The sequence below is a fragment of the Artemia franciscana genome, chromosome 6 (assembly GCF_032884065.1).
Source record: "Artemia franciscana chromosome 6, ASM3288406v1, whole genome shotgun sequence".
NCBI lineage: Eukaryota > Metazoa > Arthropoda > Branchiopoda > Anostraca > Artemiidae > Artemia > Artemia franciscana.
The window spans coordinates 8,158,063-8,295,937 of NC_088868.1; the positions used below are offsets into that span (position 1 = coordinate 8,158,063).

Genomic DNA, 137,875 nt, shown 5'->3' on the forward strand with positions numbered 1-137,875 from the left:
GGACCTATCTGACGACTCTTTTTCCAACTTTTTGGAATAATTAGAGTAGGGGTGCTAGGGTAGGTCTTAGAACCAATTGAAAACAACTGCAAACCTTGAAGAAAAGTTTTGGTAAGGCATCAATGATTTCAACGTGGAAATGCACTCATTTAGCCCCTGCTAAAGAGCAATCACTGTTAGCCAAGGCAACTAAAAGAAGCACAAAATTACAAAATTCCCTCATATAATCTGAGGGAGAAAACTCATGCAAAAAATTACTTCAAAAATTTCTCTTGGGGGCTTTATATCCCTCTTGAACCATCTCCATCATAACGTTATCCCATTATAAATATCCCATGATTTCTTCCAATATTAAATAAAAAAACTAATTTTTTTAGCTGAAAGTAAGGAGCGACATTAAAACTTAAAACGAACAGAAATTACTCCGTATATGAAATGGGTTGTCCCCTCCGCAATCCCTCGCTCTTTGCGCTAAAATTTTTAATTGTTTTAAAAAGTAGAATTGTGGCAAAGAGTCAAACTTTAGCGTAAAGAGCGAGGGATTGCGGAGGGGACAACCCATTTCATATACGGAGTAATTTCTGTTCGTTTTAAGTTTTAATATCGCTCTTTACTTTCAGCTAAAAAAATTAGTTTTTTTTATTTAATTTCTGAACGTTTTTGAATTAATGCATGTTTGGGTTTGGCTCTCCGCACACAAATTATTAAAATAAAATTTGTATATTAATTCTTTTTTTGGCTAAATGGCTTTCTCTTAGTTTTGATCAGACGATTTTGAGAAATAAGGGGTGGAGAAGGAGGTCTAGTTGCCCTCCAATTTTTCGGTTACTAGAACTTTTAATTTTTAACGAACGGTTTTATTAGTAAAAAAATATACGTAACTTAAGAATTAACTTACGTAACAAACTTTCATAATCTTATATTTTTATTATGTATACGAGGGGGTTTGTACCCTCGTTAATACCTCGCTGTTTACACTAAATCGTAAGTTTTGTCCCAATTCTTTAAGAATGACCCCTGAATCAGAAAGGCCGTAGAATAAATAGTTGAAATTACTAAAAATACTTCAGCATAAAGAGCGAGGTATTTATCTCCTCCTAAATACCTCGCTCTTTATGCTAAAGTATTTTTAGAACCCCTCATATGCGTAATAATCTCTGATCGTTTTAAGTTTCAATGCTACTCCTTCATTTCATTTGAAAAAACGTTATCATGTTTATTTTTCATTGTTTTTTTTATAGTAATGCTAGAAAATCCTGCGCCCTTTTCATTGAATTTTTCTTCCCCCATAACAGATTCCTCCAAGGAAAGATCCTCCAACATAGCAACCACCCCTCAGCCCCACCCTGGGGCTGTTTTTTATAAAAACAAAAGCAAAATTAAAACAACTTATAAGACAAAACACCAGCTTAGACTTCGTTGTTGCTTCAAACTTTTATTAATTCAAGTAATATTCATGATCTCAACCGTTGCACCATAGACAAAACCTATAGTTTTCAATGTGTTTGGTTAATTTGGCACGGGTAAACGGCGGGAGTAAGTGTGTCCTGAGAAGCAAATTGTCTAAACAGTTATTCCAAGTTCTAACAACCATTTTATTTGCTTTTTTTTTTATAAAAACAAAAGGAAGATTAAAACAACTTATAAGACAAAACACCAGCTTAGACCTGTTTGTTGATGCAAACTTTTATTAATTCAAGTAATATTCATGATCTCAACCGTTGCACCATAATATATATTCCAAAAACACCTTTTGTAATATTTAAACAGCTTATCACAATATTCAATAAATTACTGTTCCTCACCATAGTCATAGTTTAGACTTGTTTGTTCTTCCAAATTATTATTAATTCAAGTCGTATTCATGATCTCAACCATTGCACCATATTGTATATTCCAAGGTTTGTAATATTTAAACAGTTTATCACAATATTCAAAAAATTACTGTTCATCATCTCCAAAAACATTATAATTCATAGTCTGTTACCGGTATAGATTTTAATATGATTTTCGAAATTTGGCTTTTGAACAAACCTTTTCCGACACAAATCAAAACAACTTAGAAGACAAATCACTAGTTTAGACTTGTTTGTTGTTTCCAGCTATCAATAATTCAAGTCATATTCATGATATCAACCGTTACACCAGACTATATATTCCAAGTAAACCTTTTGTAATATTTGAACAGTTTATCACATTATTCAATAAATTATTGTTCCTTATCTCTAAAAACATTATAATTTATAGTCTGTTACCAGTATAGATGTTAATATGATTTTCGAAATTTGGCTTTTGAACAAACTTTTTCCGACACAAATTAAAACAACTTATAAGACAAAACACTAGTTTAGACTTGTTTGTTGTTTCCAACTATCAATAATTCAAGTCATATTCATGATATCAACCGTTACACCAGACTATATATTCCAAGTAAACCTTTTGTAATATTTGAACAATTTATCATATTATTCAATAAATTATTGTTCCCTATCTCCAAAAACATTATAATTTATAGTCTGTTACCGGTATGGATCTTAACATGATTTTTGAGATTTGGCTTCTGAACAAACCTTTTCCGACACAAACCAAAACAACTTATAAGACAAAACACAAGTTTAGACATGTTTGTTGTTTCCAATTATCATTAATTTAAGTCATATTCATGATATCAACCGTTACACCATATTATATATTACAAGGGAACCTTTTGTAATATTTAAACAGTTTATCACAATATTCAAGAAATTATTGTTCATCATCTCCAAAAATATTATAATTTATAGTTTGTCACCAGTATAGATCTAAATATGATTTTCGAAATTTGGCTTTTGAACAAACCTTTTCTGACACAAATCAAAACAACTTATAAGACAAAACACAAGTTTAGATTTGTTTGTTGTTTCCAATTATCATTAATTCAAGTCATATTCATGATATCAACCGTTACACCAGACTATATATTCCAAGTGAACCTTTTGTAATGTTTAAACAGTTTATCACAGTATTCAAGAAATTACTGCTCCTTATCTCGAGGAACATTATAATTTATGATCTGTCACCAGTATGTATTTTAATATGATTTTCGAAATTTGGCTTTTGAGCAAATTTCTTCCGACATATTTCACATTCATATGGCTTCTCAACGAAATGGGTTCTGATGTGGATATTATAATGTTTACTCCGAGAAAATGTTTTACTGCATTTGTAACATTCAAATAGTTTGTCACAATGGTGACTTCGTACATGTCTATTCAAACTCGTTTTGGTGGTATACATTTTCTCGCAAGATGCACAATCGTATGTTTTTTCTCTGTACTGAGTTCTACGACGTTTTGTAGGCACAGATTTATTAGAAAAATCTTTCTGAGAAACTGCAATCTTGTTCTTCCTTTCTTCGGCTGTAGACATTATTTGAACGTTACTTGGTATTGTCTCTAAAGTGACATATAGAGGGTCCAATTCTTCTTTGGGGCTCAGATTTGTGTAATCAGCGGCAAAAGTTATTTCTTCTTTCGGTATAAAAATAGTACTCCGAGCAGGTAATTTTAATTTAATATCTATAATAGGAAGAAAAATCTCAAATTTTATAAATTCACATAAGAAAAAATCGCTAGTTTAGACTTGTTTGTTGTTTCCATCTATCAATAATTCAAGTCATATTCATGATATCAACCGTTACACCAGACTATATATTCCAAGTAAACCTTTTGTAACATTTGAACAGTTTATCACATTATTCAATAAATTATTGTTCCTTATCTCTAAAAACATTATAATTTATAGTCTGTTACCAGTATAGATGTTAATATGATTTTCGAAATTTGGCTTTTGAACAAACCTTTTCCGACACAAATCAAAACAACTTAGAAGACAAATCACTAGTTTAGACTTGTTTGTTGTTTCCAGCTATCAATAATTCAAGTTATATTCATGATATCAACCGTTACACCAGACTATATATTCCAAGTAAACCTTTTGTAATATTTGAACAGTTTATCACATTATTCAATAAATTATTGTTCCTTATCTCTAAAAACATTATAATTTATAGTCTGTTACCAGTATAGATGTTAATATGATTTTCGAAATTTGGCTTTTGAACAAACTTTTTCCGACACAAATTAAAACAACTTATAAGACAAAACACTAGTTTAGACTTGTTTGTTGTTTCCAACTATCAATAATTCAAGTCATATTCATGATATCAACCGTTATACCAGACTATATATTCCAAGTAAACCTTTTGTAATATTTGAACAATTTATCATATTATTCAATAAATTATTGTTCCCTATCTCCAAAAACATAATAATTTATAGTCTGTTACCGGTATGGATCTTAACATGATTTTTGAGATTTGGCTTCTGAACAAACCTTTTCCGACACAAACCAAAACAACTTATAAGACAAAACACAAGTTTAGACATGTTTGTTGTTTCCAATTATCATTAATTTAAGTCATATTCATGATATCAACCGTTACACCATATTATATATTACAAGGGAACCTTTTGTAATATTTAAACAGTTTATCACAATATTCAAGAAATTATTGTGCATCATCTCCAAAAATATTATAATTTATAGTTTGTCACCAGTATAGATCTAAATATGATTTTCGAAATTTGGCTTTTGAACAAACCTTTTCTGACACAAATCAAAACAACTTATAAGACAAAACACAAGTTTAGATTTGTTTGTTGTTTCCAATTATCATTAATTCAAGTCATATTCATGATATCAACCGTTACACCAGACTATATATTCCAAGTGAACCTTTTGTAATGTTTAAACAGTTTATCACAGTATTCAAGAAATTACTGCTCCTTATCTCGAGGAACATTATAATTTATGATCTGTCACCAGTATGTATTTTAATATGATTTTCGAAATTTGGCTTTTGAGCAAATTTCTTCCGACATATTTCACATTCATATGGCTTCTCAACGAAATGGGTTCTGATGTGGATATTATAATGTTTACTCCGAGAAAATGTTTTACTGCATTTGTAACATTCAAATAGTTTGTCACAATGGTGACTTCGTATATGTCTATTCAAACTCGTTTTGGTGGTATACATTTTCTCGCAAGATGCACAATCGTATGTTTTTTCTCTGTACTGAGTTCTACGACGTTTTGTAGGCACAGATTTATTAGAAAAATCTTTCTGAGAAACTGCAATCTTGTTCTTCCTTTCTTCGGCTGTAGACATTATTTGAACGTTACTTGGTATTGTCTCTAAAGTGACATATAGAGGGTCCAATTCTTCTTTGGGGCTCAGATTTGTGTAATCAGCGGCAAAAGTTATTTCTTCTTTCGGTATAAAAATAGTACTCCGAGCAGGTAATTTTAATTTAATATCTATAATAGGAAGAAAAATCTCAAATTTTATAAATTCACATAAGAAAAAATCGCTAGTTTAGACTTGTTTGTTGTTTCCAGCTATCAATAATTCAAGTCATATTCATGATATCAACCGTTACACCAGACTATATATTCCAAGTAAACCTTTTGTAACATTTGAACAGTTTATCACATTATTCAATAAATTATTGTTCCTTATCTCTAAAAACATTATAATTTATAGTCTGTTACCAGTATAGATGTTAATATGATTTTCGAAATTTGGCTTTTGAACAAACTTTTTCCGACACAAATTAAAACAACTTATAAGACAAAACACTAGTTTAGACTTGTTTGTTGTTTCCAACTATCAATAATTCAAGTCATATTCATGATATCAACCGTTACACCAGACTATATATTCCAAGTAAACCTTTTGTAATATTTGAACAGTTTATCATATTATTCAATAAATTATTGTTCCCTATCTCCAAAAACATTATAATTTATAGTCTGTTACCGGTATGGATCTTAACATGATTTTTGAGATTTGGCTTCTGAACAAACCTTTTCCGACACAACGAACAGAAAATATTATAATGTTTACTCAGAGAAAATGTTTTACTGCATTTGTAACATTCAAATAGTTTGTCACAATGGTGACTTCGTACATGTCTATTCAAACTCGTTTTGGTGGTATACATTTTCTCGCAAGATGCACAATCGTATGTTTTTTCTCTGTACTGAGTTCTACGACGTTTTGTAGGCACAGATTTATTAGAAAAATCTTTCTGAGAAACTGCAATCTTGTTCTTCCTTTCTTCGGCTGTAGACATTATTTGAACGTTACTTGGTATTGTCTCTAAAGTGACATATAGAGGGTCCAATTCTTCTTTGGGGCTCAGATTTGTGTAATCAGAGGCAAAAGTTATTTCTTCTTTCAGTATAAAAATAGTACTCCGAGCAGGTAATTTTAATTTAATATCTATAATAGGAAGAAAAATCTCAAATTTTATAAATTCACATAAGAAAAAATCGCTTTTAAGATTTGCATAAAAGTTCAAATCTAGAAAACCGTACATGGTTTACAAAATTTCAGCAAGAGCATAGCATCCTCTGGCTACCTATTATCAAAACTATAATATGACACGAGCATCAAAGGCACAGGCAAAGCCTGTCAGAGCCTCTTCAGAAAACTGATCACCTTCCCCCATATAGTCCAAACAACTAATTTTGTTGCAACTATTTGTAAGGTTAACAGGTATTAAGATGAATATTTCAGGAAATATATGAATATAAAGGTTATCAAAATGGCATATTGGCAGTATAAAAGCCACAGCTAGTTGTATTAAGTCGAAACCTCACGGAGTTGATGTTCGTTTTCTGTTCGTTCGTTTATTTCTGTTCGTTTTAAGTTTTAATGTCGCTCTTTACTTTCAGCTAAAAAAATTAGTTTTTTTTATTTAATTTCTGAACGTTTTTGAATTAATGCATGTTTGGTTTTGGCTCTCCGCACACAAATTATTAAAATAAAATTAGTATATTAATTCTTTTTTTGGCTAAATGGCTTTCTCTTAGTTTTGATCAGACGATTTTGAGAAATAAGGGTTGGAGAAGGAGGTCTAGTTGCCCTCCAATTTTTCGGTTACTTAAAAAGGCAACTAGAACTTTTAATTTTTAACGAACGGTTTTATTAGTAAAAAATATACGTAACTTAAGAATTAACTTACGTAACAAACTTTCATAATCTTATATTTTTATTATGTATACGAGGGGGTTTGTACCCTCGTTAATACCTCGCTGTTTACACTAAATCGTAAGTTTTGTCCCAATTCTTTAAGAATGACCCCTGAATCAGAAAGGCCGTAGAATAAATAGTTGAAATTACTAAAAATACTTCAGCATAAAGAGCGAGGTATTTATCTCCTCCTAAATACCTCGCTCTTTATGCTAAAGTATTTTTAGAACCCCTCATATGCGTAATAATCTCTGATCGTTTTAAGTTTCAATGCTACTCCTTCATTTCATTTGAAAAAACGTTTTCATGTTTATTTTTCATTGTTTTTTTTATAGTAATGCTAGAAAATCCTGCGCCCTTTTCATTGAATTTTTCTTCCCCCATGACAGATTCCTCCAAGGAAAGATCCTCCAACATAGCAACCACCCCTCAGCCCCACCCCCAAACAAAATAAAATCCCCCTGAAAACGTCTGTACACTTCCCAATAACCATTACTATACGTAAACACTGGTCAAAGTTTGTAACTTGCAGCCCCTCCCCCAGGGATTGTGGGGGAGTAAGTCATCCCCAAAGACATACTTATTATGGTTTTCGACTATGCTGAACAAATGGCTATCTCAAAATTTTGATACGTTGACTTTGGGAAAAAATGAGCGTGGGAGGGGGCCTAGATGCCGTCCAATTTTTTTGGTCACTTAATAAGGGCACTATAACTTTTCATTTCCGTTAGAATGAGCCCTCTTGCGACATTCTAGGACCACTTGGTCGATACAATGACCCCTGGGAAAAAAAAAAAACAAAAAAAACAAACAAATAAACACGCACCCGTGATTTGTCTTCTGGCAAAAAATACAAAATTCCACAATTTTTGTAGATAGGAGCTTGAAACTTCTACAGTAGGGTTCTCTGATATTCTGAATCTGATGGTGTCATTTTCGTTAAGATTCTACGACTTTTAGGGGGTGTTTCCCCCTATTTTCTTAAATAATGCAAATTTTCTCAGGCTCGTAACTTTTGATGGGTAAGACTAAACTTGATGAAACTTATATTTTAAAATCAGAATTAAAATGCGATTCTTTTGATGTAGCTATTGATATCAAAATTCCATTTTTTAGAGTTTTGGTTACTATTGAGCCGGGTCGCTCCTTACTACAGTTCGTTACCACGAACTGTTTGAAAGGTTAAACAAATGTATAAAACGTAACGATAAAATTGAAACAAGTATAAGCGTATCCCAAGAATTTTGAATGGTCCTAGCACTTTGAAAAATGAAAAAGAAATGAACAGTGAAGGCAATTGAGAAGCAAATTGTCTAAACAGTTTTTCCGAGTTCTAACAACCATTTTATTTGCTTTTTTTTATAAAAACAAAAGCAAAATTAAAACAACTTATAAGACAAAACACCAGCTTAGACTTCGTTGTTGCTTCAAACTTTTATTAATTCAAGTAATATTCATGATCTCAACCGTTGCACCATAATATATATTCCAAAAACACCTTTTGTAATATTTAAACAGCTTATCACAATATTCAATAAATTACTGTTCCTCACCATAGTCATAGTTTAGACTTGTTTGTTCTTCCAAATTATTATTAATTCAAGTCGTATTCATGATCTCAACCATTGCACCATATTGTATATTCCAAGGTTTGTAATATTTAAACAGTTTATCACAATATTCAAAAAATTACTGTTCATCATCTCCAAAAACATTATAATTCATAGTCTGTTACCGGTATAGATTTTAATATGATTTTCGAAATTTGGCTTTTGAACAAACATTTTCCGACACAAATCAAAACAACTTAGAAGACAAATCACTAGTTTAGACTTGTTTGTTGTTTCCAGCTATCAATAATTCAAGTCATATTCATGATATCAACCGTTACACCAGACTATATATTCCAAGTAAACCTTTTGTAATATTTGAACAATTTATCATATTATTCAATAAATTATTGTTCCCTATCTCCAAAAACATTATAATTTATAGTCTGTTACCGGTATGGATCTTAACATGATTTTTGAGATTTGGCTTCTGAACAAACCTTTTCCGACACAACGAACAGAAAATATTATAATGTTTACTCAGAGAAAATGTTTTACTGCATTTGTAACATTCAAATAGTTTGTCACAATGGTGACTTCGTACATGTCTATTCAAACTCGTTTTGGTGGTATACATTTTCTCGCAAGATGCACAATCGTATGTTTTTTCTCTGTACTGAGTTCTACGACGTTTTGTAGGCACAGATTTATTAGAAAAATCTTTCTGAGAAACTGCAATCTTGTTCTTCCTTTCTTCGGCTGTAGACATTATTTGAACGTTACTTGGTATTGTCTCTAAAGTGACATATAGAGGGTCCAATTCTTCTTTGGGGCTCAGATTTGTGTAATCAGAGGCAAAAGTTATTTCTTCTTTCAGTATAAAAATAGTACTCCGAGCAGGTAATTTTAATTTAATATCTATAATAGGAAGAAAAATCTCAAATTTTATAAATTCACATAAGAAAAAATCGCTTTTAAGATTTGCATAAAAGTTCAAATCTAGAAAACCGTACATGGTTTACAAAATTTCAGCAAGAGCATAGCATCCTCTGGCTACCTATTATCAAAACTATAATATGACACGAGCATCAAAGGCACAGGCAAAGCCTGTCAGAGCCTCTTTAGAAAACTGATCACCTTCCCCCATATAGTCCAAACAACTAATTTTGTTGCAACTATTTGTAAGGTTAACAGGTTTTAAGATGAATATTTCAGGAAATATATGAATATAAAGGTTATCAAAATGGCATATTGGCAGTATAAAAGCCACAGCTAGTTGTATTAAGTCGAAACCTCACGGAGTTGATGTTCGTTTATTTCTGTTCGTTTTAAGTTTTAATGTCGCTCTTTACTTTCAGCTAAAAAAATTAGTTTTTTTTATTTAATTTCTGAACGTTTTTGAATTAATGCATGTTTGGTTTTGGCTCTCCGCACACAAATTATTAAAATAAAATTTGTATATTAATTCTTTTTTTGGCTAAATGGCTTTCTCTTAGTTTTGATCAGACGATTTTGAGTGGAACTTTTAGGGAACGTTTAGGGGGAGCCCTAGGGGCATATAAGGTTTTTTATAGAAAGCCTTGTCGTAAAAACCTTAAAAGGAGCTCATTCGATTAGAAATTGAGAGGACTAGTACCCTTTTACATAGTCAAAAGTGATTGGAGCGTGAATCCCCACCACGCCCAACATTTCCCCAAACACTTCCGATCAACCTTTTGATATAGTTATTTTGTTCAACGTAGTTGAAAGGTCAGGAATTTATGTCTTTGAGGATGACAAATTACCCCCAGCCCTCAGGGCAAGGATTGTAAGTTGTGTCCTGGGGGCATGTAAGGCTTTTATAGAAAGTGGGGTGACATAAACTTCGGAGGGAGCTCATTGGATTGGTAATCAGAAGCTCTAGTGCTCTTTTTAAGAGTCAAGGTGATCGGAGGGCAGATATCTATCTCTCCCCCCCGCCCACACACATACACGTTGTAGTGTCCCGAAATGCATCCAATAGAAATTTTTATACAGTCATTTTTATTGAAAATTGTTTAAATACCATAAAAAAAGCTTTAGAGGTTGAAACAAACCCCAGAGCTTGGGGGTAAGGGTTGTAAATTATCCCAGGGGGTATTTAAGGTTTTTGTGGAAGGGATGGTTGTATAAACTATCCCCCCACGTTCATCATTTCCCCACAGACATCCAATCAAAATTTGGAGATAGCAATTTGTTCATTGTAGTGTCCTGAAATTGTGTCTTTGAGGAAGACACATTTGATTGTCACCACAACCAAATAAAAATTACCGACTTTTCACCAAGAAAATCACCAAAATCACCAAAAAATTGATAGTCGATAATGATAGGCTTTACACCCAAAAGAAACGTTGAGCACCCTAAGGTAAGGCATTACGTTTTTCAAAGGCCTTCAACTACTTCAAGAAGGAAGAGAATTTATGTCAAAAAACGGAATTTCAATCAAAAACTGAAGTTGTGATTCAAAATCTTATTTCTGAACATAAAAAGAGCTTTTTATTTACATAACTACAATTTTATTTTTCTTTGTCTTTACTTCCCAAATCCTTCTTTTTGCTTTTTTCTTGGTTTCCATTATAACAAATAACCACAATACTCCTCTTTCGTTCTCAAATCGAATTTTATTTGCTTATGAGCGTTTTTGATCCCAGTACCACAGCATGCATCCTTATTGTTAAACTTTAGCTTTGAAAAAGACCACTCAAATGGCGTCAATTTCTTATATATTTCTTTTGCCCCTGGAAAATTGTAATGGGTCAAGCCTAAGCCGAAATGTCAGACAAACAGTGATAAATCTTATTTCCCTGGTTCCTCTAATAAGAACCCTGCTCTGATCAATCATCTAAACACTGTGGTTTGGAGGTAACATACAAAAGCAGCACCTTGGCAAAAAACGCAAGGACAGAGTGAACGCAATTCTACCAGCCAGCAGAAACAGATTTCATCATTAAGTTTTTAGCAGCAGTCATTTTTCAAACCCATCACTTCACAAAATGTACCTGACAGGGTTGCCCCCCCCCTACTTGTGCTACATTTATTGTTAATAGCCCCGTTAATTAATACGTCAGCTCTTACATCATAATGAATTCCCAAGATCTATATTGAATCTTCAAGAATTTTAGGTCTAATGCTTTAGTTTATCTATACGCCAACAAGTTAGATAAGCAGAGAAGACATAAAAAAGAGCAAAAAGGACGGTGAATACTTATAGTATCTAAATAGCTATCCGTGAGTCCTGTCCTCAAATTGGAAGTGAGAAGGATAACTTGAGACGAAGACAAACTATTTGAAGTCAATTTTCACCTCATATTTCATCTGATTCTAATCACATTTTGAGAAAGAGAATGGAGTTAGGGAGACTTAATCACTTATCATTTGTTGTACCCAATAGCTTTTTTCATTAGTTTTTTCATTAGATACTAACCAGTTGGAGTGAAAACAGTAAATTTTCATCTTAATCAACCAAGTTACCACAAGTTGTAAAATCAGCCTCAACACTTTCAAATTTTTGAACAATTAGTACTGAAATGAAATAGGAAATCTTGCAATTATTGTGCAAAAATTAAATCCATATATTTCTTTCCTCGTTTGGAGGTATAACAAGGTAGTTCTACTAATATTGCAAGGTGGTTTTCTATTTGATTATTAGTTACCTTAAATAAAAAATAAATAAAAAAACCTATCAAACAATCAAAATAAAATGAGGGCAGCACAAAATAGTAATACAATATAACTGGGCTGAAACAACAGTGAAAAGGAGCTTGAAAAAAAAGGAATAAAGCATATTTCCTCCCTTTGTCTCAAGGTTACTTGTCTACTATAGGAATAATAAAACATGACCCCATACTGAAATTAGTTCAGCCCAAAAACCAGCAATCACAGGGAATGTGGATTATATCGAATTTAATCTATAGTATGAATACGATAGGCCAGAGCAGGAATATCAGAACTAAATTTAATGTAGTACCAACACAGTGGGAGGATGTTACAGCTGCAGCTCAGTTCCGAGATACTTTGCAAGGTTTCCGAGACGCCTTACGCACCATTCTTGTCTTTGGAGGATCTAAGGGTAAGGTTAATCAAACGTGAAACAACTCTAGTTAGGCTTGTCCCATGTCAACATTCTGTACATGAGAAAATCAGCTGAAAAATTTAGCTACTTAATTTCTCCCTCAAAAGTCCATTTATTTTAATACCAAAGATTAATTTATGAGCAAGCTCCCATCAGAAACTCAATTGAGCTAAGCCTAATCTAGGTTCTGGTAAGGGTGAACTACGTAGGTTTTTATATGTGTCACAGGCAAGTAGGTTCTACAAAAGCCTAAAGAAAAAAAATCCGTTGTGACAATTTCTCTGTTTAGTGTGTTCAAAATGTACGCTGTGTGCAAAACCTAGTATCTTTTTTTTCCTTTCCCTGAGAATGGAAAGGATACATTGACATGTATTTCAAATTTTAACTATATCGAATTCAATTGCCAAAAGGACACAGAGAAGCGCCATTCTTTAGAAATATTGAATAAAAAAAGAAACAAAATATGAAAGTCACGGATTATTTCACCTCAATAAAACAGTGAAGACCAATCATGCATGGAACATCAACAACTTTAGTAGAAAATCACCAAATTTAATGAAAATCAATAAATTAAAGAAGTAAAAATCACCAGATTAAAGAAAATCAACATCTGATGATAAATCACCAGCGGTGGCAACCCTGGTTGTAAGTCATGTCTCGGAGGCATATGACGTTTTTTTTTTAAGGAAAGTGGTTATATATACTTCGGAGAGGATTCATTGGATTGCTAATCTGAAGTTCTAGTGCCCTTTTTAAGTGTCAAAGTGATCAGAAGGGAGCTACCCCTCCCCATCCCCCAAAGAAAAACGTCGAGTTTTCCCAAAATATGTCGAATGAAAATTTTGAGACGGTCATTTTATTCAAAATAGTCCAAAGATCACAGGACAATGCTTTTGGGTTTGATACAAACCACCAGAACATAGGGACGAGGATTGTAAGTTATACCACGGGACGTTCAAGGTTCTTGTGGAAGGGATGGTTGTTCAACTTTAGAAGAGGCTGATTTGGTTGAAAATTGGAAGTTCTGGTTCCTTTTTAAGGGTCAAAAGTGATGGAGGGTATTTAGCCCCCCACCGTCTTCCCGACAACCCCTTTTTTCACCAAATACATATGATTGAAACTATGAGATAGCAATTTTATTTCAAATTAGTCCAAAGAGCATATAGTAATACCTCTAGGGGTCACACAACCCCCCAGCACCCTGAGGATAGGGATGTAAGTCATGGCCTGGGATATAAGGTTTTTATGGAGATGTTTTTCAGGGTTGGCCTTGGGGCAAGGGCTTTCAGTTATGCCCTAGGGGCATATAAAGTTCTTATGGAATGGGTGGGTCGTATAAAATTAATGTTATTGAACTAAATTAATATTCATGTAAATGTTATTAAAAAAAGGTATACATGTTTGACTTCAACTTCCCCAAAATATGGAGGGCGTTAAGATGATTCTTCCAGGGAGTTGTAAGGGGAGTGATGAACTAAATCGTAACATGCTATGTGTATATGAGTTGTCAAAAGGGTGTAACTCAGAAATGACTGAGCACCCTATATTAGTTTAGAATTTTCAGGAAATGATAAGGGAGATGATCAATTGACCAAAAAGGCAATATTTGCACGCCACTACTACTATAACTACTGCCACATCAAGTACTATTACCACTATCACTAATATTACTACTTCTTTAGTGAGTATAAATGTCTGAAAAAACGTCGAGGGGAAAGTTAAACTAAATTAAAATATACCATGTGTTTACATATAACTGATACAGACTTATCAGCAATATTTTTGGAACGGCTTATCACATCAAGAGAAAACACCAGGGGCGTCATAAGCGGGATGTTCAGTTAACCAAAGACAAAATGTACCTGTTACTACTGCCATTAATACTGCTGCCACTACTGTTACTACTTATAATTATACATTATCACTGCTACTACTGTTCCTACTACTACTACTACTACTATCATACTAGTACAATTAAGGCTGCACGGATGAAGGTGGAAATTTGACAGATTATTAAGGGGGAATCTGAGCTAAATCAAAAAACATTATGTGCCTGCAGATTGTCAAATGGGCGTATCTCAAGAACTGATTTGGTTATTAAATTGAAGCAATCGGAGAATACTTAAAGGGGAAGATCACTTGACAAAAAGGTAATACACACATTGAGCCGTCCTGGCCGAGTGGGTTGGTGCGCTGGATTCGGGGTCCCTTGTCTGAGAGGACGCGGGTCCGAATCCCGGTGTACCAATTCTTCAGTTTGGGACGGGGGTCAGTGGCGTGACTCTATAAGCTTAGCCAGAGTCGACCCAGCTCTAAATGGGTACCTGGAGAAATCTGGGGAAGGTAAACAGGAAGGGGGTGCGAAAGCACAGGATGGCTGGCCCCCAGCCCCCCATTGCACTTCCTGGCTGAAGGGCCAAGAAACGGAGATCAGCACCGCCGGTACGGACTGTAAAGTCTAATGCCGTATCCTTTACCTTTGCTCGTTTTTACCTTAATACACACATGTCGCTACTAACACTGATACCACTGCTACTTTTTTTTATACTACTACTGCTACTAAACTACTCCAACTACTGCTTCAATTACAACAACTTGTAAGGCAAAGAGCATGTGAAAAGAGCGTCAAAATGGTTTCAAAAGCACATTTCAACAATATTTTTGGAATAACCTAACGTGCCAAGGTGAAACTTCCGGGGCATCATGAAAGCGATGCTCAACTGACTAAAAGGCAATTTGCACATGCTACTACCGCTATTGCTGCTGCTGCTACTATGGTTACTCCTACTACAAGGGGCGTATCTACAGAATTTTTATTGATGGGGGGCAAGAGGGGGTGCTATTGAAGTTGGTGCTATTAAAGCGGTAGCGAAGAAAAGTAAATATTTAACAAATAGGCTACTCAGTGAATTTAAAAACATGACGCAATACATTATAAACAATGATAACGCATTTAAAAATCATAAATATAAGCGCTGGGGCTTGACTTTTACTGAAATTGTAAAATGAGCTGCTGCAGACGACAGTGTTATAGCATAAACAAGCTTTCGTGAGCCACGGTGAATATCGTATACTAGAGGTGGCCAACCCGTGGGCCGCATGTGGCCCGCCAAAAACATTTTTGCGACCCACGAGATTCACCAAACTCTTATATTCTGTGCTTTCATGATGCGCACACATCTTGGAACATCACAAGTTCAATGGTTAACTCTTAAAAATGTTGTTTATCGTAATACTATATTGCTACAATCGTAATTATGGAGTTTAAATGAGTTGTAAATATGTACTTCATAGTGGTGATACATGTCGACGTAATATGGAAAAAGTCCCCATTTATTTATATATTCAACATGTTAAGTGAAATATACGCAAATCTTTACAAATTTCTTTCCGTATTCTATCTAACTCCACTGCGTCATAATGGCTGACAATCTTATATCCAATAGTCGTCCAGAATTGTTGGGGAATGTTGATAGGGAAACAAAGGAAAAAAGAGACATCATTGATGCCCAGTGGTCAGAATTAGTCTAGGAAATACTTTGTGAAAATAGACTTTTTTTTAACCTAATATGCTCTGGAAAAATTTGCGGTTGGTGAGAGATGGCAGAAGGTATCAATGTTTGATGATCTTGGCGAACTTATGTTGCTGCTGTGTTATTTCCCCCATTCGTCTGCAGTCAGAACTGCAGTTCTCAGTTTTGTCAAACATGAAGACAAAGCTTCGGAATAGGCTGAAGACAGAAACTGTTACTGAAATGATACGCACGAAACAAATGGTGCGCAGCGAAAATGAAAATTGGGGAGTAGCGACTTGGGACATACCGCCGTAGTTGGTGTCAAGAATCTCAAGGTGGAAACCAAGAGAACCTTCTTTAACTGCTCAGGATGAGGTTATAGATTTTGTGAACATTAAAGAATAGTTCAGATTGTTTTTTTTTTCCTCAGATTGTTTCTTTGAGCACTTAGCTAACAACCTTGCTGGAATACCGAATGTGGATATAGTTTAGTCCAGGCACGCAACTGGATGTAAAAGTGTCTACCACTATTCCATTCGAGGGGGGTTTGGTTCCCAGAAAATAGTTACCGCATTTGTTACTTTGCTCCTGTTTGCATTGCTTGTCTGGATGTGCTTATGTCAGGTCATTTTTGAGGTTGGAATTTTTTCGTCTTCATGGAAACTACCGGAAGGGACATATATTTCGTTTTTTTTTTTTTTTTTTTTTTTTTTTTTATATTCGAAGATTCATTTGTTTGCTAAAATTGATTTGTGATTCGTTCTAACACCTGATCTCGAGAAGATTATCATTTTAATGAAAAAAGTTTTTATAAGGATGGTAATCTCTAGAAGTTTCTTCTTTGTCAGGAACTGAAACTACCAATAGCAGTAAACTGCAGTCTACTCAGAGAGTAAATTACTGTGTAATATACGGAGCTGCACAAAGCCACAAAATTTCGTATGCAAAATTTAAACTTACAACGCTTGCTGTGGGGGACGTTGTACTAACCCAAAGACAATATTTGCATTATAATACTACTGCTTCTACTCCTACAACTACTACTACTATTATTACTACTACTACTGCTGCTAAAGCTAAGGCTATTGCTATTAACTCTACTCCTACTGCTACTGCTATAACTAATGGTGCTAGTACTACTAATAAACCTAGGGGTATTAAGGCGAAAATCTCGGAGAATATTGTAGCCCTATTGAAATAAGTTGAAACACGCTATGCCATATCAGTTGTCAAGAGCTTCAGGACTAAATGCTTCAGGGCCGATTGATGGTTTTAAATTTAAAATTTCACCGTGTGTTGAAGGGGATGACAAAAAAAGCATGTTATTTGCATACTGCTACTGCTGCTACTACAACTATTGCTACTACACAAGCTAGGGGTGTTAAAGTTAAGTTTTCAAGGAATATTTAGGCGGATGCTGAACTAGATCCAAACAAATCATGATCATCTAGATTGCCAATAGGGTGACAAAGCATTATTGAATACATTATTGAATGCATGGCTAAATGTTGTTTTTAGATGTGAAATTATTTTTTTTTTGTATTTTAGAGTTTATCACGATATGTTGTTTCTTTCTTTTTTTCCAATGCACTCCATCACTTCATTATTTTGTATGATGGGTTATAAATACATACATACATACATGCATAGGTATATTTTTTGCAAATAGTACGAAGTTTTATTTTTCATGTCAAAAAGAGGAGGTATAAAACGGTTTCAACCCCAAAGCTTTGTTATATGATTTTTGGACTATTTTGAATATAATTGCTATCTCCAAATTTCAATTGGATGCATTTCGGGACATCACAACGCTTCTTTGTGAGAAGGAGGGTAGCAGCCGTCCGATCACTGTAACTCTTAAAAAGGGCAGTAGAGCTTCTGATTACCATCCTAATAGGGCCCCTCCAAAGCTTATATAGCCATCCTTTGTATAAAAACCCGATAAGCCCCCATAGCATAACTTACAACTCATGCTCTGAGGGCTGTGGGGGGTGGGAAAGGTAGTGGTGATTATATGGGGGACATAATTTCCAGATCTTTCAACTACGCAAAACAAAGAGAAAATCTCAAGATTTTGACTGGATGTGTTTGGAAAAATGATGGACATGGGCTAGGGCTGCCTTCTATTACTTCCGAAAGTTAAACATGGCACTTGCCCCTTCAATTTCCAGTAAAATGAGCCTTTTTACAAAATTTCTGCGACTACTCTATATATAAGAAGTTCCCTGGTCTAGAACCCAAAATACAAACATAAAAAAATTGATGCAGATTTTATTCAATTTTTATTCATTTTTGGTTTAATGGAGATCTTTATTTTTATTTCAAAAACTTTTTTCGGGATAGTATATATATATATATATATATATATATATATATATATATATATATATATATATATATATATATATATATATATATATATATATATATATATATATATATATATATATATATATATATATATATATATATATATATATATATATATATATATATATATATATATATATATATATATATATATATAGCTTTAATAATTTCTACATTTTAGGGAAATCTCTCAACTCCATTCGAGCATGATCAGTTGATGTCTATACCTGACAATTTTGGTCCCAAATATCAAAGTTTTTGCACGTTCACGCTAATATAGAGTTGAGGAGACAGACTAACTCAATTGAAAAACCAAAATTTTACAGGCACTTACTTCGGGAGGTTGGAGGTTTGATGAGGGAAACTTCCAAAAGAGTCAAAGGCGAGCGCATTCTCAAAACATACATATCCAGTACTAAGGTTTTTCTAAAGTCATTCCGATGGATTAAATAATTATAAATTATCTATGCTAATGATCATGTTGGCAGCGTCAGATATAGCCTAGCAGAGAACAAACTACTGCCCCAAGCCAATACCGTAATGTTAACTGTGATTTCCGTTAGTTTTAACGGCAGAAGTTTACTGTGAAAACAAATTTGCGGAAATTACAGGAAATTGCCCGCAACCGCACGAAAATGGTATCGGATCGAAAGAAAAACTGCACCATTGGAAGCAAAATAGCAAAGAATTCCATATAGCAGCTTTACAATGTCACGTCCTGACCAAAAATCGAGGACAAAACATTTGCTTTTATGTTCTAAGGAGAAGAGAAAACAACACACAATATAAGTTCCTGACTCCTTAATTCAGTTCTTAAACGCCACTAAACTTCTTTGAAAGATACAGTGGTTTTTAAAGAAGTAATCCAATGCCACTTTGTCGCTATGATTATACAGGCTTGTACAAAATAGTTAAGTGATAGTAAAACAGAAGCAAAACAAAGTTCTTGACTCCTTAATTCAGTTCTTAAAAGCCACTACACTGTTTTAAAAATACAGTGGCTTTTAAAGAAGTAATCCAATTCCACTTTGTCGCTATAATTATGCAGGCTTGTACAAATTAGTTAAGTGATACTAAAACAGAAGCAAAACAAAGTTCTTGACTCCTTAATTACAAGCCACTTAATCTTACAAGCCACTACACTGTTTTAAAAATACAGTGGCTTTTAAAGAAGTATTCCAATTCCACTTTGTCGCTATAATTATGCAGGCTTGTACAAATTAGTTAAGTGATATTAAAACAGAAGCAAAACAAAGTTCTTGACTCCTTAATTCAGTTCTTACAAGCCACTACACTGTTTTAAAAATACAGTGGCTTTTAAAGAAGTAATCCAATTCCACTTTGTCGCTATAATTATGCAGGCTTGTACAAATTAGTTAAGTGATATTAAAACAGAAGCAAAACAAAGTTCTTGACTCCTTAATTCAGTTCTTAAAAGCCAATACACTGTTTTAAAAATACAGTGGCTTTTAAAGAAGTAATCCAATTCCACTTTGTCGCTATAATTATGCAGGCTTGTACAAATTAGTTAAGTGATATTAAAACAGAAGCAAAACAAAGTTCTTGACTCCTTAATTCAGTTCTTAAAAGCCAATACACTGTTTTAAAAATACAGTGGCTTTTAAAGAAGTAATCCAATTCCACTTTGTCGCTATAATTATGCAGGCTTGTACAAATTAGTTAAGTGATACTAAAACAGAAGCAAAACAAAGTTCTTGACTCCTTAATTACAAGCCACTTAATCTTACAAGCCACTACACTGTTTTAAAAATACAGTGGCTTTTAAAGAAGTAATCCAATTCCACTTTGTCGCTATAATTATGCAGGCTTGTACAAATTAGTTAAGTGATATTAAAACAGAAGCAAAACAAAGTTCTTGACTCCTTAATTACAAGCCACTTAATCTTACAAGCCACTACACTGTTTTAAAAATACAGTGGCTTTTAAAGAAGTAATCCAATTCCACTTTGTCGCTATAATTATGCAGGCTTGTACAAATTAGTTAAGTGATATTAAAACAGAAGCAAAACAAAGTTCTTGACTCCTTAATTCAGTTCTTACAAGCCACTACACTTGTTTTAAAGATACAGTGGCTTTTAAAGAAGTAATCCAATGCCACTTTGTCGCTATGATTATACAGGCTTGTACAAAATAGTTAAATGATATTAAAACAGCAGCAAAACAAAGTTTTGGTTTCAATCAAGTCGAAATTATACCTTCTTCCTTAACATTGCTCAAACTCACATCAAAGGAGTCAGGGTCAGGCTTGAATTGCATAAGCGTTGCAGGGGCCATAGCTGTGTCAATATCTTCAGACTTAGGAACTGACAAAAATTTGGTACTTTGAACAAGATCATCATGATCGCTCGGGTAAGTATCTCCGACTTCTGAAATAAAAATTAAAAAGCGACAGCGAGTACAACTCAAGTTGAACATGAATTTTGTTTCTGTCTTCCGATGAGGAGTATAGGACCCAATGAATCATTTTAGGAGAAGGTAAAATCAAGATGAGGTTTGCATTACTTATTTCAATTGGTTCCAATATAGGATAATGTTTTTCTATTTTTTTCAGTTTAAACCATTATTCCCTTTCTATTGTAGCAAGATCATCATGAAATACGCATACAATATTACAGTTTACTATTACCCCAAAGGCTCTTTGGCTTGTCAAGAAGAGGGAGGACTAACGAGTCACTTACTCAGAGAAGAAAAAAAAAACAGAACAAAAATTACAATAATCACAAACTCACAGAGAGAAGAGCAAAAAGGAGAAGAAAAGAAAATATAAATAAAATAAAAGTATAGAAAACAAGACTAAACAGATTGAATAGACTAAATTAATTAAGCAGATTAGTAGATTAAATAGACTCCAATGAAATAATAACAAATACATAAATGTATAAAAAAACGAAATAGATATAATCAAACAGTTCGTGGTAACGAACTGTAGTAAGGAGCAACCCGCTCAATCGTAACCGTCTAAAAAACGGAATTTTGATATCGATAGTTACATCAAAAGAATCGCATTTTAATGCTGATTTTAAATATACAAGTTTCATCAAGTTTAGTCTTACCTGTCAAAAGTAACGAGCCTGAGAAAATTTGCCTAATTTTAAAAATAGGGGGAAACATCTCCTAAAAGTTACAAAATCTTCACGGAAATCACACAATCAGATCAAGCGTATCAAAGAACCCCACTGTAGAAGTTACAAGCTCCTATCTGCAAAAATGTCAAATTTTGTATTCTTTGCCAGAATACAGATCAGGGATGCGTGTTTATTTGTTTGTTTGTTGTTTTTTTCGCCAGGGGGGGGGTGATCACATCGATCCAGTGGTCCTAGAATGTCGTGAGAGGGCTTATTCTAACGGAAAATTAGAAGTTCTAGTGCCCTTTTTAGGTTACCAAGAAATTGGAGGGCACCTAGGCCCCCTCCCACGCACATTTTTCCTCAAAGTAACCGGATCAAAATTTTGAGATAGCCACTCTGTTCAACTTAGTCGAAAACCTAATAACTATGTCATTGGGGACGACTTAATCCCTCACAGTCCCTCGGGGAGGGGCTGCAAGTTGACCACTGTTTACATACAGTAATGGTCATTATGAAGTGTACAGCCGTATTGAAATAAGTTGAAACACGCTATGCCATATCAGTTGTCAAGAGCTTCAGGACTAAATGCTTCAGGACCGAGTGATGGTTTTAAATTAAAAATTTCACCGTGTGTTGAAGGGGATGACGAAAAAAACATGTTATTTGCATACTGCTACTGCTGCTACTACAACTATTGCTACTACACTAGCTAGGGGTGTTAAAGTTAAGTTTTCAAGGAATATTTAGGCGGATGCTGAACTAGATCCAAACAAATTATGATCATCTAGATTGCCAATAGGGTGACAAAGCATTATAGAATACACGAATGGCTAAATGTTGTTTTTAGATGTGGAATTATTTTTTTTTGTATTTTAGAGTTTATCACGATATGTTGTTTCTTTCTTTTTTCCAATGCACTCCATCACTTCATTATTTTGTATGATGGGTTATAAATACATACATACATACATGCATAGGTATATTTTTTGCAAATAGTACGAAGTTTTATTTTTCATGTCAAATAGAGGAGGTATAAAACTAAATTAAACACTACTATTTGTGTCCAGATTTTTAGAAGAGTGTATGTTGTTAAAAATTGTTGAAAAATTTTCTCCAGCATGCAAATAGCAGGCCAAACTGTAAATACTTAAAGAGAAAACGAAAATATTTAAACTATTATTTTCTTTTTCTCTGAAAAGACTATGTAAATATAAAAGAAAAAAGAATTTTTAACTTTTTCTACAAAATGAATTTTTAAAGAAAAGTAAAGAACCCCATAAAACCAAAAATGAGCAAAAATAAAATAAAATAATTTACCAAGCGTAAAACTACCACAGATCAGAATCCATAAATAAAGGAAACCTACAACAAGCAGAAACTACAATAAATAAAAAAGTTAAACTAAAAAAAAAAGAAGCAGAAACTAACATTAGTAGGGCTCAAAACCACTATGCCTTCCCAAGGCCAGACCACAACTTGCACTTTACTAAAAAAAAAAATACGATTGGATGTGCATTGTCAGTTTAAAATGCATATACTGATATTTATTCCTTAAAATATTAATAGTATTTGATTATTAAAGTTATAAAAGTAAAAACATTCAATTTTTTCAGTAAAGTGCAAATTATGTTTTGGTTTTGAGCCCGTGTGAAAGTTTGCACCACCCCTTCACCTCTACAGAAATCTTGAATTCTCTGAAACGGATGAAAAACAACCGAGCCCCAGGAGTCTGTGGTATCCCTGCAGAACTGCTGAAATATGGTGGGGCAGCGACCCTTCTCTGGCTCCAAGTACTGTTTTCCATAGTATTTCGTACAGAATGTATTCCAAAAGACTGGCGAGCGGGCATCATCCTGCCTCTCTGGAAACGGAAAGGCAGTCGCAGAATCTGCTCTAACTATCGTGGCATCACACTCCTCTCTGTGCCCGGGAAGCTCTTCGTTATGACCCTCCTGGACCGCTGTACCACTTTCCTCAGAAGCCAACGAAGAATCCAACAGGCTGGCTTCATGCCAGGAAGGTCCACCGTGGAGCAAATATGCTCCACGTGGAGCATATAGGTCCACCGTGGAGCAAATATTTATTGTAATCAAATAAAAGAACAAGTCTTTTTTAACTGCAAGTAAGGAGCAACACTAACAGAAATTACTCCGTATATGAAAGAGATTGTCCCCTTCTCAACGTCTCGCTCTTTACGCTAATTTTTTTTATTGTTTTAAAAAGTAGAGTTGTGAGAAAGAGTTCAACTTTAGCGTAAAGAATGGGCGTTGAGGATGGGACAATCCCTTTCACATAGGAATAATTTCTGCTCGTTTTAAGTTTTAATGTCGCTCCTTACTTGCAGTTAAAAAAACTTGTTTTTTATTTAATTTCTGAACGTTTTTGAATTAATGCATGTTTTGATTTTGACTCTCCGCTACATGAATAATTAAAACAAAATTTGCATATAATTTTTTTTTTTGCTAAATGGCTTTCTCATAGTTTTGATTGGACGATTCTGATAAAAAATGGGGTAGGGGAGGAGGCCTAGCTGCCACCCAAGTTTTAGTTACTTAAAAGTGCAACTAAATTTTTTAAAGAACGTTTTTGTTAGTAATAAGCATACACATCTTACGGATTAACTTACGTAACGGACTCCTATATTTGTGTATTTTTATTACTTTTATTTGTGTATTTTATTAAAGTGAATTTTGTCCCAAATCCTAAAGAATGACCCCTGAATCACAAAGACCGTAAAATAAATAGTTGAAATTACTAAAAATGCTTTAGCGTAAAGAGCAAGGTATTGTGAAGGAGACACACCCCTTTATATACGTAATATTTTATGTTCATTTAAGTTTTAATGCTGCTCATTACTTCCAGTTGAAAAAAAATTATTTATTTTCTCATTGTTTTTTTTTAATAATGCTAGAAAATCCTGCGCCCCCTTCATGGAATTTCTCTTCCCTCATGATAAAGTCCTCCATGGAAAGATCCTCCGACGTAACCCCCTCCCCCCGACCCACCCCCACCCTAACATGAAAAAGCCCCCTGAAAACGTCTGTAAACTTCATAATAACCATTACTATATGTAGACAATGGTAAAAGTTTATAACTTGCAGCCCCTCCCCCGAGGACTGTGGGGGATTAAGTCGTCCTCAAAGAAATAGTTATTGATTTTTCGACTACGCTAAACAGAAAGGCTATCTCAAAATTTTGATTCGGTGACTTTCTGAAAAAATGAACTTAGAGGGGGCCGTGCCCTCCGACTTTTTGGTCACTTAAAAAGGGCACTAGAACTTTTAATTTCCGTTAGAATGAGCTCCCTCGGAACATTCTAGGACCACTGGGTCGATACGATCACCCCTGGAAAAAAACAACAAAAAAACAAACAAACAAATAAACACGCATCCGTGATCTGTCTTCTGGCAAAAAATACAAAATTCCACATTTTTGTAGATAGGAGCTTGAAACTTCTACAGTAGGGTTCTCTGATATGCTGAATCTGATGGTGTTATTTTCGTTAAGATTCTATGACTTTTAAAGGGCGTTTCCTCCTATTTTTTAAAATAAGGCTAATTTTCTCAGGCTCGTAACTTTTGATGGGTATGACTAAACTTGATGAAACTTATATATTTAAAATCAGCACTAAGATGCGATCCTTTTGTGGTAACTATTGGTATCAAAATTCCGTTTTTAGAGTTTCGGTAAAAATTAAGCAGGGTCGCTCCTTACTACAGTTCTTTTGCTACAGAACTGTTTGATTTCTGTTCGTTTTGTGTTTCACTTATTTTTCGATACTGATTTGTGTTAGTTTTACGCTTGGTAGGTTATTTTGTTTTTGCGCATTTTTGGTTTAATGGAGTTCTTCACTTTTCTTTGGAAAACTTATTTTGTGGAAAAGGTTTCTTTAATTAATCATTGTCACAGAAAACGTTTGAAGGAGTTATTCCGATTTGAAATTTAAAGCTGTTGTGCCCTATTTAAGACTCAAACGTGATTGGAGAGCAAGCGGTCCTCCTCTTTAGCAAATAACAATCCAAAGACTTCCAATCGAAACTTGTCTCAAGAGATATCGGGTATGTCAACCAGCCACAGTTATCCAACTTTCCCATTATGTTTTAAAACTAAATGTTACTTTGGAACAAGATGTTACTTTAGAACAAGGATATTAAGTTGAAACTTTCAGGACTACTATTACTACTTTTGCTCTTACATTTTAGCTAAATCATAAGAGTGTAAGTGTATCCAGTTTGTCAAAGAGCATGGATACAGTTTTTTGTATAAAGTTTTATTTGTCAGACCACCTTTGGAGGTATAAATAAAATTAATTTTGTTTTTCAAATGAAAAAGACTATGTCAATAAAAAACGAGCAGAAATTAATGTAAAAACTTTTTCCATAAAATAAGTTTTTCGAAGAAAAGTAAAGAGCTCCGTTAAACCAAAAATGAGCAGAAAACAAAGTACAAATCAACCATCAATAAATAAATGAAACCCAAAACGGACAGAGATTGCAATGAATAACCGAGTGAAAATGAAAAAAAGCAAAAATTAACAATGACAGAGCTGACACCCGGATAGTCAGAGGGAAGACTAGTTAACCTCCATCACTTTTGAATCTTAGAGGGGAACAATAACTTCCATTTTTCAAAAAACGAGCCACATCTAAAGTTTATAAAACCATCCCTTCCATAAAGATCTTAATTGCCTCAGGGGCATAACTTACAACCCTTGCCCCCAGGCTCTGATGGTTTGTAATAACCCCAAAAGCCTTGTTATATGATCTTTGGACTATTGTGAATCAAAAACCTATCTCAAAATTTCTATTGCCTGCGTTTCGAAAAAAACACGACGTGTAGGGGGGGGGAGGTAGCTGCCCTCCAATCACTTTGACTCTTAAAAAGGCACGCAAATTTCTGATTACCTCTCCTTTACCCCTTTGTAGCATATACGACCACCTTTTCTACAAAAACCTTATATGCCCCCAGGAAAAACTTACAACCCTTGCCCTGAGGGCTGCGGGGTGGTTGTCATCCTCAAAGACATAAATTTCCAAATCCTTCAACAGCGCTTAATAAAACTGATAACAAAACTAAAAATTATGATTGGATGTGTGAAGGAAATGATGAGCTAAGAAGTGGGGCGGTTGCTTTCAAATCACTTTTGACACTTAAAAAGGGAGCTATAGCCTCCTATTTCAAATTAATGAGCCCCAGCTGAACTTTATAGACCAACCATTGTATAAAAACCTTATTTTCCCCTAGGACATAACTTAAACCATTTACCCCACGGCTTTGGGGAGTTGTGCCAACCCTAGAGGTATTGTTATGTTTTGGACTATCTTGAACAAAATGGCTGTCTCATAAGTACAATCGAATTCATTAGGTGAAAGAAGGGGTAGTCACAGGGGAGGGGGCTAGTTGCCCTCCAACACTCACCAGTCTTAAAAGAGAACTAGAGCTTCTGATTCTTAACTAAATGTGACTCCTCTAAAGTTTATACAAACACCTTTCCATAAAAACCTTAAACGCCCTGGCGCATAACTTACAGCCCTTGACCTCAGGCTCTGGGGATTTGTTTCAACCCCAAAGCTTTGCTATATGATTTTTGGACTATTTTGAATATAATTGCTATCTCCAAATTTCAATTGGATGCATTTCGGGACAAAAAAACGTTTCTTTGTGAGTAGGAGGGTAGCAGCCGTCCGATCACAGTAACTCTTAAAAAGGGCAGTAGAGCTTCTGATTACCAGCCTAATAGGGCCCCTCCAAAGCTTATACAACCATCCTTTCTATAAAAACCCGATAAGCCCCCAGAGCATAACTTACAACTCATGCTCTGAGGGCTGGGGAGGGTAGTGGTGATTATATGGGGGACATAATTTCCAGATTTTTCAACTACGCAAAACAAAGAGAAAATCTCAAAATTTTGACTGGATGTGTTTGGAAAAATGATGGACATGGGCTGGGGCTGCCTTCTATCACTTTCGAACGTTAAACATGGCACTTGCCCCTTCAATTTCCAGTAGAATGAGCCTTTTTTCAAAATTTCTGCGACTACTCCTTATATAAGAAGTTCCCTGGTCTAAAACCCAAAATAAAAAAATAAAAAAATGTTGATGCTGATTTTATTCAATTTTACTCATTTTTGGTTTTATGGAGATCTTTGTTTTCATTTCAAAAACTTTTTTGGGATAGTTTATATATATATATATATATATATATATATATATATATATATATATATATATATATATATATATATATATATATATATATATATATATATTTATACATATATATATATATATATATATATATATATATATATATATATATATATATATATATATATATATATATATATATGTATATATATATATATATATATATATATATATATATATAGCTTGAATAATTTCTACATTTTAGGGAAATCTCTCAACTCCATTAGAGCATGATCAGTTGATGACTAGAAAATGGCAAGACCTGACAATTTTGGTCCCAAATATCAAAATTTTTGCATGTTCACGCTAATATAGAGTTGAGGAGACAGACCAACTCAATTGAAAAACCAAAATTTTACAGGCACTTACTTGGGGAGGTTGGAGGTTTGATGAGGGAACTTCCAAAAGAGTCAAAGGCGAGCGCATTCTCAAAACATACATGTCCAGTACTAAGGTTTTTCTAAGGTCACTCCGATGGATTAAATAATTATAAATTATCTATGCTAATGATCATGTTAGCAGCGTCAGATATAGCCTAGCAGAGAACAAACTACTGACCCAAGCCAATGCCGTAATGTTAACTGTGATTTCCGTTAGTTTTAACGGCAGAAGTTTATTGTGAAAACAAATTTACGGGGATTACAGGAAATTGCCCGCAACCGCACGAAAATGGTATCAGATCGAAAGAAAAACTTCACCATTGGAAGCAAAATAGCAAAGAATTCCATATATCAGCTTTACAATGTCACGTCCTGACCAAAAATCGAGGACAAAACATTTGCTTTTATGTTCTAAGGAGAAGAGAAAACAACACACAATTTAAGTTCCTGGCTCCTTAATTCAGTTATTACACGCCACTAAACTTCTTTGAAAGATACAGTGGTTTTTAAAGAAGTAATCCAATGCCACTTTGTCGCTATGATTATACAGGCTTGTACAAAATAGTTAAGTGATAGTAAAACAGAAGCAAAACAAAGTTCTTGACTCCTTAAATTCAGTTCTTAAAAGCCACTAGACTGTTTTAAAGATACAGTGGGTTTTAAAGAAGTAATCCAATGCCACTTTGTCGCTATAATCATACAGGCTTGTACAAATTAGTTAAGTGATATTAAAACAGAAGCAAAACAAGGTTCCTAACTCCTTAATTCAGTTCTTACAAGCCACTACACTTGTTTCAAAGATACAGTGGCTTTTAAAGACGTAATCCAATGCCACTTTGTCGCTATGATTATACAGGCTTGTACAAAATAGTTAAATGGTATTAAAACAGCAGCAAAACAAAGTTATGTTTCAATCAACTGGAAATTATACCTTCTTCCTTAACATTGCTTAAACTCACATCAAAGGAGTCAGGGTCAGGCTTGAATTGCATAAGCGTTCCAGGGGCCATAGCTGTGTCAATATCTTCAGACTTAGGAACTGAAAAAAATTTGGTACTTTGAACAAGATCATCATGATCGCTCGGGTAAGTATCTCCGACTTCTGAAATAAAAATTAAAAAGCGTCAGAGAGTACAACTCAAACTGAACATGAATTTTGTTTCTGTCTTCCGATGAGGAGTATAGGACCCAATGAATCATTTTAGGAGGAGGAGAAGGTAAAATCAAGATGAGGTTTGCATTACTTAATTCAATTGGTTCCAATATAGGATAATGTTTTTTCTATATTTTTCAGTTTGAACCATTTTTCCCTTTCATGAGATTTATTCATCATGAAATACGCATACAATATTACAGTTTACTATTACCCCACAGGCTCTTTGGCTTGTCAAGAAGAGGGAGGACTAACGAGTCACTTACTCAGAGAAGAAAAAAAAACAGAACAAAAATTAAAATAATCACAGACTCACAGAGAGAAGAGCAAAAAGGAGAAGAAAAGAAAATATAAATAAAATAAAAAGCATAAAAAACAAAACTAAACAGATTGAATAGACCAAATTAACTAAGCAGATTAGTAGATTAAATAAACTCCAATGAAACAATAACAAATACATAAATGTATAAAACAAATGAAATAGATACAATCAAACAGTTCGTGGTAACGAACTGTAGTAAGGAGCAACCCGCTCAATTGTAATCGAAACTCTAAAAAACGGAATTTTGATATCGATAGTTACAAGCGGGGGTTACCCACTTGGCTGGCGGGGCTCTGACCTCTAACAATTCACACAAGAATGCACCATCCTCTACATAAGTAAACAATCCACTATTAAGTAACACATCGGTGTACTATAGTATTACGTTATATCCCACGTGTGCACCGTCCGCAGTTATAACCAGAGATTGCCCACGAAGCCCCTGAAGTCTAGCATGTCACCCGAGATTGCGTCATTTTCAGTTACAAGTGGGGATTCCCAACTTGACTGGCGGTCCCAGACCTTGAACAAGTCATGAGAGATTGCGTCATACTCAGTTACAAGTGAAGGGTCCCCACATGACTAGCAGGATCCGGTTGGGATTGGATGCCAGGGCCCATTTGGAATTGACTGCTGGGGCTCCCGTTGGAATTCGATGCTAGGGTCCCGTTGGAATTCGATGCTAGAGTCCCGTTGGAATTGCTTAAGTAATGTGTAACATCCCGCGTGTACATCTTCATTACGTGACACCCCACGTGTGTGTCCCCATTAGTTTCAAGCTGGGGTTTCCCACGGAGCCTAAGAAACATGTTATACGGGAATGCGCCATCCTTAACACAGTTAAACATTCCCTGTTATGCATCTTGACTAGTGGCCCCAATCAGATTTTTTTCCAGTCCTCGCGGATTAAAAAAAAAACTATGATGCAATATCTATGTTTGCATATTGATTTGGCAGGGCCCTGTATGTTTTCCCCCTACACCCTAGGTTCTTCAGCTTAGAAAGGACCAGCGTCTTGAAGAAAATTAAAAACGCCTGCGTCTTGAGGGAATCGCCGTTAAACTTCTTCGTGATCTTAAACCATTAAGGAAGAAAGAAGAAGCCTGCTATGGATCCGCTTTAAACTACTGAGGGGATACTATTTAAGTGAGATATTCAATAAATAGAAGCATAAAACTTACCCGTCTTTATTATAGGATTTGTAATCAGGTTTTTTGGTTCCATGATGTTGTATTATTAAGAGTAATCTATTTAGTGATTACCCTGTAATTTTTAATTGCTATATAGTTTAATGTCTTCAACAGGTACACCAGGACAAATTCCAGTGCTTCGTTTTCTAACAAAAAGGTAGCGCCATAAACTTGAAGAATGCTGAAAAAGAAAATAAATTATCACCATCTTTAAAATACTTCATTTTACGTTATAAATCTGTAATTTCATTCGGTTTCGCACATACTTGTTTAGACCCCTATTTCAGGCAAACGAATTGTGGAAGCCATTTGTATAGCAATTTATTTCGGAGGGAGGGCGTGTTCTCAAAGAACACTAAAATGAATCAAATGAAAACTGTAGTTTGAGTGTATCTCAAGTTAAAAGCACTTACAAATTTTGGGATAGGCATGATTTTTATTTGGAACTGTTCCCAATGTATTTACCAGACTGAGTTACGTGTGCAACTATATTCTCATTTTTTTCAAAATAAGACAAAATCTTATCAAAATTAGAAAAATTAGTATTTAAATCGAAAGAAAAAAGTTGGTCAAATACTAAACAAGTTCTTGCATGAAAGGGAAAATCAAAGTTAAAACGGACAGATGTTACAGATGAACAGCCTCAATACAAAAAGGGGGGCTCAAAAATCAAATTATGATTACTATCATAATGGAAATCAAATATTTTGTATATTAAACCCTAGTGAAGTCCCATTGATACCAGCTACAGCTTATCTTGCTCTCTTTTCGGGAGTAAACGAGCTGCGTATCCAGCTAAAGACTATTTCTAATCAGTTTGATGTGTTTTTCAACCATTTCCCGCCATTACCACAGCCTGGAGCCTCGAAACCTGCCGATAACCACTCTACTATTGTTGTCTCTAAATTGCCACCATCTATTAGAGATCCGACAAGCCGCAAAGACTTTATCGATCAATTAAGTGGTCATGATTCGGTTGCTAGTATTCGGCCGGTGGGAGATAAACTGTTTGTAAACATTGAAAAATCGGTAGCTTCTGATTTCTGTGAGTCTGTGAAGTCTGTAGTCTCGGGTATTGGCACGAAGATTCTGCAGAAACGTTACCTTGGAATAATAAAAGGAATCCCGCTGTCATTTAATGCTTCCGAATTCAAAATGCACTCAGGAGTCGTTGACGCAAACCAAATTGGTTTGTCCCAAACTATCAAACTAGACTTTTCAGATTCGTTTGCAAAACGTGACGCTATGAAGAATGGAGTAAAAATAGGTTACGAGATTTTCAGAATTTATGATTTCGTAAGTGTACCGCGATGTTGCTTTAAGTGCAGGTCTCCTGATCATTTTATCAACGATTGTACCAGTCAGGTGGAAAAATGTGCGCGCTGCGCCGAAAATCACATTTTTTCGAAAGATGCGCCCTGTACAAATATACCTAAATGTGCAAGCTGTGGCGATTCTCACACTTCAAATAGTCTTTTATGTCCAGTGCTTAAGTCTCGTATTGCGACTGCTGTGAAAAAATGATGTCACAAAAATTCTCGGTTATTTCGTAAAATATAAATGGAACACGTCAAAAAGAGCACATCATTGACGAACTTTCGAGCAACTATGACATCGTTTGTCTTCAAGAGCATCTTTTATCTTCAGATAATACCAACTTGTTGAAACGGAGTGCAAACCCTATTACTTTTGTGAGTGCTGCAAGATCTACGTTTGGTAGACCTTCCGGAGGTCTCGCCTGTATACTGAGACGTAGCTCCTTTTCATCCACGACGCCTGTGCTGTCGAAAACCTCTTGGCCGTGCGAATTGCCGATTTAATACTTATTAACATGTACTTTCCTTGTGATCGTAAGTCGGTTCAATAACTGAATAAGTTTGCCAAGACCTGTAGTGTTTTGAAAAATGTGACAGAATCCGCATCATCTCTCGGTTATCAATTTGTTGTCGCCGGGGATTTTAATGCTGATTTACTGAATTCAAATATTCGGTCTGATATGGTTTTCGAGTCTTTATCTGAGTTTAAGCTAGTGGATAAGAATCGTTCGTTTTCTTACATCCATCATTCTGGGAGCCTTACTAATATTGATCATGTTCTTTGCCCTCCCAATTTATCTGTTTCGACTGTTTCTGTACATGAAATAGAAAGCGATATAGACCACCTACCAATTTCCTTCATGCTTAGTATTTCTCTATCGCAAGATAGTTCTAATAGACGTGGGAATCGTAGATGTTTTACCAGACGAAATTGGAATAAGGCTGATAGGGCTCTTTATATTTCTACCCTTACAGATTTTTTGTCTCTTTTCAGCTACTTCAGCTACTTCAAAAGTTTCTTTTCAGCTACTTCAGGTTGGATCTAAATTTGTAAATGATAAGAATTTTCTGAATAAATAATATTTTGATATTATATCATGCATGAAGGAAGCTGGGAGGGTTGCTGTTCCCGAAGAACGTGTTAAATTTAATACGCGCAAGCCTGAATGGTCTTGGGATCCGGGTCTAAAATCAGTGAAAAATAAAGCCAAATTTTGGCTACGTATTTGGGTTTCTTGCGAACGACCACGTAGCGGTGTAGTGTTTCAGCTTAAACAGAAAACTAAATTAGAGTATAAAAAGTATTTACTGTCTGCAAAATCTAAAATTTGCAAATTCCCGTCAAGTAATTTCGATTGGAAAAATGTGGTAAATTCAAATAAAATCGATGACTCTTCGTCAACAAGTAGCCCAATTAGTCCTGCTGCTTGGTGCAAATATTACGACCAGATTTTCAACAATATAAACCATTTTGTTCATGCTACTTTTATGAGGTTTTTTATTTCTGCACTTCCCATATCACTCCGCCAGAACCAAATCCTCCCAGTTAATTTAGTTTCGGTGGCACAAGCTATAAGGAAGCTTAAGTCTAGCTCTATTGACTGTGATGGTATAAGTGTCAAACACCAAAATGTTGATTGTCCAGCTCTAGTCCAACATTTAAAACTTCTGTTTCAAATGTGCTTATGCACCTCGGTTGTGCCTGAAAGTTTTTTGTGTGGAACAGTTACTTCAATCCTGAAAAGAGGAAGATTCCGACTGAGTGTGCATCTTACAGGCCTATAACGGTTTCCTGCAATATAAGCGAATTGTTTGAGTATGTTCTCCTGCCATCAGTTAATTCTTTGGCATATTTTGGTGAAAATCAGATTGGGTTTTCAGCTGGGGTAGGTTGCCAGCAGGCTCATCGAGTTTTGGCTAATGTTCTTACTGAGGCTACTAAAAAGGGATTCGAGTTACATTTATGTGCTTTGGATCTCTCCAAAGCCTTTGACACTGTTACGCATTCCCAAGCTATCTTTTCCCTTTTTAGTCACGGTATCAACATATCGGTAATTTTTCTTCTTATATATTGGTATTCAAATTTCTTTTTGCGGATTAAGACGGATATAAGGGTTTCAGATAGTAAAATTCCAGTTCGACGTGGGGTCCGGCAAGGTGCTGTCCTATCAACTCTCTATTTTGAAACTTTGTATATCATATGTCCTTTCCTCTATCCCACCTACTTGCACCCTCAATTCTGTAAATATTTCTTATCTTGCCTATGCGGATGATATTCTTTTGATTAGTAGGACTAAAAAAGGTTTCTCTTTGTCTGTTTCAACAGTAGCATCTAAACTTCATGCGATTGGACTTTCTCTTAATCTTTCAAAGCGTGAATATCTTTCATTTAATAGCAATATCACTACTCCTCAGGAGCCTCATATCTATTTATAGTTTCCCGGATATTGGGTCGAAGCAGAGCTTGCTGGCAAAATACCCCAGTCTACTTATAAGTATCTGCCCGCCCACGGGGGCCTTACTCGTTTGCTTTAGTTTCTTGTTTTTTTGTTTTGTGTAGTGTTTGTTTTGTTTCTTTTATTGGTACTCCGCTTTGATTTTTTTTAGCGGGTCAAAAATAAATTATTATTATTATTATTATTATTATAAACAAACAAGAGATATAAAACTCTACAAAAAGAAAACTTCAAACGAGACGACGGCCAGTAGAATTGAAAGACTAAAACAACGCGGATTTCGCCTGTATCCAAACAAGGCGTCTTCAGCACAAGATAGAAAATTAAAAGAAAACTAATCTAAAAACAAATAAAAACCACCACCAATAATAATAAATACAATTGTCGCTACTTATCCACGCAGGGAAAAGCAGATATTTGAGTTACTTCAATGAAAATCAAAGAGCAACTGAGGAAAAATTATGAAAATTGAAACTTAGTTAATTATTCAGTGCAAAATAATCCTCTTGTAAGCTAACACTAAAGCAACTCTTTTTGGTCTAGTGGTTAATCTTGTCCCCTGGTGATTGTGTAAAATTTTAATTCCCCCATCGACTATTGGTTCACTTTTCAAAAGAATATCATAAATTGGGTCAGTATTTAAATTCCCTGTGTCTCTAATTATTGAAATATTAGCAAATATATGTTTTTTAGTTTCTATAGCCTCCCTCGCCCACTGAGAGAAAACTCTATCATTAGAAATAGCTGTAGCCTCATAAAATTGTATAAAATGTTTGGTATAAAAGAATGTATGTTCAGCTAGAGCCGAAACAAAAGTTTCGGGAGGCTCCACAGGAACAACGAATTTTATACACCCCACTAACTAAATCTCCCCGGGTTAAATCCTTCCCAGAATTAAGAAAACTACTTAATGGTCTCACTGATTGGAAACATGTATCAATGTTATATTTACCTAAATTCTTTTAAGCATCTCCCCCAAAGTAGGTACATAAGGTAAAGAAATGAAACTTTTCGGTAAGTTTAATTCTGTGCACTGTGAAACCCTAATAACCCTATTGTTGTGTTTAATGCGTCTATTTTTTATTATCTCATCAATGAATTTAATCGGGTAGCTATTACAAAATAAAATATCCCTCAAATATAACAATTGAGAATCTAAAAACTCCCGGGAACAAATTCTGAAAGCTCTATCCACCAGTGCAATCACAACCCCTCTTTTCACTGAAATAGGGTGGCAAGAGTGAAAGTTCAAATACCTATCACTGTGAGTAGGCTTTCTATAAACTGAAAAAAGTAAATGGGACTCACTTTTAATCAATAAGATATCCAGAAAAGGTAGTTTATCACTTTCTTCAAACTCCACTGTAAATTTTACGTTTTTGTCAAAACTGTTTAAATGTTTATGGAAAAGGTCTAAAGACTCTAAACAGTGTTTCCAAATGCAAACCACATCATCCATGAATCTGCCCCAGAAACAAGGACAGAGCCTAAAACTGTGTATGGCGGAGGTTTCAATAGATTCCATGCTTAAGAACTTTCATAAGCATTATTGTTTTTCTTATGATTTCCGGTCTAAGCGATGTCAGTAATAAATATTTTCAATGATATATGTGGGTTTGGTTTGATATATATTCCATGGTAAAATTTACGTTTCAAATGTTGTGAAATGCAGCATGTAGCTAATAATCCTAGTCATTTCAAAACGGCTACATTTCCCGCTTTTGATTACCCCCCCCCCCTCATACTTACAGTCACTTCTGTTCATTTGAGTCAATAATATATATATATATATATATATATATATATATATTGTTAGCGCAACTGCCTTAGCTTATGAATCGGGTGCTAAACCAGACCCAACACTCAAGACGGGCGGGCGAGCCCAGTTAGGTTTTGGACTGTAAGCTTGTTTGCCTGCGATTCCAGGCGACGTGTCAATTCTGGTTAACCTGCCTCAGACACTAGGCGAGTGTGCTTCTCCAAAAGCTAATAGACAAGTATTTTTTCTTAACAAGAGTCATAGGTACCCCCGCCGTTTGCCCGTGCCGTTTACAAAACACTAGGAAAACTATGGGTCTACGCATTCACCAGCGAGCTCAGTGATAAGACATGGGTAAGATATATATAGGATAAAAAACTTATGAACCGCGTACTAAGGTGATAATGATGTTTTTGTACTTTCAAAAGGTGTATACTTTCAGAAAGGTAGGTTCTCAGAGCTTTTGTCTGATGACATTTAGGTCTAATATTGTTCATTGCCACAAACTTTTGAAGAAATAATAATAAAAATTAAAAAACAATAAATGACCATTCAAATCAAACAGTTCGTGGTAACGAACTGTAGTAAAGAGCAACCCGGCTCAATAAAACCAAAACTCTAAAAAATGGAATTTTAATACCAATAGTTACATCAAAAGAATCGCATTTTATTGCTGATTTTAAATATATAAGTTTCATCAAGCTTAGTCTATCCATCAAAATTTACGAGCCTGAGAAAGTTTGCCTCATTTCAGAAAATAGGGAGAAACACCCCCTAAAGGTCATGCAATCTCAACGAAAATCACACCATTAGATTCAGCGGATCAGAGAACCCGAATGTAGAAGTTTCAAGCTCCTATCTACAAATGTGGAATTTTGCATTTTCTGCCAGAAGACAGATCACGGATGCGTTTTTATTATTATTACTTTTTTCCCAGGGGTGATCGTATAGACTCAGTGGTCCTAGAATGTCGCAAGAGGGGTCATTCAAACGGATATTAAAAGTTCTAGGGCCCTTTTTAAGTGAAAAAAAATTTGAGGGCACCTAGGCCCTCTCCCACGCTCATTTTTTCCCCAAAGTCATCAGATCAAAATTCTGAGATAGCCATTTTATTCACCATGGTCGAAAAACCTAAAAATTATGTCTTTGGGGACGACTTACTCCCCCACAGTTCCCGTGGGAGGGGCTTACATAGTGTCTACATATAGTAATGGTTATTGTAAAGTGTACAGACGTTTTCAGGGGGATATTGTTACTTGGGGGGGGGTTGTGGGAGGATCTTTCTATGGAGGAATTTGTCATGGGGGAAGAGAATTTCAATGAAGGGGGCGCAGGATTTTCTAGCATTATTAAAAAAAACAATGAAAAAATAAATATGAAAAGTTTTTTCAACTGAAAGTAAGGAGCAGCATTAAAACTTAAACCAAACAGAAATTATTACGCATATGAGGGATTCACCTACTCGTAATACTCTTTACGCTAAAGTATTTTTAATAATTTCAACTATTTATTTTATGGCCTTTGTGATTCAGGTGTCATTATTAAGGAATTGGGAGAAAATTTAAGCTTTAGTGTAAAGAGCGAGGTATTGACGAGGGGGTGAACCCCATCATATACGTAATAAAAACATACGGATATAGAAGTTCGTTACGTAAGTTAATTCGTAAGCCACGTATATTTTTTACTAATGAAAATTTTCTTTAAAAATTAAAAGTTCTAGTTGCCTTTTTAAGTAATCAAAAAATTGGAGGGCAACTAGGTCTCCTCCCCTGCTCCTTTTTTTCTCAAAATCTTCGAATTAAAACTATGAGAGACATTTAGCCAAAAAAAAATTAATATGCAAATTTCGTTTTACTTATTTATGTGCGGAGAGCCAAAACCAAAATATGAATTAATTCAAAAACGTTCAGAAATTAAATAAAAAAACTAGTTTTTTTTAACTGAAAGTAAGGAGCAACATTAAAATTTAAAACGAACAGAAATTACTCCGAATATGAAGGGGACTCTTCCTCCTCAACGCCCTGCTCTTTACTCTAAAGTTTTTTACTGTTTTAAAAAGTAGAGTTAAGAGAAAGAGTCAAACTTTAGCGTAAAGATCAGGGCGTTGAGGAGGAAAAGCCCCTTTCAGGGAACTAGAACTTCCAGTTTCCAATCAAATGAGCTTCCTCCAATGCTTATAAAGCCACACCTTATACGCCCCCAGTGTACAATTTACATCCCTTGCCCCATGCTCTGGGGAGTTATATAGCAAGGCCAAAGGCCTTGTTAGATGATCTTTGGACTATTTTGAACAAAATGTCTATTTCAAATTTTCGATCACATCAATATAAGGAAAAGAGGCTGGGAAGGGGGGGGGGCAAGGCTAGTTGCCCTCCAATCACATTTTACTCTCAAAACTGGCACTAGAAGTTCTGATTTCCAACTGTATGAGCCTCATTCTAAGTTTTGTATGACCACCCCTTCCATAAAAAAACCTTATATGTTAATAATGGGCAGCTAGCATAACTTAGAGACCTTTCACTGTGGAGAGGTAACAATCCCCAATGAAATAATTACTTGACTTTCCAACTATGGTGAACAAATTAGGTATCTAAAAATTTTGATTGGGTGTGCTTGGGTCACCATTCAATAACTTTTTACTCATAAAAAGGACACTTGACAACCTTATATCCCCCTGGGGCATAACTGAAAACCCTTGCCCCCAGGCTCTGAGGTGGGGGGTGTCAACACCAGAGGCCTTGTTAGATGACATATGGACTATTTTGAATAAAATGGCTATCTCAAAGTTTTGACAAGATACATATTAAGAGGAGGGTGTGGGGGGCTAGTTGCCCTCCAATCACTTTTTACTCTTAAAGGGGAACTAGAACTAAAACTGTTGAAGAACATATCTGTAGTGATAGAGTGAGTAGGTTGGTAACTAAGTCAGATTAATAACTACTCTTCCCCTAGTGAACAGGAAACCATTCCCCTCCCCTGCATCAGTGGACCTAGTGGACAAGGTTGGATTTATAACTGTTTTTGCTAGAAACAAAGAAGGGAGATGTGGCATTATTTTGGTTATTGACTTGGTTATATTTAATTATGCTTTGATGCTTATTTTCTTTATTACTTTTGCTTATTTCTGCTTTCTGATTGGTGCTTGGGTTTAAAGCAAACCATTAAACTGAAAAAGTTACAATTAATAGCTTTACAGTTCCCTATTTACAAAACTCTAAAAAAGCAAAGTTTCAGATGAAAGAAAGGAGCAAAGCTGAAACTTAAAACAGCAAAAATTGCTGCTTTGTAGTCACCATTTTTGAGGTGATCAGATACCATTTTGATGGATTTCAGGCTCTTTTCCGAAATTACAATAAAACTGTCTTTGCAGCAACATTGATCAAACAGTTTATGGTAGCAAACTGTAAGTAATAAGCAATGTGGCTCAATAGTAGCCAAAACTCTAAGAAACAGAATCTTGATAATAATAGACAGCCTACAGCAAAAGAAAAGAAATTTGATTCTTATTCAAAATGTATTAAATTTAATATTAAAGTTTAATATTATCCATCAAAAGTTAAAGCCTGAGAAAATTACCTCAAAGCTTGAAGGGATCTTAATGAAAATCACACCATCAGATTCAGCATATCAGGGAACTCTACTGTAGAGGTTTTAAACTCCTATATACAAAAATACAGAATTTTGCATTTTTCACAAAAAACAGATTACACATGCAACTTTATATGAGTTTTTTCAGGGATGATTATACTGAACCAGTGATACTAGAAGATTGAGAGAGCTTATTTGATTGATAATCAGGAGTTATAGTGCACTTTTTAAGTGACCAAAAATTTTGGAGGACAGCTAGCTGCCTTCCAACATTTGTTTTTCCCCAAAGTTGGGGAAAAGTTTTTTCCCAAAGTCTATCAAGATTTTGAGATAGCCATTTTGTTCACCATAGACAAAATATCTAATAGCTATAAGGGGAAAGGGCTGTAAGGTACAAAGTTTGCACAATTGGGCCCAATGTAACAAGGGTGCCAATAAGCAAAATCTTTGGGGAGAGGCAGGGTCCCCCCAGCCTCCCTGGATCTGCCAGTGGATGCAGGGAGCTTTAGCTGATAAAATGGTAAATTGCAGTTTACAACATACTAGACATCTAGGGTTAAAGTTAATATATCATTTGATGCCTTTTTGTACTCTTTTGTGATTCAATAATTGCTTCTGGGGCAAATTCCATTTTGAGCTCTTAAAGGATTTAAAACAGCCCTTAGCCACAAGAAGTTTTTAAGCATGTTTCTAAAAAAAATGACTAAAGAAATAAAATTGTTGTTTGTAGCTCCTATAGGAATTGTAATTATTATTATTAGCCTTAATCTTAACAGTAAAATGTACTTAGAATTTTTTTTAAAAATAGCTAAAACCCCTCAAAATGGTGTCAGTTTTAATGTGGTGTCATTTCAGGGGTTTCAATGTCTTTTTAAAAAAAATTCTAAATTTGTTTTCTTAATAACAACTTATAATTGAGACTAAGAAAAATAATATTTACCAAGCCTGAATCAGCTGCAAATGGCAGTTTTTTTCTCAATAATTTTTTTTTTCAAGCAGGTTTTTGTACTATTGGCAAATATGGACTAGTTTACCTTCTGGGGCCACATTAAGGGACTGCCAAAATTATAGACAAGATACTTTTAGCCAAATTGGAAAGTGGTTAGGATAGGATAATAGAACTTTCACTAATGAATCCAGGCTCAAAAACATAGCCTAGTCTGAAAATGCATTCCCAAGCTACTATGATAATACTATTCTGATTTCTATTTCTTAGAAAATTGCCTACTTGACAGGAAATTTCAACAAAAAAACATAATAAATATTTTGCTGTTCATATTACTGACTTACAAATGAAGTGAACATACCACTAGATGTCATATTTATGCTCTTACTAAATATAATTGCTTCTCTCACAAAATACATTGGCCATTTTTGAACTCTTAAAAATGACCAACAAATTTCTAGTATTTTGGTGTAAAAAAAAGGCTTAAAAAGTTGGTTTCAAACTTACTATTTGACTACAAATCTATTTTTTTAAAGTTGAAGAATCTAATAGCATTGATTTATCACAATTAAGTTAAATCAAAAATTCACAACAATCTCTTCATTTTTCCATTGGTCATGTTTCTTTTCTCAGCTTTGATATTTTTTGACATATTGGTGAAATGGCAGTTTTTAACTGACCTAACAGAATAAGAAGAAACCATGGCATATTTGTTTTGATTTTTTTTTTCATCTTAATCTTGACAAATCAATGTTTGTGAATTATACAACTTTTACAAAATGGATTTATGCAAGAAATAGTAGTTTGAAACAAATGCTATGACCAATTTTAGGCTTATATCCAAAAATGCAGAATATTATTATTTTTATACATTCTTAAAGGGCTTTAAATTGAACCTACAAGAAATTTGATCATTGTATTCAGAAAGACCATAATAAATGGCATCTAGTAGTATGTTTACTTTATTTCTAAGCCAATAATATTAACACTTACCAACAACATTTTACCTTAATTTTCAGTTTCTTTTTGTCTGGTTTTAGACCTAGTCTTCCAAATGTAATTCCTGTTATTTGAGTAAATTTTACAGCCACATCAATGTTTTTTTTTTTAATTTAGAAAATGTAGGCTTCTTGTAGATTTTTGAAACCTCACAAATTGGGATTGAGCAAAGTATTATAGCTGAAAATGCTTTTCTTCTATATCATTTAGGCTAATCAGAATATTTATTTTGCTGTTTCACTTTAATCAACAAAGATCTTAAGGTCATCAAAGGTTGGTACCCTCAAGAGAGAGATGTAGCCTAGGGACTTCAAAATAATTTCCCAGAACATTGGCAAGCCCACTTTAGTCTATTGATTCATCCCTGAAAGTTCCATTTTCCTCACCTAACTGCTTTCCAATACAATAAAAAGTAGATTTTCTAGAATTTTACTCAATAAATTGAACAACAGGCTAACTTACTTTTTATTTGTACTGTTTAAATCTCTTTTTTTTGGAAGCAAACTCATGTAGTTGTGCCCAGCTGTTTTTTGGGGGCTACAACCAGGTTGCAACTTACAGACAGCTCAGATGGCTCACATAGTTTGTAAAGTCATTCGCAAAGTTTGTAAAGTTGCTTTGTTAACCTTCCATAAGCCTTTACAAGAACAAGCATTAAAGTTAAACTTTAGTTAACTTTTTTTTGTTAAGTTCAAAAAGTTGACCAACAGGGAAAGAGTTCCAGAGCAAAACTTTTAAATAGATTTGGAAATGTGGAATCAAGAAACTGAAGATATGCTGATTTCTCTAGTAAAAGAAAAGCCTGTCATACACCAGTTTTCTCAAAGAAAACACAAAGACAGGATCTGCATTGAAAACATATTCAAAGAGATTTTTTGTCAACTTCACAAGAAAATAGGAGAAACCAGGGAATCTTGATATGCTTGATCCTGAAAAAAAGAATATTTAACAAGCACTTATGCCTCAATAAACTACACTCACACCCCAAGCTCCTAACTTCTTCACGACTTTTTCTCTGAAATATGAAATGCTTCAAAAATTTGAATAGTTTGCTGCTCAAAACGAACGTAAAGTAAAACGCTCACGTGAGTGGTGAGAACTTTACGGAAACACATCTTGCGAACGACTTTACGATCTTTACGACCGCCGTCTGAGCCGTCCATTACAACAATTCTGGGATGCATTTAGATGTCTACATTGAGAAAAATCGCAAAAAAATTCAAAAAAATCAAAATATATTGGTTTGATACAGGTAGATCAGGTACTCGCACTTCCCACAATCAATAATAGTGCATTATTGTATTTAATAGTATGTACTCATTGTTTGCTGACTAGAGGAGAATAGTGCTTCCAGTCGCTAGCTTTTCTGATGAAGAAGTCAAAGAGGTGAAAGGACTTCATGATAGTCCATATACCTCTCTACGATTTTTGGAACTGGAACTGGTGATACACTTATAGCAGCTTTGGCCCAAAATCTTATTAAACAAATATATATATATATATATATATATATATATATATATATATATATATCATGAAAAGAGAAATCACCAATGCTACAGCACAAACACACAAAAAAAAAAAAAAAAAAAAAAAAAGAGACAGAAGGAGAAAAGGAAGACTGTTTTCCTAACTTAGTGATTAATATAGACCAGCACTTGAATGAGGCCTTAACCCTACTCATCCATACAATCACATAGGTCAAACAGCATAGCCACACACAATCAACCATAAAGAATAATCCATGGACAGGCAGTCATGTCGTCAATAAGTATAAGTCGTCATTTACCAAACAATAGAAAAAATAATATAGACAAATAATTCAGAAGCAACACCCAACATAAGGGCTCATCAGGAGAATACACTGGCCTATATAGGGATTTGCCACTCTAAATTCTCTACCCAGCACAGTGTTGTGGCTACCACAGAATATCCATGGCATCCCCGCGCCATGCGCGGCGCGGGGATATATATATATATATATATATATATATATATATATATATATATATATATATATATATATATATATATATATATATATATCAGCATTTTCTATTTCTCAACTAAATATGAGATTTTTATATGAATGTATGTACATATGTCTTTTTGATGCAAAAAGCTCCGCACAGCCATGGTCATAAAGAACAAAAAAACAATATACACAAGTAGTTCAAAGAATCAATTAAATAATCAAAAAAAAGGAAACAGCATATAATACCAATTAAAAGACAAAAATACCATAAACATAATCATCAAAGAAAACCCTGCCATCAGGTCGTGCGCATTCGAACAAACTGCGCCAATTAGTTGGCGCAATTACTAAATGTCAATTAGTAAGAAAGTTTCTTACTAATGAGTAAGAACTTATGAGAGATTTTACAAGCTTTTTAGTTTTCATTCTAAGTTCCATGGCCTTATTATCAAATTTATTACTTGATTAGGTTCCCATAAAACAAACCCCAGTGTCTTGACTTCCTGATTTTTAGCATGCCGGTCCATTTTCGGCATCTTTTTGTGCCGTACACAGAATAAGAAAAATGGGACGGCAATAGCAGTCTATATTACCCAGTTTTCCAGTTTTCCGTCTCAGTTTTCCAGAAAACGTCGAATGTAGACGGGGCTCAGGTTGCTCATAACTACCAAAGATTTTCTTCATCTTTAATGACAAATTTCTAGTTGTTGTTTTCAAGCATAGGAGACAAAAATTACATGATGAGTCAAAACGTTTAAGTTTGTAATTCCACACTTTTCTTCAGGGCATTAGTTAAGTTATCGATTATTCAATGTGAGCCCAAGTCGGCCTGCACAAGAATCGATTTTGTTGTTTCAGAGTGACGGTAATTTAATTTGGTATGAAAAAAGTAAATTTTATGATTAATTCTCGAAGTAATTTTACCATGTAGAATCTTTTTTTTAAATAAGTCTAAAACAATCCATAGATTTTCAAATACCCGTGGTAGGGATCGAAAAACCATGATGAAGCTTGTTCAGAATGATGCAAATTCTATATGCCGACCATGTGCCCCTGTGTATGGGGTGCCACTAGCCACACACCACGATAAGGATGGCTAAAATCTCTTTTGCGGGTGGAGCCCACCCCGGGAATCTCAGTATCTAGGTTCGACTAGCTCTAATCATCTCTAATCAGATTCAAGACCTAGTCTTAGTTTGACTATTTATTCTCCACAGTACAAAAACTGCTACGCAAAGTAACAATATAGCCTCAGATTCAGACTTCCTTTTAAGGTTTTGACCATTGTGCATCAACGAACATGCTGATGACGTCAGACAGACTTACAGACTAAACCTTTTGTATCAAAAAGGGCTTGAAATAGTCACCTTAAATATTTTTACTCTGAATGTAACTGTATCAAAGAACCTACTTTCTGCAAAGCTTCAGAAGAATAAATTTTTGTCTACTGGTCACATCCAAAACAGCCTTACTGGAAGTGGAGGAGAGCAAAAAGGCAACAATTACTCTTTACTCTGGTCTGGAGTGAGCAAGAGAAGAAATGGGATGAACGTCATACTGAAAAGTGTCACAAGAAAGAAATTTATCTTGTCACGACAGACCAATGAATGCCCGCATTGGACAAAAGCATTGTGAGAGGACTGTCACCGTTTTTTTAGCCCAAACAACGAATCTGATGACAAACCAAGCAAGAATTAAACTGTGATTCTACCAGATGTCTCACGACAGTGCCCCCCTGATATTACTGCTCTTCTCAGTGACCTCAACTTGGTAGTGCGTAATGAATAGGGTTTGGTACAACACAATCGGCTCTGTATCGCTCATCCAACTTAACGATAATGGCTTCACCTACTTTAAGGTTATCGATATCATGATCTTGTTACACAAACACCTACTTTCAACGCAAAACTCTTCACTAGTACAAGTGGTATAAAAAAGATGGTTGCACAAAAAAAAAGATCAACTACGCAGCTATCTCTAAAGGCTTGAGTAATCGCCAAAGAACTGTATAACTTACATATGAACAGAGCTCACAAATGCAGATCACAGGCTCATGTGCGCTGCAGCGCAGCTTTGCATCCCAGCAAAGGTTTCGAAAAGAAAGCCAGTTACAGCAAATAATGATAGGCCTGAGGACTAGAGTACTCACCTGAAGTATAGTATTGAGATATCAAATCGCTTATAGCTGCTTGGCAAGCTTAATGGCACTGAAGACGCCTGAAAGTATTTCAAATCACAGACAAGCGAATGAGCATAACATGATATTTAGCAAAAGAAGTTCTTCAAAGAAATTGTGGCTAACAAATGAAACGTTCCGGGTCAAAGAGTAAAGACGGAGGCACGATTTATTGAAGCACTTATTGAAGGCCAAATGGAATGGGGAACAGACTCATGAATTGGGACCAAACTCAGTTTTTTTTTGCAAGGAAAGCCGATTAAATTGAACTATTAAGAAGTCTTACTGAAAATAAAACTCCCACTTTGAGACCTGTCCACTCCAGGGTTGGGTCATTTCTTTCTGATGAGGGCTCTTATCTTGAGCAGTAGAAAGACCACCTCGGCTCACTCCTAACCATTTCCATCCCATTTATCCCTCCAAATGATAGTCTTAGCCAAACTAAGAGTGAAATACCTGGAGCATATGCTTTTCCAGATGAGCCTTCCAGCCCCTCAGAAATTGGAAATTCAGTTAAATGATTAAGAACAATAAAACTGCTGGTATCTGTGGCTTAAGCTCTCAACTGCTCAGATATTCAGATCCAAGAATAATCCCAATCCTCCAGACCCTGCGTTTTATTATCTGGCTAACTGAGAAAATTTACAAAGATTGGTTGAAGGATGTCATAATCCTATTATGTAAAAGAAGAGGTTCTAGGTGTAAATGCTTGAATTACCGCAAAATAACTATTCTGTCAGTCCCTGTAAAATTGCTTTCGGTGGTCCTGCTTGATCGATGTCAGAATATTATTCGTAGGATTCGGTGACCGGAGCAAGCTGCTTTTATGTCAGACCGGTCAACCATCGACCAGATTTTCAAAAATCAAAAAATGATAGAAGAACCCACGGAGTTCAAACCCAAAGCTTTTTGTGCGTTCTCATATTCCATACTGCATTCGCCTCATTAGACCTGTTTGGCAGATTCTAGTGACCAGCGTCCCCTAGTAATACTGCATACCCTTCAAAGTTCTATACCAAGTTACAAAGAGCTGTGTTTAAGTCAACAGCAGCCAGTTTTTTTCAAATTACAACAGGGGTTGATCAAGGATATGCAAATGCCCCAGAGTTCTTCAATGTCATTATAGACGCCATTCTAATAAAGACTACTTTACGTCTTAGCTTCTGGCTGAAATTTGGAGATCACGTCCTCCTAGATGCTCGTTTGGCTGCTGACTTGGCCATCCTATTATACCCCGTGGCTCAGTTGCCGGAAGCACATCTAGTCTTACGTTAAGAGGCCGTAAAAGTGGGACTGATAATAAAATCGAATAAAATGAAACCAATGGCAGTATGTTTGTCTTCTCCTATTGTCAATCCTTCATTTACCCTAGACAGAACAACTAGCACCGAAGTTGTCCAAATGTTCACCTACCTGGGCTGCAAAACTTCTTCAGGTGGCTCGTTTCTCCCTAAAAGTCAAGAAAGGATATACAAAGCATTTACTGAAGATATCTGAGTTAGTCTTTTGTTAATAATTATTGTAATGGTCCTAACTTAGATCATGTTATTCCTTCAAGTGTTTCTAAATCATTTTCTGTGCCATTACACATTGATAGACAAAAATAATACCGTTGGTCATTCCAACATATTGTTCAGACCGAAATTTAGCACAATTTCTACGTGCCTATTTGAAGTAATAAGTGGTTAACTTTGATTGACTGGAAGAGAGTAAACATGGCAGTAGACATTTCCACTATAACTAATCTACAATCGAAAGCACTTGTTGTATAGACGACAAGAGTGCTTGTCCCACTGTAGCGTGAAACTCATGTTTTGTTAGTTCATTTCGGCTGGTTTTCAGGCTAACTACTGGTAACCGAGATTTTCGCTTCTTTGTGCTATTCAGTTGGCAATAGTATAAATAATAAGCAAAACTGCTTAAAGAAGCGAAACATAGCACAAAATTTGAGACGATGAAACTTGTTGGAACTAAAAATGAAGATCGCTGAAGGTAAAATATCCGTCATCACCCTGGTATTCAATATTCAAATAATAGTTGTTTAGCTCCAAGGGTGATAGCCTATACCTTTCTCATTCACCCAACTTTTTTCCATTTAAATTAGACTTGTGCAAAATAACAAAGTTAATTAGTAAAAAATTCTATCAAAATATATATCTTAATTCAGGCCTAAATGTGAACTAAACCTAGGCTGCTATGCATGCTGTATCGAGCCCTGGAAGGTAATGAGTAGAGATAGATAAGCCTACATTAAGCCATGTTCTTAGGATATATCTTATGCTTTACATCCATTCCTTTGAATCTTATATTATTATTCTATACTACTTTCCATGATTGCAAAAAAGCACTTAAGCCAGAATTTTACCTTTAATGTAAAGATGCTTAAAGCAGATATGCAGTTTTTAACATTTAGAGTGCACCATATTTAAAAACAAAGAGCACATGTGAAAATTTAGCTTAAAATGAGCAAAAAAAAATATCATAATGGAAATCCAGAATATTTAGCTTTGCTGTTTACTATATACCTTCCAGAAAGTTATGATGTTGATAGACTCCAGGATGAAAATTTGAGAGAAACCTTCCAGGAGCAGTTGATTGCTAAATTTGAGAGTTTAAAATTTGACAATAGGGAAGATAGATAGAATAATTTCAGAAGTACAATTTGTGAAGTTCCTGATGATGTCTTTGGGAAGACTGTTAACACTACAACTAGGAATATTAGTGAAAAAGCTTTATGTTTAATAGAGAGAAGAAGGGGTTTGGGTAAAATTATAGCAGTTCATATAACTGACTTACCAATAAAGTGAACATATCATTAAATGCCTTTGTTATGCTGTTTAAGAATATAAATATCATTTCTTCCATAAATTCAAATTTAAGCACTTTTTGAGCTCTTAAAAATGACAAATTTTCAAAAAATTATGATATTTCATATAACTGACTTACCAATAAAGTGAACATACCACTTGATTCCTTTTTTTATGTTCTTTATGAATATAATGACTGCTTCTACTGCACATTCAAATTTGAGCATGTTTTGAGCTCTTAAAAATGACAAATTTTCAATCAAAGTATGAGTTACTCCTTGTTTTCCACAAAATAATAATATGTTTTATCAGTGCCATCTTTTTCCATTATTTTCAAAAAAAATATGATAATTTTTCTCAGTACTAAAATTATTTATAATAAGGTTAGGTTAAAAAGTGCTTAAATTTGAATTTATGGTAGAAGTGATTATTATGTTCATAAAGAGCATAAAAAAGGCATTGAGTGGTATGTTTACTTTGTTGGTAAGTCAGTAATATAAACTGCTATAAATTTACCAGGGTTTGTACAAGAATTATGTGAGTGATAGATCATATGAGAACAAAAGGAGTGTAAAGATAGTGGAGAAAGCATTAAAATATGAACTAAGGTGATGTGAAGTGTAGGCCATGGATAAAATTGCTGAGGATCTAGAAGATACAGCTAGATGGCATAATAGTAAAATACTATACTGCAGTGTTTCTACTTTGCATGCTTCGAAAATCGGTATGGCATGCCTAAAATTCAGTAGAAAATTGGTAGATGGCATAATGCTATCAGTAGAAAAATTGGTAGGGAACTTCTAGACATGCCCAAACCCTCTAAGTGCATGTTAAGTTCTCAAAAATGCTCAATTTTCTAATGAAGTCCTAGATCAATTCAGAATTAGACCACTCTACAACGGTCTATCAACTTACGATTGATCATACGATGATTTAAAGCAATGTTTTCTTTAAATCTGCAAAAGAGTAATGGGGTGTTGTTTGATCTTGTTGTAATAATGATGGTTACGAAATGTTGCTGTTGTTGCAAATGCAGTGGTTCTTGTAAATTGCTAGTATACTAATATGGTATACTCTTGAGCTAGCAGCAATTCTAAAATGTTGCAAACACGGCATTTGCAGTAGTTGCTACAAATTTGCAGCGCCTGTGAATCCGAATTCTCACATAAGGAAAGAATGATTTTCATGTATTAATTAAATTGGCATCTGGTGTTTATGCCTATGTGGGAACAAGATATGTTTAGACACAAATATATTGCCTGTCACGCGTGTAAACACAGATGCTAGCCAGACATGCATGAGATGCTAGCCAGACCAGACAAGGCTTAAAAATTGCACTTTCAATCTCCTTAGTTATTATTTATGGAATCCTATTCTACTGAATCAGGTACTGTTCATCATAGTAAAGCATTTAAAATTGGACTTCAAATAACAAATGAGATACTGGATTCAAATGATTAAAGCAACTGATACACAACTGCAAACAAAGGAATCAAGCCTATGATGACGTTGGTAGAATACGTTGATTGAATTCTAATCTACTTAATTAGGTACTTTTCATCACAATAAATCAATAAAGCACACTTTGGTCTACAAACAACAATTCAGGAACAGCAGCAGTTTCAAACATCTAATGCAATTCAAAACAGAAACTTTTGCTCCTCCACTGTAGACATACATCACTAACATTCTGAAGGCTTAGCCTAGAATCGTATCAATACATATGTTGATTGAATTCTAATCTACTTAATTAGGTACTTTTAATCATAATAAATCAATAAAGCACACTTTGGAACAGTGTATGTTTCAAATATCTAATGCAACACAAAACAGAAACTTTTGCTACTATAGACTAACTTTGATCACTAATATACACTCTTCAACTATGCCAGATGCTCCTACTTCCTTTAGCCGTTTCTCTAGTTCCTGATCAACTATCAAATATTCCAAATCCAATATTCAAATATTCTATCCAAATATTCTTGCTAAAGTGATTGATCGCAAACCTCTTGGAGTAATTAGGGGACTTCCCGTTAGTGTTTCTAGCAGTATACTCATCTCCGTTATTCCTGGTCTTGTTGAGGCCAGCCAGATCAGCTCTTCTCATACATTCCGTTTAGAGTTCCTTGATTCCGCTGCACTAAAATCTGCCATCGCTACAGGTCTGCACTTGGGTTATGAGTCTTTTAAAATATTGGAATACAAAGAATTGCCCAGACAGTGTCTTAGATGCCAAAGTATCCATCATTCGTTAGCTCACTGCCCATGTGCCCTGAATGAGATGAAGTGCTCTAAATGTTCTGGATGCCATTCCAATACTAAAGACAATCCTTGCTTAGAGGCTCTGAAATGTGCCAACTGCGGCGAAGCTCATGTTTCCTATAGTATGAATTGCCCAGTGATAAAACGCGCTCTGAACTCTGCTCCAAAATTAACCAAGCCACTATTTTAAGTTTTGCTTCTCTTAATATTAACGGCACAAAAGACAAAGACTTGTTAATTAATGAATTATTAGTCCATGACATAGTGTTCTTGCAAGAACATCTTCTGACCAAATCAAACGTTTCTAGCCTGAAGCGATCTTCTGTCCACCATTTTTTTTCGCAAGAGGCCAAGAAAACTAGAGGCCGCCCTTCCAGTGGCCTAGCAATTTTCTTCTGTTCCCCATCAAAGCCCTCTGTGATTTATTGTGATGATAACATCTTAGCGATTAAATGTGACAGTACTGCCTTTATAAACTTTTACTTACCTTGCGATCGACGTTCTATAGCATCGTTCACATCTTTTGCTAAATGTTGCTCCAGTTTAAAGTCTCTACTCGAAAGTCTACGTTTGAAAGACCTAAATTGGGTTTTAGCTGGTGACCTTAACTGTGATATTCTTGGTACCTCCGATAGATCAATCCTCTTGCTAGAATCACTTCCTAGCATATATCACATTGCAGTTAAGAGCCTCCCATTCACGTATATTCATAACAGAGGCTGTTCAAAATCGAACCTGGATCACGTGATCTCTTCCAGTTCCAGCTTAATATCATCGATTGTCACGATTGACGACGATCACCTTATTCTTAGTTGTAATTTGTCCTGTGAGCTATCTGGCAAAACACTTTCAGCTCAGCCGAAGTGGCATACGAAGTTGAATTGCGATCGTGCTAATGTCCCACTATACCTTGCTACGCTAACTGCTTTACTCTTGACCATAAAAGTGCCATATCACCTGCTGCAAACGTCAGTTTCCTCGCCTTCAAGTACAGTTGACCTAAATTTCTATTATTGTCAAATCGTCCATTGCCTTAAATCAGCTTCCAAAGCTGCAGTGCCTGTGGATAAAGTTAGGATTGGTACAAGAAAGCCTAATTGGAACGTTGATCCTGAAGTAAAACGTGCTAAGCAAAAAGCCAAATTTTGGCTACGTATGTGGATATCATGTGACCGACCATAGCCGAACTCGATTACGAAATAAACTTGTACCCCCTAAAGTACGAACCAATCGATACGCAAACTCATTTGTGCCTTTTTTCACATCAGTTTTTAATGCTGAGTTGTAGTGTGTGATTTTTGTTTAAATGTATGATTTTTGTGAAAAAACTGAATTTAGCTCTATGCTATGATAGTTTTTAAATATACCAATCTCTCTCTCTCTCTCTCTTCCGGAGCTGTTTTCTCTGTGAAACAAAAGTGTAAACTTGAATATAAGGCCAGTTTGAAGAGGGCAAGCTTGAATGCATGGCCAGGCCCCACCGATAAGGCCTCCTGGAATAAGGTTATTAATAGTGCGAAATGTTCCCCATCTACCCTATCTTGTCTCCAGCTAGCTAATTTTGTTGATCATTCTAAGCGTGTGTTCAGTGTATTTAATAGTTTTCTTCAGTCTATTTATTATAAGTTGCTTAAACCGCTTTTACCATACCGTCTCCTGCAGGCTCATGTCCAGCCTGTAGCAATATCTGAAATTCGCCAGGCTTTAAGAAAAATTAAGCGTTCAAATAGCCTTGATGGTGATGGCCTTTCTTACCGATTTTTTGCTTATGATTGTCCTGCTCTACTTAACCATCTACAAATATTTTTCCAGTCTTGCTTAGCACAGTCACTTGTTCCTGATAGTTTCCTTTGTGGCCGTGTAACGTCTATTCAAAAGCGAGGCAAGGACCCCACGTCATGTGTGAATTATTGTCCTATTACAGTATCGTGTTTCTTAAGTAAGTTGCTTGAACATTTGTTACTACCAGAAATTGAGTCGAATTGTGATTTTACGCCTTTTCAATTTGGTTTTCGGAAACGTTTCGGTTGCTCCCATGCACATCATGTTTTAAGCCGACTCATGAAAGATGCCGTAAAAGCTAAAATGTCTTTATACTGTCTTACTGTTGATATTTCTGGAGCTTTCGATAATATTGTGCACTCTCAGGCTCTATTTTCCCTTGCGTCTTCAGGTGTTAATCCTTCCGTACTAAGTTTATTGTCTTTTTGGTATTCAAAGTCTAAAATTCAAGTTACCTGGAATGGCCAAATATCTGACCCGGTAAAAATTAATAAGGGAGTTCGGCAAGGTGCCGTATTGTCTCCTAGTATATTTAAATGCGTGCTTGCATCGTGCCTACGTCCCCTTGGAAGTTCTGTTTTTTATGGTAATACTGGTTTGTCTTCTATTGCATATACAGATGACGTTCTTCTTGTTGCCCGGACTCGCCGTGGATTGCTTTCTAATTTTACTATGTTAACCAATGAATTATCTAAGATTGGACTGTCAGTTAATGCGTCTAAATACGAGTTTATTTGTTTTAATAGCCCTTATGCGGTCTCTCCATTCGTTGCTGGGACTGCAATTCTGCCATGTTCTTCTTTAGTTAGTTGGCTTGGTCTGTGTTTTGGCCAAACACTTTCCACTACCTGTTCATCCCTAGTGAATCAAGCCGTGAAAAACCTACGCGTTGCTTACGGAAAAATATTCCCAAACAAAAGCCGTTACAACCGCAACGGTTTGTGCATGATTTATAATGCTTATTGCGCCCCTGTGCTTTTGTTTTTATCAGGCATGGCTCATCTGTTTCGTAAGAAAGATCGACATACTCTACGTACAGCTTATTTCAGATATTGCAAATTCCTCCTCCGGCTTCCTAGATGGCACCAAAACAAAAAAATAATTGCTTGATTTGGTATAGTAGATGTGCCTTCTCGGATTCGGTCTTCCAGTGACGATTTATGTAAAAAGACAGTCAACTTTATTCACGTTTATGACCCTCTGCAGCCTTTTTTCCATATTGATACTGGTTGATTTGTCCATGTTGTCTTTTGTTAGTTTGAATTTTGTTTTTCTTCGCTGTTTATTGTATTTGTTTTTGTTTATTTATTTATAATACTCCGTACTTTGTGTTTTTTATACTTTACGGGTAATAAAGTTCATTCATTCAGCGATGAAGAATGCATATTCATCCTCATCGTCCCGCATTTAGTACGGGAGATGGCAGATAAGGTCAGTGTCGACAATTTATTTTGTTTATCAGTCTTCACCTCTTTTAAAGTGCTGAAAAGACGTTCTGCAACAACCTGCCTTAGATTTACAAACCTTGGTCGACCACTTGGGGTAACAATGGAAAAAACGAATCTACAATATTCTACCTTCGGAACATCAACAGAGCTTTATTCACGCCATTCCGAGTCAATGGCAGCTCTAAGACATGTAAGAGGAAAATACTTAACTGGAAGTGATGCAAGACTAGAAAGATTCAGCTTAGCAGCATTTGAAGGCTCTACAAGACAGGACATCTCATAAAAATCATCATCAAATACGAATCCGGTTTTGATCTGTGCAACTGTTTCCTTGTAAAATTCTCTTGCTGTGAGGTATACCTTCATCTCTTTATTATGGTCCACCTTAGGGTCGCGCTCTACAAGCTCTGAAATAGTTAGCTGGGCATTCAGTCCAAGATAAATATTTTGGATATCCACATAATAATTGTCATCATTTACATCAACATCTAGTGGATTCTTCAAACCGTCTACATATTCTACCTCAAGAAAGTTCTTGGAGAGAGTAATGTATGGAAAAGGGGGGGGGGGACTGTGATTGGAAAAGAGCATTGAAGTCAGCCAACATGCCCAAAATATAGTCCATGGACATCATCATTATTCTCATAAAGGGGTTTTTCAAGCCACAAAGAGCTAAATCGTTTCCATGGGTAGGATCATCAAACACAGCCTCAGTAAAATATAATGTGAGAGCATCCCATTGCTCAAGAATCCTTTTGACGCAGCTATGTACAGATTACCATCTAGTTTGTTCAGGGGAAAATATCTTGTGATTGTAAATTTCTAAGAGGTCTTAGTAAGCTTTCAATGAATTCACTCGTTTTGCACTATGACTGAAGTGGCTGTGAATGGTTCCGAGATTTCGCTAAATGGTGCTTTTCGCAGTCACACCTATTATGTTCAGTTAAAAAGAAAAAAATCGGCAGAAAATCGCCAAAAGTCGGTAGAAAATTGGTATTTCGGTAGGCTTGAAATTTATTCGGTAGAAAGGTCCGAAATTCGGTAGATCTACCGATAAATCGGTAGAAGTGGAAACACTGCTATACTGGCATGTTAATAAATTGAGAGGGAGTAGTCAATCCAGACTAGTCCCAGTCAAAGATAAGAATGGGGCCACAATAAGTGATAAAGAAAGAGTTAATAAGTGAGGGGCAGAACATTTTGAGAATGTGCTAAACCAAGATACAGTTGCAGGAAAAGATATAGATGAAAATGAAAAAGTTTGTGATACCTTGGATGTGAAGGAAGATTTGTTTTGTGAGGAAGAATTAGCAACAGTACTAAAAGGATTAAAAAATAATAAGGCTCCAGGTGCTGATAGTATGATAAATGAGTTTCTTAAATATGGTGGCTCCAGGGTTAGAAATAAGGGGTTAATGATGGGCTTAATAAGCTGCTGAAGATTATGAATATGATTTTTGAAAAAGGGGAAGTACCTAGTGATTTTAGGAAAACCTTAATCAAACCAAATATAAGAAAGGTGACAAGAGTAAGTGTTGTAATTATTTAGGCATTAGTCTGGTCTCTTTAGGTAGCAAATTACTTAGTAATATGATACTTTTCAGACTGAAAGATGATGTAGACAGAGTTTTAAGAGAAGAACAGTGCAGTTTTAGACCAGATCTGGTCACATTGGGAGGAGTTGGAGGGGGAAACTGGAAATCTTGGAAAACGCTTAGATTGGAGATATTGGGATGAAACTTGGTGGGTAGAATAAGCAAAGGTCATAGATATGTGATTGAAACAACTGGAATGGATTTGCTCTCTTTGAGGGAGTTAGGGGGTCCAGTGCTTTGGTGAGTTTGGTACTTCTTGATGTGCTAGGATGATGAAAATTGGTAGGCATTTCAGGGACCTGCACAAATTGACTTGATAAAGTTGTTTTCCCCAATTCAACCATCTGGGGGGCTGAAAGGAGAGAAAAAATTAGAAAAAATGAGGTATTTTTAACTTAAAAGTGGATGATCAGATCTAAATGAATTTTGATATTTAGAAGGACCTTGTGTCTCAGAGCTCTCATTTTAAATCCTGACTGGCATTAAGCCTCTGATTTTCCTTTTAAATCACTATTGATTCTTATAATTTTGCTAGAGCTCATGCTATATGAGCTCTTGGCTCTTCCGACCTTGTCACAAGTGCCATATGAGCTCTTAGCTCTTGTTTTTACTGTTTTCAGAAAATTGCTTATTAACTTTTTATACTTTTATTTCTGTTATGGCCTGACTAAAATTGCAACTTTTCTATTCTATATTTCATAAAGTATTTTGAAATAGGAATTAATGATCTGTTAAAGGAATAATGCCTTATTGTTAAATTTGCCTTTCCTAGAAATGTAACCTTGCATTTGGACTAAAGCGGGATTTTATGGTTTTCTTGTGTGATTTAACTTTCAGGCTTGAAGCTACAGTAATCCTGTTATAAAAGTAATTTTGGTGTTACAATAAATGGCTGAACAGTTCATAACTTCAGAGTCTTCTGTTGTTAAACAGGGTAAGTGTATTGATTTTGATTTGTTTTTATAACAATCTGAAAATAAAACCAGGAAATTCTTTTCTCTAATGATGTCTGCCTAGTAAGAATTGTAAAAGCTAAAATCTATGGGAAAAGGAAAGGCTAAACTAAAAATTGGATATTTATTTTCAGAATATTTCTATTAATGTATTTTCTTACTTATCTTATTATTTTGTAACGTTTGTTCAAAAGAATAATGCAATTTTTTCAATAGCATGTAAGTGCTTCGAATACCCATCAAAAATTTCTGGGTGATTAAAATGGAATTAGTATGTAAAGGCTTCTAAGGCAAAGCCTAGGATGTATTTTAGATGTTTAATTCTTTGATTTGATAAATATATTTTCTGGATTGTTCTTGTCCTTACAAATTTTTCTGCAGTCTTGCGATTTTCAGTTTTAGAAAGTTTGCCATTAATTATCAGACCATATTTAGTAATCAGATCTGAAAAAAAATTCAGTGGCATTTCAAATTTTTTTCTGAATTATATGTTTTAAAGACTCTGAGTATCACTTCTGTAACATGCATCAATTTTTTACTAATCGAAATCAAATTTAATTAAAAACACAATTTCTTGACTGGACTAAATATTTGTATTTTCTTAAAACTAATCAATAGAAGTTTGCATTATATACAGATAATTTAAGGTTTACTATTTTTCTTGTGAAACCTATTTAATGTGGTGCTTCTCCAAACTCGTTTTCAGTTTCTTTCTTTGGTTTCTCGATTGAGCATCCAACAATAATAAGCTAACTTATTGACATTCCTCTTTCCTTGAAAACTCCTCTCAAAATCATGGACGTCTTGATGAAGCCTTTCACCCTGTCCTTTGCTGTAGACTCCCAAGCTTTCAGAAAAAACAGTCAACACAGGAACGTAAAAACAGTCAATACAGGAACGTAAAAAATGGACTTTTAAGCTCATCTTGCATCCTTGAGCTTCATATGCTTCAAACATATGTTGTACAATAGTTTTGTAGTCAGGGTTCTTAATATTTCCCAAAAACGTTTGCAGTACATCCTTGAAAGAAGCCCATTCTTCTTTTTCCCTGTTTTCCAGGCCCATGACAAACTCAACACATTTTCCTGCAGACAATCGCAAATTATGTATACAATAGCGTTTAATAAAACCATCTCTGCCACATTTGGAGACCAAATTATCATCAGACATAGATAGTTTTGCTGAAACTAATGTTGTAATCAGATGCTGTCTAAATGAGCAAATGGTGATGCATTTTGATGAACCCTTCAATGTTTGTTAGGTGATGCTGAAAGTACTTCACCTCAGGGACTAGAAAAGACTACTGTTTCAGGGAGGCTAGGAAAGATGAATCACTCTCATTCTTAACACAGATACGGACTTCTATCAATTGTTTTCATTTAGAAGGAAAGTTAAGGCTGTGTAAATATAATGGTTCCTGGAAAGATTCGACTGTTCAAAAGACCTTTTTCATTGTTGCAAGTTGCAACATCCAGAACCACTGTCGTCCTCTTCCATTATTTCCAAAAGAGGGAATCAGCTGTAAGTTTTCTTATATCAAAACGCGTGAAAAACTCCCTCTTTTAACTTGACTTCAGGTACCTCTGAAACAATTTCCTTCTATGCATCATTCTGATGAGTCATTCTGTTTCAAAGAAAGCCCATAAACATTATTGCAAATAACTAGATTACCTTCTTAGGAGAAAACTAAGTAAATTCTTTCTCAATGCCTGTACCACGAAAATGAGGTCTTAAATGATTGAATATTTTGTTTTTTAGCCTTGATCCTAGGAAGTCAGCTGCATCTCTGAAAAGGCCTAAATCTCATACTAGGTTGTTGAGGTCACTTTAAGAAAAGGTTGACGTTCACTGTCATCACAAAAGTCTGAACCAGGTTTGTTCTGAGTATCTAATGATTCTGAGTTCTCTGAGTCACTCAGTATGCCATTGAATTAGAAGGTGGCTTTGGAAAGGGCAGGATAATTTCATTTAATTTTTGTATAAGATCCTTCCTCATCTATGGAACAATATAGCAATTGTGTGATTTGTCTGTTTGAACCATATAATAGGAATGCCAAAACGAAAGGAATTTTTCATACCCTATAACCTTAAATGAAGATCTTCTCACATTTTCTGTACATCTTATGTGAAGCCCATGATTTGTCTTTATCTCCAAATGTGAGTTTGAAATAGACATAATACACCTTTTTCACAAACTCACTTATATTTCTTTGCTGTCTTTACAGTGTATTCACCACACACATAACAAGTTGCCTGACGAAAAAACAAACACTCTGTAAATTTATAATTCTATATTTATATATTCTATATATATATATATATATATATATATATATATATATATATATATATATATATATATGTATATATATATATATATATATATATATATATATATATATATATATATATATATATATATACATATATATATATATATATGTAAATATATATATATAAATATATATATATATATATATATATATATATTGTAAGCAGATTGAAGATATTAATTTACCAGAAATTTTAAATCAGTGGCATGTGAAACAGGCCCTTCCTAGTATTTTAAATTATAATGATAGTCCAGTTTTAACTTATAAATTTTCAAAAACTATAGGGCAAATTATTTTGAATTATAATTTAATACTAAAAAAACTAGATAGCGATATAAATTGGAAACCGGTTTGTAATTGTAAGCAACTTGGCCCATTTGTAAATCCTACTTACAAACATGTTATAACAGGGGACTTGTCAATAATAAATCAAGATGATCTTCAAATTATAATGAATAAAGGGGCTAATTTCCGTCTTTCTCATCATCTGAAACCATCGAGTGAAAATGATTTTGATTTATTTATTGATAAGTGGAGTAAGAAAGAGAATAAAAATAAAGAGAGTTTTCAAAGTTGGAAGAATTTAATTATTAGTAGAGTAAGAAATAAAATATATTCTAACTTAAAAAATAGTAACACTAAATCATTATTTTATAATGCGAAGATTAAACAAGCAATTGCTAATCTAAAGAATGAATTTGTAATTGTGCCAGTGGATAAAGCTAATAATAATTTTGCCATAATTTGTCAGAAGCTGTATTGTGATATCTTAAAAAGGGAGTTATGCACAACTAATGTTTATGAAAAGGTAAATATAGAGGATGAGAATTTAATTGAAAAGACTGAAGAAATACTTTTTAAAAATTTTAATATTAAAATAAATGACAATGATAAAAAGTTCCCTTTCCTATATTGGACTGTAAAATTTCATAAGAATCCCCCTAAACCACGGTTTATTGCTGGAGCAGCTAAATGTCCAACCCGCATTGCTGCTACTGACCTCTCTTTAATTTTAAAGGAAATTGTAAATAAACTTAAAACCTATTGTTCTGGTATTAAAACATTTTCGAATTTTAATCCATATTGGAGTGTTAATAATTCACTGCAGGTGATAGATTCTTTAACAATGGTTTCAGCTAAAAGAATTGAGTCTTTCGATTTTGCGACAATGTATACTAATTTATCACTTAATTTAGTGTTTGATAATTTAAAAACTGTTATAAAGAAATCTTTCCTCTTATCTAGTAAAAGGTTCTTGAAAATAGACAGTTATAATAAAAAAGCCATATGGACAAACTGCTTTAGTACTACAGTTAACTTGAGATGTTACAGCTTGGATATGATTTTTGAGTTATTGGAATTTGTTTTATACAATACTTATATAAGATTTGGGGGTGATTTGTACAAGCAAATTATGGGAATTCCCATGGGGGGGAATGCCAGCCCATTTATAGCTGACTTGTTTTTAAGTCAACTAGAATATAAATATATGATGGATAAGAATAATCCAATTAATTTAAAACATGCTTTGTCAAATAATAAAAGATATTTAGATGATATTTTGGTCTTAAATTGTAAGGATTTCATTGATATTTCTAAAAATATATATCCATCAGAGCTTATTCTTGAGCCTAGTCATGGCGCTGGTCATGAAGATCATTTCTTAGATTTAAATATTAATATTTGTGATAATAATAAATTAAGTTTTAAAATGTATAATAAAACGGATGATTTTGATTTTGAAGTGATTAGTTTCCCATTCCCTGAAAGTAATATACACTCAAATATCACATATTCAGCGTTTTTCTCACAGTTACTTCGTTATGCAAGGATTTGTAGTAATTATATTGATTTTAAAAATAGATGTAAAATCTTAAGCCAAAAATTGATATCAAGAGGTTTTTCTGCAAATGAATTAACTTGGCAATTTAAAAAAATTAGTTTTCATTATAACGAACTTTTAAATAAATATCAAAAGAATTATCTAGAAATACTTAAAGAAATTTTTAACTAATTTCGGAGGTTCGAGAAATGTTGTCACAGCGCCATTTATTTTGAATTGTGTTTCTAATTGAGCAGATTTTTTAAAAAGTTAGCCACATGGTAAAGATGAATTCTATAACTGTTTAGTTCATTCAGGTTTTTTGCAATGTGTTAATATTTGTGATTTGGTAAAATTTATAATATTTAGTTTACCTATTGTTGCTAAAGAGAGGGATATATTAACAAGATAAGCTTGTTTTGGTTTTACTTGGTTGTTTTACATTTGCTGTTTTTTTTTTCATAGGCATGTATTTTGGGGGTGATACCTGACGCGGGGATGCCATGGATATTCTGTGGTAGCCACAACACTGTCCTGGGTAGAGAATTTAGAGTGGCGAAACCCTATATAGGCCAGTGTATTCTCCTGATGAGCCCTTATGTTGGGTGTTGCCTCTGAATTATTTGTCTATATTATTTTTTCTATTGTTCGGTAAATGACGACTTATACTTATTGACGACATGACTGCCTGTCCATGGATTATTCTTTATGGTTGATTGTGTGTGGCTATGCTGTTTGACCTATGTGATTGTATGGATGAGTAGGGTTAAGGCTTCATTCAAGTGCTGGTCTATATTAATCACTAATTTAGGAAAACAGTCTTCCTTTTCTCCTTCTGCCTCTTTTTTTTTTTTTTTTTTTTTTTTTGTGTTTGTGCTGTAGCATTGGTGATTTCTCTTTTCATGATATATATATATATATATATATATATATATATATATATATATATATATATATATATATATATATATATATAAGGTAAAGGATACGGCATTATACTTTATAGTCCCTAACAGTGGTGCTGATCTCCGTTTCTTGGCCCTTCAGCCAGGAAGTGCAATGGGAGGGGGCAGCCATCCTGTGCTTTCGCACACCCTTCCTGTTTACCTTCCCCAGATTTCTCCAGATACCCTTTTAGAGCTGGGTCTACTCTGGCTAAGCTTACAGAGTCACGCCACTGACCCCGTCCCAAACTGAAGAATTGGATACACCGGGACTCGAACCCGCGTCCTCTTAGACAAAGGATCCTGAATCCAGCGCACCAATCCACTCGGCCAGGACAGCTCACTCGGCCAGGACAGCTCCTGGCCGACGATATATATATATATATATATATATATATATATATATATATATATATATATATATATATGTATATATATATTACCTAAGGGGTTTATACAGGTTAATTACCTAATTTTAGCTACTGCTTCTGTTGCACTAGCCCTTTACAATCTGAGGGGTTGGGGCAGGTGTTCCCGTGTGATTGTGAAAAATGCATAGGATTTATCTTAAAGATGGATAAACTATCAACTTTTCATGTAAGAAAACCGTAATTAGAGTTAGATTTGTTTCAAAATCACATGTATATCTGTTCAGAGATAAACCTAAATTTTGATACTTATAAATTTCAGACACCTCTTTGTATTGCTGTGCCACACCCTTGTCATGTGGAATCAAACTAGCCTGGCTCAATAAAATTTTGTGATGTGGGTTATAAATAGGCTCAAAAATGGCGTAATCAAAATTTTCAGGTTTTTTCCTCTTTTTGTAGGGAAAATGTGAATATGCTTCCTTTTAACTTTTTCTTATAGCACTGAAGAAGAGAGGCAGTTGTCCTTTCAAACTATTTGTTATATTTCCTGCAGTATTTTCGTTGGCCTTACAATACCCTTTTCTTATTTTTCTTTGGTTTTTATATTTTTTAAGAGATATATATTCCTCTTATCTTTTATCTTCCTCTTATCTCTTTTATAATCCTCTTATCTTCAATCTTTTTTATAGGTTAAATGTATTAACCCTCTGTAAACCATATTCTATAATTAGAAAAATGATCACAGTATCAATTGAATACTGATTGTGATATCAGGTGGTAAGCAAAATGCTATACTTATTTAACCTGTTGAAACATGTCGGTTTCAACACCAGATTGTTTAAAACTTGTATCCTAGTACCCCACGATAATGTGGGCTTCCTGTTAATGCTCAAGCTGCTTTGTCCCTCCACCCCCTACAACTATTCTCTCCAACTATTAATCACCTTTTAATTTATTGACAAGTAAATATGTATTTAAAAGTTTTCATCTCAGAAAGCTTATGTTTAAGGTCGTTTCTTTAATATAAAAACTGAATAACAAATTTTAAGTTAATACGCAATTCTACAGTAATGATATGGTACGTTATTGTTTAAAAGTTTGAAAGTATTATTTAAAAGTGATCTTTTAAAGATCAATTTAAAATTGATGTGATAAGGTTTTTGTGGTATCTTTTCGGTTGTTGTCAGGTTAAAATCTATTAGAAAATATTTAAATATCCTATGCAGTTTTTTACTTGCAGACCACTAAAAGACCACCAAAAGGAACAGTGTTCAGGCACACACAAGAATCGTTATTAAGTTATCTTCTAGATTTTTTGACCAGACCATGTTTGCATTGGTAGTTGCAACCTAGTAAAGAACTAACAACAGCTCATAGTACCCAAAAATTAAAAATCGTATTTAAAAAACTGGCCAATGAGAAAGAAATTAATTTGTAGCTAATAAAGGAATGGTGACCATTATCTCGATTAGTATTAATAGTAAAATGGTGTTTTTATTCTGAAATATAGCCTAAAACTCCTAAAAAATGGCATTAAATCGAGCAAAAATACACAATTGAAACTACTCCTGGCTTGAATAGTCCCCTGGCTCGAACAACAAGGAAAATTCCTTTTTTGCATAGGTAGCAAATATGTGCCCCCTTTTTTTCCCTCCAGTGTATTTCCTTGAACTTTGTTTATGCTTTAATTTTTTAAGCAAATTTGTGTTTCTTCTTTGAGAATTTTTTGTTGTTGACAAGGCTTCCAGATGTGAAGCCAGAATGATTAGACTGATCGTTTTATTATTTGTTCTGACACTTCTATTGTTATATTTTGTTGTAAATGCTTTTATTGTATCATTATTATTATTTTTTTATTTTTCAATATTTTCATTTCATTTCCATTATGAGAGGGGCAGAAATGACTTCTAAGAAGGTATTGAATTCTTAGGCTAATTTAAATCCTTCGGTTAACTTGAATTCCCTGCTAAGGTTCCTTTTTATTATTAACTTGTCAAATCAAAATACCTTATTTTTGCTGTTTTTTTTTAGTTTTAGTCTGTCATGTATTCTCTAATGTTTTGTTACTTATTTGTTGTTTTGTTTCCCCAGAAGTTAAAGAGGAAGCTATTGAAGGAACAGTATATATTTCAACAGCTAATCATGAAGATACCTATAATGATAAAGACATACCAAGTGATGATAATGTCTACCTGACTGTCCAGCCCAAGATTGAATTTTACTTTCCTCAAATCGATTCAACAACTGTAAAAAATGAAGGTATGTAGTTGAGAATGCTAAATATTTTAAGGTTAAGCTTTGCTCAAATATGGATGTTCTAGATCTCTTTTGTTTGTATAACTTCACAATGGGTGAGTAGTAAAAGGTGGCTCATATATTATGACAAGAATCTTACTTAGACTTAGTTCTTTACAAGCCAGCATAACTTGTGTCAGTGAGCCCAACAATGACAATTTCTGGATCTCCTTTGTTTGTATAGCTTCACAATGAGTGAGTTGTAAAAGGTATCTCATATATTATGACAAGAATCTTACTTAGACTTAGGTCTTCCGAAGCTGGCGCAAAGTGTGTCAATGAACCAGACAATGACAATATATGGATCTCTTTTGTTTGTATAGCTTAACAATGGTGAGTTGTAAAAGGTATCTCATGTATTACGACAAAAATCTTATTTCGACTTAGGTCTTCCCAAGTCGGCGCTCCCACGCCAGTGCAAATCATGTCAATGAGCCCGTAGATAAAGTTTAAAGAGAGGAACAGTGGAGATTAATAATCAAAAAGTGTCTGACTCATCAGACCTCTTTGTTCTTGACTTTATGGATTATGAATAAGCGTTTGATTCAGGCGGTAAAAGAGCCTTAGCGATAGTATGGTTATCAGATAAGTACAGTAGAGTGTTATATACGAGAATAGCATTGCCGCAATTAAGATATGAAATGAGGTTAATTGCTAGTTTTGTATCAAATCAGGAGTTAAGCAGGGTTGCATTCTATTTCCATTTCTATGGATCATTTTGATTGACTTTGTCTCGAAGGAACACAGCAAAATGGGAGAGCATGGAAACGGAAACATAAAATTCTCCTAGACTTTCGAAAGACTAGATTTTTGAAAATTCGGCAGAATAGGAAGATAATTCTGTGTATTGGTATGGAGGATGGTATGTGCATAGCATTGTTGACCTCTAGCTGCTTGTTGCTGTAGTGAATTGATAGTAGCCGTAATTGTAGTGTTATTTTTTAGGGTTGCCATTACTCACATTAGTTGCTAGTCACTAGAGAAGTTTCAAAATGATGTTTTTCGTTAATTTTAGTGAATTGATAGTAGCGGTAATTGTGGTGTTACTCTTTGGGGGGTGCCATTACGTTAGTTGCTAGTCACTAGAGAAGTTTTCAAAATAATGTTCTTCGTTCATTCTCTGACACAATTATTTTTAGGGAAGCTTACGTGATTATTGTTATGAAACATTGTGATTGGATATGATGTTTGAGTTATTGGGCTCTGAACTTGAAATGCTATTTTTGAACCTAGCATTAAGGTCTCAAAACAATGTTAAATTTTCTAAAATAAAACTTTTTCTTCTTGAAACTAGAGTCCTTTTACTACCTATTTTTTGTTTAATTTTTTTAGCACCAAGAAGACTTTACACGGAAGAAAGATTTTTGGAATAGTTTATTGGCATGATTTTGCAATAGTTTGATTAAACATAGGTTTCTGAGAGCTCATTTTAAGAACTCAGACTTCAGTAAAAATGCCCTAGAAACGAACGAATACTATGTTTTTTTTTTCAAATAAAATCAAGTATTATGTTAATTTCTTAAACCAAATTGGCCGGCCATAATTTTAAAAAAAGGAAATGATCAAAAATGGAGTTTTTAAGGCCAAACGAGAGTACTGAACAAACAAACAAAGCGAACATTTTGAGAGGATAGGTACCTCTCTTCTTCAGCGTGAAACAAAATAATATATTCAAGGAAAGTGCCAAAGAAAAAATTAACAAACAAGCGCAGAAAGTCAATGTGAAAAAAAACCAACAACAAACCAATGAAACCAAAAAATTTTAAAGATGAATAAAATTCAATAAAAGTAAAAAAAAATATAAGAATTAAAGCCAAATACCTAATAACCGTAAAGCGAGTCTTTCACCAGCATCCGTAATTTGCACAAAATCCAGAAAATTTATGAACTCCCATCGACAGGTATAAGTGAACAAAGTTGTTAGCTAGTAGCTGTCGATGGCAGTTCAAAAGTTTTTTGGATTTTGTGCAAATTGCGGATATTGGTGAATGTATCACTTTATGGTTGTTAGGCATTTGTTTTTAATTCTGATAATTCTTGGCTTTTATTGAATTTTATTCATCTGTTAAATTTGTTGGTTTTTTCGTTGATTTTGTTTTTTTCATATTGATTTTTCACGTTAGATTTTGTTGGTTTTTCCTTCGGCACTTTCCTTGAATATATTATTTTGTTTCACGTTGAAGAAGAGAGGCAGTTGTCCTCTCGAAATATTGGCTTTGTTTGTTTATTCAGTATTCTCGTTTCGCCTTAAAAATCCCATTTTTGGGATTCGTGTCACTTTTTAGGTCATGATCCCTCTCAGTCTCTTTCGTGCTTTCTCTCACTTTCCTTTGCTGCCTCTCTGTGTCTGTATCCTTCTCACTCTTTCTCCCTTTTTGTCTCTTGATTTTTTTTTCTAATTTTCAGCATTTTTAGTTTCATACTCCACGTCTTTTGTATATGTTCCTGTTCAATTCTTTTTTGTAAAATCAATCCAAGGCACATTTTTTTTTAAAAGTTTGATAAGAATTTTAAGGCCAAGAGAAGAATACTGAAAAGACCAAACAAAACGAATATTTCGAGAGGACAACTGCCTCTCTTCTTCAGCGTGAAACAAAATAATATTCAAGGAAAGTGCCAAAGAAAAAATTCATAAAACAATCGCGGAAAGTCAGTGTGAAAGAAAAACAACAAAAAACAAATGAAACCAAAAAATTTAACATATGAATAAAATTCAATAAAAGCCAAAAGTTTATAAGAATTAAAACCAAATACCTAATAACCATAAGGCGAGTCATTCGCCAACATCCGCAATTTGTCCAAAATTTATAAAACTTATGAACTGTCATCAACGGATACTTGCGAACAGCTTTATTGTTCACTAGTATCCGTCGATGGGAGCTCATAATTTTTTGGATTTTGGGTAAATTACGGATATTGGCGAATGACTCACTTTATGGTTGTTAGGTATTTCGTTTTAATTCTTATAATTTTTGGTCTTAACTGAATTTTATTCATCTGCTAAATTTGTTAGGTTTTTCATTTTTTTTTTTAAATTGACTTCTCACGCTTGTTTTGTTGGTTTTTCCTTCGGCACTTTACTTGAATATATTATTTTTTTTCACGCTGAAGAAGAGGGACGATTGTCCTCTCAAAATATTCTCTTAGTTTGTTTATTCAGTATTCTCATTCGGCCTTAAAAACCCCATTTTTGATCACTTTTTAGGTCATGATCTCTCCCATTCTCTTTCGGTTCAAAACAGGTTCAAAAACAGTTTAGTTTTATTAGGCAAAATGCACTTGAACAACAGCTTCCCCGCATTCTTTCACAAACTCACCATCTGAAAATGTTTTCGTTTTTTGCTGTCAAAACTGGAACAGAATAGCTTGCTTTAACACTATTGGAAGGCTGCTGTAATCCTGCACAAAACATTTTCTTTTGAGCCTTTAATTACGACTAAAACTCCTGAAGCTTCGATTTTTACACTTCTGGATTGAATTTAATTTGATCCGAATGTTTTGCTTCATAATACATTTTAACTATATATTCCTTAAATGCAGCAAAGGTCTCCCGGCAAATTAAACACAATAATTTTGTATGTAGCACTATGAAAAAGTACCTTTTTTCCCATTCTTCGCTATACTTTCTATGTTCATTCACTAGTTTTCTTTTTTTTGCACTCATACTTGAAATATGGAAAATACACTCATGAAGAAAAATATGAGAAATGTCTAATTTTGATTTTTTTTTTTTTTTTAAGTCATTTTGTTTTAATAGAACTGATTACCTAGCTGTTATTTTGAATATGTTGTTGAATAATTATTTATTTTTCAATAATTATTATTATTATAATATTAATTATTATTTATAATTATAATTAATAATTATTTATAATTAATTATTATTTTATAGTAATATTATTATCAATTATTATAATTATAATTCAATAAGTATTTTGAATAATTGTATATTAAAATTATTATCTTGCAGTCACAGTGCCCAAAACGAAATAATAAAAAAGAAATTTTCACTTTAAATTGAGAGTCAGCTCTGCTATCAACAATTAATTGCGCATCACTAACGTCATTAAAGTTGAGAGTTAGCGATGAAAAATCAAGGTTGTCAGCCATTACGACACGGTGAAGTTAGGTAAAATGCGGAAATAAATGTGCAAAAATCAACATATATTTAACTTAAAAACACATTATGCAACTTGTAGTAGTTGGAATTATATTGAATATATAAATAAATTGGAACATTTTACACTGTTTACACGTTTCCTCTGCGAGGATCACGACTATGGAGTGTAAACGTTACCGTTAATGTCCGAAATATTGTTAATGTCGATATTCACCAGCAAATGTTCGAAATTCTTTTTTCTCTGCTATGTTGGTAAAAGTTGAAGTTGGGTTATGTTAGTTTAGATTAGGTTACGTTAAATTTGGTTCTAAATATTAGAAATTGGTTGAAAACCTAATCTAAGCTAACCTCACCTAACCAACCTAATCCTTTCTAACCTAACCTGTCATCATCTTACCTTGCATTAAATTTAAAAAGTTGACTGGCAACGCTGACTAAATCCAAGGAGAAAAAAAGGTAAATCGGACATTCACCAGTGAATGTCAACATTTTTCAATTTGGTGACATTCACGGTAATATATTGTTACAACTGATTTGAACTTTTTTTTATAACTCCATAATTACGATTGCGATTGATGTAGTTCTACGATAAAAAACATTGTTAAGAGTGAAACATTGAAACTGTGATGTTCCGCATCATGTGGAAATAGATGACCGCGAATCATTTGGGCGATAAATATAAAAATATGGTGAATCTCGCGGGCCGCAAAATTGTTTATGACGGGCCGCGGGTTGGCCACCCCTGCTTTAAGCCATAAATTACACCTAAATACGCTATTGCTGTGTATGGGTATATCTTGGTTTTGTCAATCTAAATATATGGTACTATAACATTAGTTGAGGTTTGAAAATTAGTTGAGACCATCATGTCCAGCAAATAAACGTATCAAACTGGATTACAGTGTAGCATGATTATGACTATGAATCTGAGCAGCAGGTTGTCAGCTTAGTATACTAGGTTGGAATCACGACCATCAACAGAAAGATCTCCTCCAATGCTCTTTGGGATAATAGTTGCTAATAAATTGAACAAGATGGCGCTTTATATTGAACCTTGCCGTAGACCTCGTTTCAAGTTTTCAGGATCTTTGATATTATGTGCTGGTGTTTTTATACAAATAACTAGCTGTTGGGGTACAAACAACCCAAGCCCCCCCCCCCCCCCGCGCGCGTAAGTCGTTACGCGCCATTGTAGTTGTGTCCCTGTGTCCCACCTGTGAATATAGATAGATATATAAATATATATATATTTTTAACTACGTTTGCCCCTGAGCTTTGTTGATGGTGATTGATAATCGAACATTCCCTGTGTCCCGGTCGTCATTTATATATCCCCCCTGTGCCCCCGGCGTCCTCGTTGTAGTTGTGTCCTGGTCATTTATATTCCCTCTGTCCCGATCGTTATTTGTGTCCCGGTGTCCCAGTCTGTAATTTCTCTTTGAGTGTCCCGGTCGTCATTTATATTCCCTGAGTCCCGGTCGTCATTTGTGACGTCAGTCGACAGACAGACACACAAGCAAACAGCTTATTTTTATATATATAGATTAAGAAACTATCAAACGACAGAACTTCGGTAACACACACGTTAGCTTTCAATTTCAGTAACGCCTGGTCTTGAACAACCGAACAAATTATGTTGGTTTTTACCTTCTTGAATGACCAAACAACACAAATTTTTCGCGGACCCACAAAGATTTATCGCGAAATTTTATAGGGAACTTGTCTCTTCAATGTTTTAGACAGTTGCATTTTTTTTTGTATAGTATGCTCAGAAATCGTTTAATGAAATATAGTCTAAATAGTTAGGTCATTAAAAAAGAAATCTAATGGTATAGTTTTGTAATAACGTTTTCTGGAGCAATATTAGTCGTATTTGTTAATTTAGTTGTGTTTTAGAGCTCAGCTATTCCAGAAATAGGTGTACAACAAAAACCAAAAATGAATCAGTTGCAATTCTTCAGTTGAAAATATGAATGACATATAGTCTGAAACAGCTTAGTTGTCTAAATTTAACGCACGAACCGGATTTTATTTATGTCATTTGATTTCTTCGAAAACTTCCATTTTATTTTTTTTCGAAAACGGCCTCTGTTTACACCACAAGCTTTGTTTTTGGTCAAATTACGGCTTATAAAGCCCATAATGCTCAGAGGGAGTTTAATAGTTGCCACCAAGGCAACTCTAGGGAGTTGCCACCAAGTTAAAAAGAAAATATTAAAATCTAGAAAAAATGACTAAATTATCACACTAATCACTAGATTATTAAATGAAACCATTAAAAATTCGCTTAACTCATTGGATGAGGGGTTTGGGAAATGGGATAAATTTAAAAAATGATATGAAGAATTCACTCCGTACATTTTCCTTTTTGTGACAGGTTTCTAATAAATAATAATAATTAATCAAAGGAAAAAGTAAGAAAAGACAAGACAATGGCTATATTCAAGTCAAAAATAAATACTTAATATTGCGTCGCCATCGCCATATGATGCAAAACGATGTCCCGCAGCCGAACAAAAACAAGGAAAAATATCATGGTGTTAAACAATAACGGACTTCATGATTTTGATTTTTAGCCAGCTGCCAGCTGCGTTTCTACATCCCATAATTTATTGTTATCTCGATATTACCGCAAGCATGATTGAGTTTGGTACAGCAGCTTTTGAAATTTTAGGTTAATTGTAACGTAAAAATGTGACTATATTAAAGCTCAGTTGTTTAATGTTTGAAACTATCCAAAATGTTAAAAGTTCAGATTATTAAGTCTATTACAAATCAGCTTTTCCAAAGGAAATTCTTGTACGTGCAGAAACACTATCTTTATTAATATTCGGTGGAGGTAAGCTTTCCCCAGAGGGGTTGTTTTCCGCAGGGACGCTTTTGAAATTTTTCTTGAATTCCTCTCTTTTGAGATCGCTGCAACGCACAACGGATATATATATATATATATATATATATATATATATATATATATATATATATACAATTATTTGATGTTAGTGACAATTATTTAATTTTTATTTTAGGTGTATCACGTGTTGAGTGCTGTAGCGGTTCCGACGTGGGACCAGAATTGGATCCGTTTGACGGAGACAAGGAGCCTGTGGACACTTTTACCTTTGTGCTTGGTTTTGAAAACAGGAGCCTTACCAAAAATTCATATTTAGATCAAAATCTCCATCGACGAAGTCTTCATATTTTGGAAAAGCCTTATGAATGTGAAATATGTCAGAAAAATTTTTCCCGGCGTGCACATTTGAATTTGCACCAAAGAACTCACACTGGAGATAAACCACATCAGTGTGAATTATGCAAAAAGAACTTTTCTAACCCCTCAGGTTTACGGGTCCATCGAAGGATTCATACTGGTGACAAGCCATATCAGTGTGAAGAATGCAAGAAGAGCTTCTCTGACCGTTCAGCTTTCAATGTCCATAAAAAAATTCATACTGGTGAAAGACCATATCAATGTACAACATGCCAAAAGAGCTTCTATACAAGCTCATCCTTGACTAGACATAACACCCTTCACAGCGGTGTTAAACCCTATCAGTGTGAAGTATGTAAGGAAAGCTTTTCTGAGCGTGGAAGTCTAACAAGACATAAAAAAATTCATACTGGTGATAAACCCTATCAATGTGAAGTGTGTAAGAAGGGCTTTTTCCAAAGCTCAAATTTGACTCAACATCGAAAAGTACATACAAAGTAGAAATTATTTTGAGTTATTACCTTTATTGTCAAATATCAGCATAGTGCAAATTTTTATTTTTTAAGTCAAAAATCAAGTATATTTACGGTGATTTTGCAATCTCATTCTCTACAATAAAGATATTTTTCTCAGTGCCGTCAATTGGGAGGGGCGAAGGGTGGACCTTGCTTTGTCTTTAAATCCTCCCTAGATGTTGAAAAACAGCTTCTGGGGAAAATTTCCATCAAAAAATACCCTTTCGGTATTTTTATTGAAAAATTTATTTTGAATAGTGCATTTTACCTATCCCCACTCTAAATTGAATTGACACCACCTTTTTTCCTAGTTTTGTTGTCCAAATTTTCTAATAAACTGTTCCCAGGAAAATCTTTAATTGATTTTGTTCAGTTTCAAATTTTACCATGTCTTGATAATCTAATTTATGCATTAAATTCGTATTTGAAGCTTTAGTCCTTATTTTCCCACCAGACTGGTAGTATTCCTATCACTAGCCATTGATTCATGCTGATATAAATTATATAGTAAGAGCAATATATTTTAATAATTACACCTTTTTATTCAATTTTTTCCAACTATGGTTTTAGGGGGGGGGGGGGGGTCAAAATCTGATCCACATTCTTTGGAAGAGCTAAAGGGTGGGGAAGGGTATGCCCTTAAAACAAAGGTAAAATGTTTTTGCTTTATTTGTTCAAAAGGGATGTTACATCTCATGCCTCTGCGAGGGATGGAAAAGTTGAGGAGGTTAATTTATTGCGTTAAGGAAGTCTAACAGAAGAGTTCGTTAGACAAATACTTGGCTAAAGGTAATGAATAGTTAGAGCAAAAGTTCTGGTTTGAGGTTTTAATATTAATGTATGAATAGACCTCTGGAGGGAGTGGGGTTTCAGTCCAAACCTCATTTCACCAGAACACCTAACAAAAGAGATTGACAAATTTCAATAATAAAATGTGAAAAGTAAGAGTAAGTGGAAAAATCAGATCTCTTGCGTTTCGGACATAATCTACCCACTGAGGTTCTTTTGTTTGTTTGGGGGGATGTTATTCCCATCCCCCGAAAAAAGCTCCCCTCTTCCTAGATTTTGAAACACTTTTTTCTTGTATTTTCATTGAAAAAATGTCTTTTTTGTATATTCATGGGAAAAAAAAAAAACATCGAAATTGCCTCCTCACCTCCCGTCCTTAATGTATTGAAAAAAATTGTCCCCCCCATAATATTCATAATTTGACGTCACTCCCTTTTAGAGAGGAACAGTTTGGGTCCTGAATTTGTTTTATTAAGAAAGATATTCGAGAACATGGTCAGGTTCCTACCAAACTTCTGTCAAAGTAAGAACTAGTGTCGCATTTTTAATGGATCTGGATCCAGCGTGAGCTCAAAGTCTTGTAATAAGGACGTATAGCAGAGGAGGCATTGGGTGTAAAGTAAATTTGACTGGAAGCTACAACAAGGTTCCAGGCTGTGTCTGTTTGGTATTTCTACCCATAAGTCCTTTGTGGGGGTAGAAGACTCCTAGACATCTGTGGTCATGAGACTTCCCAGAAAGGTTGGTTGAATATTTTCTGAAGGAAACAAGAAGTAAGAGTGTGCCTGAAAGTTGTAATTTTGGGAATTTACGTCTTGTCTGACCTATGTGGCTGTTGAAAGCCCCTATATTTTTGTCATCATGTCGTTTTTCTTAAGGGGTTATTATATCTTAACAAAACTAGGTGGGACGGTAACGCTAATGCTCTAGTTGTATTTTTTAATAAATGGGATTCTTCTAGAAGAGAGGACCTTAAATATTTAACAACCGAGTATATAGTTTAGGGGCTATTAGATCTCAGTAAAACTTATACAGAAGTAGAATACAGTTTCCTACTTTTGCGTTTTGGAGATCAGGAACCATCTCAGACTGTTGTTGCGAAGAAGAAGAAGAAGGAGTTTATTATTATTTAATACAATACAGCACAAAATACAATTCAAAATGGAATTACAATACACTCTTTCCCCCTCGAAAGGCTCCATGGCCAGGGATACAAGGGGGGTAAGAAGGAGTTCCTAAGATGTATTTACTTGACGAGATTGTTGGAAAAAATTAAGAAATAAGACTAAGTATCTCAGTTGATCTGGGCTATTAGCTTTTGGTTTTTTTTTCCTCGCCGTCTCGAAATTTTTCGTAGGGAATTTCAGGACATTAGAGGAACTTAAGAAAATGAAATTCTTTTTAGTAATTAATATCCTAAATGGCGTCTAATGAGTTTAACGGTACGCAACAAATGCCACATATCTTAGAAAATTTGCCTGACTGTAGATACATGGGGAAAACACCCCAAAAGGGTAAGTGATAGTAATGAAAAGTGCACCATTAGATTCAGCATATTAGATAACGTACTGTGGAGGTTTCAAGTTCCTATCTACAAAAAATGAGGATTTTACTTTTTTTTTCTACAAAAAAAAGACCATGGGTGTGTGTTTATTTTCTTATAAATTATTTTTGATTGGAATGTCACCCAGATCAGTCAGTAAAAAAGACCAGACAGTCACTTAAATCCATTTTCCCCCTCTCATGCTTTTTGGCTACTGACGCATCTGATCTGATGGGTACCACACCAAGTCAACTGAAAGTAATTATTCGTGATTCTTAGTCCCATCCTGTAGTATTTGTGCCGTTCTATCATAGGTCAACTTTTCAATAGTCTTCACATTTTTTGTATTTTCTTAAACCTATATCTCATCCTGCTATATAACTCAGGTCACAAAAATATGAAAAAATAATTAGTTTAGTTAAAAATACAAGAAAAAAAAGTACGTGATTTTCTGCGTCATTCGCTCTGCTTATATTTTGTAATATAGGTAGAATGTTTCAAAATTCCTTTTTTTCTTCATTATTCTGCTTTTCATGCTTTCTCTTTGGCTGTGCATTTTCATATATAGGGGGAATATTCTGTGGGGGTAAATTTATGGCGGGGGGGGGGGGGGGTGGGAAGCGGAGGCAATTTACCACTAAGTATGACCTTTGAAGTAGAGAGAAAGGGCAATAGCCTTTGAATTTCTTTTAGCTTTATCTTATCCTGCTATGATAACTCAATATGCAAAAATTTGAAAAAATAATTAATTTAAATAAAGATAAGATGTAATTAAATAAAATTTGTTAGATTAATTCCATTAAAAAAAGACTAATGAAAAAAACGTTGGTAAATAGACCGCAGTGTAAGATGAAGAAGGCGTATCGGATGGCAGTGAAATTCATTAAGAAACATAACAGTAAATTGCTACATTGTGTCCAATAGCATAATGCAGCATAGGTATGCATTACAATCTACCGGTGACCAGTGTAGTAGATAAATCACATATAACATGGTATAAATAGCAGTTTGAAACATTAAACTCGGCTTAAATTTATTGGCAAGGAGGTGCTTTGATTTTTATTCAAGTTCGACCTTAATGGAAAAATCACAATGCAATGACTTCTCATTGGTATGTCAATTCAATTCAGATGACAACAACAATAATAAAGATCCTAGAAGCGAACTGGTTAATGACCAAAACAATAAAAAAAAAATCGAAAATGAAGAAGAGAGAAAAAAAAGAAAAGAGAAAACATGGGTAATTAGAGCAAATTGAATTTTTAGAGAAATATAATATCAAGATTTTAGTACATTGTTATATAGCGTCCGAAAACTTGTGGATAGCTCGACACTGGAGGGTATTGAATTCCATTGAAGTACAGATTTATAAATTGGGGATCGCTGGGCGGAACTAGAGATACACCTGGGGACAATGAAAGAACGGTTGGATAAACTGAGACAGGGACCTTCAGAATTATTACTAATAAAATAAGATAATAAGTGGGGAGGAAGATTTTTATGGTAAGCGGAGTATGCAAGGGATAGATTTAATTTTTTGATGATTTGTTCAAAAGGGATAATACCAAAATCGGAGTACAAGTCCTTGGTGGGATATAGTCGTGGCAACCGAAAAACTGCTTTGACGGCTCGGTTTTGAGCAGATTTTAATTCATTGGTAACTGAAGGATAAAGTATTGCCCCATACAGATCCGCAGTATGAGATATATGGGTAAATAAAAGAATAATAAAGGGTGACAAGGATATCGGGAGGAAGAAAATAATTCACACGATTAATCATACTTACCTGTCGCAAAATTATGGCTCTGATATAGGACACGTGTGTTGCAAATGATAGGGAGGAGTCTATGTGGACACCAAGAAACTTGGCAACTTCTACCTGCGGGAGGAGATTGGTTGAATATTTTAGGCCAAGTGCTGGCTGAGCTTCATTTTTTTTGTAAGGGGTTCGAAATAATACCACCAGACTTTTCTTGCTTTTAATGGTCATGCAGTTAACGAGACACCACTCCTGTACTCTATTCAGAAGGGTTTGAGTAGAGGTGACGACGGATGGTAAATTAGGACCGGTGATGGTAAGGGTACTGGAATGTCTCTTCAAATGCCACCCTTGAGAAAATGTTTTATTGCAAACCCCACACTCATACGGACTTCCGCCTTTATGAATTTTTTTTTATGTAAATTGTAATAATACTTTCTGGAAAAGCTTTTACTGCATTCATCACAATCATATATTACACCACTGTGTATTTTTAGATGGGAATTGAAATGAAATAGATGAGAAAATATTTTTTTACATATGTGGCACTCGTACGGCTTTTCACTGCTATTGGCAACTCTGTGCAAGTCCAACTGAAATTTTTGGGGAAAATTTTTATGGCATAGATCACACTCATACGAATTTCCATCATTGTGAAGTCTTGTGTGAATCTTCAAACTCAAGTTCTGAGAAAATGTTTTCTGACATATATCGCACTTGTAAGGCTTTTCACCAGTATGGGTTTTTCTGTGTTTATTCAAATGAGATTTTTGACAGAAGGCCTTCTTACAGAGCTCACAAGTATGTGGCTTATCTCCGAAGTGGATTCTTTTGTGTTTGGCCAAATTCTTACTTGTAGAAAAACCCTTTTTACACACAGAACTTTTGTGCGGCTTTGCGGCATCTTGGAACATATTTAAAATCAGGATCGTATCACCATCTGAATCACCACTGGATATTGAGAAATTGCTTTCACCTGGTCTCCCTAAGTCAACTTCTGGCTTTAGATATGTATTGGAGGAGTTAATACAGCAATGAGCTGTGTCTTCTTCCGCGTCTTGACCACTGAATGACAATGGAGCACTTTTAACACCTAAAACAGGAGATCAAACACTATGTAAAAGAAGAAACTCATACAGTAGTATACCGCTCACAAATATAGCCTATACAAATAAATTAAGTGGAAATTCTTGCCTAAAATGAAGGCTAAGAAGGACCAAATCAAAACAATTTCAAACTTGCAAGTACAAATTTAAACTTTACGAAATTATGAAACCATTTTCCAAGGAGGGGGGTGTCCGAAATATGAAATACACATTTTTTGGCTAAGCGGTCTAATGTTTCATTAGAACAAAAAAAAATCAAAAGTAAGAATTTCCATGCTGATAAAGCGAATGTTTATAGACAGGGTGATTAGTTCTTAGGTTATATAATATGAGATGCTTAAATCATAAAATTGCTGACTGAGAGATTAACTTACAAATATGGCTCAGCTTACTACAACTCATAATTATTTAATATATAAAGAAGCAATAGAATATAAGGAATTTATACCAATACTTTCGTGTGCTTCTCTTGGTGTGCACAGTAATACCTAGCTTGCACACCTTGATTATAGACTTGGCGAGAAATTCCCAGAAATTCTTGATATTTTACTGACAAACCATAAGAAACATATTTAGTTTTTTTTTTATCAAAGGAACACTAAGTCGTATGAAATTTCTTACAAGCAATATGCTTTTTGATTACCATTTAAGAACACATTCCCTAACTAAAAAAAAAATTCTTTTGTGAATTATTTATTTTTGCTACCAAAAGGGTAGTTCAAAGATTATGATTAAAATATTAAATATAAATGACGGTGACTAAGCTTGTTTCTGGAGCTTAGGCCCTTCAAAAGGCTGAGTTGCAGGTTTTTGGTTAGACTGTCCTTATTTTGGACGATAAGCTATGCACAATGTGGTTCAATTCTACCTTATAGGGCTATAATAAAAAAGGTTAAAAAGATTTTACAGACGAAGGATGACAGATTGTCAAGGATTGTGCCTTTTTCCATCAATTAGGGGGGAAGGAAGGACAAAAAGCAGGCATCCCCCAAAAGTTTGCTAAGAGGCAAGGGGAAAAAGATGGAGAGTGAAACATAAGGTTTTCCTATTGGAATGCTGGTCATAAATAACCATCAGTATGATTTCGTCTCTCTTTCTCTACTTTACATGCCATTCCAGGTGCCACAAGATTCGAGCAAGTTGGGGACAAAGGGGTCGTGTGTTTTGGGTCTATTTCTTGTTCTTTCAAAGCTACTTGCACGGTCAAACATAATGTTCTTCTCCCTGGACTATCTTTGTTTGGAGTGCATGGAATCCCACCAGAAACTTTAATCTTACCTCTCAGGGATAGCTTATGTTTCGGTTAATCGAACTTCTTCCTTTATTTCGCCTATGTCGAAAGGTGTCCAACAAGGCTCTGTGATTGGACCACTTTTACTTCTAATTTATGTTAATGATCTTGTTAATGGTCTTCATACTCAAGTCCACCCTATCCTCTTTGCTCATGACAGCAAATTTTTCATTGCTGGAATAGACCTATCACCTGGCACTTCTGTAGCTCACGCTCTTCTTGATTAAGTGAAAAAGTGGTGCTTGTCAATTGATGTTGCTCTCAACAGCAGGAAGAGAGCCATTATATATTTCAGGATCCCTTATTGCATGTCTGACGTACAGGAGACACTCATCCTGCTTTAAGGGAACGATATTATACCTGAACCTGCTACGAGAAAATTTCTCGTGCGTTTCTTGATTCTTTTCTTTTTTTAGACCCCATATTACTCGCACCCATTCACTCATCATGCGTCAAACTTTGATGTTACATCGGATTAAATCATTTCTTTCCCCTGGTGCAATGCTTTTTTTTTATTATGCTTTAATCTGCCCCTACTCTTCCTCTGTGGTAGTATCACCAGATCTCTTTTGTGATCACTTCAAAGAGCCCATAATAAGGCAGTAAGGCTACTTTTCTTCTCCTGCTGCTACAGCCTTCTTCTAATCTATATTTTTGATACTAGTATCATTGGATCGTATTGTAAGTAAAACTGATCTTTATTTAGCGCGTTCTGCTTTTAGAGGTACCCTTCCACCGTCTCCGTAGCATTTTTATTTAAAGACAGGCTTAGGTAGTAGATGAATAAACACTTTAAACTACAAACTATCTTTACTGCATTCTAAAATACTTCCAGGAGATTTCCCGTGAAAACTAAGCGTTAAGAGGAGGGTTTGTTGTTGAGAGGATGAAGGGTTACCTCTTATTTATAGGATAAGCCCTGTTCGATCTAATTTTAATGTCGCTCTTTTCTTTCATTGGACATAACTCATGTTTTAGACTTTATTCGTTGCAGGGGTTCAGCACCTAGTAGTTTTTCTTCGGTTAAGACAGGCTTAACCCTTCCTTTGATCTTTTACAATGATACTGGAATAATTCCACTGGATCGTATTGCAGGTAAAAGCAATCTTTATTTAGCGCATTCTGCTTTTCTAGGTACTCTTCCACCACCCCTACAGCAATTTTTTTCACGGACAGGCTAGGGTAGGTACTCTTCTTCTCTGCGTAGTTTCTCTCGCAGATTTATTTTACAAAAACGATCATCAGCACCAGCTCAGAGGTCTTCTGTTTATCGATCCACTCTACTATGGAAACCACCCCTCCAGTTGTCCCTCTTTCTCTCTGCAAATACAGTTTGTCGTCGGGTTTCTCCAGTCTAGTAATCTTGCTCCCTAGTCTTCTTTTTAATTCTATCCCAATTTATAAGTCCCTCTTCTCTTTTTCTTCTTTTCTGTTAAAAGTTCTCGTCTTGTTCCAGTGTTTTATTATTCCATGTGGTTTAGAGTCTACTATGTAATCTATGGACCAATAATATACGGACCTTCAAAATATAGGTCTTCTGTTTATCGATCCACTCTACTATGGAAACCGCCCCTCCTGATGTCCTTCTTTTTCTCTCTGCAAATAGTTTCTCGTCGGGTCTTTCCAGTCTAGTAATTTTTCTCCCTTTTCTTCTTTTTCAATTCTATCCATCAACAGCGATCATCAACAGCAGCTCAGAGGTCTTCTGTTTATCGATCCACTCTACTATGGAAACCACCCCTCCTAATGTCCCTCTTTCTCTCTCTGCAAATACAGTTTCTCGTCAGGTCTAGTCTAGTAATTTTTCTCCCTTTTCTTCTTTTTTAATTCTATCCCAATTTATAAGTCCCTCTTCTCTTTTTCTAAATCATTTTCAGAAACCTTCCTTTCTGTTAGTACTCCTCGTATTGTTCCAGTGTTTTATTATTATATGTGATTTAGCGTCTACTATGTAATCTATCCGTTCTGATGTTCTATCTCTCTCCGTGAAGGTAATTTATTGGTGGGTCTTTCCGTAGTTTTTACCCAGCAATTCTTCTCCCTGGTTAGTTTATCTTTCCTCTTTTCTGTTTTTCTATTATTCCTCCTTATTCTTCATTTATTTGAACTTATTTGCGCCATTTTCAATTTCATAGTTAATAGGTTATTTTAATATATTGAGTCATTTTCTTGTGTGTTATGTATTTTTATAAATGCTTTATGGTCCCTCCATAAGCTTGATTCTGAGGACCATGTTTTTTTTTTCTTTGTCGCTCGCTTTTGCTTGTGCTATATTTAGTGTAAATAAATGATAAAAATATTCACAGGCAAAATATTAGTGAGTAATACTTGAGACCATATTAGTGCTTGGTACTATAAATGGGAACCAACTATATATTTTATTTACATTTAAGACTGTATGTGGAAATTACAGGATAAAAGAGCATTGTTTCATGGAGGAAAATGTATGTTTTATTTCGAGTTATTGAAAAACCTTTTCTTCTCATAAACTCAAAGTCAAAGGTGCCAACAAAATGTAGGAGAGAGGGCTCGAACTCCTCAGTCACCCATACAGTTCGTTGAAGGTTTAGCCACCCCCTCCTGACCGTCAATAAAAAAAATGCCAAATTCTGAATTCTTGAAAGAATTCTGAATAGGCTTACTCAGGGTTTCGATATAACGAGCGTCAGCCAGATTCAAAAGACCTGAAAATTTCGACCCTGGTAGTTTTGAGTCTTTTTTTTAAGTATTGATTTCAGAAATTGACTGAAAAATTATTAGCTGTGACAAGTTTTGCGCGCTCAATAGCAATTTTAACTGAAAAATATTAGATTGAAGAGGAGCAAGAACTTCTGATAAATACCCTTGAAACATAAAGAAGAAATGTTAAAGCCCGCCAGGAAATAAAACTACTTACTCAGAATCAGCATTTGCTTTATAATAATCAAAAGCCTGATCTGAAATTTGAGAAATATTTAATGATACATCTTTATTCCTGATAAAGATTTATTCCTGAATATTCCTGAGGGCAGCAAAAGGGCAACTTGCTTAGTAAATTTAAAGTGACAAGGACATCAAAATTATTATTTTTTGGCATGGACCCAGGGAATCTTTGGCTGCACTTGGACTCAACTTGGGTTCAAAATAAAATTCAACAAAAGATTTTCAAAGAAACAGAAACAGATAAATTAAATTTGTTGCAAGCAGAAATTAAGTAAAGAATTTAACTTGATTGTTTTTTTTTTTGCAATTTCTGTTCCTTTTGGATTTTGGTTAATGATAGTGGTTTCAACTTAAATTGGTATATGACTCTATGTCTTATAATCTTAAGAGTAAGGTAGCTCTCAACGATTCTTAGAATTCTTTCTTTTGTAGAAAAGAATATTTTATTTCTCTTCGTTTTTAATAATTGAATTTTTTATTTGATAATAAAAGAAACATGTGTAAATCTTTATGTGATTCATCTACTCAAAAATAAAACTGCGGTTTGGTATTTGTGTTATGGACAGAATTTGCCAACAAATATGAATAATAGTTGTATTAAAAAACTTTTGGATGGGTGGGTACGTGGAATATTATTCAAACAAACGGATTTCTATAACGGAGTTCTATAAGGCTGAAGTCTTCCTGACCGCCATCATGTTACACTCTTCAATATGAACAAATGTTAATCTACCATAAATTGAAAACACCGCGAAAATATCAATTTAATACCCTTACGCAGACCTGAGAAATTGAAGAGCCGCCCTTTTGACAACTTAAAAGAGCAGAGTTCCTATTGAATTAGTTCACCCCCATCGTGCCTTAACAGTTTCAACTTAATAAACTTAGCCAATCCGTAGATATCGTAGATATACCCTTTTGACAATCTAGAAACATATAGCCTCTTATGATTTAGCTTTAAACCCTACTCAGCTTTCCCTGAAAGTTTTGGCTAAGTAACCTATTCCATTCTCACGATATTACATGTATGCCATTTTGATAACCCAGATAAGCTAAAACTCTTTTGATTTAGCTCAATCGATGTACCAGCAGTTGCAGTTCAATTCACAATCGCAGGGTAAATAGTAATAGTTACAAGTAGTTGCGCTCGCAAGAAGTCGCAATCACAAGTAGTCACAGCTCTTGTCACAAGGAGCTGCGGTCGCAAATAGTTGCAGTCAAAAGTAGTTTCAGTCACAAATAGTTGCCGCATTAATTAGTAATAGTGGTAGTCACAATCGTTAGAAATCGCATCCATAAGTAGTTAAAGTCAGAAGTAGTTGCAGTCGCAAGTTATTGTTATTAGTCTCAAAAGCGTGGAGTCACTATCGAGGTCGCAAGTAGCAAAAGTCACAGTTGCAAATAGTTACAATCACAAGTAGACCCAGTCTCAAATACTCGTAGTCGTAATCAAAAGTAGTCACAGTCACATGTAGTCGCAGCTGGAAATAGTAGCAGTCTCAGTAAGAACTACTTTCATTCGTAAGCCTAAAAGGGAAAAAAAATATCCTTAAAGAGAATATTAAAAAATAAAAAAACTGTTTAAAAATAATTTTTCCACCAAGCGCAGTCTCAACTTTTGTTTTGTCATTTGTGACCATTTAATTTTACTTTTAATCTAAACATTTGTTTTTGTGTTTATAAAATGAAGCATAAATGTTACTGCCCCCTAAAAGCGGTTTAAACTTAGCAGTTTAAACTTGAGAAGCATCTGTTTTTTCAAATGTCAAATTTTTAGATTTGATTTGCAACAACAGCTTGATGAGCATTAGCTATATTACATAGAATTATTGATCCATAAAATGTATCTTATTAACCTATTCAGACCAAAAATCATAGATTTTTGTTTTCCTAACTTTCCCCTCACATTTCGAATAATCATCGCATCACAATGGGGTAGCGTACGGTTGGGCAGCTACTTTTGACACACCTAATCAATTAAACAGCCGGTTCACACATATTATTGATTCGTGACCCATAGCGTGACTCTACCACAAAGAAAGAAAACGATCAAAAATGGGGTTTTTAAAGGCCAAACGAGAATACTGAAAAAACACACAAAGCAAATATTTCGAGAGAACAACCGTCTCTCTTCTTCAGAGTGAGCAAAATGGTAATATTCAAGGAAAATTCCGAAGAAGAAACCATCAAAACAAACGTGGAAAGTCAAAGTGAAAAAAAAAATGAAAAAAAATAAAAGATAAACAAAATTCAATAAACGCCAAAAATTAAAAGAATTAAAACAAATACCTAACAAGTATAAAGCTTGTCATTCGCCAATATCCGTGGTTTGCACAAAATCCAAAAAAATAGAACTGTTTGGATTCGATTTTTTTGGATTTTGTGTAAATCGTGGATATTGCCGAATGACGTGCTTTATGGTTATTAGGTATTTGTTTTAATTCTTATAATTTTTGGCTTATTTTGAATTTTTTTATCTTTTAATTCTTTGTTTTTTCATTCTTTTTTTCACAGTGACTTTCCGCGTTTGTTTTGTTGGTTTTTTCTTCGGCATTTTTCTTGAATATACTATTTTGTTCGCACTGAAAAAGAGAGGCGTTTGTCCTCTCAAAATATTCACTTTGAGTATTATTTCGGTATTTTTATTTAGCCCTAAAAACCCCATTTTTGATCTTTTCTTTCTTTCTATTATGACAGGCCAATGTGGTTAAAGAAATTATCATAGACTTTACCTATCAGGTAATGTGTAATATAATGACCAAGAAAGTTGACAAGTCAAAATTAAATTTTCTCGGCCACATTTCAATGCATAAGAAAGCAAATAACATTTAAAATTCGGAATATGGTTGAAAACTAACCTTTACAGTTGCTAATATTTAACTCCAGTTTAAGAAGGTTTAAGTCAGGATTAAGCTCTTGAGGTAGGCTACGGAAGACATACAGCAAAGTATCTTCGCGTTTGGGAGACAGAGTAGGATATCCAAATGATTCTTCAATTTTACTTGGATATATGTCTTCAGCTTCTAAACAAATTTATATTAAATTGAATTTTAAAACTCTCAGGAAAAAGCTTCCTAGTATTTTTCAAGAATACGAGAAAGATTTTAACATGATTCCAAGACTTAAGTACAGCAACTTGAGAAAATACATTTGGAAGGAGTGGCAACTTATTTGAGTTAAACAATTGTCCACTTTACAATTCAAATATGACAGATAAGTGGTGGTCTATTCTAGTTTATAAATTTACTTCATCAGATTTGCTTACTCACACAGACTATCTTCACTAAATTTTCAAGTAGCAGGTTCATGTTCATTTATAAACAATTCTTGTATATATGCCTGATGCACCCCCGGATACATGCCTGATACATTTATCTAATTTTATAAAAAAGGATGTAGCCCCCCCCCCCAAATAAACACTGATACATACACGCAATCACACAATAATAATCATCAGAATTCCACCCCACTAAATCAAATTCCTGCTCACAATCCTGATAATTATCATAGGCAACACAATAGCCACATAATCAACACTGCCTAAGTATAGAACATAGTCAACTCTATGCATCATTTTCTTTTCACCAAGCCACTTCATATGAAAGAAGTTGCCACAAAACATTGGAGGAGGCTTATTCGATTCAAAATTAAAATTCTAGTCCATTTTAAGAGTCAGGAGTGATTAGAAAGCAACCCCCTTCCCACTCCCCTTTTTTATATCCCCTTTTCTCTTAAAGATGTCTGATCAAAAATGTTAATAGTTTTCAGTTCAGCATAATTGAAAGGTCCAATAACTATGCCTATGGGTATGACATGACCCCACATCCAAGACCAAGGGATGCAAGTTCAGCAATTTACCTATTGTTATGGGTAAATTACATATATTGAATTAGTTTTTTATTTATTATTACAGGTTTCAAGGCTCCATCACAAGAGATGATATGCTGCGAATCCAGGTATTTGTCTCGCTTTTTACTTTTTAAGTATTTATTACACCTTAGCTTGAACGCCTCAAGAGGAGGATTTTCCGGTATTACTTTCGCTGTAAGGTCATTTGGCGACGGACTGTAAAGCGAAACTTTTCTTGAAGTATTCCTGGTGGGATGTACCCCGCACATTGGAGTCCTGCCGAGCTTTGCTTTGGCGAGTTTGTCTGAAAGACTTTATTCTGTCTGAAATGGTTTTCGAAACCTCCTCAGACGGAGAGCAATATATGTGTTTGTAGACAACCGACATTAACACCACATCAAAACAATCCTGGATTGACTGTAGAAGGATGGCATCAGAGTTTCAAGAAATCAAGGCAAAAAAATGATGTTTTGGATACATTGAAGAGGAGTAATGTGGTTAAATAGAGCCCCAGTAAAGAGGGGGGGGATGTGTACTACATGATTGATCTGATATATGACGTGAATAGTGTCAAAACAGACATGTCAGGGGGAGGCTTTTGTATCTAAGAATTACTCCTAGCTTCTGGGAGCAGTAGGATCTTGAATCTCCTGAGGTGTTCAACCCACGTGAGGTCCGGTGACTGTGGAACACCCTTGACAAGATATGAACCCCAAGAAGCCAAAGTGTGTCTACTGTTGTTAGTGCTTATCGTTTGAAAATGAAAAAAGGGTAATCCTTCACAGTCTATGCCTGCAGAATCAAGAGCTCTTTTATGTTTGATACACTCACACCTTATTTTCTTTTTCAAATCGACTGAAGCTCTCTATGGGAATTGCTAAAATCTGCTGGAATCGTAATGGAAATCTTTGTCGTCATTTCATCACGAAAGTGGTGAGACTTTTTTACAAACCTATCCCCTCCATCATTTACAAAAAACAGCAAAAGATTCGGCCCAAGAATACTTCCCTGGGGTACTCCAGCTAAAGCAGGGCGTTCTTTTGAAATGGAGCCAACGAGAGCAAGACATATTGAACGTTGACGAAGGAACTCAACAAGTGCTTCAAATAGCAAATCATCAGTTCCATATGTTTCTAGATTGGACAGAAGACCTTCGTGCCATACGCGATCAAAGGTTTTGCGATATCTAAGGGAAGAGGGCCTAATTTGCCTAATTTCACTCCTGTTAAGGATGGTTTATGCAGGTTTTTGCGCATGCCATAAGTACGTATGGTTGGTAATAGCCTAAAGAACCAGAATCAATTATGACAATTTCTCTGTTTGGTGTTCAATACCCCAAAGCACAAAATATGTGTGTGTTCAAACCCTAGGATCTTTTCATCTTTCTCTGAAAAATTATTCAGCTCCTTAAAAGAACCTGGCATAGACTGCTAAATCTATGTTCACGTGGGCCTATGCTTATTTTACCTCATAAATTATTTCTTTATCGTTTCTGAGACTCAATCATATACAGACATATACAGGGTATTTATTGCAAATTTGTAGCCATAGCGAACCCGAGTGCCAAACGGACACAAAAAAAGCCCAAGATAAACCCATTTCTTTTAAACAAAAAAGAACACAATACATGCAATTCGCCAACTACGGCACCTCAGTAGAACATTAAAATACATAGAATGCCAACCAATTTTTAGAAAATCACCAAATTAAATTTCGGTATTTCACCAAATTTGGTGAAAAATAATTAAAATTGGCAATCCTGTCCCAAACATACTGTTAGCAAAATTCTACAGCCAACCCCAAAAAGCAGTAATTTTAGAACCTCATACAGACCCTCTCCGTTTTCCTGTTCTAAACCAAGTTAAAAATCATTTTTCTTTTTAAAAAGTCACCTATTCGTCACTCTTCTGGCAATTTTCCAAAAAAGCAGTCCATATTACCGTTTTCGGTTCTATTTTCTGACCCACTGATCTTCCGAGCCCGAAAACAGGAAGATGGGACAGAAGTAGCATTTATTAATTCTTATCTTTCTATCCCATTTTTCCAGAAAGCAGATAGTATGGACACGCTACCATGAGAAATTCATTTTTATAGTTTCTGTGGGATGATCCTACAGAAAAAGTCACTGCAGTTTCGGTTGATTCTCGTTTCTCAACTTTTTTTGGCTAATTTGAGGAGTTTACAGCAAGCTAAAGCTTGGTCTTCATAATGCATAGAAATCAAGCCTTTGAAAGAGCGATGTTGAATGCGCATTTGAATTAGTTCAGAATCCCCCCATAGCATGCCCTAAAAGTTTTAACTTAATGCTCAAACAAACTAAGATACAGTATTTTAAAGGAAGGATATCAAATCATAATCTTGCTTGACATTGTGGTAATTCGTTTGGAACTACGCCATGTTAAATGAAAATCTGAAATCTTTTTGAAGATTTTACTGTTCAATGTTAAACATAATTTGAAATGATATAATTGCTTTCGCTAAAGCGAGAATTACACTGTAGGCTTTAGAAATTTTATGGTTGCGGGAGAAAGAATGGGATTTAGAAGTCATAATCACGACCTAGATGCATATGATGTCTATTGATGCAACTCAATGTACCCCTCAACATCCCGGCATTGCCCCTATATACCCTTTGTCTTTTTGGACGGGTCCAAGATTCCCCCATCCAATGAGAAATCCTGCATACAAAAAATGGACTTAAACATCCTCTGAATCTTCCAACCAAAAAATCCTCAGTCGCTCCTTAGATATTGCTGACATTCCCTCTTGACAACCAGCATATACATAGCGTATTTCGACTGTGTTCGGCATTCCACTCAACCTTTTTATTAAGTTTCACCTTAATACCCTAAGCCTCTAGGGAGAACCAAGTTGAACATACCGCCTTTTCTCGATACAAAACTTATATGATAAGAATAAACAACTTGCATAGCTTACATCTCTTGCCCAGGGGTCTGTAGAGGGTTATACCGATGCCAGAGGCATAGTTATTCGTATTTGACTTTTGGACTATAATGAACAAAATGCCTATTTCACAATTTTGCTCGGATGTAACTGGGGAAATAGAGGGTGGCATAGGGGTTGGTTGTACTCCAATCGCTTTTGACTGTTGAATAGCATGCCAGAACTTAACATTCCCTATAAAGCGAGTAACTTCAAAGTTTATACAATTACCCATCATATATGAAGTGTGTGCGGGAATAGTAATAAGAATGTGATGAATTTGCAATAACAATTATTATAGGCAGCGCTAGATTGTTGCCTGTGATTTTTTATATCGCTTGTCTTCTGACCACATATTTTTTTGTGATGCTCGTTGCCCATATCTTCTAACCGTAGGTTTCGTTGTGCTTTATTTCAGTCAGACTTTTTTCCAAGCATTTTTCTTTAGATTTACGAAATGGCCTTGTCCCTTTAGATGGTTCCCTTTGCTGAAAAAAAAAACTCCATTAGATTCTTAGATTCGATTTTATAGATTCACTTTGAATATAATAATAATTGTGCTGGGATTCTGTCCTATTGAATCCTGGGCATCTTATTTTCCTGGTTGTTGTTTTTCCAACATCACATTATTTTCAACAATTGTATTTTTGCGTTTTCGGGCGGTCATAATACACAAAACGATATTTGATCGAGAACAATTACCAAAAAAACTTCTTTTATAGTTTCGCCCAAGTTATACATATTTATGTAAAACTAGATATTGTTATAAGTTCAAAACTATTTTTAAAAAAAATGGCGTTATTGATTTAAATAAATTCTGTCCGTATCTTAGAGGACCTTATTTTAGATTCAATCACCCCCAGGGGTAAAGACAATTTTTTCCGAATTCCTGACGTATTTTGATCGTTTTTTTTTTTCACGCCAAAAGTTGTTAGTGTGCCGATTATCAGAAGAATTAATTGAGACGTTTTCAAGAAAATGTACATGCGAGCATACTTGCCTGTATAAAGAAAGAAAATTGACATTTTCAGAACCATGCTTTATTAAAAAACTGATTGGCTAAACAAAACACTAAATTTAAAGGAAGTTAGTTTTAGGTAAAATGACAAAACAAAATCGAAACTCAAATGCAGTTTTTATTGACTAGTTTGATACTTCTGTCAATAAGAATTTTCTCAGCCAGCTTTTGATTTTTATGACTCTTATTATATTGCATCAACACACCTTTCTTTTAAGAATCACGATCATTACACACACAACACTGTTTCAGAAAATTAAAATATACAAAAAAGTTTCTTATGCCTATCACACACAAAAGGCTTCCATCGACTGGGAGTTCTTTGGTGTATCGGTAATTCTGAACTAGAAGTTAAGTTTCGCATACTTGACACTAAAATATGTGTTTCCCCTAAAAGAGTGTGTGTTCTTTCGTGTTCAGATAAACAAGAACCAGAATTTTTTTTCTTATACCCGACACTCAAATAGTTTCTTTTCATTGTGTGCTCTTCGATGCATACATAAATAAGAACTGGCGCAGAAACTTTTTTCACATTCTTGAAAGTGTGTATTCTCTTGTGTACCAATAAATTTGAATAAGAAATGAAGCTTTTTTTCACCCATTTGACATTTGAATGACGTCCCTCCGGTGTGCCTACTTTGAAATATAAGTAAATAAAAGCTGATAAAAAAGTTTATTTGACATACCTGACAATGAAATAGTCTTCTTCAGTGTGAAGTCTTTTCTGTTTCGATAAACTAGAATTGGAAATAAAGCTTTTTTCACATATTTGTCATTTGAATAGCTTCTCTCGAAAGTCCCTTCTTTTTAGCATAAATAAATAAAAACTGATAGAAAGGTTTTATTCACAAAATATTTGGCACTCGAATAGTTTTTGTTTCTGTATGTATTCTTTGATGTGCAGATAAATTGGAACTAAAAGTGAAGCTTCTTTCACATACTTGACACTTGAATGGTTTTTCCCCAGTGTGCTTTCGTCTGTGTATAGATAAATGAGCCTTGGTATTAAATCTTATTTCACATACTTGACATTCAAATGGTTTCTCTCCAATGTGCGTTTTTTGATGACGAGATAAATTACGACGAGTAGTAAAGGCTCTTTTACATACTTGACACTCAAATGGTTTGTCCCTAGCGTGCATTCTTTGATGAATAGATAAACCAAAACTGGTTGAAAAGCGTTTTTCACATAAGTGACACTTGAAGGGCTCCTCTCTAGTGTGACAATTTTTGTGATCTGATAAATTAGGAGTACAAGCCAAAGTTTTCTTATATACATCAAGCTCAAAAGGTTTCATCACAGTATCAAATTTTTTACGTGGCAACCTTTCCATCGTAAAACTAGGCTTCTGTTCAAACTCCTCGTTCCTTGTATCACTAACTTCGGCCAAGTGACCAAACTCAGTCACCAGCTCACTTTTGCTATCAAAATTCGTTTCCTGCTTAAGGTATACATTAGAACAACCAGGTACAAATGATATTCTAGAAATTTGCTTGGATTTACAATCCTCTACTAACTTAGTGGTATCTAGAAAAAATAAACAAGTAAAATTATAGCTATGCAATTGTGAAGGGGGGAAGGGGGAATTGGATTGAAACAAGGAAAAACTTAAGTTGATAGAGGGATGCGATAATATATTATTCAGAATTAGACCCATTTTTATATGTACAGCTTTATAAGTAAAAATGTAGAATGATTTTTTGTTTAGATTAAGTATCCGATAGAGTCAATTGCTACCTGTGCAAGACTACCAGCAATGAATCTGACCAGAGCTCTGGAATTGTAAATTTGGCAATAATAGGCAACGCTATAGCGTTGCCTATTATAAAGACCCATATGGTTTCAGTGTTTTATTACTTTCCTTTTCAAAATCCCTTCATATGGAAGGCTTGGTCTTATAAACTCCGGAGGGAGCTCATTTGATGGAAAATCAGAAGTCCCAGTGCCTTTTTTAAGATTCAAAAGCGATGAGACGGCAACTATCACACCTATGTCTTTCTTCCACATCCGATAAATATTCTGAGATAGCCGTATTGTTAAAAATAGATCAAAGATCAGATACCAAAAACTCTGGGGTCATCAAAACACTCCAGAGCCGAGGGGCAGGTGTTGTAAGTTATGCCCTAAGAGCATATAAGGTTTTTATGGAAGGAGGGCTCGTGCAAACTTCAGAGGCAGTTCATTTGATTAGAAATTGTAAGTTCTAGTTCACTTTTTAAGAATCAAAAGTGATCGAAGGGAAACTAGCCTCCCCATGAACTCCCAAATACATCCGATCGAATTTTTATATAATCATTTTGTTCAAAATAGACTAAAGATCATATAACAAAAGGGTTGTAAGTGATGCCACGGTTGTATATGATTTTTATGGATGCAGTGACCGTATAAACTTTGAAAGAGGCTAATTTGTCTTAAAATTGATTGTTCTTGTTCACTTTTCACAGTCAAAATTAAGATGAGAGGGCATGTTTGATTCTAGATTTCTCGAATACGCTGACTACTTGTGCACTAAGATTTATGAAAACAAGGTCACCACATGAAGATTGCATAAAACCAGCCTCGTCCACCCCCTAGCACAAAACCCAACCCCCTAATTTCCTCCAACTACCAGCACTTCCAAGTCGCAAATGAAATAGTATAAAGAATCACAACATAGGAACACCACTGCTATATTTATTGCATCTCTTTTTCTCTTTTCATTCAATCACTATGCTCCAAGTATTTTCCAAATTATTGCAATTTTATTTACAGGCTGGTCGTATCAGATCATTAGCTGAACAGCTCTTTACAGGCTTCTTGTTAAGATTAAAAGAAAAATCACAATGACTTTAGTTAATTGTTATACTTTTAATAGTGTCTATTATGCTTGCTAAACTTTAACTTGCATTTGAATGCAAATATTGTAAAACTTTTAAGTACGTAATAACATTTTTTAAAGCATGAAAGCGTAGACACTGGTATACTTAGAAAGGACAAAAATTAAAAAAGAAGGAAGCGGTCTTTCAGCGTGGTTACTACCATTTAAGGACTTGGAGAAGGAAAAACTAAAAAGACTTAAAAGCTGAAAAAATGGAACAAGTTGCAAATAAAGTGTTTGGTGAAAAAGCAAGTGCCAAATTTGATTTGTATCTGGTGCTATAAACAACTTTCTAAAATGCTGAGTAATACAGAATACGAGGGATGACAACGGAGCTGATTCTTTTTTTGTTAAAGAATGAAAGCGTAGGTGTTTGTTGGAAAAACAAATGCCAAATTTGATTTTTATCTGGTGCTGTAAACAACTTTCTAAAAGGCTGAGCAGCACAGAATATGAGGGGTGACAACAAAGCTGATTGTTTTTTTTTTGTTTTTTTTTGGTGTTTGGTGAAAAAACAAGAGCCAAATTTGATTTTTATTTGCTGCTGTAAACAACTTTCTAAAACGCTGAGCAATACAGAATATGAGGGATGACAACAGAGCTGGTTCTTTTTTTTTGTTTAAGAATGAAAGCGTAGACATTGGTATACTTGAAACCTAACTTAAAAAAAAAGGTGCAAATTAGAATTGTGAATTCAATGGGCTTGTAGCTTAATTCTATATGATCGAAATGGAATGGATCCAGGTTTGCTAATGCATTGTATCCAGGTCTAATAGCCCTCCCGCCCTCCGAGCAAGGGTTAGAATTATACAAGTAGTTCATTGTCAATACATAACATTTTGTGGAGGGGGCTGTCGTATTCACTTTAGAAGAGGGCTCATTTGATTTGAGATTGAAAGCTCTAGTTCTGTTTACAAGAATAAAAAGGGATCAAAGAGCAGCCAGCTCCTCCCCCTTTCCTCAAATGAATCAATTTTGAGATAGCCATTTGTTCAAAATATTCCAAAGGTCAAATAACTATTCTCCTGGGCTTGAAATCCCCCTCCCTTCAAGCTCCAAAGGTAAGTATTGTAAGTTATGCGAGTTATTTAGTATCGGTTTGATACTTTGTTTACTTAAATACTATGATTTACTGATTGACACGGCACCTTTTATTCAGAGGCAAGGGCTGTAAGTTGTACAAGTAACTTGTTTTAAAATTGATACTGTTTGAAAATTTAATGTTTACAGGAGTTTGGTTTTGAAATGGGGAATGTTCAAGACTTGAAATTGAAGAATTGACTTGAAGACTTGAGTTGAAGACTTTGACAATAAAAAACGAACAAAGATTAATAAAAAAAAATTGGAAAATAAATACCAATCATAAAAAAATAAACATACAACAGCTATTTATATCAATGAATAAACGAGTAAAACTTAAACTGAATATGCAAATCAAGCTAAAAGCTGAAATCAGTTTTAGGAACAAAACAAAACATGAACTGGAAAGAAATTATAATGAACATAGGTTTCATATATCCGTCTTTTCGACCTAACAACTTAATTTGGGTATTCTTTTCTTATTGGCAGTTTAGAAACTGAGAAACATCTTTTTCTTATAATGACATTTTATAAAGCTGTATTTGTAACAGACTTATGTGAACAGTAATTATATTAATTACTAAGTTATTAGTACTTAACATACATCTTGTTAGCTCGTGCAGATTAAAAACTATAGATTTTAGTTTTGTAGATTCAACTCTCGCATTACTATTCCTTAACCATAGATTTTACCTCTCAAGTAAGATGCCCCATAATGACTAAAAGAGGTAACAAGCCGATATCAAATTTTCTTAGCCATATTTCAGTTCGGAAGAAAGCAAATAATACTTCTGAGCTTACCTTTACCATTGGTAACATGTGACTCCATTTTAAGGTTTAAATCCAGTTCGAGCTCTTGAGGTATGGTACGGAAGACATCCAGGAAATTATCTTCGCGTTTGGGAAATAGAATAGAGCGTTCAAGTGAATCTTCAGTATTACTTGAATATGTTTCTTCAGCTTCTACACAAATTTAAATTAAATCTCATTTTAAAACTCCAAGGAAAAACATTCCTAATGTATTCAAAAAATATGACAATGATTTTAAAATGGCACGTAAGACATAAGAAGAAGAGCTTGAGAAAATACATCTGGAAGGAATGGTCCTTCAATTTGAGTTAAAACACTAACAGTTGTTCGATTTACATTTCAAATATGACAGATAAGTGGTGACCTATTCTAGCTTATACATTTGCTTTATTAGGTGTACTTACTAGCAGACTTTCTTTACTATACACCTATGTAGTATGTTCCTGTTTTTTATTTATTCCCCATTTCTAAATGCGAGCCTTCTGAAACGTTCTTCCATATACGCCTGAAATACATCGCAATTTAAATAACTTAATATAACATAGCTGATCAAAACGGCATTGACAAACTTGATACACATAGATGTTTTCAGGTTTTAAATGTGATATAAAAAGGATAAAATACAATGTATCTTCTAGTGGCAACGATTCCTACTGCAACATTTTATTGGATGTTTTCTTATATTTTCAAAATAACTGATCCTGGTGACTATACAGGATTTTAATGAACTTTTATATACTTCAGCAGTTTTAGGCTTTCTCGTACTGTTTAATGACCCCAATCAGCACACATATAGATACGCGCAAACACAATCAAACAAATTCCATCAGACTAATCTGAAAAAAAAAGTAGAGAACAAACTGTGTTCTATATATGCTTTTATTTTCACCTACACATCGCACGAAAGGAGTTGTCGTAAAAAATTTTGAGGAGGCTCATTATATTCCAATTTTATGGTCCTTTTATTTTCACCAAGCCACTCCGTATGAAAGGAGTTGCCGTAAAAACTTTTGAGGAAGCTCATTATATAACAATTTTATGGTCCTTTTATTTTCACTAAGCCCCTCTGTATGAAAGGAGTTACAGTAAAAACTTTTGAGGAGGCTCTTTATGTCACAATTTTACGGTCCTTATATTTTCACCAAGCCACTCCGTGTGAAAGGAGTTGCCGTAAAAACATTGGAAGAGGCTCATTCAAGTAAAATCAAATTTTATGACTTTCTATAAGACACAAAAGTAATTATAGAACAGCCCTCTCCCCCTCAAGATATTCTTGTAAATTGTAAAATTGGTCACGGTATAATTAGGAATTTTATGTATTTTACCGTAGTCCTACGGATCCCAGATAAATTGGTATCATACCTTTTTTACGTAATTTAAGTATTTTACGTATTTTACCGGTATTTTACTCGTATTTTACAAATTTTACTGACATATTTTATGGTACCTTGTAGTTTTGTCTGCACAAAACCACCCAGAAGCTAGAAGAAGCAGGATTGGATGCGATATTGCTATTTTAGTTTTTACTGGATACACTGCAGAGCAAAAGAAAGCAATACAATTGTTAAATGTCCTGATTAATTTCGTTGTGAGGTGTCTGTGATTGATGATAAATTGGTATTTGACTAGCGTGTCTCTTGCAATATATCAGCTTAATTAAAAATACTGATTCTGTTTTCATGAACAGTTATTGATGTTTGTATCTGTCTTTATTTATATCAACTTGATTATGCATGATTTTTTTATTTTTTTTATTGAATTTCAAATTAATTTTGCTTCATCAAACATAACATTATGGTGCAGAAAGTGAAACAGACGTTTAATAACTGCTGAATCGAAAATTTTAGCCAGCTTTAGCCAGCTAAAATTTTTAGCCAAAATTTTAGCCAACTTTATTTAAACTATTACAAACTGAGTCTAATTGATGTTTGTATCTGTCTTTATTTATATCAACTTGATTATGCATGATTTTTTTTTATTTTTTTTATTGAATTTCAAATTAATTTTGCTTCATCAAACATAACATTATGGTGCAGAAAGTGAAACAGACGTTTAATAACTGCTGAATCGAAAATTTTAGCCAGCTTTAGCCAGCTAAAATTTTTAGCCAAAATTTTAGCCAACTTTATTTAAACTATTACAAACTGAGTCTAATTGATGTTTGTATCTGTTTTTATTTATATCAACTTGATTATGCATGATTTTTTTTTTTTTTATTGAATTTCAAATTAATTTTGCTTCATCAAACATAACATTATGGTGCAGAAAGTGAAACAGACGTTTAATAACTGCTGAATCGAAAATTTTAGCCAGCTTTAGCCAGCTAAAATTTTTAGCCAAAATTTTAGCCAACTTTATTTAAACTATTACAAACTGAGTCTAATTGATGTTTGTATCTGTCTTTATTTATATCAACTTGATTATGCATGATTTTTTTTTTTTTTTTTTATTGAATTCCAAATTAATTTTGCTTCATCAAACATAACATTATGGTGCAGAAAGTGAAACAGACGTTTAATAACTGCTGAATCGAAAATTTTAGCCAGCTTTAGCCAGCTAAAATTTTTCGCCAAAATTTTATCCAACTTTATTTAAACTATTACAAACTGAGTCTAATTGATGTTTGTATCTGTTTTTATTTATATCAACTTGATTATGCATGATTTTTTTATTTTTTTTATTGAATTTCAAATTAATTTTGCTTCATCAAACATAACATTATGGTGCAGAAAGTGAAACAGACGTTTAATAACTGCTGAATCGAAAATTTTAGCCAGCTTTAGCCAGCTAAAATTTTTAGCCAAAATTTTAGCCAACTTTATTTAAACTATTACAAACTGAGTCTAATTGATGTTTGTATCTGTTTTTATTTATATCAACTTGATTATGCATGATTTTTTTTTTTTTTTATTATTGAATTCCAAATTAATTTTGCTTCATCAAACACAACATTATGGTGCAGAAAGTGAAACAGACGTTTAATAACTGCTGAATCGAAAATTTTAGCCAGCTAAAATTTTTAGCCAAAATTTTAGCCAACTTTATTTAAACTATTACAAACTGAGTCTAATTGATGTTTGTATCTGTCTTTATTTATATCAACTTGATTATGCATGATTTTTTTTTATTGAATCTCAAATTAATTTTGCTTCATCAAACATAACATTATGGTGCAGAAAGTGAAACAGACGTTTAACAACTGCTGAATCGAAAATTTCTGTTTTTTTTTAATTGTACTTTAAATAACAATATATTGCAATTTCGAGCAGTTAAGAGTTTCTTTTCTAAATTCTGTTATTTAGTGCCCCAACATCATATATTCTATTTACACAACTTTAAATATTTTTTCTGAATTACATCTTTGCCTGAATTTACTAAAGATCTTAAATTTATTATGGGTTTGAACGCAACTCTAACATTTTGCTTTTGATTCTTTTGTTAATTTTTTAATAAAACTGAGGCAAAATGGTAAAGATACATAATTTATTATTATTCTAATAAATTTGTTGATATTTATCAGAATCCTCAGAGTTGATCCAGTAAATATACTGGAACAAAATAAAATAGGACAAAATGGGGTCTTATATGGACAAAAACAAAATTTTAAAAGAAAAACTAAATATTTTGGTTAATCCACAGCTAGCCAAGCCAGCATTCACAGATCAGGGGGAGATAAATAGACGACACCAATTAAATAAATGCAGACGGAGGGACAAGGTTTTTTTTCAATTCTTTTCATAAGGGTAAAGATAAAAGGTCTTTCAGGTAAAAAGTATTTAAAAAAGGTATTTTTCAAATTGCAGGGGAAATTTTTACTTAAAAAAATTAATTAAGAAAGTAAAGATATTTTTCCAAAATGTCCCCCATTTGTGCCCTGTAATGAACTTGATCAAGAAACAAGTTAATCATATTGATAAAACGGTGTTTAAAGCCTAAAAAGCTTCTAAGACCGACAATTCTAAAATTAAAAAGCACTTGGTCTTTTGAAGCAGCTAATTATATTTTAGTTACTTTATTTGCTGATTTAGTTATTTTTGCTGATATAGTGTTTTTTCGAAGAATCTAGTAATTTTTTACCTGGTGGAAACCCTGCTCTTTTATCGGACATAGCGTATCAGAACAATAAAGTGTATTAAAAAGTACTGATAATTATAGTTTTATAAGGCAGAAATATTGCCAGGAATAAAATTGTGCATGCGATAAAAGATAATCGAAAGCCTTATTTTTATAAAGTTAAGACCCTAAGCAAAAATTTTATTTTCCTTTAACAGCTATAATATAAAATGTCGGTAAAGAAAAATTTGGGTTAAGATCTAGATGAGGGGCTATTGAGAAGGAAACATGTTAAGAAAACAATTCTTAATTAATATACAGAATATGCTATATATAATTAATAATGTATAATAATATAATTAATAATTAATATAATAATGTGCAGAATACTTGCAGCTAACATATTTTGAATGCAGCTTTCCTATACCCTCATCCCCCTAATATGCAAATATATAACCCAAAGTATATATTCCCAATGCATTCTGCGAATGTGTGGGCATAATGAATCTCTTTTGTTTCAACCCGTTATTAAACACATTTTTGTTTCAGCAGGTTGAGATCCCCCATCTCCTGAAAGATAGGAGTCATCCTCAGTTCAGTTAAAATTATTAAACACAAACTGGCCGTTATCAACCCGTTATTAAACCGTTACATAAATAAACCGTTTATTAAACCGTTACATAAATTGAATCAACTCTGACGGAACAAAAACCAGAAAAATAATAGCCATATTTTGAAGGTTTTTTTTTTAACAAAATAGTTATCCGCAAAGTTAAACCACTACCGTATTACCCTAGGCACAAGAATAGCAAAGGGAAAAACTAAACTGTTAATTAAATTGATGGAACCCTAAATAGCAACGAAGACCACACTGCCTTTCCATCACAAACGAAGAAACACACTTAGAAACAAAAGGAAAGTTTTTCTCAAGATGGTGGAATTCAATTCAGTGAGTATTTCGGCCCTATGTCCAAGGTACACCCTCAGCTCAATACAAGCGAAAATAAAATAAAAAATTTGCATTAAATTGCAACTTTAAAACTAAATTTTTTTGAAATAAATATAAAAAAAAACTAAAATCATCACTTCAACGAAATTCAACCAGGACTCTTTTTTGCGATTCTTTTCAGGTATTTAAATGTAATTTATATCTTAAAGACTTAGGAATAAGGTTTTCATTTCTGCAGGATTCCAAAAGTTTAGTTCATTGATAATATCAACATGTTTTTGTTTTTTTTTATTAAAACTAACAAAATAAAAGATATCATAGGTCAAGGTTCCCCATAAGCTAGAAGTAAATAGCGACAAAGATCACACTACCTTTCCATCACAAAAAAGAAATATACTTAGAAACAATAGGAAATATTTTCTCAAGACAACGGAATTCAATTCAGTGAATATTTCGGCCCTGTGTCCAAGGGTTTGCTTGGACACAGGATGATGCCACAGGTTGTGTTGAGCTGTGTCAAGCTCAACACAAACAAAAATATAAAAAAGAAACTTGCATTAAAATTCAAAATACAAAATTAAAATTTTTTTAGAAACTTTTAAAACAGCCTTAGCATCATCACTTCAGCGAGGCTCAACCAGGAATCTTTTTTTTTTGTGAATCTAATTTGTATCTTAAAGACTTAGGAATAAGGTTTCCATTTCTGCAGGATTCCAAGAATCTTTGTTGAGTGATAATATTAGCATGTTTTTTACCTAAATTAACAAAATAAAAGATATCCCATAGGTTAACTGCTCCCCATTAGCTAGATGTACATAGCAACGAAGGCCACAGTGCTTTTCCATCGCAAACAAAGAAAGACACTTCGAAAAAATGGGGAAAATTTTCACAAGACAGAGATATTCAAATCAGTGAATACTTTGGCGCTATGTCCAAGGACCGTCCTCAGCTCAACACAAGCAAAAAAATTATATAAACACTAGAATGCGAACTTTAAAACAATTTTTTTTAACTTTTAAAACAGCCCTAGCATCATCACTTCGGCGAAGTTCAACCAGAACTCTTTTTATGCGATCCTTTCCACGTATTTAAATGTAATTTATATTTTAATGACTAAGGAATAAGGTTTTAATTTCAGCACGATTCCAAGCATTTTTGTTGATTGATAATATTAGCATGTTTTTTACCTAAACTAACAAAATAAAAGATGTCATAGGTCAACTGCTCCCCAAAAGCTAGACGTAAATCGAAACGAAGACCAAACTGGCTTTCCATCACAAACAAGGAAACACTTAGAAACAATAGGGAAAATTTCTCAATACAGTAGAATTCAATTCAGTGAATATTTCGGCCCTATGTCCAGGGCCGTCCTCAGCACAACAAAAACAAAAATATAAAAAAAGAAACTTGCATTAAAATGCAAACTTTAAAAAACTTAAAGCGGAGCTTTTAAAACAAAGCTCACTGAGCTTAGCTTAAGTAATGATGCCAGGGCTGTTTCATAAGTTTTAAAAAATATTTTTAGTTTTAAGATTTACAATTTAATGCAAGTTTCTTTTTTGTATTTTGGCTTGTATTGAGCTGAGGACAACCCTCGGACATAGGGCCGGAATAGTCAATGAATAGAACTCCACTGTCTTGAGAAATTTTCCCTATTGTTTAAGTGTGTTTCTTTTTGTTTGTGATTGAACCACAGAGGAGGAGAATTACCTTCTTTTAAGCCGTGGAAAATCAAAATCGTTAAAAATTTCCATCAAAAGCTGTAAACATGAAAGAAAAAAAACAAAAAAAACGCTGAATTCGTCTAGTCATGGAAACGCGAACTAGTCATGGAGGAAGCTTTTGCATCTGAGGATGACTCCTATCTTTCAGGAGATGAAATCTCCTGCTGAAATCATATAAGTCTGAAGCTCCCTAAGGGCATTGCTGGGATGTTCGTCTTTATTGATGGATATCTTTGTCCTACATCATTTATGAACAACAGAAAAACAATCAGCCTAAAAGGTACTTCCTTGAAACATTCCAAATAAAACTAGGTGTTGTCTTGAAATGAATTCATCAAGGAGAACACACATTGAAACTTGAAGAAGGAGCTCAGCAATCGCCTGAATAGCCAACAATCAGTTCCATAAGCTTATGGTTTACATAGAAGGGCCTCATGCCATACCTAATCAAAGACTTTTGCAATCTCAAAAGAAAGACGGCGAATGTCATGTCCCTCAGACAGAAACACAACCCACTCTTGGAACTGCGCCATTAGACAGTCTAATGTAGACCGTTTCTACGAAAGTCGTATGGTGTATCAGCTAATAGGCGGTGCAACTCAAGGCACGTGTGAATGACACTCTCATGAACTTTTCCTATGCAGAACACGGGTCTAATTGACCAATAAGATCCTAAATTAGTGAGGTCAACATCTACCTTTGGGACATGGGTAGCTTTCAGGGCTTCTGGGAATGTTCCCGTGGCAAAACATTTTCAAAAAAGAGAGGCAATAGGACCAGCAAGTTCAGGGGCAAATCTTTGGAGGACAATATTAAATATTATGTCAGGCCATGAAGCTTTGGTGACTTTCGGCTGACACAGCGTTCTAACACCTTGCTTTTGGTTATACTTACACTAGTGATTTTATAATCTGATTTTTTTTTGCGAAAAGAAGGAAAGGAGACTCCCAAGTCATCAAGTTGATAGATCTTTTCAACAGCTTTTACAAGAACATCTGCTTTTTCCTGGTCAGAATGCATCATCGCCCAATCAGCATGAAGTATTGGAATTGAGGAAGGTTTAGATGAACACAGAATTTCTTGGGGGAGGGGGAGCTGAAACTTTTAGAGGGAAGGTTACCCCTCCCCTTTGCTGCACCCCTGCATGCAGGTTGTCAAAAGAAATTCTCATCAATATTCCATGAATCCCTTAAGGTGTTAAATTGAAATTTTCAGGGCATGATGTATGGAATGTTGAATTAATCAAAAAGCGCTATGTGCATCCTACAACTGGTACTTGCTCTTTAGGGAATACTGAGGGACATGTATAAGGTTTCGAGAATTAGGTTTAACTCTTAGCAAAGGTTGACTGGAGTTTTGAGCTAAATCAAAACACACAACATGCAAGCAGGTTATAAAAAAAACAATCAACATATCTCAGGAATGATTTAAATTAACAAGTTGAAATTATTGGGGTATGTTGAGGGGGATATCAAATAAACAAAAAATGCACTCTGTGGATACTACCATTTATACTGCTACTACAACTAATAAAACAAAAAAACTATTTTTTTAAAATGAAATTAAGGAGCGACATTAAAACTTAAAACGAACAGAAATTACTCCGTATATGAAAGGGGCTTTTCCTCCTCAACGCCCCGCTCTTTACGCTAAAGTTTGACTCTTTCTCTTAACTCTACATTTTGAAACAGTAAAAAACTTTAGCGTAAAGAGCGGGGCGTTGAGGAGGAAAAGCCCCTTTCATATACGGAGTAATTTCTGTTCGTTTTAAGTTTTAATGTCGCTCCTTACTTTCATTTAAAAAACTTGTTTTTTTTTGTTTAATTTCTGGATGTTTTTGAATTAATGCATGTTTTGATCTTGGCTCTCCGCACATAAATAATTAAAACGAAATTTGCATTGGCTAAATGGCTTTTTCATAGTTTTAATCGGAAGATTTAGAGAAAAAAGGAGCAAGGGAGGAGGCCTAGTTGCCCTCCAATTTTTTGATTACTTAAAAAGGCAACTATAACTTTCAATTTTTTTACGAACGGTTTCATAAGTAAAAAATATACGTAACTTACGAATTAACTTACGTAGCGAACTTCTATATTCGTATGTTTTATTGCGTATATGAGGGGGCTCATCCCTCTTCGATACCTCGCTCTTTACACTAAAGCTTAAATTTTGTCCCAATTCCTTCAGAATGACCCCTGAATCACAAAGGCCGTAGAATAAATAGTTGAAATTACTAAAAATACTTTAGCGTAAAGAGCGAGGTATTACGAGGAGGTAAACCCCTCATATGCGTAATAATATCTGTTCGTTTTCAGCTTTAATGCTGCTCCTCACTTTCAACAGAAAAAACTTTTCATATTTATTTTTTCATTGTTTTCTTAAATAATGCTGGAAAATCCTACACCCCCTCCATTGAAAGTCGTTTCCCCCATGAGAAGTTCCTCCATGGAAAGATCCTCCCACGTAACCCCCCTCAACTCTCCCACCCCAACCAAAAAATCCCCCTGAAAACGTCTGTACACTTCCCAGTAACCATTACTATATGTAAACACAGGTCAAATTTTGTAACTTGCAGCCCCTCCCACGGGGACTGCGAGGGAGTAAGTCGTCCCCAAAGACATAGTTATTAAGTGTTTCGACTATGGTGAATAAAATGGCAATCTCAGAATTTTGATACGGTGACTTCGGGGGGAAAATGAGCGTGGGAGGGGGCCTAGGTGTCCTCCATTTTTTTCGGTTACTTAAAAAGGGCACTAGAACTTTTAATTTCCGTTAGAATGAGCCCTTTCGCGACTTTCTAGGACCACTGAGTCGATAAGATCACCCCTGGAAAAAAAAAAAATAAGAACGCATCCGTGATTTGTCTTCTGGCAAAAAATGCGAAATTCCACATTTTTGTATATAGGGGCTTGAAACTTCTACAATATGGTTCTCTGATACGCTGAATCTGATGGTGTGATTTTCGTTGAGATCATATGACTTTTAGGGGGTGTTTCCCCCTATTTTCTAAAATGAGGCAAATTTTCTTAGGCTTGAGCATTTAGCATTGAAATAATAAAGATACTATCTTCATACTACTGTTACTATAACTACTATTATTACTAGTGCTACTTTAACAGTACTACCATTACAAAGGCTAAGATTTTAAAGGTGAAATTTCCAGGGATACTTGATAGGGAATTGTAATTAAATCAAAACACCTTATGTACATGTAGACTGTCAACAATATCTCAGAAACGGTTAGGAGGGTATTGAGGGGTCTATTGAAGTAACAAAAAGCCACTGAGTGCATATTACTATTGCTCCTGTGACTACCTCACTGAATGTTGACAGAGATGTTGAGGGCTAATGCCCAATTCGCACTTGAGGTTCATTACTGAGCATTTGTTTTACTGACCGTTTTTTTTTTTTTTTTGCCATTACTACTCTAGCATGGACACACGGGCAATGAAGATTCTACTTTTGCAACACCAGTCAATCATAATATATTTACTAGATCATAAATAGTCATAATGTACTTTTCAATTCACTGAGAAAAAAAAAGCATTTTAAAACCGTTTCTCCTTTATAACTTCAATAAGTCCAAAAATGTTCATGTGTCTTATTTAGTATTCTTGGTTATTTTGGAGATTTTGTTTTTGATATTATTAGAAATACAAACATTTCTATATATTAAAATTATTTCCAGCCTAGTTGAAATACATTCCAGTCATGAATTCCATCCTGCTAGAATAAACTCCTGAATACAGTTCCTGCAAGATAACTGCCCAGTACTCATAACAGTTCATATCTTGTATTGTGAAAAGACAATAAACTAGGTTGCAGCTTTTTCTGTGTGCAAGTAATTCATAGGTCTAAAAGTCTTTGCTTAAATAGAGGAATGTGGTGTTGTGTGGGTTATTCAAGTGATTTAATATTAGATCTCACTCTTTCCTCGTTATTCATTTTTTCTCTTTTGCTTTACTTCTTTTTCAAACCAGCATTATGAGACAACTATTCATAAAAATTCAGTAATAAAACTAATTTTAACCAAAAGGCTAAGCAAATCTTTCAAATAAACTAAGAATATTTTCAGCTAATATTAACATAAATTATAGGAGGTAATAACAATAACAATCAAACAGTTTAGAGTGTTTAGGAAGAATAAGGAGTAGCGCCAGCCTTATTTGTAAGTCTTGATAAAACTTATGAAATTATTTGTTAGTTGTTGGTGTTGTAATAATAAATATAAAACACATAGGTCAAAATACAAACAATTTTAAAATAAGAAAACTTATTTATTAAGCCTTAAGAAAACTGATGGATGGTAGCCTAACGTATGTTTGTGGTAATTTCTTTTTGCTCTAAGCATGAATGAGCAATCCATTTTGCTAGCTGTTTGTTTTAGATATCGTTAATTTAACCTGCTATAATATTTGCAATTATAATATCTGATTAAACTGTTTATTCTAGTTTCTATTCATTTGGGGTTTTATTTATTTACTTGTATTAATTTATGTTTGTTATAATATATTATGAGAATTTCTGTTTGCTCGTCTTAGGTTTTCATATGGCTCTTTACTTTTCTATCAACAGCTTCTATTTTTGCAAATATATTTTTTAATTAATTAATAGAAACATTATGTACCTTGCTTAACAGCAGCACTATAAATGAGAACATTTGTGTCCATGCTTTGTCAATCCAGTTGAATACACAGCTAGATTTCTGGACTGAGCTACTCCTCCAGATAATGTGAAATGTTTAGACTCTGAATAATCAGCTAATTTGAATATTATGACTTCAATAGAGAAAAATCAGCCTAAAAACAGGAAAATAATTAGAAGTCCTGGGACTGAATCATTAGAAAAGTATAGTAAAGGGAAGGAAAAAGACTAAGAGCTAGCAAATCACGTGTAAGATTCTAGAAGCTGAAAAAAAATAGCAGCAAAGAAGGAATGGACAGACTTACATGGAAAAAAAAAGAATTGAAAACATTTAAAAACTGCCTTTGAATATTGCATTGGTGCTGGCATAGTGGCAATTTACTCTTGAGATAAATAAAATAAACTAAAAAGCTCAGCTCACATATTTATATCACATATTTAGTGTGAAAAAAAAACTTGTAGTTTCTGCTTGTAACAAACATAGATTTAGAATAGAATTGTTTATACAAGCAATCATAATTTAGAATAAAATTCCAACTAAATGGCGCTAGTACTTACAACAAAACAAGAAAGAAAGAAGAAAAAAAGAGACTGTAACTTATTAAACACTAACATATAAAAAAGAACAAGTGAATTGCCAGAACAGTTTATTCTTGGAGTAGGCGTTTCCTGTCTCGCTTTGTTAGCTGACCTTGTGTGTATTTTATTCCTCATAACTGGTGGTAGTACCTCTATGTTTTTCACTGCTAAGAAGAAATAGGCCCAATTTGCAGATCAAACACAAAGGACATTTGTGGAGGGACAGTAGTTGCAGGATAGATAATACCAACTCATAACTTACATAAGTCTCTGAAAGAATAACTTTAAAGGATCTTTTTTGTAATTACTCAAGTTGATTGCTTAGGTAACTTGTGTTGTTGACTCAAGAAACCCATAAAGGATAAGCATACTTGGAAATTGGTCAGATATATGTAAGATAAACTGTCTTAAGTTGGGACAAAGAAATACAGAAACAATGTAGTAAGATAAGGGTATGCATTGCACCCTTTGCCTTTTTAGTGACTGTATCAACATGAATACTAAATGAGCAGTCAATGCTAAATGTGACACCAAGAATTACAGAAAAAGATACACTAGCATATGGTGGATGAGGACTAAAAAGTTCCTTCTTAAGAGGATTAAAGTGAAGGACATTGATCTTTCTTTGTTGATTTGAATGTAGTCAATAGTACATTGGTCTTGAAAGTTGTTCATTATCGAATTACTGAATTAGGGGACTGCCTTGGAGTTTTCAATAAGATACTTTAGAAGGACTGACAAGTCATCTGCATACTTAAACCTGTCCTCAAACTCTGAAAGGACAAAGTTTATAACTGCCAAAAACAACACTGCTGCAAGTTCTGTGCCTTGTGGAGGTGTCACAAATGAGCTCAACCCATTTAGAGTTTGTTTCTCCATAGAAAAGGCTATAGATACACTAAAAATATTCTTGTAAAAAAATTGATCATTAAAAGCAGAATATGCTTGCATGCAACCATAGCATGTAAATTTGTCATAGCTTTGAAATGACAAATAAGTTCAAAGGCTTTTCAGAAATCCACTAGGAGAAGACTGACAATTGCACTTCCTCAGTGAAGCCACTTGACTATAAGGTGATGCATTATCACTGAGTAGATAGTGGTGCTGCTTCCTTTCAAGCATATGTACTCATATAGGTCAGTCCCAAGTTATTTGGCTGGACAGTATGCAAATCATGATACCTTGCCAAAGCTTTTGGGAGTTATACTAAACCCTAACTTGACCAGAAAGAATCAAATAGAATCAGTAAAACAATTTTGTGTAAAGAGAGACATTTAATCATGCAATGACTACTCCAATTGTGATGCTGGACTTCTAGAAAAGGTTTATACAGTCCATAGTGAATATACTCTAGAAGTAAGATAAGATTTATTTCAACAAAGTTGCTATTACAAGCCCAAAAGGGCTGAATTTGCACTTTAATGTCAGTACAAAATCATAAAATTGCAATCAATAAAAAGTCAAATGATAGAAACTTGTAAAGTTAAAACAGGAAAAACAAATTTAAATAAAAGTCTAGCTAGCAAGAATTACAAAGTTTTCAATTGCAAAATAAACACAAAAAAATATAAAATAAAAGTGGAGCAAGAAGGGATGGGGGCTATTGATTTAAAATTTAAACTATATGAGGGGTGAACGTTCTGCATTATCTTTCAGTGGAAACTCTCATTGGGGCAAGAAGGGAGATTCTCCTTGAAACAGAACATGGGGGGCAAGTTTGGGAGAGCGTAAATGTTCACTAGGGAAAACAGAAGTAGTACAAGGGTTATGCATGGCATTGTGGGCAAAATGTAAGGAACTGTAGAAATAACTTTCTAGTTTTGAAATAAACATAGAAGTATTTAGAGGCTGCTGCAAGACAAGTCTGGAAAGCTGGAAACTATTCAGAACATGGCACTAAAGTTGGCAATGGCTCTCCCAAATCATATACCAAGCTATAAGCTTAGAGTTCATTCTGGAATGAACTCTACAATACAAGGCAAGAGAAATATGTTGATTGTTAAAAATTTCACAAAGATCCAAGCAATTGACTATAATCATCTAGTTTTTAAAATAACTTTTGCCTCTAGTCCTTTGGAAAAAGCAGATACCTAAAGTAGGCATTGGGTGCTCTTTAATGATCTAGTTTTTATATGAGGTCAGCCAATTTAACCATTTTCAAGAGTCCCCCAAATGAAAGTGTGCACCAGCTGAAACTTGCTTGGAGCTTATTCTAGGCAAAAAGTCTTCCTAGTCAAATGCAAGATACTTTCAAGCAAAAAATGACAACCTTCTTCAGGAATTTACTATACAGAATATTTACAGATGAGTCACTGAAAGGAGGCAGGGCAGCAGCAGCTGTAGTGATTCCTGAATATTGCTTCAATATATCCACTAGGCTTCCAAATGACAGATCCACCCTTAAAGCTGAGCTAAAGGCTACATTTGAAGCTCTAAATGCCAACTCTAAGTCTGCCTCACAGCTCATGAGCCAAGTCCATAGATTAGTAGTAGACTCTCATTCAGCAAGTCCCAAGAAATTAATATGGAGTATTCAGAAAGAAATATCAAGCTTTATTTACAGCATGTGCCATGTCACCGAGGTATTTAACATAACAAGGTAGCCAATTTACTTGGAAACAAAATAACAGACATCCACATAGACCTGACATTAAAATCGCAAACTCTACATGACACAACTTGGAGAAGAATTCCCAAGAAGAATCTATAATAGCTAGTACTCATTTTTCTGTCATGTGAAGAAATTCTCTATATTTCTAAATTTGAAATGATACACTGATCCTACGGAAAGAAGAACACAACTGTGAAAAAGGGGGGACCCAAATTGTATTTTTTTTTTATTCCCTGAAACTTCACAAAACCTTATCTTTAGCTGCAATAATATTGCAAAGTCAGCAAATAAAACAAGAAATATTTTTCAAGATTGAAAACAAAGCCAGACACAAGTGAACTGCTTCACATGAAGCTGTCAGGAAATGAGGAAAGAATACTATTCCAGGAGATTATTTGTTTTTTAAAATGGAATGACATAATTTAGCAAGGTTAACATGATTCTGAAACCTGCTTTAGTTTTGCTAAGTGGAAGTGTGATTGGGAAGAGGAATATGAACCCTTGAAAGAGATGAACTAGTAGGAAATTTTTAAGAAGCCAAAATGACACTATTTTTAGACTCCAAGTGCTGTTTTTTTTCCAAAGAAGAAAAACCTACAAACAAAGTGAACATCCAACTTGATACCTTTTCTTATGTTCTTTCCAAATATAATAATCACTTTTGGTGCAAATCAACTTCACCCCTATCCCTAGCATATATACATACATGCATACATACATACATATATATATATATATATATATATATATATATATATATATATATATATATATATATATATATATATATATATATATATATATATATATATATATATATATATATACCAATTCAGGGTAAATATGCTATTTGGAATCTTAGCCAAGGAGCAGAAACACTTTAGCACAATAGTATCCCCATTCTGAGCCTGGCAATCAAATAATGCATGCTGGATTGTTTCATCTCCTGAAAATCAGACTCGGCATAAAGGGGAATGATGTAGCTTCCAATTAAATAACAAGCTATTTAGAAGTAGGGGACCTGATTTTGGCTGGTAATATAGCACAGTATTTAATCTTGTATGAAATGGAGATCAAATTAATTTACTGTGATTAACATTGGATCTTTGCCTGATAATATCTTGTGAATTGAGGTCAAAGGAAGGACTAGGGATTAACATGGAAGCCTTTGCTGCTAGAGAATCAGCCATGTCATTATATTTGATGCCTTTATGACTTGGAACATGTTGAAAAAAACCTCATTGCCTTTGATCTTAAGATTAAGAACCTGTTTTCTAATATTATATAAATCCTTATCATTGGCAATTCTATTAACATTTTGGATCAATAGTAATGCTGATTTGGAGTCAGAGAGACAGAGAATATTTTCAGATTCCATGTTATAATTTATAAGTGCATCCAAGGCCAGGCAAATGGCACATAATTCAGCAGACAAGATAGAAGATCCCAATGGAAGAGGAGAATAGATGTTCAAATTCAGGGATGGGATACATGCTCCTGCTCCAGCTGTCTCCCTCTGGACAGATCCATCTGTATATATTTTTCTATAGTTAGGGTATGCCTTTGAGATCTGTTAAGCCAAAATAGTCTGGATCTCATAATTAGGAATCAAGTCTTTATTAATGAAAATAAGTTCTACTTGACAACCTGGTGGACTCATTTTCCATGGAGGAGACTCAGTAAAGGGATATGCATAAGGAGAGTGTTGATTCCAGTTTGGGACCTCCAGTTGAAATCGATTCCATGATGAATGGGCATTGGGACAGGCTGACTTACCACCAAAGGTATGTGCATATACAGCATGCTTGGTTCCATAAGCCTGGGTTTGCAAGAAATATTTAACCCTTAGACTGGATGCTCTTTCACTTAGGGACACCAATCCCAACAGTATTTTTAACTTTGACAGAAGAGTATGCTTATGCACACCCAAAGCTATTCAAATAGCAGAATTGTGTAAAGATTCAAGGATTTTGAATGAGGATGCGGAATGAGCTGAAAAAATTTGAATCCCATATTCTATATTCGAACAAATAAGGCCTAGTGGCCTTAAACTGTTGGGGACAGGTAGCTCAGGTACTCACACTTCCCACAATCAATAACAGTGTATTATTGTTCATAATTGCATATATTCATTCTTTGCAGACTGGAGGAGAATAGTGCTTCCAGTGGCTATTTTTTTTTTCTGGAGAAGAAGTCAAAGAGGTGAAAGGGCTTGTTGTTAGTCCATATACCTCCCTACAATTTTTGGAACTGGAACGAATATATAATTTGTAAAATCCAAAATAATTTTTAGGTGATATCCCAACTTACTTCCAGCAAGTCTCTTTAGAATACAAAGTCTCTGAATAATCAGAGATTTCAAAGAGTTAATAGGTTCATGCCACTCCAATATACAATCCATAAATAAACCAAGTAACTTTGCAGAATTGCAATATGGGATCTCCCTTGAGAAAATTGTTAGTGGATTAGGAGGATCTGAAGTACCATTAGTGAATATAATGGATTTAGTTTTACTGATTGAGATTGGGAAGCCAAATGCTAAAGAGAATCTCTGGACTAATGTTATATCCTGGTGAATAAAACTTTGAAGAAGGACAATGTCCCTTCCCAACTTCCAAATAACCAAATCATTTCCATAAAGGCCAAATGATGCATGAGATACTTGAAATTCAAAAACATACAAGTTGAATAGAATAGGGCTCAATATTGCACCTTGAGGAAGACCTCTCATAATGGAACATAACTCACCTCTAGACTGATTTACTTGAATATAAAAACATCTTTCAGTTAGAAAGGACTTCATAAAATTTATGAAAGAATAAGGGAAGTCAAGATTAATTAGGAGTTCCAATAATTTATTGTGAACTACACTTTCATAGGCATCTGATCAGTCAAACAGAACAGCCATTTTGACATTCTGATTTTAACAGAGTTAAAAACATCAATTTCAAATCTTGTCTAAAGAGCTATGTCCTGTAACATTCTAACTCATCCTTCTATTCTAGGTGACCTGGGTTTCTAGTACTTACCATAAATAAAACATGGTGTCAGAAGCCTCGTAAAGAAGAATGGAAATCAGTGTTCCTTACCCAACAATGGACTGGACAAGTGACAATCTTAAAGAAGCATGGACAAGATTCAAAAACCATGCAACTCTGATGTTTGAAGGCCCCCTGAGTGAAAAAACTGAGAAAGTCCAGTGTGCCTTCTTATTAATTTGGATTGGAGATAAAGGAAGAGACATCTTCAGTACTTTTACATTCACAACAGAAGAGAAAGATAAAATTCAATCTTATATAAACAAATTCACCGAATACTTCAACCCAAAAAGCAACACTGTCTTCTCAAGGTACCTTTTTCATAAACGTGACCAGCGAGATAACGAATCAGTTGAGCAATACATAACCAATTTGAAGATTCTGGCTCGTGAATGTGCATATACGACGACAGCTATTACAGAGGAAATGATTAGAGACAGATTCGTATGTGGAATTTCATCAGCAAAGGTTAGAGAGAAGCTCCTCCAAGTAGGGTCCAACCTTACCTTGTCACAAGCAGCTACCATTGCTTGAACACATGTAGAACCCAGGTGCAGCTAAAAACAATGTCACAATCTGATTCAAGTGGAAGCCAACCATATCAAGAAACATACATGAAGCAGGAGATCGACTTTGTTAAAAAATCAAAGAAAATAAACTATTCCACATCAAGTAGACAATGCTATTACTGTGGTGGAGATTATTCAGCCTCCCACAAATGCCCAGCTAAAGGAAAAATATGCAGCAACTGTGACAAACCAAATCATTTTGCAAAGGTTTGCAAAAGCACTAAAAAATCAGTAAACTTTATAAACCAACAACAGCAAAATCACGATCACAGGAATGACAGTAGTGATGAGCTATTTATTGATATTATAAACAAGGATAAAAGTGATGGTCAGCCATATGTAAAGCTCTTGATCAACAAACAAATCAATATCATCTTCAAAATAGATACTGGTGCTCAAGCTAATATCATACCAGAAAGATTTTTCAATACTCTCAGACCAAGACCAAGAATTAACAAGACCTTACAAATACTTACCAGTTTTGGAGGTCAGAAAATCCCCACACTTGGTTTATGTAACCTTAAATGCGCATACACTAACGGATGCAGCGAAATACAGCCCTTCTTCATAGTAAGAGATGCCCCCATACCAATCCTTGGCTTTGAATCCAGTTGCAAGCTTAAACTCATCAGGCTGATCCTGACAGTAGAAAATTCATAAGTCCTGAAACCAGACCCGTTCACAGAAGAATTCCAAGACATATTCCATGGTGTCGGACAGCTCGCAGGAGAATGCTGCATCACACTTAAAGAAGGAGCTGAACCCAAAGCTGTACCAGAAAATACTACATCATTACTGTTGACTATTACAGTCACTTTTTTGAAATCGACATATTGGGGGAAAATGCAAATTCACACCACATAATATCCTGTCTTAAGAAGCATTTTGCACGCTATGGAATCCCTTGTACCCTCATAACCGACAACGGCCCCCAGTTCACATCCACGCTATCCCAGAAGTTCATTGATAATTGGGAAATCTCTCAAACCACATCATCCCTGAACTTCCCTCAGTCAAACGGACTAGCAGAAAGAACAGTGCAAACAGCCAAAGATATGCTTATCAAAACAGATATTGCAGGACATGACTTTAAACTTAGCATTGCTGGAATACAGAAACACCCCGGTTGATGGTCTAGCATCCCCAGCACAACTGTTGATGAGCAGAAACCTAAGGTCAGTCGTTCCCTGCACTAAACAACTTCTCACACCAAAAACCATTCACCATAAACGATTTTGACAGAATCAGATAAAACAACAGTCACGCCAAAGCAAATATCATAACAGACAGTCAAAGGAACTAAAACCTTTGCAAATTGGTCAACCGGTCCGAGCTCAAATTTGTGGGAAACTTTGGCAAGCCAGAATCGTTAAAAGAGTAGATGTAAACCCAAGATTGTACATAATTGAAACAACCAATGGAGGAACTTACCAACACAACAGGCAACACATAAAAACACTGAACCAGCAACCTCAATCACCAGACCTTGCAGACCATGAGGAGGACAGCCCTGAAGCCAAAACTTCATCAGCGCCTATAAGCCCACCATCAATAGCCCCTGTCCCACCTGTAACACCGATAGAGACCCTTCCCCAACCTATAAATTTCGAATGTAGCTCAGTGCTCTGCACACTCCCTCAAGCACCAAGCACCAGTCGCCCAGCCCAAGAAGAACCCCAAAACTCACCATACATAACCCATAGTGGCCAGCTTGTGAAGCCGATACAGAGACTTGACATGTGAGAATTTCCATTAACTATTTGTAGTAAGTGACAATTAAGTCGTGAATAACTAGTGAACTTATAAGTGTAGTGTCATATGGAAGAACCTTTGTTTAGTTAGTTTAATGTAAAAGGTCTAATTTTAGGGAAGTTTTGTACCAGTCACCTAGGTTAGAAAGGAGGAAGGATGTAACATTCTAACTCATCCTTCTATTCTAGGTGACCTGGGTTTCTAGTACTTACCAATAAAAAGGTCATAAATTTTACAGTCCTTTTCTGGAATCTGTTTGATAAGACAAGCCTTTCCAGAACTTTAGTAAAGGCAGGTAATACCGATATAAGACAAGATCACTAGATGAGTAAGGTTTTAAAGCTGGAAATACCTGAGCAATCTTCTAAGCATCTGGGAACTTTTGCTTGACCAAATAAGATTATAAAGACTTAAGAGGGCTGTACAAACCACCTTTGGGGACTCAAGAATCCAATCCATGTAAATACCATCATTACCAGGAAGACTTGATATTAAGAGAATTAAGTACTACACGGAATTCATCTTGGGAAAAAGGTTTCATCATAGCACAATTGGATAACCATCCTGGATGATATCATATCTATGGTCATCAATAGGCTGCTTTCCACTATTTAGTTGACTAACAAAATTGTGAACCTTTGAAATTATGGTTCTAAAACTGATAATTGAGATGAAGTTCAGCCATGTACCCTGTTTAGCTGTTCTACAAAGTAGTTTCACCTTAAGACATGATTGTTTATAAGAGATTGCTGTTGACTGAGATGGGTGCTTTTGAAACATTTTACAAGCCTTTTGTTTTGCCAAACCTGCAACCCTACTCTCATCATCGCACCATTTCTTGGGTCCTTTGGAGCAATTGTAAAAATGCAACCTAGTCATCAGAATTGCCAATTTAGCTGACTGCAGCAGAATTGATTTCAAATTTGACCCAATGGAATTAATATCAGAATTGGAAAAAACAAAGGAAAAATCAACTTTGTTTAATATCTCACAAAAAAGGGACCAATTGCATTTAGAATTATTAAATGTAGGGATGTTGGGTTTGGGAGAATAGTATAAACCTTGAAATGATGTAAGAAATGCAGAATGATAAGATTGCAGAGACAACAACTTTACCATCTGAAATATCATAATATGAAGAAGGACCTAGAAGCAAATCAATAGTTGAGAAAGAATTAGATGAAATATTATACCTGGTCTGAAACTTAAATGAAGTGAAAACCAAAATTTCTGGAAAAATTTGACAAAATGTACTCTATTCCTCTCCCTGCTTTGTTGCTGCCAGCTGATTGTTCCCAGAAAGGACTATGGGCATTAAAATCACCAAAAATAAAGGTATTATTACCTGATAATTCTGATTCCACAATACTTTGGATATCCTTGCTCCCACATGGATTATACAATATTTTTATGGCAAGATATTATTATACCTACAACATCTATTTCAATCTATTAGATAATTAAGGGTTGAGGGAATTGTTGGATTGAATCATGAACAAAGACCACAACACCCCCTCACTTTTTATTAGTTGATCTATCTTTCCTTTAGCACTTGTACCCAGGCATTTTGATTTTCTTGAACTGATGAAGATTAGTCTCTTGTAGACAAGTAATTCTAATTCTATTATTATTACTATTATCTATTATTATTATTATTGAATTTAAAGAGATGCAATTCCATTGTAGGATCTATAGCTTAGCTAACATAGAAAAAGTTGAATGGTGACATGCATGATACTTTGAGAGAATGGATGATAATTCTGTTCCACTTCATTAAAAATATAATTAGAAAAGTAGTGTTCTGCAATTTCTTATGTTATACTAGCTTTTTTATCTCTGGCCAAATTTTATTGGAAGATTAGGTCCACTGATGCAACATATTTAATTAAGTTTGTAACATGAGGTCCAACTCTATCTTGCACAGTGTTGGCTTGAGTAGAAATAACAGGAAAAGCTGCCACTCTTTCAGACCAAGATTTAGGATTAGTTCTAGGATTGTTGAGGTCTGGACTAGCTTCAGCAACATTGGGTTGCTCCTTAGCCAACAGAGGGCAAGATGTCTCAATAGTGTGTAGGATTGCCTAATTTTAGTCATTTTTGGGGACCTGTAGCCAGGAGTTTGGGGGAAGGGCTAAATTCACTTCCTTAGCCTTATTAGCTCTTGGACCTGATGGTACTTTAGAGAGCTTGGCCAGCTCCATTGCAGCTATAGGGAAAGGGACATTTTCTTGAAGAGCAATCCTTAAGACTTTAGCCTGTTGGAACATATTTAGGACACAAATTGTTACCTATTGATTGATGACTACCATCACAATTTTTACATTTAGGAACTTCAGCATATCTACTTTCTGTAGACAAAGAGTGATTACAAAGACAATTAGGGCACCCTAGTTAAGAGGAAGAACAGTACTTAGATGAGTGACAAAGACATTTTGAGCATTGGAGAGGCTTTTCTTTGTATATTTTATGAGCTTTTAGCTGACCAAAAAGGAAAAAAGTTTAGCTGACCTTGAAAGATAAAGAGCAAATTCTACTGCTCCTTGTTCCCTTAGAATCTTGCTTGCTCATACAATGAACTTCAAGAACCTCCAGCATTTGCCCCTTGTTGCTCATAAGACCATCTTTCAAGTTGTCAGTTGACAGTTCCAATGGTATGTTATACAACACTATTTTCTTGGTATATTTCAGAGGTGGTTTCCACCATTCAGGTGTAACAGAGATATTGCCAATTTTATATAGGCTAAGTGCTTTACAGGCTTTGTTTCTGTCTAGAAACATAGCTGTTAGTGAACTGTCTCTGCTTATATTCACAGTGAAGCTGTATCTACAAGATTTGAGAATATTAATTCTAATGTTAGCAATATTTTTGATAGAAAAAGATAGGGTAAAATTCTAGTTGATTGACTTCTTGCTATCTCAGAGAGGGGTTAGGTTAGGAAAATGAAACTTTCAGGGATAGGTCTGCAGGCTAAAGTATATCCCAGGAAGATATTTTAAAGTACCCACCTCTACTCCTTCTCCCTCTAGAGAGTGAAATTTGTCTAAATGACATGTCTATACCTATTGAAATTTTGACAAAACAACATTTTACCTTAATTTTCAGTTACTAGTTGCTTTTTCTCTGCCTTTAGTTCTGAAAATGTAATTCCTGTTATTTGAGTAGAATTCTGAGCCATACCAATGGTTTTTTTTTCAAAATTTAGGAAATAATTTTGTTGTACTTCATTCAAGCAGAAGATCTATTTTACAAGGTTTAACTTTTATAACACACACATATTTGAAGGTTATCAAAGGTCAGGGCTCTCTAGAGGGAGAAGGAGTGGAGGTTTGTACTTCAAAATACCTTCCTAGGACATACTTTAGCCTGTAGACCAATCCTTGAAAGTTTCGAATTCCTAACCTAGCCCCTTTCTGAGATAGCAAAAAGTCAATCAACTAGAATTTTTGTCATTTATCTCCATAGCTGGGACTGAGTTTGAGATTCCAATTATATCAGGGGGACTCATATAAGGCTTCTGTTTTCTGCCCACTATCTGAAAATCATCATTTGGCTGGAACTAAGAGACAGTAACCAAGGTATCATTCAGGTGATCATCATTGGATATTGGAGATACAATATTAGGAATATTAGCTTTTGACAACCAATTAGATGACTGGCCCCCTTCCCTGAGGGGTCTGGAAGAAGTAGGAAACATTGAGTTAAGGAGAGAAAAATTCCAGAATCTCCTACAACGTAGTAAACTTAAGGGAAAAAGCAAAATAATACTTGAGGAATAATAAAAGCTAATTCCTTTCACTTAGGAGATAAATGAAATCAATAATATCTTCTTCTTCTTTTTGAGCATGCTATGGAAACATAGCTTTTATATTTTCTGTTCTTAAAGTTTTATAATATCCGTTTTGTATATTGCAAGTCTTTTTGAGTACCAAAAGTTTTGATATGGCGCAATGGAAAATTTTCTATAAGAAGTTATATTGTAAAATATATATTTAGATTCTCTGTTTTCATCAATATTTCAAAAACACGATGTTTAATTAGAAATAATTTTTATTTAAAAATGTATAAATGCTTTTTGTTAAAATTTACTAATACGCTTTTACAGTTTTACTTCTAAAACTAAGACAATTTTTGAAAAACTGAAATGCCATGAAAGGTTACAGACATCAGGTTTATGCTTGCCACACTTTTGCAGCAATCTTACTCATTGACTATGTTTGTGTTCGTGTCAGTGTTTCCACTACGCTGGATATATTTGATCAAATTAGACAAGTTCATCCCCTAGAAACTAATCTTCCCATAGAAAAAGCCCCCGTGGAAAAAAAACAGCGAAAATTCACCCCTCCACCCGAAAATGTATATATACTTCACAATAACCGATTCGCAAGCGTCAGAAAGTGAAGTACGTTGCACACTTTTAAATTACTGTCCAGATGTCACAACATATTCTCTTGTTGCAGTCTTTTGTACCCAGGCCACATTACACTCGAATTAGTCAATAAAACCTCTTTTATGAACAATTACTGTGCCCATTCCATTTTATCGAGTTTAAGATTATTGAACTTCAACACATAATACTTTTAATGATGCAATTATTCTTTTTGAAACTTCAAAATGAAAGCTTGAATAGTTTATTTTTCACTTTCTGTGGCTGGAATCTGGCTTAAGCTATGAAAATGTTAGGATTATCCAAGAATAGTTGGGAACAAATTATTCTTAGTACAAGCTCTTCAGACCAATTCCTTACAAATTCAATTTTCCACTTCTGTAACACATATGGGATGTAAAAATCGAGAGAAAACTCATTTTGTTAATAAACCATGGCTTATTTATTTACAAAATGTGAATATGGAGTGGCTCCGGCTATTATTGAGAAAACTAGTAGAATTTATTTGGAAGTGATGGCAACGGGAAATGTGCAGATACAAACTTCTTGCACGGAGAGCTATCAAGGAAAGAAGAAACGCCCTCTTAATTAGATATTTTTTTCCTAAAATTAGGCGTGTTGATTACACATATTGCACGGCTGGCTAAGAAATAAATTGATGCTTAGAGGATTAGCTCAGGAATTTTTAAATATTTAAAAGTCATTCCTAGTTCCTGCTGGTTCCATTGCCCCGAAATTTCCTCAACCTTCCTACCCCTATGGAAAAGTACCTTCCCCTAGTAAACTAGGTATTTCTTATATCAAAAAGAATTTATGACCAAACAGTATGTCCAGAAAATATTTTACTGCTTTTTAAAGATTTTATCAGAAGAGAATTTCTCCTTTTTTCGGCTGATGGGTCAAAAATGAGTAAGATGGGTCTAAAATGGACGCTGATGGGTATGTGGAGACAATTTTGCCTCCTTTAATATTAGAACTGGCGTGAATCTCTTAGACAATACATGTGTCATGTCAGCTGAGGCAAATTCCATAATTATCACCCAGGAATTTATTGTTCATAATTTTCCACCTAGTTTTAATTAAAAAAATATTATAATTTAGCCAGGTATGATGTTAGTCTTCAACTTCTAGATTTGACCTAACAACGTAAGCTCACCAATTCACTTGCTTACAAGTGCAGTGATTCAACTTTTCGAAGACCTACAAGCACACTTGCTTATGCATCTATAGTGTATTCCTAATCACAGAGGCGTCATGGCTTACCATAATGCAGATAAAAACGCTAAGTATTCCAAATATTGACCAACCTAGTAGATGATTCCTCCCCTTATGAGGTATCTCTCAATGGAGATGAATAGGGACCCACTTGACAAATATTAAAGCGAATTTATCCCCATTTCCTACCAAACATCACTCCAAAATATACCATAGAATCCGTGCAGGGTAAAATTGCTCAGAGCTGAAGCCCCCTTCCTTCTAAATCCCTTGCGCCACAGGTCTCACACCTTCATCTCAATATTGAAGATCTTGCGATATAAAGAATAAAAGCATTAACCATCGTCTATTTTAAGATAAAGTGCTATCAGAAAAACAGTTGTCTCTTTAAAATAATTTATTAAAGTGACTCAAACATAAAAAACTACCACCTTCAGGTTAACCACCTTCAAAAGCAAACCACCCTCACGAAAAGTGATGAGCCCAAAAATTAAATCAGGGTTGTCCACTGCCTTGAATCCAAAGAACAACTACAAGACATATAAATTGCTGCAAGCTAAAAAATTCACACTCTATATTAATGAAAACAGAGGGCCAAATCATCTCTGCTAAAAAGCCCACGACTTCTAACAGAAGAGTATATTTTCTGAGTTTGACAATTTCACTTAAGCTGAACATTCTCTTTTGGATTGTCAAAATTTTTCGTTAAGAATGCAATCTAAAGTAATGTTGCAAAATTTAGTACCCTCTAGAAGGTATTCTTTAAATTTTCATCCACATTGGAATAATACCATTTAACTGAAACTTCCTTATTGATGGGATAGGACTGAAATATAACTGTGAGAAGAAGAAAGACGTAGAATCCAATTATACATTTCTTGTTTTTCCTTTAGTTTCTACTGTACAAATTAAATTAAGTACGATTACTTTACCATTTACCCTACTTACCTCAAAATATTTCGACCTCTGCAAAACAGAAATAATGCCTCTGGAGCTATTCTGCATATCCAATTAAACAACATATTGCATATATTTCTATTTATACTGACATGTACATATTCTTGCTTATTATAACCTTAATAAAACATATGTGACTACCTAAAGATGTGTCACTGTTATCTTGGCACAGCATCATTTATATGATAACTGCCATTATAGTGGTACATGAGCCCCAGGCATTTAATAGCCTTAACTATGCACACAACTCCTGATATTGTCGTTTTTTGGCTTAAGAAGTTTTATTTCAAATTTTGAATTGACTGTTCATGAGAAAGAAGCAAGAAAAACACAAAATAAGCAACTTTTGGTGTATGCCTTAGGGCTATCTTAGGTATTAAGCTTGAGGTTTCTTTTTCATCTTCTGCTGTATAAGCAAAATTAAACAGTACGTGCCTGCCTTACCGCAGACCCTAGTATGTAATTACCTGAAAATATTTTAAATTAAACTATTTCTACAGGCATATGTAACACCTCTGGAGTAATACAGACAATACAATAAAGCAATTCCTTTTAAATATTCTCTCTTCAGTTTGAAAACGAAAATACTTGTTTGTATGAAGCTTAATTAAAAGGAGAAAAAAATTAAATCTAAAATCTAAGTTAGGGCTCTAAATAGGGCTTCCTAAGTAAAGAGTGATGTACACACAATTTATTTGTTTTTTCACCAAGGCACTCGTATAGAAGCTGTCATAGAAACTTCGGAAAGAGCTCATTCGATTGTAAATTGAAAGTTGTAGGGCCCTTTTTAAGAGTCAAAAGGGATTGCAGGACAACTAACCACCCTCTCAGGCGCGTCATTATCCAAGCACATTATATCACACTTTTGTGATATCTATTTTGTTCAGAAAAATTAAAAGTTCCAGTAATTATGTCTTTGTAGATGTCGAACCCCCCACGTCCCACAGGGCAAGGGCTACAAGTTAAGCTAGTTGCTCATTGTTATCATGAAAGGTTTACATGGACAGGGTGGTCAAAGGAAACTTCGAGGGGGCTAATTCAACTGGATTTTGGAAGTTCCAGTGCTTTTTTAAGAGCCCAAAGTGATGTCCTCTTTTCAGCAATGTATCCGATCAAACTTTTGAGATAGCTCTTTTATTACAAATAGTTTATTAAAACCTCCCCGAGTCTGGGGGCAAGAGTTGTAAATTATCCCCCAGATGACATAAAGTTCTTATGAAAGGGGTGGTCGTATCAACAAATAAGGGGGCTCAATCGATTTGAAATCGAAATTTATAGTAGCCTTTTTAAGAGTTAAAAGCGATCAGAGGGGAACCAGCCTATCCTCCATGACCTCTTTTTCCAAATTATGTCCAATCAAAATCTTGACATAGACATTTTATTATAAATTTTCCAAACGTGAAATAACTATACCTCATGGGCTAACAAAACACCCCAGAGCCCCCAGGGGCAATGGCTGTAAGTTTTGCGATTTGCCCAATCTTAACATTCAAGTTTTTATTGAAGGAGTACTTGCATAAGCCTCGGAGGAGGCTAATTCAATTTTAAATTAAAAGTTCTAATTCTCTTTTTAAGTCAAAAAAAGTTCTAGTTCCCTTTTTAAGTCAAAAAAGACCAGAGGGCGACCAGAACTCAGGGTACTAATGGATAGTCATAATTAATTAGGCCCCTTGGCATTGTGTGCCCCTAGGCCCGAGGCTAATGGGCTTATTGGTAAATCCAGGCCTACCAAGTACCAATACAATAAGAGTAATACATTCCTCTCTGTCCCAATAAGAAAAGCCTACACGTAAACAATAGAGAATATATATAATCTACAACCCTTGCTTCCGGGGCCTTTCTATCCCTAGAAACATAATTGTTGGACCTTTGATGTATTTTGAATAAAATAGTTATCTTAAAATTTTTATCAGCGCTGAGGCGAGGAAAGGGCATCTAAAATGGCGAGGGGGGGGGTGAATGAATGTCATCTAGTCACTTTTAACTTTTACAAGGGATACATGAACTTTCAATGTTCAATCGAATGAGCTTCTTCCAAAACTTCCATGACAACTCCCATATGAAGTGGTATTTAAAAAAAAATAAAAGGTAGAGCTCACTTCCTTATCTAAATAGGCACTGCTTGTGCTCTATATGGTATTAAAATAAAAGTGTCTATCCTAAAAGTTAGTTAACTGATGTCAAAACAAACCATATATTTGGATGAAAATTTTCTAAAATGTGTCACACTCAAAGAGTCCTTTGCCTGATTGAGTTCTTAAGTATCGAGACAATGTGGAGTTTTTCGGCAATCTTTTCTTGCGATTATCACATGGATGAAGTTCCTCCCCAGTATGGAATCGTTAGTGCTCAGATAAATCAAAACGAGTAGGAATGTTTCTTACAAATGCCACATTCAAAAGGTTTTCCCTTGGCATGGCTTCCTTTTGTGTATAGACAACTGACTAGTTGTACGGAAACTCATCTTGCATACATTGCATATGTAAGGCTTCTCGCCAGTATGAATTCTTTGGTGGATAGTAAGATAATCTTTTCTGCTGAATTGGTGTTTACAAACATCGCATTCAAAAGGCTTTTCCCCAGAATGACTACTTTGATGTACAGATAATGCAGACATTTGGCGGAAACTTTTCTTGCAAACATCACACACGTAAGGTTTTTCCCCATTATGAATTCTTTGATGAACCTCCAAACCGGCCTTTCGGGTAAAAGTTTTATTACAAGCATCACACTTATAAGATATTTCCTTGGTACGAACCAGCCTCTTCACCGTATGAACCAACTTTTTCTTAGTATGAACCCTCATATGTATTGATAAACGACCATTTGGGTAATATTTGCTACACACTGGGCACTTATATAACAGCTTTTTGCTTGGCAATATTTTGGTTGTAACACTTTCAACATCTCTTGGCTCTGGCTCGGGGTCCTCCTGGTTTGAAATTTTGAACTCATCAAAAACTGTGGTGTTATCTGCTGCCTCATATTTGTAGTCTGACTCTGTACATTGTTTTAAGCATATATTTGAAAAACTTTGCATGGACGAAATATTATTTGTTTGTTTGAATGGACTAGTCAGGAGCGATGATGCATTAGTGATACCTAGAATAGATATTCAGAACATTATACAGATTATGCAGATTACTGTAAAAATTATAATAAAAATCATTGGTTTTGGCTATTTGCATATGAAATATGCTTGCATTTTATAAATTTCCCGCTTTGAATAACAAAATTTACTAAGGAATCTATTCAAATATGTGTTCTTCTCGGCCAAACTGAAAACATTCATGAACGACATGAGGACAACAAAATCCAAGAACACTGGTTGCAATATAATCGGCAAATGCAACAGGGTTATGATAATGGATATTTATTGGCTTCCGCTACTTTTTATAAACATACTCAAATTTTCAAAGTACACATTTAGAACAACATGACAGGAGTACACTGCCATTTACTGTTCAATTGCTTCTCATTTTATATTAATTACCAAATTTAGGTGATAAAAGTAGATGCTTCAATAATACAGAGCAAAATTTTAGCAAAACACATGCAAGTCATTGGAATATCCTTGATGGGAATTGCATACAAAAACTGTTCCACAACTCTGAGCCAACTCGTATTTGAGCAAAGGAATTATCTTTGGAGACAGTCTAGGAGAAATGACCGAAAGGATTTGATCTTATTTATCCATTAAAAAAGAATTTACGGTTGAAAAAAAGTCCTTACAGTCATTTGATACTAAAATATAAACTAATGCGAGATAATTACATCTAAAAATGTAACAATACGTCACATGAATATAATTAATGATATGAGCATGCATATGTACTTTCTAAGTCTGTGAACAAATCATTTTGGCTCAATTAATCTAAGAATATGATTGAAATATGTGAGTTTTTTTTTCCAAAAAAAAAACGATTCAACATGCTTTTATTTTAGGTCTATAATTGATCAAAATCATAATACTATAAATTACATTGATACTGATCTCTAAAAATTATACAAACTTTAAGAAATTCTAAGTACACATAAACTGGAAAACATGACTTTTACTTCTGAAAAATGATTCCAAGAAAAACAAATGAACTTAAGAAAAATAATACCATTAATACTTTAAAGCTATTTCAAAATTTCTGGCCCCCTGTGATAAAAGGCGTATTTCCCTAACTTATAAGACATAGTATTCAACCATTATTAACAGAAGTTACTTAGTTTAGTGTATGAAGATATACCTGAATCATTCCAAGCCATAGACGCCATTTCATAAGAGCCAGACTTAGCGCTTTCTTCAGGTTCTGGAAGGAATAGTCTGGCCTTTGGGTTATCAGTTTGATAAGGTTCGTAGTCAAAATCAGTTTCTCCAGTGATCTCATCTTCAACTTCCAGTTCTAAAAAAAAAAAAAAGATATATATCTTATCTCTTTAAATGAGCAATAATTGTGTACTTATTTATTTATTTTTTCTATTAAACGGCTCGATATTTTTTTGGGGAAATTTAGTTTCCTGGGGTTTTCTGTCCTAAAAAAAAAACGATTTATACAAGTCACGAGTTTGAGAAAATTCATTAAGATCCTTAATTTTAGTAGAAAGAAAAACAAGAGGGATTTCATATTTTAGAGCATATTTTAAGAACATACCTACATACATAATTGACACTGAAAATCATATGATTGACACCACACTTATGACCACATGTCAGAAGAATAAATTACATCATTTCCACCCCCCTGCCCCCGAAAGTGAACAATATGCCGCTGTTAGAAGACAGCAACAGCAAAAATCAGAACGAGTCAAAAATGAAAGAGAAGAAGAAAGAAATATTGCATCAGAAGAACAATGCCATCACAATCTTCAACGTCAACAAAATATGGCACAAAACCCAGTACAAACCTAAATAGATGCCGTAACCTACACAACTGTTGATTATAAGTTATTTGAACCCTTCAACGTTGTATGAATTCTCTGTGGAGCCTTCCATTTTCCTGAGATAAGAGTAACAAATATAGGTTATTCATGTGTTAACAACATTTTCAATATTTCATTATTTCCAATAAATGGTAGAAATCAGTCCTTTGTGGAGGGATTATTGCTCTCATTTTTGAAAACCTGCACTAGAGCTTTTTATTCCAGTTCAAATGAGCCTTCTCATGAAAATCTTCAAAGACTAATTCTTAAATTCAGTCTTAACCTGATTTATGAACACAAAATCCGAAGTGGAAATGGTTTAATATACAGCAAAAAGCGTTATAGAGGCTTATAATGAATGCGAAGAAAGTCATCTTTGACAATTCATACTTGAAATTACCAGGAAACTCATGAAAAATTAACTGAAACCCAAAAAGAACAGGAACTGAAGCAACAATCAAGCCAAACATTAATTGAAAACAAATTAGCTATATTGATTTTCAGTGTATTTTATCCACCAAATTACAATTTAGTTTACTTTTATACTATTTCTCTATGAATATTGGATGTAGCGCATCTTTCAACAGAGACTTGCGGGCGTTTTTTATAAATCCAATAGCTTGGTACCCTGTCTCAATCAATAGATCAATCAATCAATAGAATAAATCAAGATTGGTTTATTTTGGGGGTTTTGTAAACAACTTGATGGTTTTAGTAGTCTCCAGCTTAGGAATAACACAGTCTATACAGTATCACTGACTAAGAAGAGCAACGTTTCTTCCCTGGGTCATCATAACTTTTTGTTCCCTGGAATCTATACAAATACTGTATTGTTGTGTTAAAGACTGAGTAGGTGAGAGGGCTAAACTTAGTTAACTGAGATCAATACTCTTAAATAATTCCTTATTTCAACATTGAGTCCAAAAACAATCTAAGCAATGAATGGTAAAAGATAGAGCTGAAGATATACTTAGTTGTGCCTCCCTTAAAACTTAGTTAGCAAAACAGCAAAAAGGCTATATCTTATTTTAAGATGGAAAACCCTATGAAACTGAAATGTAGAAAGTTTAAAGTGTGGACACTTCCCCTTTGACAAACTCTGTCCTCTCACCTATTTTAACCAATATTTGAGCACAAAATCAAGTATACTTTACCGTGCTGGAACCAAAATTCAACAAATTTCCAATTTCCATAGTTCATACACCAAAATGCACAGATGAACTCACCAACACCAGCTCTTCCATTACAGATATGATTGTGGTGTTTGAGACTTTTAAGAAGATGGCATGTTTTTAGTGCTTGTGGTTATTTACGTGTTATATTCATTTCTATTTAACTTCAGAATTCAACTTAACTTGTGCCTCAATGTACCCAAAATGGGCACATAACCTCTCCGACGCCACCTCACCCATCATAGATATAGCTTCGATGTTTGAGACTTTTAGGAAGTGGGAACATTGCAATAATCTGTGGTTATTTGTGGTAAATCATTTCAGATCAATTTAACTTAATTTTGTTATAAATTTGATCTTATTTATTTTAGTTTCAGCTAGTTTTAGGTTTTAATACTGTCTGAAGAAATTTGAACTTATCCTCATACTTTATTTGGGCTTACTTAGGATTAAATATTAATCAATTTTTCAAACTTCGTTTTCATTGGAGTCCAATAAATTCCATGACAATTAAATTTGTTGAATAAAAAACTGACTTAGTTATGATGCCGAATTTAAATATTGGCTTATTGGAATTGACACTAAATTCCATCAGCACAAGGTAAAAGTGACTAGATAACTGATAAACAGAGTTAATTGAACAAAACTGGCAAACTTACCAAGCTTAATAGCAACAAACTCAAAAGGGTTGATCTGTTCTGTCATTTCATCAATTCCAAGAAGTCTTCACGTCTTTTTTCTTGTCAAAATAATGCAATTAATGGCTTGCAGTCTTCTAAGATTGAACCAAAGACCTAATGCCATAAAATAAAAAGAAACTAGAAAATTAAAAAAAGTACTGGTTACATAGGTACATTTTGACCAATTCACTGATGATTGTTATTGTTTTGTTTGTAGGTTGCTTATTGTGTCTACAAAAATGAATAGTGTTTACTTACAACCAGATAAAGATAAGATGGAATGGTTGCAGTTGTCAGAGTACAGTTTCACAGGTGCTTTACAGTAATATCTACTCCTGTTAGCAACAATTTTTGAATATCCCATCTAGATCTTAAATTTAGTGGTGGAAACTATACACAAGCAAAAACAACTGCAAGTTACTTACATTAAAAATACAGTTAATATTAAATAAATACAGTAAATATTAATAATTCTGAAGCCATCTGTCTCCGTTCATCCAACCGTTCCTTCATTGTCCCCAAGTGTGTCTCTAGTTCCGCCCAGCGATCCCCCATTTATAAATATATACTTCAATGGAATATAATACCCTCCAGTGTCAAGCTATCCAGAAGTTTTTGCACACTGTATAACAATGTACTAAAATTTTGATATTATAACTCTCTAATTCTTATTCAATATGCTTTAATTACCCATGTTTTCTCTTTTCTTTTTTTTCTCTCTTCTTCATTTTCATTTTTTTGTGGTTATGGTCCTCAACAAGTTCGCTTCCAGGATCCTTATTATTATTGGTGTTATATTTATTTTTTTTGAATAAACTGAATTGAAAAATAGAGATAAAATCCCATCTTGTCTCATGTCAAGCATTAAGCAAGAAAAAAGAATTCCCATACCAATACTTTAATAGATAAATAATAGGAAAATTTATGCCATTTGAAACCATTTTACATTGAGACTTTGCCCAACAGAAGCAGTATTCTTGTGAGCAAAAAACCCCTCTCTGCATCAGTGCAGCCATGCATAATGTTGATGCAGCTATTAAAAGCTTCAATAAAAGCATATACTTTTACCCATAAAAAGTTTCTGTTATAGAGAAAATTTGATTCCAGTAATGGTAGACACGTGGTAGCATTGGTTCTACTGAGTTCTTGGCTTGTAGCAATACCCACTCACATCTTACATCATCAAAACTTACTCCTACTGGGATCTCTCAAGCAAGCACAACTGTGTCTGATAGACTTCTAGCTCTTTACCCTTCCATGGGATCCAGGCACCTAAGCAGTTTGAGAGTGCTATTAGAAGATATAGACTGCTTCTTGATCAAGTGTTTGGCAGCTACCTTGAAATGCCATTGCACCCTTAGATGGGCTCAAACAAACTGTTAGAAATTTCAATAGCAGGTTGGGGAGTTGAAAGCTCCCCTCCCCCTCCAAAAAACAATTTGTCTGACTTGCAAAAATCAAGAAATTTTTGATATATTTTTACAAAATTTGTATCCCTCCTCCCCCCCCAAAAAAAAAAATTCTAGATACAACCCTGGTCGGGTTTCAGAAGTTTTTCAGCTTGGCATGAAGAGCATGTACAAGGGTTTTATTCTTCTCAAAAGCTGCTGTGAATTTTGTAAAAAAAAAAAGAAAAATTCAAGACAATAAATGCAGGAGTTCTGTGCAAGGATAGTTTTCCTTTTTAGGTAGCTTAGCCAACAATCATGAGGTACTTTGCTGACAACATAATATTCTTTAAATGTTTCTTTGATGGCATGACCCAATGTCAGCCACCTTGAAGGGAACTGCTGAATGGAACTATTTTATGAATCTCATTTCTTTTTCAGACATTCTCAAAAATCCTTGCATCATATAGAACAATTGCACCAAGGGAAAAATGCCTCAAAATTACAACAAAGTTGAATAACTCCTAGAAAAATTCCTGAAGTCCTTTCATGAATGAGTTTTGCACAACATGGATGTTACACATTCCAATGTTTAAATGCTCTTTTGACGACTTTTTCCATGTACTCATTTGCAACTACATATTTTTATTGACATTAGGCCAATTGCTACTTATCATAATTAGTCTTTCAGATTGGTGTCATCAACCACATCTGCATCTGCCATAACTGGCTGCTTAGTCAACAAACAAACAATTGTACTAAACAAACTTCCACCAACTACAGCAAAGTTAGGGAGATAACACAGGAAATAGAATGGGACCAAGTGATTGTCAAAGGAGACATTGATGTAGTCTGGCAAAACCTTAAGAACACCCTGCTCCAAGCTGAAAGGACACATACTCCAAGTTCATTTGTAAAGGCAGCAAAAACACTGCCACACTTGAACTGGCCGATTAAAAGGGCTATGAACCATAAGAAGAAGACTTTTTCAAAGTATAAGAATTGCAAACACCACTTATATTGCTTTGCAAAAGCAAGAAATAGACTGACACAACTGACTAGGCACTTCATATCTGATTAAGAAGATGGCTTGGTATCAAACATCCAAGACAACCCAAAAGGTTTTGGAGATACATATCTGCTAAAGACAAGAGTAGGCAAACTATTCCATTCCTGGTCAACCCTGAAGGAAAAAAGCTGGAACATCCAGAGGAAATAGCAAATTTGCATAACACCACATTTGCATCCAACTTCTCAGTGGACCCCCTGGACAAGCCACTGGGCCCTGCCCCTAGGTTGGTGGAATACCCAATGCCAAAAATTTACATCACAATGGACAAGATTAAGAAATGCTGAGTAAACTAGACCCCAACAAAGCTAAAGGCCCAGACAGTATACATCCCATGCTCCTTAAAGAACTTGCAGATACAGTAGCTGAGCCACTTTGGTTGCTCTTCAAGCTGTCATTTCAGACTAGTAGCCTGCTTGTAGATAGGTGGACGGCCAAAATTCATGCATTATTTTAGAAAGGATCTAGAACCCAGCCTGGAACTATCAACCCATTAGCCTGACCTGGATTGTGGCCAAACTTATTGAAGGGCTGGTCAATGATGCAATCATAGTGCATATGACAAAAAATGGCCTTCTTTTTGGTGGTTGGCATGGCTTCAGGAAAGGCATGTCTATTGAAACAAATCTAATACTAGCTTATGAATCTATAACTGATCTGCTAGAGCAGGATGTTCTAGTTAAGATAAGATAATATTTATTTTCAAAAGACTATCACAAGCTCTATAGAGCCAAATTTGCTTTATATGTCAATAAAATTTAAGAAAAATTCAAAACAGTACATTAAGTCAAACACTTAAAATTAAAAGGAATTAAAAAAGCAAAATCATGAAAGATAAAGGGAAAATCAGTAAACTTAACAATTAAATTACAAAAACATTGCAGTAAATAAAAAAGAATAAAAACGGCAATAGAGGAATTTGGTAATTACATAATCACAAATTATTATTAAGGTGCTCCAGAATAAAGGGTATAAAACTTTTGCAAAGCCTTTCTGTAACAGCATGGATTGGAGAGTAAGTTGGGATTGCTAAGGAGGCTGACCGGGGGAGTTGGAGTCTAATGGGATTGTGAAAATCAGGGAGTAAGCCCTCAGTACAGGGATTGGAAATGACTGATTTAGCAAAAAGGAGGCAAATTTTTTCCCTCCTTTCTTTTAATGTGGTAATGCACGAAGTTTTAAGGAGGAAGGAGTATGGAATTTTGCCTTCTTTGTAAATGATCCTGAGCAAACGCTTATGGACTGACTCGATTTTGTCACTAAGTTCATTTGAAAGTTGCAAATGCCAGACCGGACATGCATATTCCAATAACAGCCTGATAAAGATAAGTAAACATGGAGGGAATGTATCTTAGGACAATTAAATTTGTTTAGTAGCTTAAAAATGGATAGTGAAACATTTGCTTGTTGAACAAACTAGGATAGTGAAACAAACTAGCAAACATTTGCTGGTTGATGTGTTCCTACTGGATCAAGCTAGGGCTTTTGATAAAATGTCTCACAGCTACCTTATGATCAAGCTGTCAGTATATCAGATAGAAAATGATGTTGCCCAGTAGATCCACAGCTTCCTATCTGACTGAATCCAGATTGTCACTGTATATGATGAAAGAGGTGACCACATTTACTTCACACCAGTTCACATTAGGAGTGGTGTCCCCCAAGGGACTAAACTAGGTCCAACTCTGTTTGATCTCTATGTAAATGACACTACTGAGGTAGTTAAAAATGGCTTTGAACTATATGCAGATGATTCTGAACTCTTTGGTCCAGCAGCCTCAACAGAAAATTGCTCTTCTCTGCAAGAAGATCTCAACAACCTTTGCCTGTAGGCAACAACCTGGATACTTGAGTTCAACCCATGCAAATGCAAAATCCTTCATCTTGGTCTAAACTACCCCTACCATAGTTATTACATGGTTGACTCTGCAGGTGCTGATATGTCTTTTCAGAGTGCTAAGAAAAAGCATATCTTGGGGTAATTATTGACAATAAACTAAAATTTCATAGTCACTGTCAGAACCAAGTATCTAAGGCAAACAAGGTTCTTGGTTTGATCAAGCTTTCAGTGACAAGTCACCAACCAAGAGTAATCAAGAAGCTACACAGTCCTTGTTTGTCCCCATCTTAAGTTTGGCATGATGGTTGCCAACCTGCACTTTAAGTGTGACATGGAGATACTTGAGAAGGTGCAGCATAGAGCAAAAAAAAGCCCTCCTTTTCCAAAAAACAAATCTCCTATAAGCAATGACTAAAAAAGCTTGACCTTCCTACCCTAATGTACCATAGAAATAGAGATGTCATCCTAGCATTTAAGATAATGACCAGTGATACTATTAAGCCCATTTTCAATCATAGCGAATACACCAAAACACAAGGAAACCCCAAAAAACTGTGTCAAAATTTTAAAGAAAGCATGAGAAGCTGAACTTCTTAACCTATCATGTTGTTCCACTGTGGAACTCATTCAGCAAATGTACAGTGTCTGCCAGGTTAGTTGATAGCTTCAAGATTGGTGCTGACCAAGAATGGACCAGGAAGTCATGGAAGACATAGTGGGAGGAACCAGTATCATCCAGCAAGGTATAATAGCCCTCAAATGCACCAGGCAAGTGATAAATCTAGTAACACCCAACAATCAAACCAATATGGGCAGTTTTGATACCTTTTGGCCCTCTGAGAGTTCAAAATGCAATTTTACCCAAAAGCAATAATGGAATTATGAAAGATGATAAAAACAGACATCAAGTGATGTATTACTTTCATTCTAAATAAATTATGTTAGAACCTTGAAATTCAACCCTAGTATATACATGTAGCAAGGTAAATTTCTAGACCAGCTACTTTTTGCTATCTTGGAAGGGGTTAGGTTACGGGAGCAAAACTTTCAGGGATGGACCTACAGACTAAATTATGCCCAAGAAAGGTATTTTGAAGTACCCACCTCTACTCCTTCTTCTTCTAGAGGGCAATGACCTATGATGCCCTTAAAAAAATTTGTTTTATAATTATAGATCTTCTGCTGAAATGAAGAACAAGAAAAGTATTTTCAGCTTCACAACTTGGCTGAATCTTAATTTATGAGGTTTGAAAGATCTGAAAATAGGCTACATTTTCCTAGATTTACAAAAAAAACCATTAACATGGCTTAAAATTCTACTCAAACAACAGGTATAGCATTTTCAAAAGTAAAACCAGAGAAAAAGAAACTGATACCTGAAAATTAAGGTGCAATTTTGTTTTAATTAAATCCAATTAGGGCAAATTTCTAAGACTCAGAACTTAGAAGAAGGTTAACATAGCAGGGACACCACCCTTTGACAAATGGAAAAAAATTGCATATAGGCTTATATAAAAAGGTACTATCCAATCTCCTTATAAATACAAATATTTTTGCCATCTAGTTGGATAATTTGGTCAATCCCTATTAGCAATAATCAAATTTGTCAACTAGTTGACAAGAAAATTTGTCCTAGAAAACTATTCCTTTTCCAACTAGTTGACAAGTAATTTCTCCCCAGCAACACTTTCTTTCCAACTAGCTAGAAACAAACATTACCCCAGAAACACTTCTGTTAACCATCTAGTTGGCAAGTAACTTTTCCCCAGAAAAATTTTTACTAACCAACTAGCTACAGTTGATTAATATATAAATATTGGTCTAACAAGAGAGGCACATATACTCTAACCATTTGACCAAAAACTTGGAAAACTATAGGTTCTAACACTATCTTAGCTCTATGACTATCTACCTTGGTTCTACTGCCCTAGGAATGAAGCATGGACAGATAACAGACATACATATCAATAACAAATGAACTAACATCATTTTTATACAATCCTAAAAAGGGGGGAATTAATACCAGGTTTGCTTCTTACTCAGTTGGACTATCTGTCTTTGCTATTTCTATAATTAGCCATGACTTGATGCCCTTTTAATTCAAAATATTGGATTTAAATCTGACTTTTAGCAAGTCAGCAAAAATATTTGGATTTATAAGGAGATTGGATACTACTATTTTATATAAGCTTATATGCTATTTTTTCTATTTGCCAAAGGGTGGACATCCAACATAACAGCTTGGAAATACCTTCCTGGAGTATATTTATGGCCCTCAATTAATTACTATTAGTTTCACTCTCCTAACCTAACCCCTTTCTAATATGGCCAAAAATAGCTTGTCTTAACTGTTCTAAGGCAGAGTGATGGGATGGTTGTGGGACCTGGCAGGTCAGTCTTAATAGGTTAATTTTTTTTTTTACTTGTACAAAGAAATGGTAAAATTCTAGTTTAGTGACTTCTTGCTATCTGAGAAAAGGGTTAAGTTAGGAAAATGAAACTTTCAGGGAGGGGTCTACAGGCTAAAGTATATCATGGGGAGGTATTTTAAAGTAGCCACCACTACTCCTTCTCCCTCTAGAGGGCCCTGAAATTTGCCTACATGACAGGTCTAAATCTATTGAAATTTTGACAAAACAATATTTTACCTTAATTTTCCACCAGTTGCTTTTTCTCTGCCTTTAGTTCTGAAAATGCAATTCCAGTTATTTGATTACAATTCTGAGCCATATCAATGTTCTTTTTTTCAAAATTTAGGAAATGTATTTGAACATCTTTAAAACCTTACAAATTGGGATTGAGCAAAGTTGTGAAGCTGAAAACAATTTTGTTGTACTTCATTTAAGCAGAAGATCTATTTTTCAAGGTTTGTTTTTATAACATGCATATTTTTAAAGGTCATCAAAGGTCAGGGCCCTTTAGAGGGAGGAGTGGAGATGGGTACTTTAAAATACCTTCCCAGGAAATACTTTAGCCTGTAGACTCCTCCCCTAGACCCTTTCCAAGAGAGCTAAAAGTCATTAAAGTAGAATTTTACCCTAGTATCTATTATAGACCTCATTTCATCTCATAAAGGTGTCTCATCTAGCCTAGTGAAGTGACAGAAAGATTTGACAGTAAAGTCAGGAGTTGTTGGAACAAAATCAGGGAAGCTTGTAGGGGCTTTTCTGCCATTACTGCCTATTTGAAAAACATTTGCTCAAAAATGGAGAAAGACAGCCTAGCTTTGTTCAAACATAGGTCTGTGCACCCAAATCGCAAGAACCAACTGCAGTAAGTAAGGTCAAAATACTACTGGGCTAGAATCTATACTAAATATAAAATGATAAACGATGTTTGTCTTGCAATGATTTTTTTGATATTTAATTGATATTAAGAGTAAAGGTAAAGTTAATGTGCTTTTTCTTTAAACAGGAAAAGTTGTAGCGGCATCTATTATGTAGCATCATAGACCTCTGTTATTACCTTTTCTGTTTAGGGGCTGGTGAGTGGTTGAAGACAAATACTATTTAATTATATTTAGCACACCAAATAATTATTCTGTTTATTAGCAATTCAGTTTCTTCTGTGTTAAAAAAGATGTTGGCTAACATTGCTAGCTAGTAATTGAGGGGAGAAAAACAGGATTTGCTTCCAACTGTTTATTTACATTATTCCTGATTGATACAAAACTTACAGACAAGTTGTCTGTTTTGCTTGGCCATTTTATCGCTGAAGCTACGGTGCTTACACTCTGGAGATTAAGTTGATTGTTTTCACTTTGAAAGTTTGTGTGTCACACTGAACCTTCTATAAGTTCCTTACCATAAACTTTCGTGTACATTATTTGACTCTCAATACGAAGATGATTAAACAATAATTTAATATGCTTTATCTAACAGAAGGAAATATTCTAAAAAGAATCGGATAAAGAAAGAATTTATAAATTCAAAAAAAATGAGGCAAAAAACAACAACAGTGAGGAGACTATTGCTCTTAAGCGTTTTTGCTCCTTGGCTAAGATTCCAAATACTTATACAGCTATCTTGGATTCTAACCTGCCATGGGAAATTGATCGTAAGATATTTAAGGCAGCAATTGATATCTTAAAGAAGAGAAATATTGTTTAGCAATGATTAAAGCTTGAAGAAGTTAATTTTTAAAAGGATGTGATTTATCTATAGTTTTTGATTGTGCAGAAGAAAGCGGGAATGAGTAGGAAGAGCCGTATTGATACCGGCCGGCCTAGTGGCCTTAAACTGCTGGGGACAGGTAGCTCAGGTACTCGCACTTCCCACAATCAATAATAGTGTATTATTGTTCATAATTGCATGTACTCATTGTTGGCAGACTAGAGGAGAATAGCACTTCCAGTGGCTAGTTTTTCTGAAGAAGAAGTCAAAGAAGTGGAAGGACTTGTTGTTAGTCCATATACCTCCCTACAATTTTTCGAACTGGAACGACCCCCCCCCCCCCTCTCCACAGCAAGGCTCTATGACCGGGAATGCGGAAAAAAGGCAAAAATAAAAATAGGAGGATATTAAAACTCATACGAAATCATTAACAATTAAAATCACTATCAGCTAGCCACCACTGACCTCATGCCAAAAACCAAACCGCAAAGTTTTCTACCGAGTAAATAAAAAAGAACAAAATTCCAACTTGGACTTGAGACATCTGAAGTATGTAGGCACTAACAAAATAAACATAACAGAGCGAAAGAAATATTTCTTAAATTAACCATAAATAAAAAGTGTTACACAATTGTTTAAAAGATACCAAACGAGTAGAGCTTTGTAGCCAACTCAGTTAAACTGTTTCTGGTAGACTGACGATTTGTCAATGGGTTGAAATCTGACCTGACTGATGGAATGATAGGAATCTAAATACTATCAAAATTGTGAAGATTGGTCAGAGATATGAGACACCTTTGCTTCAAGGGACACTGGAGCGTCACTGTGTGTATTGAAAAAAAAAGCCAAAGACACAGTAAACGATATAAAGGGAATTCAAAAAGCAAAGGTTTTTTAATAGGACTATTTGTATCAAACATAAGGTTCAATTTTTGTCATTTACCCTTTAGAGTGGTTTAAAAAGGTAAGAAAACGTTGGCACTCATGTAATAGGGTAGTAAGTTGTGCAGGACCGATTTAAGCTATTTCTTAGATTCGACGCAGAAACTAAAAAAACTAGATTTTTAGAATCGATGCAGGAAATTTGTGTTTGAATTTTCAAAGATTCCTCTTTATCTTCATTTTGACTAATGTGATGCCTGATGAAGAGATTCTCATCAACCGAACTACCCAGGAGTAGAAAGTAATGATCACTAGTTCGACTAGGAAAACCCCCTTTACAGATAAATTTCCAAGCGAAATCCGCAAAAAAATTAAGAAGATTTTGTTAGCCACATTTAATGCCTGGCAATTAGCAGCCGATCATGGACTATTCTTCAAATTATAGTCTTAGAGAGGCCAACAATCAGGGAAAGGAGGCTGTCACCCTGAAAACCCTAGCGTCACTTGTTTTCGAAGCATACGCTGCTTTCCTGGTGTGTTGAAGACCCAAAAAGTTTATGCAAAACATTATTAGATTCAAATAAGCCATAATCCGTTTTCTTAGGTGCGCAAAACAATTGCATCCTACCTTTTGTTATCCAATTCCAACAAAAAAAAAATATTCCTGCTGAAAGAAAGTCAGTGACCTAGTTAGGTAGATGTGTGTGGTCTATATTCTGTATCAAGCTATGCTACATTTCCCGCTAAAAGTTGAATAATTTGAA

At 34.6% G+C, this 137,875-nt stretch overlaps 5 protein-coding genes across 14 annotated transcripts; 1 reads left to right on the forward strand and 4 right to left on the reverse strand.

Moving 5' to 3' along the window:
- Positions 1–1,581: 1,581 nt before the first annotated feature.
- On the reverse strand, positions 1,582–43,124 carry LOC136027992 (zinc finger protein 510-like). Of its 8 annotated transcripts, none has more exons than XM_065705517.1 (5): positions 42,992–43,124; positions 30,938–31,127; positions 29,213–29,320; positions 20,823–20,993; positions 1,582–5,361 (listed from the first exon to the last, which is right to left on the reverse strand). In XM_065705517.1, exons 2-5 carry the CDS (start codon positions 30,978–30,980, stop codon positions 4,850–4,852), a joined length of 834 nt encoding a protein of 277 aa, XP_065561589.1. In that variant the 5' UTR covers positions 30,981–31,127; positions 42,992–43,124; the 3' UTR covers positions 1,582–4,849. The 8 variants fall into 8 exon arrangements, with proteins under 8 accessions (XP_065561589.1, XP_065561584.1, XP_065561582.1 ...); XM_065705512.1 differs by having other exon boundaries at positions 29,213–29,383; positions 42,994–43,073; XM_065705510.1 differs by having other exon boundaries at positions 29,213–29,383; positions 42,973–43,071.
- A 4,936-nt stretch (positions 43,125–48,060) lies between these two features.
- On the forward strand, positions 48,061–73,046 carry LOC136027994 (zinc finger protein 239-like). Of its 3 annotated transcripts, none has more exons than XM_065705519.1 (4): positions 48,061–48,153; positions 56,893–56,989; positions 64,570–64,737; positions 71,920–73,046. In XM_065705519.1, exons 2-4 carry the CDS (start codon positions 56,944–56,946, stop codon positions 72,600–72,602), a joined length of 897 nt encoding a protein of 298 aa, XP_065561591.1. In that variant the 5' UTR covers positions 48,061–48,153; positions 56,893–56,943; the 3' UTR covers positions 72,603–73,046. The 3 variants fall into 3 exon arrangements, with proteins under 3 accessions (XP_065561591.1, XP_065561593.1, XP_065561592.1); XM_065705520.1 differs by having other exon boundaries at positions 48,098–48,176; XM_065705521.1 differs by lacking the exon at positions 56,893–56,989 and having other exon boundaries at positions 48,078–48,153.
- Positions 73,047–74,508: 1,462 nt separating this feature from the next.
- Positions 74,509–90,642, reverse strand: LOC136027996 (zinc finger protein 28-like). Its single transcript, XM_065705523.1, has 3 exons — positions 90,523–90,642; positions 84,885–85,049; positions 74,509–77,800 (listed from the first exon to the last, which is right to left on the reverse strand). Exon 3 carries the CDS (start codon positions 77,619–77,621, stop codon positions 77,046–77,048), a length of 576 nt encoding a protein of 191 aa, XP_065561595.1. The 5' UTR covers positions 77,622–77,800; positions 84,885–85,049; positions 90,523–90,642; the 3' UTR covers positions 74,509–77,045.
- On the reverse strand, positions 90,493–118,362 carry LOC136027995 (zinc finger protein 583-like). The gene is made up of 4 exons (XM_065705522.1): positions 118,267–118,362; positions 105,935–106,106; positions 94,576–94,737; positions 90,493–91,364 (listed from the first exon to the last, which is right to left on the reverse strand). The coding sequence occupies exons 2-4, from the start codon at positions 105,975–105,977 to the stop codon at positions 90,682–90,684; spliced, it is 888 nt and encodes a 295-aa protein (XP_065561594.1). The 5' UTR covers positions 105,978–106,106; positions 118,267–118,362; the 3' UTR covers positions 90,493–90,681.
- Positions 118,363–123,237: 4,875 nt separating this feature from the next.
- On the reverse strand, positions 123,238–127,934 carry LOC136027997 (zinc finger protein 32-like). Its single transcript, XM_065705524.1, has 3 exons — positions 127,800–127,934; positions 125,296–125,451; positions 123,238–124,159 (listed from the first exon to the last, which is right to left on the reverse strand). Exons 1-3 carry the CDS (start codon positions 127,843–127,845, stop codon positions 123,453–123,455), a joined length of 909 nt encoding a protein of 302 aa, XP_065561596.1. The 5' UTR covers positions 127,846–127,934; the 3' UTR covers positions 123,238–123,452.
- Between the last annotated feature and the right edge of the window lie 9,941 nt (positions 127,935–137,875).

Coding starts and splice junctions, on each gene's coding strand:
- LOC136027992 (XM_065705512.1), bottom strand. CDS start 30,980: ATGGAACCAAAAAACCTGATTACAAATCCTATAATAAAGACGG. Junction 29,384..30,937: donor AAATCCTATAATAAAGACGG/GTAAGTTTTATG, acceptor TTTTTATTTCAG/AAGTCGGAGATACTTACCCG. Junction 5,362..20,822: donor GAGCAATGTTAAGGAAGAAG/GTATAATTTCGA, acceptor TTCCTATTATAG/ATATTAAATTAAAATTACCT.
- LOC136027994 (XM_065705519.1), top strand. CDS start 56,944: ATGGCTGAACAGTTCATAACTTCAGAGTCTTCTGTTGTTAAACAGG. Junction 56,990..64,569: donor GTCTTCTGTTGTTAAACAGG/GTAAGTGTATTG, acceptor TTGTTTCCCCAG/AAGTTAAAGAGGAAGCTATT. Junction 64,738..71,919: donor AACAACTGTAAAAAATGAAG/GTATGTAGTTGA, acceptor TTTTTATTTTAG/GTGTATCACGTGTTGAGTGC.
- LOC136027996 (XM_065705523.1), bottom strand. CDS start 77,621: ATGTTCCAAGATGCCGCAAAGCCGCACAAAAGTTCTGTGTGTAAAAAG.
- LOC136027995 (XM_065705522.1), bottom strand. CDS start 105,977: ATGGACACAAATGTTCTCATTTATAGTGCTGCTGTTAAGCAAG. Junction 94,738..105,934: donor TAGTGCTGCTGTTAAGCAAG/GTACATAATGTT, acceptor AAATTTGTGTAG/AAGCTGAAGAAACATATTCA. Junction 91,365..94,575: donor ACATGTTACCAATGGTAAAG/GTAAGCTCAGAA, acceptor TATTTTTTCTAG/ATACCACTAAGTTAGTAGAG.
- LOC136027997 (XM_065705524.1), bottom strand. CDS start 127,845: ATGACAGAACAGATCAACCCTTTTGAGTTTGTTGCTATTAAGCTTG. Junction 125,452..127,799: donor GTTTGTTGCTATTAAGCTTG/GTAAGTTTGCCA, acceptor TTTTTTTTTTAG/AACTGGAAGTTGAAGATGAG. Junction 124,160..125,295: donor TATGGCTTGGAATGATTCAG/GTATATCTTCAT, acceptor TATCTATTCTAG/GTATCACTAATGCATCATCG.